The sequence below is a fragment of the Polyodon spathula genome, chromosome 22 (assembly GCF_017654505.1).
Source record: "Polyodon spathula isolate WHYD16114869_AA chromosome 22, ASM1765450v1, whole genome shotgun sequence".
In the NCBI taxonomy this organism is placed as follows: Eukaryota; Metazoa; Chordata; class Actinopteri; order Acipenseriformes; family Polyodontidae; genus Polyodon; species Polyodon spathula.
Genome location: NC_054555.1, coordinates 14,400,721 through 14,516,562, shown reverse-complemented (window position 1 = coordinate 14,516,562; position 115,842 = coordinate 14,400,721). Strand labels below are relative to the sequence as shown.

Sequence of the window (115,842 nt, the reverse complement as noted above, 5' to 3'; positions counted from 1 at the left end):
CTTGAGGAAAACCAGCTGCCCTCTGCAAGAAAGCTGAAACTGGGACGAAGTTCACCTTTCACCATGACAACGAATCAAAGCACACAGCCAAAGCTACACTGGAGTAGCTAAGGAACAAAAAGGTAAATGTCCTAGAGTGGCCCAGTCAGAGCCCTGACCTAAATTGTTATCCATCAACACTCCCCAAGGAACTTGACAGAGCTTGAACAGTTTTGTAAAGAAGAATGGTCAAATATTATCAAATCTAGGTGTGCAAAGTTGGTAGAGACCTATCCCAACAGACTCTCAGCTGTAATTGCTGCCAAATGTGCTTCCACCAAGTATTAACTCAGGGTGGTGGAGACTTATCCAATTAAGATCTTTCAGTTTTGTATTTTTAATAATCATTTAAATGCATGAAACTCTGAGGCACTGACACAACAAAATGTGAAAAAAGTTCAGGGTGTGTAGACTTTCTATAGGTCATTCTATGATTGTAAGTGTATCGCCAGCACGTTAAATTGCACTGTAAATGTTTAAAGAATATCTGAACAAGTTTGAACTGGGATCTTTAGCATTTGTGTAACTCAAGATCTAATCAAAGAAAATGAGAGTTGCCAGAAACTTTTTTTTTTTTTAGTAACTTTGACAAGTGTGACTAGGATGACTGTAGTGGTGACGTCAGACCTGGAAGAACACAGAAACCAAAACAGGTAATGGCGGTGAACCTGAGGCACTACGACGCTGATGACTTTATTAACTAATAAAACAAAAGACTTGAACAAACAAAAGACACAAAACAAAAGGCGCGTTGGCCAAACAAACAAATAATAAACAGCAACAAAACTAGTATTGTGCTGGTGTATAAACCATCATGCTAGCAATTATTATATTCCTTTTACACAGACTTACATCTCTCCTCTTACACTTCACTCCCAACGCAGACAGCTGCAGGTTTTATATTCTGGCCGAGGGGTTAACTAGCTATTAATTAAATGATCTTATTACCCCTCAGCCATAGTCTGCACAAGATTAAATAAGGATGTGACTGTCAGCTAGTTAAATAATCAGTAGCTGAATAGTTACGCATCCTCACAAGGTTTTTAAAAATAAAAGCAATAACCATTAACATTGAAACCCCTTAAATTAGGATGACAAAAAAATACAGACCTGATTATCCCATGAAAAGAAATGGCAACTAAAAACAGCACAAAAAAAAAGATCATAAGAACAACTCAAACCATTTGAAAAAAAAAAAAAAAAGGTATTCAGTTGAAGTTGGTTGTTCCCCCAGCTGGGAGCAGGTCGTGTTTTTGGCCGTGTAATTACCCCGATAGAGTGCAAGTGGGGTCAGTATCACATGATCCTTCTATGATTTAGGAGCAGTCACATGGTCAAAAATATGGCCTGCTACAAGCAAGAAACATGACTAAAAATGGAGCATCAGAACGGCATGCATCTTAGATGGATTGTTAATCTTAAATCCCATTGAATGGTAACAAATGATTGTGAAATCTTGGTATGTGTATTTGATTCAAATTGAATATCCTGACTGTGTTGTCTGTGAATGCATTTACAATAAGAAATCCATAGTCAATCTTTATCTAATAATCCAGGTGCCTAGGACTGCATTTTCTGTACCATTAGGTCAGAACACCAGGGTGAACTCAGTTTTTAATGAGGAAGGAAATATCTTTAGTTGTATGTTGTGGTGACAAAACTAATCATCAGTTCAATAAATTAAACACCTGACATGACAATCATAGCCACATATTTATATCACACTCCAGATAACTGCCTGCAACCACAACAGGTACTGACACATTTCATAAACCTGACCCATATATACCCAAGCTCAAACATTACCCAGTTCTACACGGTTACCTGACATTATTAACTGCGCACTTGTATTTTATGTTGTAAGAAGGATAGTACCTTATTAGCTCTTGGGAACTGCAGCATTTTTTAATTTCAGTTTTATGTCTAAACTAAAGCTGAATTATCTTTGAGACTGAGTGCTGTAGCGGTAAGCAGATTTTAAGATGATGGAATCTTGTCCCCCACCAATAAAACAATTGGGGCATGTAAACAAACTGGAGATGCAAAGGTCTACATTCTTAGAGTGCAAAGAAGGAATGTATGAGATGTTTTCTAAATCTGCACACAAATGTGGGCTGTAGCTGTAAAGGGTTTACTCTTATACAGTATTCTCGTTTTCACACCATTAGGCCCTGGTGCTTTGTGTAGCCTGCTTCTCCTCCTGTGTGATGCTGTTTGTAAAGCAGGTGCAGTAGAGCCTGTTACTGCTTTCAGTGATGAGAATAAACTGTAGCAACCACAAAAACCTTTAACAGTCTTTGTTTGGTCTTTGCCAAGACAATAAAAAAGACTGATATTCAAAAAGTCAAGCTATGTATACATATATCATTTATATACATTATTTTACCTACCAGTAGTATTTCCTGATAGTAGTATTATTGGTGACCAGTTCCTGTCTGCCTGTCTGTCCCAGACCGGCTTAGCTGCCTATGGAAAGCAACAGGGCTGATTTCAAAATGCTTTCAACTGCCAGGTGGGAACAGGGAATAATACTCCACTGACCTGGAGTAAATCAAAGGCTTATGATTTGAAAAAAACATTCCAGAATCTTAAAATCAAATAAAACCATTTCTAACATTTCAGGTCTTTTGGGTTTAGAAATTGTATATAAGAAAAATTAGAAAGACATAAGAAAGAAGAGGCCATGCGGCCCATCAGTGATTATCCAGTTTCTATTACAGTAGCTGATGGATGTCAGAATTTAGTCTAGTAGTTAGTTCCTAAAGGATCCCAACGACTCAGTAGCAGCAATGCGGCTTGGTAACCAGTTACATAACCACACAAAGGTGCCTCCTACCCACTCTGTTTCCACTGGTCCTAGTCTGCTATGCTAACTTTGTTGACTTAGATTTTAAAAAACTTAAATCAAATCACTCTAGGTTGTAAAACCTTTCAACCTATCAACATACCTCTTCCTTTTAGCTCCTTTGCATTGTGGGGGTCAGGACTGAACCGTAAGTGCCATCTCACCAGTGCATTATACAACGCCATCATAACCTATTGCTGACCATGTAACCAAGCATTCCGTTAGCCTTTCAACTGCTCCCCACACTGCCATTCAAAGGTCTTTCTCATACTGGGCCTGTTATAGCTCTCATTTGGCACTTGTTTCCTACATTTTTGTGACTGATTATCATTTTACGTGAATTTTGTATTTGCTACAGCCAAATCGGTTCAAATTTTGCATTGTATTTTTAAAAGGAATTGTAAATTCAAAAAGATTATAATACGTCATAAATATAATCCTATTTCCTTCAGTCAAACAAACCTATAATTTGCTTATTTAATTTTGATAAAGTTCATTAGCATGTCTAGTTATAAGTGAAAGGGGGAGTGGGGGATTGCTGTTGCAAATCTAAGGAAAATTGTTGGAAAAGTCATCTGCATAGCTTGGATATCCAGTTTTGTTAGTCAATAAGCACTGTTTCACTATAAGTTGAAACTAGAAGTTAGCTGTGTGAGCGCCTCTTTATATTTCTACTGGCTGTAACTACAATGAAACTTCAATATTAAGAGCAGTAAAGGGACCAACACAACGTGCCCTTACTACCGAAGGAACAGAGTATTCTTAAACCAAAATCATATTGACTGTGATTATTTATAAAGTTAGTTTATCTTATTTACCATTATATATATTAAGATTCTATATCTAATTTAAAAATATATATATATATATATATATATATATATATTAGGTTTATTAGTTTTGTTCTGCACAAAAGTGTTCTAATTGACTTACTGTTGAAAGTTTCCATTATATATATATATATATATATATATATATATATATATATATATATATATATATATATATATTAATCTAGTAATATGTAATATTTAACCAGAACCCACTACATTGCAGTCACCTTATTTACCAAGGTTTTAGTGATTACATGTCATCAAGCACTCAGCTGTGAGGTAAATGTGCATTTTATTTCTTCTTTTTTAGGGATTCTAGGTGTTGCACCTTTCTGCATGGAGAAAGCAGTCCCATAAAAAGGTTATGGGCTGAGATCAAGTATAAAATCATTAAAAAAAAAAAACTCTTTGGGGACCATGAAGGGCTGTCTGTTTGTTTTCAATTCTTTCAGTCTTCTTCCCTTCACTGGTGAGATCCCCAAAGGTGTCAAAGAATTCCTCCATCTCTCGCTGCAGCATGGCATTGCGTTTCTCAGCGTCTGCTTTCTCCCGCTCCGCGTTCCTCATTTTAATCTCCACAATGCTGTACCACTTCCTCTGCTGCTCCAGGTTCAAATGCAGGTTCTTCACCTCCAGCTCCAGCTCCTCATTGCGCTGCTCCACACTGTCAATTACATTACAAATGTACAACTCACTCTGGGAGCTATTACATTGGTCTCAAAGTGCTACAGAACCCCCTACAGTGTTTACAAGACACATAATACTATCCTTTGCTATATCGGCTGTTGTCCATATTGTAGCATTCTTTTTCATCATATTCACAATAGTTTAGATTTTTTTTTTGGTTTGTTCACACATCATAGGTATATAAACTGGGGAACTGTTTTTTAAATCAAAAGTTAACAAATAGCATTTCATATCTCAAGTGTTGCAAAAACCCCCTTTGCTGTATCCTGTGTTGACCATATCACAGCAACATAACACTTATCGTTCTATTCACACATCAAAGGTAAATCAACTGGGAATTTCATATTTTTAACTTTACTCAGGAACATTTGACAGGAGAAAGCTTTAAAGGTCTACATTCTTAGAGTGCAAAGAAGGAATGTATGAGATGTTTTCTAAATCTGAACACAAATGTGGGCTGCAGCTGTAAAGGGTTTACTCTTATACAGTATTCTCGTTTTCACACCATTAGGCCCTGGTGCTTTGTGTAGCCTGCTTCTCCTCCTGTGTGATGCTGTTTGTAAAGCAGGTGCAGTAGAGCCTGTTACTGCTTTCAGTGATGAGAATAAACTGTAGCAACCACAAAAACCTTTAACAGTCTTTGTTTGGTCTTTGCCAAGACAATAAAAAAGACTGATATTCAAAAAGTCAAGCTATGTATACATATATCATTTATATACATTATTTTACCTACCAGTAGTAAGCTGAGACATGTTTTTTTTCTCCTGGTGATCACTCCTGAGTAAACATTGAGAAATGTATCGCTCCGGCTGATTTATGACCCATGATGTGTGATTAAAAATGACAAGAGTCGGCAATATGTTTAAAAATATAACAGTACAAACAACACATTTTTCTTGTAAAATGTGCATGTTTTTTTTGTAACAGGTAATACTGCTGACACATGGCTCTTTGTGTAACCAACATCTTTGGCAGTGCCTCTAGTAGAATAATTTTAGTACACACTGATGTATCTGACATTGTTAATTTATAATGCCCCAATGTTAATAAAGCAACTACTTGACTTGAGTCGATTATGTGAGGTGTATAATCCAAACTATAGTAAGTAATGTTAAATGTTAGATCTAGTACTGTATACTCACCAATGAGGTAATTGTGCTTGGTAATTTTTGTATTGCAGGGTAAGCCTGTTTCTAAGTGTTATATTTAACTGACAGAACTCATTCCCACACAGCAGCTACTGCTATAAATACCAGCATTGCTGAAAGCAGAAGCATGCATATTAGCTGCTCCTGTTATGTGTCCAATGGAATTCTTCACTCCCATCTCAAATATAGACATTAGAAGGGAAGCTATAAACAATACTCCATATCAGATACTCTTCAGACGAGACACACTGTATTTTGCCCATTTAATAAACATTAGGATAAGGACTTGCATGTTTTATCATTTAAAGAAATACTGTCTACTAATTGCATTGCTAGCTTTAATTAGGAACTCAGTTGTGCCTCCTCAAACTAGCATGTTTCGATTGGGTAAAGGACAAGCAGACAATACAGGGATTGGTACGCAAGACTGGTTATTGCAGGATGTGTTTTCTGTAATGTATACAAACTGCATCATCCTATTGAGTTAGTTTCAATCATGATTGACAAAACAATCCGATTGACTGTGGAATGATAGTAGATATCTGTAACAGGGCGAGCAGCCCTGTACAGTGTATTTTTAGAATATCTTAGTATTTTGTGTTTGTATTATGATTTATTTATTTGTTTATATATATACGTACGTAAATGACGGCGAAAGCCGTGCGGTTTTGTTTATTATGATTTATTTATTGTATATGACGCGAAGTGCCATGTGTTTTTGCTATTGTTTTTGTATTATTTTGCAGCGTGAATGGGAATCCCCATCCACATTAAAAACCCTTGGAGAAGGTGGCCATCTCCCAAATTAATTAAGTGATTCATTTGTTGCTAATCGGGAGATGGTCACCTGTATAAAAACCCTGCAGTTTTCCCTGCTTGTGGTGGGTGTACTGAGGAATGGGAGAGCGAGAGGAGAGAGAAAAGAACTCTAAAACTGAGTATAGGATCAGTGAAGGCGATTGCCCAGCCTGACCTGTGTTTTTGTGTTTGATTTTGTTTAAACCTTTAATTTATTTTTTCTGGTCTGTGAGCAAGTTTATTTTTTAAATATTATTTTTATTTTGTATTTAAATAAATGGCGCATGCCGCGTCTTTGAATTGCAGTTTCCTACCTGTGTGTTTTCAGTTCCTGCTTCTGGCCTGACTTAAAAAGTCCTACAATCTTATTGACTGTAGTATAGGTGGTGCTTCATTTTAGAGAGGCTTCTAGTACAGCTATATGTCCTTCCGTGAGCTGCATGATTTAGAAGATGCATTCCACTCTAAAGACAGTGAACTGTTTATAAAGTATGACACACTGGTTTAGAAATCATGCCATCAGGCTAACCTGTAGCCTGGTTACGTGTTTGTCTGGCATACATGGAGAGAGCGAAGTCACTAAGAAAACAACTGCATTGGAGATGCCTGCTTGTTTACCTGCTATAGGTACATATTACCAGATGTGCCGAAAACCTTGTTCCCTCTCCCTAGTTTATGGTTCCCTGGTATTTTTGTTACCTTCCCGGTAATTTCACTGTACACATGAACTGATAAAGAGATACAAGTGCTTTAGGAAAGTCGAAAGCACTGTTGAAAATGTTTGTGGAGGGGTGTGCAGAGGGGCCAGATAGTTTTGCATAGATTAATGACAACGTTCAGCATGGTTTTAAAGGGGTCAGTATAGTACTATTTTGGAAGCAGATAAATACTTGTCAAGCTTTTGTAAACGTCTTAGTTTTGTAGGCAAACAAATACTGTGGAACAACACAAGAAGACAGATTAGATATAATAACTTCAAACATGCAACCATGAACTATCAGCAATGTGTGATGAGGAAAGCATTACCTACAATGTTTTTCAGTTTAACTTACCTTGGACGATTCTTTAGCTAAAAGTAGTGTTCAAGAAACTCTTACCTTTTGATTTTAGCTTCATACTCAGCCTTCTGTCTGGCCATTTGCTGCTTGAGGTCAGCTAGCAGGCAGAGCGTGGCCGGAGAGTTGCCAAGGTTGTTGTCCTGCGTGGCCAAAAATACTTCACTGCTCCCACTGCTCACAACTCCTGCCCCTAGATTGTCAATGAGTGCTGAGGAGGGTCGGAGTGATAAAGAGGAGGAGAGATTGGGCTCCATGGAACCCCCTCCCGCAGTCCTGGAAGAAGAACAGTGGGAAGCCTCTGAAGTTTCCTCCAGACGGATCTCGCAGGAGGAGCTGGACCAGGAGATGCTGCCCACACTGGTTATGTCCTCCAGGTTAGATATTGGTGGTGGTGGGGAGGGAGGAGTTGGTAACGGTGCAATGTCAATATTGTCGTATACAGAAAATGTGCTTTCATAGGGATCGCTCAGCCTCCGCTCTGCTGAACTGTTAGTGTCTTCATGGCAGTCCTCAACCCAGCTGCTTTGTGTGATCGTTGGAATAGGCCCAGCCTGGGCAGCTGTGGTACAGCTTGTTTTAGCAGGAATGGAAGAAGCTCCTCTTTCAATCCCTGTTTCAGTTTCCAAAAATTGGCCAACCGCACATACCAACCCTGGGCAATAACTGTCATACAAATGATCACTGACACCACCAGGGGAGGGGTCTTCACTTGCCCTATTTTCCATCTTTGATTGGCATCTGTGGCCTGTAGAAGGTATGTGGGACTGCGAGCTGGCTGGCCGGTCCTCCTGTGTTAAATTCCTTGACGATTCCTTCCTGGATGTGAAAGGCAATGAAAACTGCCGGGTCCAGATTCCATTAAAATTTAGCAGGCTGTTCTCAATCTCACAGCCTTGGGAGCCGTCAAGGATGCGGGGCGGAGGTGTCGGGTTTTCCTTTTGGATCCTGGCTTGGCACTGCCGTCCCGCTGGGCTGCTGTCAGCATTAGGGGCACCTCTGCTGGTCTCTCTGATAAACAACATTTTGTGTTCACTGATCAGCACTGACATCAGCTGTTGCACCAGAGCCGTCCCTGTGGGAGACCAACACACACACAGACATAGTTAAAAGGCAATGTGCAAGCTCAATGGCTAATTTGGAGGTGGTGACAGGGCCTCAGTGTCTCCTAAGGTTAGTCAGAGGAAGCCCTGCCTCAGCAACACTCAGCAACAGGCTTTTTAAGGAGGGACTGGACATGGAATTTCAGCTGCAAAGTCAGTGGGCCCCATGCCTGGAAATCAGTGTTGAACACACTGTGTAATTAGGGTCTGGATCCTGTTCTATGTAATTTTACAATACTGTGCCAGGTTGAAACGATAGAGGTTATGCTGTATTTAACATTTCTGTTTTATATTTATACAATATTACCAACAGGAAGAGTTAACCAGAGCAAACAAGGCATTAGGGAAAAAAAACTGCTTCTGCTCACAGTCATGGCTCATGCTAAATAAGGTCAGATCTTTTTTCTTTTTGGAACTTTCTGGAATTTTGTTCTGTAAGTCTTGCAACAAGCTAATGTTAAGCACTGTGTTGTATTTTGGAACAAATTCATGGAAGCACTTTATTTTTTTCTTTTTCATGTTTTCCTTCATCTAAAATGAATCTTGCTCAGTGAATTAGGTTTAAGACATTTTACCAAAGCTTTATAGTTGGTCGCTCAAGCCTGGTACTATTGCTACCCTGCAGCAATAATAGAGAAGACCACTGGCATCAATTCCCAGCTATGCTAATTTAATACTTGTACTATATGCTTATTTTTTCCGATGTGGTCAGGAATCTTGCCAGGGCTACTTCCAGCAGATAACAGTTGATGATAAAGAATTGCTTGATATGGCCTTGTGACAGAAATATAATGAGTTCTGGTTGTAAACCTCTCTCCCAACCTGTGAGGGCACCAAGTAGTGAGAGGGGAAGTCTTTGGACAGGCTGGCCTGACATTTTCATTTCCGGGTCGGGAAGTCGGTCAGCCTGGAAGAAGGAGAGACTCCGTTGCAGGAATGTATTGACCCGGAAGGTAAACGATGTAGCAGCTGCAGGCAATAGAGACATCTGCAATCGTTTACCAAGGGGTCATGCGTGATAGAATAAAGGGGAGGGAGAATCGTAAATCTTTTCCTTCGCTTGGTTTTGTGTTACAAACTGGAAGGACCATGTGATGTTTGTTTTTCGTGTTGTTAGTAATTGTCTTGTTTGTTGATCACCAGACAGCTAACACATATCCGGAGCTGTCGTTTTGGGCCACCCACCATAGCACTAATACACACACACCCCGGACTGGTGACTGTGTTTCAGTATTGTGGGGCGGATAAGGATTATTGTTTGGGACTGTACCCTTTGTATTTGGCTCTGCTCCTTACACATTGTTGTGTATTGCCAGGGCTTATTCTTTTGGTTACCACACCCAGACTGAAAAAAAAAATAAAGCTTTCCAAACCGGATTACAATTGTCTGTGATTATTCCTGCACTGCATCACCTCTGCACCTGTTCACAATCAGCAGCCACTTTGCCAAAGGCCTTTAGTTAATATAGTAAATAACAGTTGCGCAAGATTACGTCACAAATGGATCTTCGCAGCTGAAGTCTCGTGGACATAAGGCACAGCTTTCAGACACTCTTCCATACAAAAAAAAATGTTTTATGTTATTTTGCACAGCTTCTTAGCATGAGAAGGTGATTTACCCTCCCTTTGCAGCACAAGGCGGCAATTTACCTTCGCTTTTTACCAATACGTTTTGGCTATGCACTTCCCATAGTGTGAGGAATGTGAGTGGTGTGTGATGCTGCATCACTTTTTCACCACAATGGAGAAAGGATTTGGAGTTTCTAAACTGTATGGAAATCCTGCCATTGTCAACTCCTTTTAAGATTTTTACAGACTGACTCTTTTTGTTCCAGGCTAAATAGATTCAGTTATTCAGCCTTTCTCCACAGCTCAGTCAATACACTCTGGGATTAGTTTGGTTGCTCTTCGTTGGACTCTCTCCAGGACCATAATGTCCCTATAGTGCTGTGGTGAGAATTGGATACAGTTCACTAATTGCAGTCTCAACTTGATAAATATTCAAAATACAACACAACATGTGAGATTCAGAGATAAATCTTCTCGTTCTATACCTCCAATCATTGTTTCAGGGTTCTCGGCCTTGGGGCGCAGAATGTTTGGTCCGAAAACTGTAGCCAGGTTTGGGGCACTCATTTTGTTTATGTGGGAGTAGAACTGAACTTCATCTAACAACCTAAAACAAGAGAAAAGCAAGAGATTCAAATGCTGTGTGCTTTATATAGGAAGACTATGTAGATTCTTTATATAGGAAGACCATGTGGATTCTTTATAGAGGAAGATCATGTGGATTATTTATATAGGAAGATCATGTGTTTTCTTTATATAGGAAGACCATGTGGATTCTTTATAGAGGAAGATTATGTGGCTTTAACTTCCCATTAGTGTACCTTTAAAAGAAAAAAAAAACACATCAATCCCTTATTTTTGTTATGGTTTGAAAATTCACAGATTCTGTTAATTCACTGTCATATCATACTGACAGTAAATTATACAAGTATTATCATCTGTTCTTTGTTAAGTGAGGAGTTGCTGAATGCTGCCAAGTTAAGACAGGCCGAGACACACTTAGGGTCTGTGTTGGAGAAAAGGGTTAGATGGAGAATTTTACTCTCAGAGTCTCAATAGATATTAAGAAAACAGTAGGCCATGTTTTCTTACACTACCTTAAAAAGGATTAATTCAAAATAACTAGCAAACAGAATGCATTGACTCCAGTTGTGACATCCAAAATGCAGTTGGTTTCATAGTCTCCTCTGCACTATAATACTCATTCATACTCTCTCAATAATGCACAGTCATCATGTATTGAAACAGGATTGTGAATGAAGCGAATGACAATCGCGTGGTTTCAGCGTAGTTCTCGTGCATGATTGAAGTAGTGTGGATTGTGAATGACAATCCCGTGGTTTCAGCGTGGTTCTCGTGCAAGGCTGAGGTATTGTGGATTGTGAATGACAATCTTGTGGTTTCAATATGGTTCTCATGCATGATTGAGGTAGTGTGGATTGTGAATGACAATCCCGTGGTTTCAGTGTGGTTTTCGTGCATGATTGAGGTAATGTGGATTGTGAACGACAATCCCGTGGTTTCAGCGTGGTTTGAGGTAGTGTGCATCGTGAATGACAATCCTGTGGTTTCAGCGTGGTTCTCGTGCATGACTGAGGTAGTGTGGAATGTGAATGAAGCGAATGACAATCCCGTGGTTTCAGCGTGTGTTCACCGTGCGTGATTGAGGTAATATCGATTTGGTATATACAATGCTCCCTTGCTATAAGGCTCTTGATTTGGTATACATGTTATTCCTCTGTTTTGCTGGTTTAAGTGTTGGGAATCCAGCTAATAGAGCCCACTGACCTGCAGATATAATGTAGGAGGCAGAAGTTTGCATTCGGAAGGTGCTGCAAGAGTGTCTTGAGTTCCACCAGCCCCTTTAAAGAAATTAAAATAATCAGACATTGAGAATTATGGGAAGGCAATAATTTAGTTTGATATGGGTATTGAGACTTAACTACAGCACCATTGAACCATAATCATTATTTTGAACAGACTTGTATATATATATATATATATATATATATATATATATATATATATATATATATATATATATATATATAGATATAGAGATATAGAGAGAGAGAGAGAGAGAGAGAGAGAGAGAGAGAGAGAGAGAGACTTTTTGACTTTTAAGATCCTTTATTTAAACATTCCTAATAAAATCCATTAAAATTCAAATAAAGGTAAAACACAACAAAAGTTAAGATTCCTACTGCCTCAGCAGAAATAAAAAAAATCCTAAAATACATCATGCTCTCCTTAAAAACAGATTTTAAACAAAATAAAAGGATCATAAAAAAAAATAAAAAATAGTGTTTTTTCCCTGTAGAAACAGATTAAAGCCAAAATAAAAACACTGTAAAAAAATTAAATTAAAATTAGAACAAAAACTGGAGCTCCCCCTCCTCACTCACAGCACACAAGGTGTCTCCTACACACCACCTTTCCTGAAAGTCCTCCAGGTTACTGACCAGTTTAAAATACTCAAACTCTGATCTGGCTGACCATGAGCACCCTAAACTGAACCACTAAACTGGTCAGTCCAGAACCAGAGAGCTGATTTTTCCTTGTCTTTAAAATAGCCAATTTTGTCTGTCCAATTAAAAAAATAATATGAACACACCTGTTTTTCATTTTAAAACTGTACAGAACCCCCAAAATAAAAAGCTCCTTACTAAAAACAACCCCTACATTATTCAGGATTCCCCCTCTCACACTCACTGTAGGCATGAAAGAGAGTTTCCTCTGCTGAGCAAAAAGCGCACTGCTCACTAATACTGGGGTCCACTCTATGGAGAAACCTGCCTGTGGACATAATACAGTGTAGAATCTTCCACTGCAGGTCCCCCACTCTCTTGGTGAGGGGCGGCTTGTACAGCACCCTCCACACTGGCCTGTGCCCCTCCTCTACAAATAAGTAAGCTCTCCACTTGGAGTCTACCAGACCCCTTAGCCTACTATACTCTGTGGCTTTAACACACAGTTTGTATATATGTTTGCTATTCATTGTGTGAAAGACAATTTTCTCCACATTCTGCAATTTAAGCAAAGTCTCTCCATTCTCTTCACCCCCTCTCCTTCCTCACCTACTGCTGGCAAAACAATCATCCCTGGAAATAAGGAAAGCTGTCTCTGTTCTGTGCCTCTGGACAGCGCCTCCCTCAGGACTGCCTTGAGCCCCTCAACTCACCCATTAGTCTTTCATAAGCCTCTCTGAGTGCCAGCCTAGCTGTGCAGTTAGCTAGGAGGCAGTTAGCCAGCAGGAGAGCTCAAGGTTTAACAGGTGGACCATCCTGGTTACACCTGCTTTTAAAAAACTGGCACAAAGCATCATTGACTGGAGGAAACTAACTGGAAAGAGTGGATTAAAAAATACAGGCTCTTCAAACAGGTCCGGCCCTGTCAAGGACTCCACATCCCTTTCCACCCTCACCAACTGCCAAGCATTTCAAATACTTTGATAAAAAGGAGGAAGTCCTGTTTACATAAAACTGGTGTTCTCAATTAAAAACAGGTGTTTTCCTAACCCCAGCCCCCCAGCTCCAATGAGCCTCCTCCTCAGTGTACAGGAGTCTCTGAACCGCCTGCAGTCTGAAGGCTGCCACCCTGCTGAAAATGCTGACTAGCCCCTGCCCCCCCGGGGGGGTGGGGGTAGTGATCCTCGGGAGGCTTGTGCCACATGCTAGAGGCCACCAAATTATTAATAACAAGCAACTGGCCCTTAAAGGATAGTTGGGCTAGCAGTCTCTTCCATCTCTGCAGCCACCCCCTCACCCTGTCCAACAGACCCTCCCAGTTCTTCTTCATGTAGTTCTCTGTTCCGAGGTGCACCCCCAGCACTTTAATGCCTGTTCTGTTCCATTCCAGCCCCTCAGGCAGGACAGGAGGGGTGACCTCATCCCAGCTGCCCAACAGGAAGGTGTCACATTTTGCCCAGTTTACTCTGGCAGAAGATGCTCTCTGGAACTCATTTAGAGTCTGCTGCAGTGCTTGGACATCTGCATCCCCACTCACAAACACAGTCACATTGTTTGCGTAGGCAGACACCTTCACTGTGGCACAATTATACCCCTGCACACTGGGAAGGGCTGACTCAGCCCATTGTTGATCTTTAAAATATTAAAAATGTTGGAATATAAAAGCCGAATATAAGAGATAAAACCAGGGCCGAACCTGAAGGCCTCCAATGTTTTAAAGAGGTAGGGGTGGTTGACTCTATCAAAAGCCTTCTCTTGATCCAGGGAGACCATTCCTATATTAAAATCAGAAATATAATTTACGGATAAAAAATCTCTTATAAAAAACAAGTCATCAAAAATACAGCGACCCGGTGTACAATATATTTGGTCCATATGTACCACAGTTTTAATAAATGTTTTTAATCTATTAGCGATTGTTTTTGATAGAATCTTTAAATCAAAACATAAAAGTGACACAGGTCTCCAATTCTTAAGCTGGCAAAGGTCTCCCTTCTTGGGCAGCAGTGTAACCACTGCCCTACGGCAGCTAAGAGGCAGTTCCTTGTGGCTGAGGCTCTCTCTCAGAACCTGGAGCAAATCCTCCCCCATTATATCCCAGAGCTGCTTGACAGCGGCGGTCATCTCCTGGTGGGTCAGCGGTGCGTCCAGCTGAATCTGCTCTTCCTCACTGAGGCTGGGTAACCCCTGGGGCAGCTGCTCAGCGTCCTCTAGGTTGCACAGTTCTTTATTATAAAGTTCCTTGTAAAAACGCAATGTCTCCCTGCTGATTTCCTCCCGGTGTGCAGTTTTATCCCACCAGGAGTCCTGATACAGCACAGCTGTTTATTGTCTGCTCTCTTCCTTTCCAGGTTGAAGAAGAAACTGGTGGGGGCATCCATGTCTCTCAACTCCATGAATCTGGAACGCACAATCGCCCCCTTCACCCTTTCCTTCAGCAAGCTCCCCAGCGCGAGTTTCTGCTCTTTTAGTTTCTCCAGGGTCTGTTCTTTAAATTCTGAATTTAAACTTTCCTCTAGGAGGAGGATTTTTGACTCCAGCTCTCTCACGGTTGTGTTCAGTGACCTGGTTTATAGTATATTGTTGACAAAAACATTTTATTTGTATTTTGCCAATGTCCCACCACTGTCTTAAATCTTTACATTGTGCTTTTTCATTTTTCCAAATTATCCAAAAAAGTTTGAATTGTTGCTAGAATTTTACATCTTGTAGTAATTTTACACTGAAATGCCAGTAAGATGTTCTGTGGGGTGCTGATTGAATTATTACTGTAAATAATAGACAGTGGTGGTCAGAGAGACTACTGGGGATGATTCTTGCTTTGATGAATTTATTTAAATCATTTTTAGAAGTATAAAACCGGTCTAGTCTTGCTCTATATACACAGTTTGTGTGATATTGAGACCAGGTGTATTGTCTTGAACTGTGGTGCAGGCATCTCCATATGTCAACCAGGTCACTGGACTCTAACATTGCAGCCAACTCTCTGGAGGACTCAGGATGTGGTTCATCATTATTTTTATCAATATTAAAATTAACAGTACAATTAAAATCTGCTCCTAGTACCACCACATCGTTATTATTAATATTAAAAAGAGCTTGCTTTAATTTTTAAAAAAATAAAATTCGTTCCCCCCCTCTATTGGGGGCATAAATATTAATAAAAACATACACTGTACTGCCCAGTCTAGCTCTTACTTTTAAAATCCTCCCTTTCTCGATTTCTTCCATATCTAATAAAACTGCCCCTAGGCTGGGTTTAAAAAGCACAGCTACTCCTGCACTAGTACTAACGGCGTGACTCATCGCGCACAGCCCCTTCCACTCACCACAGCTCCTCATTCTCCTGATCAGAGTGCGTTTCCTGCAGAAACACCACCCCTGCCTGCTTCTGCTCTAAAAACTCTACTAGCTGTGCCCTCTTAAAAGACTGTCTACAGCCATTTAGATTAAAAGAAACAAAACGCACCTTTCCATCACAGCTAGAAAAACAGACTAAAACAAGTAATAAAAGAGTTTCATAAAACACAGCCATTTTAAACAAGAGATTTTTAACCACTGTTAAGATCCTTCTTAATTTTATGAACAATTTTTTTAAATCTATAACGTTTTGGCTGATCAAATTCTTTTATTGTTGCTTTTCTTGTGATAATGTGAGCGGAGTGGAGAAATAACCTTAAATCAGGGCAAAAACTCTCTATTTGACTCCCCTTTTCCCTTTTGTTTCTGTCATAAAATCATTTACCTGCTCAAGTGTGTGTAATTTTTTCTTACTGACGTGTTGGCTATCAGGGATGTCTGAGATAAGCGAGGAGTCAGGGTGCTCCCCCCTCCATCACTTCCACGATGTCCTCTTGCTTGCCCCCAAGAATGTGCTCCTCCGCAGCTTCATCCGACTCCTCGACACCAGTCTCTGCCGCAGCCGTCACTATTTCAGGCGGCTGAGATTCAGCCACCGGAGAGCCTTGCACCGCGCCCGGCTCACCCTCCGCTATGTTGTCTTCCTCTGCATTGGGAGGGACTGACGCCCCATCTGGAGCCCGCAGTCTCCCTGTCTGCACGGGTTCAGAGTTCTGCACTGGCTGTGCTCTACAATCCGGCAGCTCTGCAGCTTTCTGTTGAAATCTTTTTTTTTTAGCTACTGCCTTGAATGGTTCTTCACCATTCTCAGTAGTAGCTGTATTATCCTCCGAACCCGTCAGTAACAGACTACGGCTGGGTCTCTTTGTGCGAGGCCGTGGTGTTGGTGGTTCTGCTCCGGTTTCCTTCGGCAACTGGATCGCCTCCTCCTCGGTCAGCATGGGCTCGCTCTGCGGCTGCGATGCAGGAGCCGACTCTTCCTCCTGTTCACCCCCAGCACCCCCGACTTCCTCCCCGCCAGCATCGCCCTGATCCTGCCCTGTCTCCGCTCTAGCCTCCTTTCTCGGGCAGGCTTTCCTCTGGTGTCCCTGTTCTCCACAGTAAAAACACCTCATCGTCTCAGAACTGACGAACACTTCATCCCTTTACATTAAAATTCCAGGCTACAATAATGACTTGATTGGGATCTTTTAATAACACAAATGCTTGCCTTCTAAATGACATGACGTGCGTAACGCTGTTATTTTTGCAACCCAGCGGGATTTCCTTAATTGGGGACACAAGTTTACCATAATGCGCTAAATTCTTTTCTAATGGCTCATTTTTTAAAAATGGGGGCACATTAGAAATAATAACTTTTGTTACCGGGGTTACTAGAGGGGAAACCTGAATAAATTCACCTTTTACTGTAACGCCTTCCTCTACTAGCTTGTTTACTAGCGTCACCTCCACTAAAAATATTACCAGCGCTTTGTTCATTCTTGACGCTGAGCTAATATTTTCGAATCCCACCACTTCTCCTACTGCCAGCAGGCACTCCTCCACCGAAACCCCAGGGTCAGGCAGGCAACGGACCCCGTGTCGGCGGGTGAGAGCCCCCAGCCCTCCTGAATGAGACTCCATTAGGGGATCTCCAAACACACACCACTAACCTACATACAAACAAACACCCAAAAAGAACAACTAAGTAACTATCAAAACAAAATAAATAAATAAAGTTTTACATTTCTCGTTCCTACCGCAATGGTGTTCCACCTCTCTGCAAGCCCTTCCCACAATCCTCCATGAGAGAGAGAGAGAGAGAGAGAGAGAGAGGGTGCCCCAATACTTAGAGGGCTTTGCATATTTCAAATATGCCCTTATAGACCTACCCTAACTAAACTTTATTCATAGTATAGAATTACATTATTTCTATTTCTCATAAAATACAGCAAAATCACTAGAAACTATTTCCAACAAAATAAATAAGTAATTTACAAGGAGATAAGTAAATGTCAATTACAGACTGCATCATTAGACAACCATGAAGTCTCCACTGGGAGCTCCACACTATGACTTCATTTTTCTTCTTCTTTTCATTGTTACTACTGCCACTGTTTATACCAGGTGGTACCTGCTCCTTGCCCCCAGCCAGCAGCTTGGCACACAGCAGGAAGTCCTCGTATTTGGAGAAGGGGACAAGCGGCTCAGGCAGCTCTCGCAGGTAGAGCTTCAGAAGAGAAGCCACAGTGTGCACATCAGTGCTGCTAAAAACACAGGAACACGAGGAGCCTTTATTAAATAGGCACTAATAGGAAACAAAGTACAACTTCATAAGTCAATGTTATTATGCACAGGAGATGTGATATCAACTGAGGGATACAAACAGAATTATCCCAAGCATGCACATATGAACCAAGCTTGGTTCGCAAACTGCGTGATGGTTGGTTTTCCTCAACACATGACATCAATTAGTTTTGTACCATCAGTGTGCTATTGTTATTTTCATTTTAACTTGTGGTGATGAATTTAACATGCACTTGTGGTTCTTGTCTACCAGAGCTGCTGCATTCACTTTTAAAAGCTTAGCTAATCAGATGTCAGTACCTTAAAACAGTAGGTCACCTTAACCTACATTAATTTTAGGTATGTAGAAAAGAATTGTCTTTGCAAAGTTTCATCAAATTTGAGTCTCAGTCTACTCATGATTAAGACTCTTTCACAAAATGCATTGAGATTTTGTGAGATTTTGTTTATGCTTTTTTGTTTTCTAAAAAATACGTGAAAAGCTAAAATAAAAAATAAGAATAATGGAAATAATTTGTTAAAATAAATTATTTTTGTGAAGAATTGGTCTTTTTCACTCCAATCAATATACTATGTATTTACCACAGTTTACTCTGATTTGTATGTGTTTATGCTATCATACCTCCCAGGGCTTTACAATACATGCCTATGCTTCTCCACGCTTTCACTATGGTTCAGTACACTTTTCTATGCATTTACTATGGTAAGCTTTTATAAGAGAAACACTTAAATGTTAAATAGTTAAAGGTCATGCTGCCCTTATTAATGTGTTAGTTGAATAACACTATGTAACACAATTTTTGTTCCTGGGTAGTAAGTGTTATCTCCTAATTGCTTATGCCTCAAAAGTATAGAAAATGGCTATTATTCCCCACAAACTTTGCTTTTGTGACCAGGACAGTGATATTTCAAAATATCACTATTTCCAATGGGAAAACGGGCAAATGTGTGTCTTTTCGTTCACATAAAGTCAGTAAAAAACACACATTAATCGAAATTAACATGTATTTATACTAAAGTAATACAAAAATGACTACAAAAGATTTAGAAGAGAGTAGTTTTTAAAGATTTACAATTATACTGTAAATACAGTATAATCGTAAATCTCAAAAAACTACTGACTTCTAAATCTTTTGTAGTCATTTTTGTATTACTTTAGTACAAATACATGTTAATTTGGATTCATATGTTTTTTGCTGACTTTATGTAAGGCGGCAGAAGTCACACAATTATGCAGGATTTTTATGCAGCTGAACCTAACTACAGTATACAATGATATCGGTGGATATTTAAATTTAGGGGCATTTCAGTGCCACTGTGAATTCAACTTGAGGTTTTTTTTCAAATGGAACATGCATTGTTTAATTTGTCCTATTAACAAATGGTTTCTTTGTTTTGTTACTTTTTGCTAAACTACAAAAGGGTCTTAAGTTAACTTGTGCATAGTTGATCTAAGTTGAGCAGTACTGTTATAAAAGGTGCGGACGCTACATCGCACTCTACGTGGAGCCCTTGTGTGGATGTGTTCTATTGGAGGAGCAATAAGACGAGCCCGGAGCAGTTTGGCTTGCTTTATTGCTCTCTAGCCTCAAGCTAAGTACAAACTAAACCATGTGGAGAATGTATAGGTACAGATTTGTTCTTAAATATATTAGTATTATTTGTATTTTCCTGTTAAATTAGTTCCTTACTCCTAATTGCACTCATTAGTTGTCTTTATATTGTATTTTTTTAATTTTTATTATATTCATTATTTTTAGTAATTTTATTGAGGATGCATAAACCCAGTGCGCAGGACATAGCAAAGATGCTGTCTAGAGAATATATCCAGACATATCTAGAGAATTGAAATCCAATTGTGTGAAACTTGTAAAGGATTTGTAATGCCTGACTGTCTAGTAGTACATACATATATACTGTGAATGGGGGCATGTAAGTTACTGGCCAACTTGTTTTATTCTGCAATCATAGTGTGAAGAAGTGTGAACAAGTGTTTTGTGGCTAAGGCACAAAGTCTCTAATTCTTACTGATTATGAAAAAAAACAACAACAGTTAAAATAGTAACTTTGTCTTGTCATGTTGTCTGATGCTGTCATCTATTGAAAACTGAAGAAAGTATATATGATACCACTGCAGACAATACATACCAGATGAAGCCATAGGTGCATGCATTGAATAAATCCTACTTTTAATAGGTACCTGTCAAAGGAGGGCTTCTCTCCCGCATCGAAGGCATCGCGCAGCTCCTTGACGAGGGTAGCCTGCCCTGGCAGTCGGAAGAGCCCCACCTCCAGCAGCCCCCGGCTCCGAATGAATTTAGCACACTGCTCCACGATCAGGGGAGCCAGCTGCTCTCCGTACCGTCGCTCATACTGAACTGTATCCTCCAGCCTCTGCCCAAAAACACCTGGCAGACATTATGCAGGGTAGCAGTCAGTATGTGGATGTATATGTGATTATAGTCAGTGTGTGGGTTTATACACAAGAACATAACATTCTTTTTTGTTCTTTCAGCCTCATTCCGTTAAGCCCTTGGCCTCTCTCCAGGGCCACAATGTCTCTGTGGCACTGTGGTGACCACAATTAGACACAGTGATCTAAATGTGGTCTATACAGGGATGTGGAGTCAGTATGCCACTTTGCGGCGGAGAGCATTCATGCCATTGTGTGAACCCCTCTCTGGAGACAGCCTGTGCCCTTGTGAAGGCAGATAGTTGTCTGCTGCAGGGCTTACATATTATGGCCAGGATGGTAGTCTCTTTTGTTGCTTCCATCTCCTTCTAGCCATGATGACTCTTTGTGTGTATTGTAGAGTCAGGGTAATGATTAATCTGTCCTCAAAATTACATTTCAAAACAATACAACAAACATTGGTTAACATTGGTTAATTTAAAATGGTATCATTTGCAACTTGAATTAAGAACCCATTAATGAATGGCGTGTATATTCACTCATATGCTGATAATGACAACCTTCAGGTTTTTTTCACATCACCCAGCGATCTTACATTTTGCAGGTTGTGACTGTCATGGATCTGCAGGTTTTAATGTCAGTTTGTGTCACTTGGGTGATCTGTTTCACCTGAGTTTAGAGATGCTCTTCATTTACAGTGGCCTGCCTTAGAGTAACGTGTGTATATGTATGTGTATGTATGTGCATACATACACACACACATAGCAGGCAACGAGCACTAAAGAGCAGATTCTGAACTTCGTCAAAAGCACATCAACACATTTTCAAAAGAATAGAACAGAATTTTGGATAACTGTAAAGCATTTAGAATGACTGTAAACATCATAAAAAAAGGTTAGGGAACAGCAACACAAACTAACAAATGTCATCTGAAGCTACTTATTCCTGCACTTGTTATATAAACAGAACACTGCATTCCACACATGAGACTGATAAATGACAACAGTCCTCATTGGTGACTTTATTAGAGCGTCTAGAGCACAGATGTGCAATTTCAGCCCCGGAGGACCATTGCACTCCAGGAATAATCGGTTCCAGTGAAGCCATTACAAGTTCAGGACCAGGATGGAGGTGTATCTGGGTTTATCAAGGCCTGCGCAGGAAAGGCCAGCTTTGCCACGTGATATAGAATAGATAAGCTTTTTATACATAACTAGGTGTCCTTAACTGAACCTTGATGTCTCCATCATAGATTAATAATATTTATTCAAAACAAATATTTACATTTGATTGTTATGCAACACAGCTGAATTGCCTTGATTGCACATGCTGTCCCCTTTTTTTATTTTTACAACTGATCAATTAAATAGACCAATGTATTTGAACATGTACATAATAGAATGATTTAAAAACAAAAGTTGTAGTTTCTTACAGAACTTATGTAGTAAACCTGGTGTTAAAAAAATGACATATTTTATTGATTCTAAACTAGTAGTCTTAGTTATTTGTTAATCATTTCATTATGGAGTAAAAGGTATCTATCAGGCCCAATGATTTGGTATCCCATTGCTTTAAGTTAAGTGAGCACAAAATTGAGTTCCTGAAGCCCAAAGCAGAGCCAGGCCCATTTGTCAACATAACAGAGCTATACAGGGACGTGTTCATGTTACTCACGTCTCTTAAAGCTCAGGCACCTCTTAATCCTCCGGTAGGCTGTGCTGGAGAGAGAGCTGCTGTTTCTGACGACAGAAGAGTGTTTATTTTCTGGCATGACTTCAGAATGAAGCAAAGCCAGACATGGGCTTGCAGTGCAGCTCCACGCTCAACAGAGACGAGACTCCTTAGACGTGCTTCGTCGGGACTGACAGTTTCTCTTTCAGATGCACAGTTCAGACACTTCTCTCTCCCACAGCTTTTAATATCAAAACTGATTTTCTGTTTTGCATTCCTTTTCATATACAATATCACATCTTCCTGTATTTCAATAGAAGACTGTTTAATATATATATATATATATATATATATATATATATATATATATATATATATATATATAAAACGTTATTTTTTATTTTTGTTTAAAAGGAAGTCTTATTTTTGACATGCTCCAGTTTCCAGTTAATTCCAATTCGGTACTTCAAGTACATGGAAAAAGATTGACCCTAAACTTGACTTTGTTGTCCTCATAGTTAACCACTTAACTGCTGATAAGATGCAAGCAGTTTACAATTTCCCAATTTAAACTCAATTCTGATATTGAATTTGCAGGGATTAATCTCGGAGGTCTGACTTCCAGGAGAAGACAAAGCTGTTACTTTTCATTCCAGTCAATGCAATTAGTCTCCTGATTAGGGGCTGCCAATGTCTGAACAAATCACGTTCACTGAAAGGTTGTCTGCACACACGCTGAAGCTCACACAAACAAAGTTAATGAAGGCAGGAAGGTCAAGTCTTTAACAGGAGCATTGAAGTAAAAACAGGTCTTGGAATAAAATGTTCTGGAAAGGCTTCTAAATATGCAATCCTCTTAAAGCAGCTTATTATTTTTTCAATTCCAACATATTTTGTAGCTTTATATGCCCCTTTTAGTTATTCAAACCTGAAATATGATCACCTGTTCAAAACAATAACCAGCCTACTTTCTAAAGTGTATTTTAATGAGAGAGTCACAGGCTCAAATTGAAGATCCAGCTGCTGTTTTGATAAAGTATAATAAAACACAGTAAAGTTTACTGGCTTACTGCTTTAACTGTCCATTAAAAAGTAGGACCTCTGTGTAGGACCTCTTCCAATTGTCCTGGTTTCAGGGTTAACACAAAAACTTTGCTTTAGTTTCTGGTCTTCTCCTCCTAAACTTTCTCTAAAACACTTGCATAATCCCAGATGTTGTAAAGAGTGAACAGCAGCTTTCCACTTTCTGCTGATAATCCTTACTTATTGTTGCTGTTGAGACTAAACTCTGATGAAGATAAGCTCAGTTTCAGTTTGCAGGAACTCCTTGCTCGTGCTGTTGTCTCCCTCTGTCTCTTCTGAGTTTTGACTGTTAAGGACTAGTGCCTCAGACAGTCCCAGGGTGAATATTGTCTGATGTGTAATGGCTTTTAACATCACTCTGTATCTTGAATAGCTTCATACTGAATAATCTTCCCAGTCTTTTTGAGATGACATTCCAAAATTACTCACTTGCACCAACCATCCGTTATTACTCAACAACAAACCCTCTTCTCCTTTCATCAACTCAGAGTCTATCTGATCTACTCTCCCCTCAGGAATGTGCATCTATTGATCCATTCTCGATGGCTGTGGCAAGTTTAATCTGTTCTCTCATCATGACCTAATCAGTACAAGACACAGTGGAAATATTGAGTAAGAGTAGGAAGGGCCTTCCCTCATATTGTCTCCCTCCTGCTCCTCCCCCTCCCCCTCCCCCTTGAAAACGCTGCATGCTGCTACCTGGACTGTGGCCAGGCTGGAATAGGCCTGCTCACTCTGTGAACAGGTCTTTATGACTAATCATCAACAAAGAGACAGATTTATTTAACCCCAAATATCTCAGACTGCACTGTAAATTACCCACCACTTCCATTTAACACTTAATCCCAAAAGTTAATGGTACTAAATTTGGTTTTAAGGTGAATTATATGTAAGGGTCCGATTGCTTTTATATTTCCATATTATAGCACAATTAATAAAATGTGTCATTTATTTTATCTGCATTTATTTATTTATTTTTTTGTTTTTGTATGTTTCCTTCCACATATGCACTCAAATGAACGTTCTACAAAACAGTCAATCATAACAATGTGAGCTTCTCTCAAAGGAGTGTACAAAACATTGTTTTTAAAACAGAATACTTTTATTTGAATACCCTGAGAACAAAGATTGTGCAAGTGTTTATTATTATTATTATTATTATTATTATTATTATTATTATTATTATTATATTATTATTATTATTATTAACGTGGATGATCAAGTAACGTTTAACCCTACTTTCACACTGATGGACAGTCATGGACCTAATTGAACGATTTGTGAAGCAAAACCTGCAGCAATAAAATATTTTGCCATCATGTTACTGATTTTACTTTTATCGTTCACATTGGTTGGATCTCATCTGGTTCGTGGATAAAGATACCTTATACAGCTGGAGGTAGTTGGATTTGAAGGTCTCCTTTAACTGTCCACTCTGTTTGTTTTCAGGTATGTTTTAATTTTTTTGTACATTGCATCACCAACTATCTAGCCCCAGCGTTAATATTTCTTAATTGCAAAAATAAATAAATAAATAAATAAATAAATAAATTGGTTTCAGGTAGTCATATGTCAGTTTAGCCAGGTTAAATACAAGTTTAAATACAAGTACAGAGCAAACTCGAATGAGCTGAACCAGGGAATGAGCTGAACCATGGAAATATGAACTAGAGAATTGCTTTTTTTTTTTTTTTTATATATATATATATACATGTTGCAACTAGTTCATACTAAAATAAAAAGGGGGTGAGGGGAGGGTAAGTTCGCCATAATTATGTTGTGCACTTTATTTTAAGGGTGTTTTGTTGAATTAAAATGAGGGTTGTCATTTGTCATTCATGACATAAGTACTAATCCATGTATATGATTGCTCCCCTATGAAACAGAAATCGTTACAAGATTGTGCTTTACAATGATTGTTCGTAAAGAGGTATTGTAGGAATGTTGGCCCTTCCATAACATAAAGGGTTGCATTACCGGTATAATAAAAAGAATGCTAATCTTCTTAAATTTAAATTTAAATCTAAGACTAAAGCTTTCAAGACTAAACAGATGTCCTGTTCAAGGTTCATTGTCAAAAATGAAACTTTTAATGTTTAAATGCATGGACTGTTAGGAAGGAATTGTTTTAGATTTGTTTCCTGTAAAGGTTTGTTAGGGGTAAAAAGTTCAGTGTTTATGACTATTTTTATCAAACTTTTTTTTTTTTTGGTTTTTAAAGTGAAATACCTGAAATCTTTCATAAAATTCATTTCTGTCTCGGCTACAGTAATTGTTGTATTCATTTATTTATTTCTTTTTCCATTCCTAATTGTTTCCTATGCTGTCTGTGGTTTTCTTCTCTTTTAAATTATTCAATTAGGCCACATACCATGCAGTCATTCCAGCTCTTAATGCATTAGGATCGGTGGGGTCACAATGGTCAGGGGGGCACTTGCTAAATCATTCCTAGTGGTTTGCTTTGTTCTAGTGGCATGTTTGGTTTCACTCTCATGCCACCACGTGTGTGGGGAGTATTTAGGACTGAACTGGCGGCTGGGTCAAGATTGCAGAAGACAAACAGTGGAGCCAGCGTGTGATACAGATAACTGGATTGGCACTGTGAAGAGGACCAGCATTGGGGATGCACTGTTGCAGCTCTGGTCTGGAGCCCTGTATTGCAGCCCGCTCATAATGCAGTGTTGAGATCAGGTGCATGTAAACTTCTTCCTGCCGCTGTTTTGCGCTTGTTGTGGGCAGCTTGTTCATATGAGCAGCCTTAATGAAGTCCCGCAGGTACCTAAAACAGGACGAACACCTGCGAGTGTGTTCTTTCACTAGCATTATGATGCAGTATAAAGAAGCAAAAAAATATTATTTTAAGATTAATTTATCATGTAGAAACGTTTTCCCCAAGAGGGTTCACTTCAACCTGGAAACTCTGCCGACAGCCTGTCCTTCTGTTTATTTTGTTGGCAGTTAAACTGCTAAAAACAACAGAAAAGGAACTGATATCAGTGACTGATAACATCTAACACCTCATTTCTGTTTGTCAAAGTGTATGCAAAGTTCTGAGCTAAAGAACTACAGTTACAAAAGAAATCCTGGTACAGGGTAATAAAAAGAAGGATGTGCGGTTTTAAGAATCTTGAATTACGAACATTCCCAGGATGTTTTCCAGGTTAAAGAATGATAACTCGTGAGGAGCCATTGGTGCTGAGGACTACAGACCAGCTGAATTCATACATAGGGAGGCTCAGGGAATACAATGCAGGAACTGCTTCAAGAACACAGGGAGGTTAAGAAGAGCCACAGTTTGTAGAAAATGTATGGCTGGTTTCTATGAACCACATTGTTCACTAACCCGAGAAGTTGTCTGAATGTTTGTAATTATTCAATAATGTTTTAGTGTTATGATTGTTGGCAGCCTAATAATGTACAAATATGAATCGGATCACTTGACTATTTATCTTAAATATGTTCATAATTTAAAATATTTCAAAGCTTTGTGACAACATTGGACTTACTCAAAAAAAAAAAAAAAAAAAAAAAAAAATGCCACCAAAACAAATCAAAACACAAATGCTGGTGGGTTTGAAGGTCAATCTTTTTTCACTCACAATTTGAGTCAGAAATCCACAGCCTAGCTGAGAGGTTTCTTGCTTGAAATTCTTTTGCAACATTATGATATGAGCTTAAGGCAGAAGGTCACATGACGGGACACCACAGGGAGGTTTGGAACTATAAAACATGTACATATGAGGTTATATTATTGCTGTCCAGTTAACCCAAATATGTTAACATAATGGTGAAGACAATGGACTCGCACATTTCTGTGTTACGCAGAGTCACAGCTTTGAAAAAATATACCCCAAAATAGCTGACAAGTCTTCCACTAGTTTGTAAATCATTTACATTAGAAAGAAATGTACTGTACCAGGGCTTTTTACCAAAGAACAGCAAAAAAAAGTTTTACATTTTTTTTTGTTGGCCGACATGCAAAATATCCCCCCGTTTACTGTAAACCGTAAAAGCTTTATACCAAAGTGATCAAACTTCAATTCCCAGAGGCTCCTTTACTTTCAAGTTGTATATGTAACAGGGTAGAGGCTGGTTTCAAACCAGCGAACACGCACGCTGCAAGTGAAATTCTTAACTACTGTCTGCATTTGTGGTTATAGAGCTTTTAAACCAATCTCACCAATAGGGTGCAGAGTCTGTGAGAGCGATTTATGCCAAACACACACTGCACTCTTACTTCCTTCAACCTTGTTGATCGACTGCAGCCAATCTATGAGATCAAGGTCATGGCACCCATGTAACAGAAAGGAGGCTGGGCATGAATTGGCATTCATGGTTTTAGGGGAAAGAATCTGCAACGGCACAACAGGGGTGGGGGGTTCATGTTTCCACCTAGCATCTGCACATACTTGGCAGTTGTGTTCAGATCTGAAAACACAAATCACTTTTGTATGATCGGCATTATGTTTTTTTTAAATGGTTGGAAAAAAAGTTGCTTGTGAAGTTATTGGAATGCACACCCCTGTACGAAGAGTGTACAGATTACAGATAGGTTTGACAGTCCAGAGAGTGTACAGATTACAGATAGGTTTGACAGTCCAGAGACTGTACAGAATACAGATAAGTTTGACAGTCCAGAGACTGTACAGAATACAGATAGGTTTGAAAGACCGGAGAGTGTATGGAATACAGTGTACAAAAAATACACCAGCAGCATTTGTTTTATCTTTTCTTCTCCAGACAGTCTTCTGTATTCTCCAACTCTCTACCAAGACAAAGGATTTCTCCTGACTTTTATTGTATGTGGCTGGAGCCCAATTAATCAATAATTAAGAATTACCTAATTAAGGCATTCTCACATGTATTTAGGTCAGGGAGGAATTTAAACCCTTCCCTGTTCATCCAAAACATACAATAGCAAAATCATAATAATAATAGAAACAAATACATATATATATATATATATATATATATATATATATATATATATATATAATATATATATATATATATATATATAAATATAAAATAACAACAACAAAATAATGTATACATGTGGCAAAGTGGTTGATTGTGTACAGGTGCAAGAGTGATGCAGTGCGCAATGAACAGACAGAGAATTGTAAACCAGTTAGAAAAGTACTTATTTATACAATCCAGATCTGGCAACCAATGATCCCTGGCAATACACAGCAATGTGTAATGCACAGGGTAAATAATAAAGGGTTTGCAGTCCCAAACAATAAACACAAGTATCCCTCCCACAATGTACAAACAGAGTCACCAGTCCTGGGTGCGTGCTGTAGTGCTTGCGGTGGGTGATACAGTTTAATGCGTGACAATAGTGTAGTGCTGTTCTGGGTTTTATGCTGGCCCTTAGCAACTGCTTCGGAATGTGTTAGCCGTCTATTAATATACAAGCAAGAATTACAGACGAGACGAAACAAACACTCATGATACGTTATCACAGTACTGCACGGGTCCTTCCAGGATTTCTTGTAACTAAAGTGAAGGAACGAGGAAGGGGATTTGTCAGTATCCCTTTGTCAGGTTCAGAGTGGATATGAACTTTGCCTTTCCCAGTCTATCTAGAAGTTTGTCGACCCGAGGTATAGGGTACACACTGAACTTGGCAATAGCATTTACCTTCCAGAAGTCCACACAGAAGCGATTGGTGCAGTCTTTCTTGGCCACTATGACAATAGGACTGCACCACTTACTCCCGGAAGGCTCAATCACTCTGTGGCTTAACTCTGTGGCTATCGCAGCAGCATTAGTGGACCTCAAAGGAACTGCCTCCGGGTATCGCATTGCATAATCTACCAGTACTAATATATGCTTATACCCGGAGTCAAAAGGTAGCAAAGCGCCCACTATGTCCATTGCGATGCATTTGGAAATAATTGCCCTCTCGATCACACTGCGTTCCGTCTCCTTTTGACTGGCGTTTGTTACTATCCAAGCGCTCTCCCACCAGACCCCAGCCTTGTCTTAGTGATGCTCCCTCCCATTTTGCAGTCCTTCTCTCTATTTGTTTTTCTAGGATGAAAAATAGGAGAAAACATTTCAGCTTGAAAAGGAAACACATCACCAATGCATTCCTTTTTCTTTTTTTTGCCATGTTTTGGCCAGTCTCGACCTAGAATTATTGGGTGTGGTAGCCTTTCTGCCACCCCAACTTCTAGGTGGTGCTTTATCGGTCCTACCGATAAGCATACTTTTAGGGTGGGGTTTGTCGCCGTATCTCCATGGACGAAGGAGATGGCCACCTGGCTTCATGGCTGCCACGACACACCGCCCAAGAGAGCTGCTTTAATTAAAGTCTGCTCACACCCAGTGTCCACTAATGCCTAAAACTAATTGCTACCTTGCCTAAAACTGCATTAACAATACAAGGCCCCTCCCGACCATTTACCCTGTGCTTACCCGCTCAAGATGCCGATGGGCATGACCTGGCCTTGTGCCCGCTGGTTGCATCTAAAACATATTCAGGAGAAAGGAGGGAACATGTGTCTTGTTGCTGGTATGGCAACGAGGTTTACCGCTTTACCGCCACTGGGAGCCAACCTTGCAGAGATCAGAGAGTCCTCATAATCCTCGGCCAGTTTCACAGCGTTTTCCAGGGTGTGGGGGATGTGGTACCGTAGCCAGGCTTGGGTATCAGCACCGACCACATGGCAGAATTACTCCACAACCACAGCTTCTCCCTTTTGCAGGTTGGTTTTCTTCTCGCAGGTCAGCCAGTGTACCATGTGGTCACACAAAAACTCCGCAACCACCCTACGGTGTGTCTCCGGGGATCTTCGGTACTCCCTGAACCACACCCGTTGAGTCTCTGTCGTGATGTTGAGGTGACAGAAAATGGCCAGCTTGACCAGGTCATAACTGGCGGCGTTAAGGTCGCTCATAGCCTGGTAGGCTGCCTGAGCCTCCCCGATCAGGCAGGGTCCCAGCTGGCTCACCCAGAACTCCTGCTGCCATGACGTGGTGGTGGCCATCCACTCAAATCCAACCAGGCAATGCCTCTGGGTCATCCTCCACCAACATCTTCATCGCCCAAGCCTTCGGTGTCGACATTGCTGTTGTTCCTGTAGGGGCTGGTGCTGTGGAAAACACCAGCCTTACCTGTTCAATGAGCGCAGTGTAGCACTCCTCCCTCTTTCGCACCTCCAGCAGCTCTGCCAGTGCGTTGCGGTCCATAGTTCTGTGTTCTGACACCACTTGTGGCAAAGTGGTTGATTGTGTATAGGTGCAGGAGTGATGCAGTGCGCAATGAACAGACAGAGATTTGCAATCCAGTTAGAAAAGTACTTTTATTTATTTAAACCAAACAATAATTTATAACCAAGATTCACTGTATTTCTGTCATAATACATTAATAAAGAGGCAGACACCCTGTCACAGTGCCTTTCAAAAGTTTTGTCCAGGAATATTTACATTTTTTGAACCACTCTAAAACGGATTAGGAAAGTAATAAAACAAATGTTTCACAACATCCAGTTAAGGGATTAGAATAGTATTTTCTTTGTGGACATGCATAACAGCATGAACTCTAGTGTGTTCTTTTTGTAAAGAAAATGTGTTTGACTGTTGTCTCTTAACACTTTACAGTCCTCTTGCTCGCTCAAAATGTTTATGAGAAGACACTTATATACTATAAGAGATAGGGTCAACTGTGCAACTGTCAACCTATTTTGTATGAATGCAATTTGACCCAGTTCTGTAATTTGAAGTCATACTAAGGGCAGCCTGAGTGTCCAGGTTGGTCCTGGGAGGGTAGACAAGAGAAAACCACTGGGCTCATCCAGTTAATCTCGAGGAACTCATTCAAAATATCTGATTCAGAAGGGAGGTAAAACCATGTGATCAATGAATGAAAGAAATGGAAACGAGAATAGAACCAATAGCAGTCATCCGCTTGGATTTCAGTTAAAGCACATCAATTGTACGATGAAGTAACTGTTTTCCGAGTGGATACAATACAGGACAATCTACACATGAGGCACCATTTAACTCTAGCAATGACGGTATCTGACAAGAGTCTGGGCATTTCTTGTTATGTGTTGATTTCCCTCTTAGTCTGACTTCATCAGTGATCCAGCTTTTTATGGCCTGTGTACCAAGGATCCCAATGACAGTGAATAGCAGGCAGATTTCAGGTGTGTATAATACACATTTAAACTGCTTGGAGTGAATCTGACCAACAGAACCAGAAGACAACAAGATGTTAATGTATCTCCATAATAAATTAATACGTTTCTTATATTGTATAAGATATTGTACATTTTGGACAAGAACTGTGAAACTAAACAGACAACACAGTCACTTATTATAAATCACTAAATACTGTATCAGGAATTTCCATTAACATACTTTTTTTTTTTTTTTTTACTTTCTCCCTCATTGTTGCACTGAATGATGTCTGCACTACACAAAGGATAGGCAAGGTTGTACAGAATGATGTCTGCCTTACACAGAGGATAAGCATTGTTGCACAAAATGATGTCTGCACTACACATATGATAAGCACTGTTGCACAAAATGATGTCTGCACTACACATAGGATAAGCATTGTTGCACAGAATGATGTCTGCACTACACACAGGATAAGCATTGTTGCACAAAATGATGTCTGCAATACACACAGGATAAGCACTGTTGCACAGAACAATGTCTGCACTACACACAGGATAAGATCACAGTATTGTAATAGGTTCATTTCTTATATGTGATTTATAATGCTGTAAAACAAATGCACAGCATGGAAGTACTGTAGGAAATTAACTTAGTGCTTACCTACCTCAGTAAATACAGTATAATTGTAAATCTCGAAAAACTACTCACTTCTAAATCTTTTATAGTCATTTTTGTATTACTTTAGTATAAATACATGTTAATTTGGATTCATATGTTGTTTTTTTCTGACTATGTGAACGAAAAGACACACATTTGCCCATTTTCCCATTGGAAATAGTGATATTTTGAAATATCACTGTCCTGGTCACAAAAGCAAAGTTTGTGGGAAATTTTCCATTTTCTATACTTTTGAGGCATAAGCAATTAGGAAATAACACTTACTACCCAGGAACAAAAATGGTGTTACATAGTGTTATCTATCGACCACCTAAGTCAAACCTGTTATTTTTAGTTGAATTTAGTGACTTGCTATCTTCATTGACAGTCCATTATGACAGGTTTTTTCTACTGGGTGATTTTAACCTACATGTTGATACAGAATCTAACTCCACTTCTGTGGAATTTATGAAGCTACAGGATTCTTCAGAGTATATCCAACACGTAGAAGGTCCCACACACAATCATGGTCATACTCAAGACCTGGTAATCTCTCGTGGTTTAGTCTAGTCTTTTTGAAGTCAGCAAACCAGCAACTACAAATTCCATGGAATGTACACTTACATCTCAGGATATTAATTCCTTAACTCCTGATACATTTTCTGATATATTTGAGTTTATTATCAATCCCAGAGATCTTATCTGTAGATGAGATGGTGAACACCTACAACACCTAATTATCTTGGTATCTTAGATGTTGTAGTGCCAGTCAAAACTTGGAGGATGTTTTTTAAAAAAAAGCTCACTGTGGTTCAATGATACTACTCGCCAATTGAAATATGAGGGTCGGAAATTAGAAGGGAGATGGCGGGTAACGAAACTGCATGTTCACTACGCTATATGGAAGGACCACCTGGCTAAATATAGGATGGCTCTGGCACTGGCCAGATCAACTTATTACTCTAACTTAATTAAAACTAATAAAAATAATCCTAGATTTCTTTTTGTTACAATTGTAAATGAATGAATCCTTCTCTAAATAGTTCCACCCTTGATACTGGCTTTATTCCTAGCTGTAATGACTAAATACTAAATACTACACATTAGAAATCAGACTCCACAAACATATTCTATTATGGAGGCTTGTTGCACAGTAATACTTATTATTACCTGTGGCAACGTGGCTGCTGATAGTGAACAGGTGCAGGGCTGATGCAGTGCAGGAATAATCACAGGCAGACAACTATAATCCAGTTTAGAAAAGGGTGCTTTATTTTGTAATTCCTGGTCTGGTGACCAAACCATAAACCTCCTGCAACACACACCAATGTGTAAAACACGGAGAGAAATTATACAAATGGTTTTGCAAACCAAATAATAACAGACATTATCTGCCCCACAATAATACAATGCACGGTCACCAGTCTGGGTGTGTGATGTAGAGCTTGTGGTGGGTGAAAACAATTTTAAACGATGGTTGAGTAGCATTGTTGATCTGGTTTTGTGCTGGTCCTAGGCGACATCTCCGGATATATGCTTAGAGGTCTAGTGATACACAAACACAGACAGTTACTAAATAGACACGAACTAACAAACAAAACACTCACAAATATTTTTTACAACACTTTCTCTGCGGCTCTCACGGTCCTTCCAGTTTCTCACTCAAAAACCAAGCAAAGGAAAAGATTTACGATTCTTTATGCTATCACGCAGGACCCCTTGGTAAACAATTGGAGCTGTCTCTATTGCCTGCAGCTGCTACATAGTTTACCTTGCAGGTCAATAGTTTCCTGCACCGGAGTCTCACTTTCTTCCAGGCTAACAGACTTCCCGACCCTGGAAATGAACTGTCAGGCCGGCCTGTCCAAAGACTTCCCCTTTCTATACTTAGCGCCCTCACAGGTCAGGAAGGAGATATGCAACCAGAACTCATTGTATTTCTGTCACAGTGCCTCTAAGGCTATTATGGAGGTTTTTTCTTTGATTACCGCATTCCTACAAAATTAATAAAAAAGTTATTATTACCCACATTTTACAAATTTAAATAGTTCTCTTTCATCCGGTATTGTTCCCTCAGCACTTAAGGTAGCTATAGTAAAGCCAACGCTCAAGAAACACAGCTAAGATCCTAAACTCATTAATAACTACAGGCCCATCTCCAATCTTACAATCTTCCAATTTAGAGAGGACTGTTGCATTTCAAGTACTCTTAATGGTGTATCTGAGAAATTTCAGTCCTGATTTCGTGCTGCACATAGTATAGAGGCAGCCCTTGTCCACGTTATAAATGACCTACTGCTAAGCTGTGACTTGGGCTTTCCATCAGTTCTAATTCTTCTTGATCTAAGTTCTGCTTTTGACACCATAGACCATGCCATCTTATTAAATCCACACAAATACTTAGTGGGACTGTCTGGCCTTGTCTTATCCTGGTTTCAATCTTACTTATCTGATAGGTATCAATTTGTCTCTTTGGGGAGGAAAAATCAGCATTGACCGAAGTTGATTGTGGTGTTCCACAAGGTTCTATTCTGGATCCATTGCTATTTATATTATATATATATATATATATATATATATATATATATATATTATATTACCATATATATTTATATATTTCCTGACACCCTATGTGCATGACACCCAGCTGTATTTGTGTTTAATACCTGGTGATACTTCTGTCGGGGTGTTATTAGCCGCTTACCTTGCTGATATGAAGTGCTGGATGTCTCAAAACTTCCTAATGTTGAATTCAGATAAAAAAAATGGTTATGTTTGCAGGCTCCCATAACCAACTAAAAAATGTAAGATTGCATGAGTCTGACCCTAGTAGTATCTTTTATCAAACTCTAAAACTGAAATAAAAAATGTGGAGGTTCTCTTTGATCCTGATTTATCACTTGAGTCTGATAATAGGGAAGTTTCTAAAGTATCCTTCTGTCACTTGAGAAACAGCCAAACTGAGACCTATTATCTCCTATCTGATGCCGAGAGACTAATACATGCCTTTGTTTCTTAGTGGTTTTAATGCAACATAGTAATAATTAAAAGCTAGCAATTTTTATTTATTATTATTATTATTATTATATTATTATTATTATTATTATTATTATTTTAATGTATTTACGTACAGGGCCTTGTGATACTCTGGTATGAAAGGTGCTATATAAAAATAAAATATATGAAATAAATAAATTGATTTCATTGCTCGTAATTAAGAGGAAACTATTATTTGCAAAACAGGTTATAAAATTTTGCAATGAGTTTATAACATTTTTGCAACGATTAAGATTTTAAATCCAGGAAAAGCAATTTAACTTAACTCTGAACATTTTGTGTTTAGTTTGAATTAACTATAAAGAGCTGTCTCACTCAAGTTTCGGGAGAAAAAATAAAAGTGATCTTATTTCACAACCAACACTTTTCCAAGAGCTTAATTAAGAAACAGAGTTATAACTTTAAAGGGACATCATGTGACCAAAAAAAAAAAAATGAAGAGCCATAACCATAGAGTATATTTGTTCCATTGCCACATTCCTATGTTATTTCCATGTACATCAAATACTCATATTTAGTGTCATCATCATTAAATCATCATTTATAAACTTTTCAAACATGTTTTTTGTAATTTCAGAGCCTCCTTTAAACAATATCATCTCATGATGCTACACAACAGGAAGCGTTTAATGATGGCTGTCAAAATTCCAGACCCTTGTCCTTTATGTGAAGCTTGACGTAGAACTTTTTTTTATTATATATTTTGATCGTAACTATATATATATATATATATATACACACACACACACACACACACACACATTTTATATAAAACCAAACGATAATTTACAGACTTATGTCTGAATTAAAGAAGAAACACCAATGGTACATGTTACAAGAAGAGGGAAGGAAAGGTTATATATATATATATATATATATATATATATAGTTTTTTGATAATGAGGTCCTATAAGCTGGGATGCTGAGGCCCAGGAGGAGACCCAGACTCTCATCTCCAAAACTGCCAGACAGCATGAATATAATAATCAACTACTACCTTTGCAGTTTGTACATACAGTACTGTGCAAAAGTTTTAGGCAGATGTGAAAAAATGCTGTAAAGTAAGAATGCTTTCAAAAATAGACATGTTAATAGTTTATATTTATCAATTAACAAAATGCAAAGTGAGTGAACAGAAGAAAAATCTAAATCAAATCCATATTTGGTGTGACCACCCTTTGCCTTCAAAACAGCATCAATTCTTCTAGGTACACTTGCACAAAGTCAGGGATTTTGTAGGCATATAGTCAGGTGTATGATTTAACAATTATACCAAACAGGTGCTAATGATCATCAATTCAATATGTAGGTTGAAACACAATCATTAACTGAAACAGGAACAGCTGTGTAGGAGAAATAAAACTGGGTGAGGAACAGCCAAACTCAGCTAACAAGGTGAGGTTCCTGAAGACAGTTTACTGTCAAAAGTCATACACCATGGCAAGACTGAGCACAGCAACAAGACACAAGGTAGTTATACTGCATCAGCAAGGTCTCTCCCAGGCAGAAATTTCAAGGCAGACAGGGGTTTCCAGATGTGCTGTCCAAGCTCTTTTGAAGAAACACAAAGAAACAGGCAACGTTGAGGACAGTAGATGCAGTGGTCAGCCACAGAAACTTACTGCAGCAGATGAAAGACACATCATGCTTACTTCCCTTTGCAATCGGAAGATGTCCAGCAATGCCATCAGCTCAGAATTGGCAGAAAACAGTGGGACCCTGGTACACCCATCTACTGTCCGGAGAAGTCTGGTAAAAGTGGCCTTCATGGAAGACTTGTGGCCAAAAAGCCATACCTCTGACGTGGAAACAAGGCCAAGCGACTCAACTATGCATGAAAACACAGGAACTGGGGTGCAGAAAAATGGCAGCAGGTGCTCTGGACTGATGAGTCAAAATTTGAAATATTTGGCTGTAGCAGAAGGCAGTTTGCTCGCCGAAGGGCTGGAGAGCGGTACACAAATGAGTGTCTGCAGGCAACAGTGAAGCATGGTGGAGGTTCCTTGCAAGTTTGGGGCTGCATTTCTGCAAATGGAGTTGGGGATTTGGTCAGAATTAATGGTCTCCTCAATGCTGAAAAGTATAATTATCCATCATGCAATACCATCAGGGAGGCATCTGATTGGCCCCAAATTTATTCTGCAGCATGACAACGACCCCAAACATACAGCGAAAGTCATTAAGAACTATCTTCAGCGTAAAGAAGAACAAGGAGTCCTGGAAGTGATGGTATGGCCCCCACATAGCCCTGATCTCAACATCATTGAGTCTGTCTGGGATTACATGAAGAGAGAAGCAACTGAGGCTGCCTAAATCCACAGAAGAACTGTGGTTAATTCTCCAAGATGTTTGGGCCAACCTAGCTGCCGAGTTCCTTCAAAAACTGTGTGCAAGTGTACCTAGAAGAATTGATGCTGTTTTGAAGGCAAAGGGTGGTCACACCAAATATGGATTTGATTTAGATTTTTCTTCTGTTCACTCACTTTGCATTTTGTTAATTGATAAATATAAACTATTAACATGTCTATTTTTGAAAGCATTCTTACTTTACAGCATTTTTTCACACCTGCCTAAAACTTCTGCACAGTACTGTATATCCGAGCTGAGCGCCTATGGAAACACTACAAAAAGGAGCATGCAAGAACTAACTTTTATAAAGATCCATTCAAATTTGTAAAGAAGATATTCACCAGTGAAGGAGGAAACATATACAGATTCAAAATTAGGCAGGAGCCTATGTCAATTCCTTCAGACATCCAACCTCTCAATCCACCTGAATATCAAATGGAGGACTGTGCAACTAAGAGGGAAGAAGTAGAGCAAGCTGTGAAAAAAGCAAGGGCATCATCATCTCCAGGGCCTAACGGAGTTCCGTACAGAGTGTACAAGAGTGCTTCAGGAGTTCTATGAATCCTGTGGAAATTGATGAACGTGGCATGGGAAAAACAGGTTGAACCAAGAGCATAGCACCAAGCAGATGGAGTCTTTATACCAAAAGAAAAAGATTCTACAACCATAAAAACATAAGAAAGTTTACAAACGAGAGGAGGCCATTCGGCCCATCTTGCTCGTTTGGTTGTTAGTAGCTTATTGATCCCAGAATCTCATCAAGCAGCTTCTTGAAGGATCCCAGGGTATCAGCTTCAACAACATTACTGGGGAGTTGATTCCAGACCCTCACGATTCTCTGTGTAAAAAAGTGTCTCCTATTTTCTGTTCTGAATGCCCCTTTGTCTAATCAGTCAGTTTCGCCCTATTTCCCTATTAAACGTAGAAGGCAAGATTTTCTTCAACATTATTGCTCAGAGATGTCAACCTACCTATTAAAAAACTGCTTCATTGACACTTCAGTACAAAAAGCGGGCATTCCAAGTTTCCCAGGATGCTTAGAACACATCAGCATAATCTGGCAACAAATTCAATCAGCTAAAAAGGAGAGGAAGGAGCTTCATGTGACATTCCTCGATTTGGCTAACCCATATGGTTCAGTGCTACATGAACTTCTGCATTTGATTTTTTCAGCATACCGATGACAATAACAAATTTAGTGAAAGCCTACTTTGGAGATTTGCAATTTAGTTTTTTAACTTTAGAATTCAACACTACATGGCACTGCCTAGAAATTGGAATAATGGCAGGATGTACCATTTCTCCACTGGCTTTTGTCATGGCAATGGAAGTAATCATTAGTGTATCAAAATAGGTAGTGGGAGGAGAGTCTTTGGCTTCTGGAATGCAACTACCACCAATTCGAGCATACATGAATGACATGACAACAATGACTACAACAGTAGCCTGCACTAATCGGTTATTGGGCAAATTAACCAATAACATTGAATGGGCACAAATGCAATTCAAGTCCACTAAATCAAGGAATATCTCTATAACTAAAGGTAAAGTAGTAGATAAAAGGTCCTACATTAATGATGAGGCAATACCAACAGTGTCCGAGAAGCCAGTGAAAAGTCTAGGGAGATGGTACAATGGGGATCTAAAGGACACAGTTCTTGTGGGAGAAGTTAGACAAAAAGCAGTGGAAGGGTTGAAGAGCATAGACAGCAGCGCTTTATCAGGGCAAACTGAAACTCTGATGCTTTCAGTTTGGTCTACTGCCAAGACTGCTGTGGACACTGACTGTGTACGAGGTTTCCTTGACAAAACTTGAGAAGCTGGAAGCTTTAATCAGTTCATACGTCAGGAAATGGTTTGGAGTTCCACGCTGCCTCAGCAGAGTGGGACTTTATGGTAAAGGAATACTGCAGCTACCAGTCTCTGCTCTAACCGAGGAGTTTAAGTGTGCCAAAGTCCGACTGGAAATGACATTAGTAGATTTACGTGACAAATTCGTAATGGAGGCAGCAGCTGTGTTGAAAACTGGAAGAAAATGGATGGCAAAGAAAGCTGTGGAAGATGTAAGGCTGTCCTTCGAATTAGTGATATTATGGGGCAAGTTCAGCTTGGAAGAGGAGGTCTTGGTCTCAGTTCAGCTCTTCCTACATGGCACAACTATATAACCGGATAAGTCGGAATGCTGTAAGGAGCAGACAAGTGAAACACTGTAGTAGATTTAGTTACGAATCCACTTTCTCTGAATAATTGTACTATCTTTAAAACAGAGTAATGTTCACAAATTTGCCAAATTGAAACAAAGCGAGATGCTATCTATATTCTTTTTTTAGTTTATTCATGGTTATCTGTGTAAACATGCTATTCAAAAATATTTGCATTGCATATTTTAACTAAATTATTTAAAGAATAAACGCAGCATGCACAATTACTTCCTGAGACTTGTCCTTATCAGAGTGATAACTCCCACTAAAACTATAAATATATATACACACACACTGTATATGTTGCGGGAAGGCAATGTTTAAGATAAGAACATATGCAATAGTCAGCGTGCCTGCAAACAGACAAGTAAGATCAATTTATGCCCGTGCCCAGATTACATTGAGGACCACTGTTTTAGCTGGTGAGATAATGCCACGAATGTTCCAAGAAATGAAACCTATGGTTTGCAGCATAATTAAAAAATAAAGGCTCTAAAGAGTATAGTCAGTTAAATCTGTCAAATACAGTGCCGAGAAAAAGTTTGTGAACCCCAATGATATGGAAATTCCATAGTTTTACCATGATAGCCTTCTTGAATCAAAACCTTTTCTTAAATATCCAATAAGGTATATATATTAACCAATTCCATGTCTTTTGAAATAAAATGGTGTATAAATTAAACAAACAATGAGTAAGAGTAGTTAAGATTCAGAGTATGTGAAAAAGTAAGTGAACCCCTGGTTTTATCAGCTCAATTAAAGTGATAATTATAGTGTTTAAATAATTAGGTAGATCTTCAGGGGTGAGTTTGGGACTACCCACCTTATATAAAGATCAGAAACTTTGTGAGTTTGGTTTTTACCACACAGGTGTGTGGAAATACGTCATGCCACAATCAAAAGAAATCTCTGAGGACCTCAGAAAAACAGTTATTGATGCTCACCAGTCTAGAAAGGGATACAAAACCATTTATAAGGATTTGGGGCTCCACTAATCCACTCAGACAGTCTACAAATGGAGAAAGTTCAAGACCACAGTCACTCTACCCAGGAGCGGTCGCCCTACCAAGAACAAACTGGAAATTCATCAAGGAAGTCACAAAGAACCCCAGAGTAACATCCAAGGATCTACAGGCCACTCTCGCCTTGGCTAATGTGAGTGTTCTTGACTCAACTATCAGAAAAAGACTCAACATGCGCATGGAAAGATATCTAGGATGAACCCACTGCTCTCTAAAAAGAATACTGCTGCCCGTCTGAAGTTCGGCAAAGAGCACAAAGATGATCCACAAGACTTGTGGAACAATGATCTCTGGACAGATGAGTCAAAGGTAGAACTTTTTGGCTTCAATGAGAAACGTTATATTTGGCGAAAACCAAACACTGCGTTTGAACAGAAGAACCGTCAAGCATGGTGCTGGGAGTGTGATGGTTTGGGGCAGCTTTGCTGCCTCAGTACTTGGACGGATTGCATCATTGACACAACCATGAATTCTGCATTGTATCAGAAGATTCTAGAGCAGAATGTCAGACCATCCATCTGAGCTCAAGCCGAGTCGAAAGTGGGTGCAGAAGAAGAAATTCTGCATTTTTGAATGGCCTAGTCAAAGTCCGGACCTAAACCCCATTAAAATGTCGTGGCAGGACCTGAAGCTGTCCATGCAAGGAAGCCCTCAAATGTCACCAAGTTGAAGCAGTTCTGTAAGGAGAAATGGGCCAAAATTCCTCAAAACCAATGTGAGAGACTGACCAACAGTTATAGAAATCGCTTAGTTGAAGTCATTGCTGCTCAAGCTGGTGCCATCAGTTACTGAATTTAAAGGTTCACGTACTTTTTCACAAATTGATATTGAATGTTGATAAATAAATGTTGAAAAAGGTATCATGTTTTTAACACTTGTTTAATCAGGTTATATTTATCTATTATTAGGACTTAGATTAAGATCTAATAATATTTTATGTTTGAAATATGTGAAAATCCTAAGGGGTTCACAAACTTTTTCTCGACACTGTACATGTATCAAAACAAATACCATAATCTAGCCAAATTAATGCAAGGGATGTATTAAAATGAACATAAATACAATGTAACAGAACATAAACAGAAAAACAAAGAACATTGTTTTGATTATCATTATATTCAAATGCAAAAAATTACGGAGCTATATATACAGTGCCTTGCAAAAATATTCAGACCCCTGACCAATTCTCTCATGTTACCGAATTACAAATGGTACATTGAAATTTCGTTCTATTTGATATTTTATTTTTAAACACTGAAACTCAAAATCAATTATTTTAAGGTGACACTGGTTTTATGTTGGGAAATATCTTGCTTGCATAAGTATTCAACCTCTGTGCTGTGGAAGCTCCCAGTTTGCACCGATGAAAGAAATTGCCCTAACGAGGACACAATTACCTTACCATTGGCCTCCACCTGTGAACCATTAAAGTTGCTGTCACATTTTCTGGATAAAAACCTCACTGTTGAAGGATCATTGGCAAGGCTGTGAATCTGAAGGAAAATGAAGACCAAAGAGCATTCTACAGAAGTTAGAAATAAAGTAATACAAATGCATAGATTAGGGAAAGGGTACAAAATAATATCCAAGTGTTTGGATATCCCAGTGAGCACAGTTGGGTCAATAATCAGGAAGTGGAAGCTGTATCACAGCACCCAGGAACTGCCAAGAAATGGCTGTCCCTCAAAACTCAGCGCTCAAACAAGGAGGAGACTTGTGAGAGAAGCCACAGAGAGGCCAACAATCACTTTGAAGGAGTGTGACAAAGTGCCCTCCCCTGTGTATGTTATCTGTTATATTGTGCCTGTGGTTTGTTAAATGTTGGTGTATAGTCATTGGTACATGGGATATAAATGGGTCTGTGTAACACGAGTGTTTAAAATGTATATTTGTATTTAGGCACGAGGATTGCACAGCACTTCACGTGCAAGTAAAAAGTAATATTATGTGAGCACGAGGACTTGCACTTACTTACATTAATTCACGTGCAGTTGTACCGAGACAACAATTCAATGACTGATTAGCAATCGAGTCTTGGTACAGCTGCATAAAAGCAACATGTTTTCACCCACTCGCGGTTGGGTGTTCGGCGAGTGGAGAACGGGATAGGAGACAGAGGTAGTAATTGCGATCATAATAATATTAGGAAAATATCTGCTCACCGTATTTTTGTTTAGTATTAGTCCATTGTGTTTGTCTCTGTTTTGGCTGCACGTGCCGTGTCCTTGTGTTTTTGTTTGTTCCAACCCTTTTATTTTGCAATAAACCGGCACAAGCAAGCGTCCTCATCATTTCAATTCATCTATTCTGTCTTTGTGTATTTCATTTCTTCCTGGGTCTGACGCCACCCACTCCAGCCGTCTTTGTGACAAGGAGCTACAGAGTTCAGTGGCTGGGAGTGGAGTAATGGTGCGCCAGTCAACCATATTAAGAGCTCTGCATAACACTGGCCTGTATGGGAGGGTGGCAAGAAAGAAGCCGTTACTCAAAAAGTACCACCTGAAAGAGCGTCTGGAGTTTGCCAGAAAGCATGAGAGTGACCCAGCTCCGATGTGGGAAAAGGTTTTGTGGTCAGATGAGACCAAGATAGAGCTTTTTGGCCAAAACTCAAAGCGCCGTGTGGCACAAAACTAAAACAGCCCATGCCTCAAGACACACCATCCCTACAGTGAAGTATAGTGGTGGCAGCATCATGCTGTGGGGGTGCTTCTCATCACCAGGGACTGGGCATCTAGTTACAATTGAAGGAAGAATGGATGGAGCAAAATGCAGGAAAATACTGCAAGAGAATCTGCTTCAGTCCGCTAAAAAACTGAAGCTTGGGAGGAAATTCACCTTTCAGCAGGACAATGATCCCAAGCACAAGGCCAAAGCAACATTGGAGTGGCTCAAGAACAAAAAGGTGAATGTCCTACAGTGGCCCAGTCAAAGTCCTGATCTCAATCCCATTGAGAATCTGTGGCACTATTTGAAAATTGAGGTCCACAAGCGTCATTCAACCAACCTGAACAACCTGGAGCAAATCTGCTAAGAAGAATGGGCCAAAATCACTCTGACACTGTGTGCAAAGCTGGTACATACTTACCCCAAAAGACTTAAAGCTGTTATTGCAGCGAAAGGTGGCTCTACCAAATATTAATGTGTGGGGGTTGAATACTTATGCAAGCAAGATATTTCAGTTTTGTATTTTTCTTAAAAATATTTCCCAACATAAAACCAATGTCACCTTACAATAATTGATTTTGAGTTTCAGTGTTTTAAAATAAAATATCAAATAGAACGAAATTTCAATGTAACAGTTGTAATTCAGTAATATGAGAGAATTGGTCAGGGGTCTGAATACTTTTGCAAGGCACTGTGTGTGTATATATACAGCTCTGGAAAAAATTAAGAGACCACTGCAAAATTATCAGTTTCTCTGGTTTTACTATTTATAGGTATGCGTTTGGGTAAAATGAACATTTTTGTTTTATTCTATAAACTACTGACAACATTTCTCCCAAATTCCAAATAAAAATATTGTCATTTAGAGCATTTATTTGCAGAAAATGACAACTGGTCAAAATAATAAAAAAGATGCAGTGTTGTCAGACCTCGAATAATGCAAAGAAAATAAGTTCAGATTCATTTTTAAACAACACAATACTAATGTTTTAACTTAGGAAGAGTTCAGAAATCAATATTTGGTGGAATAACCCTGATTTTCAAGCACAGCTTTCATCCGTCTTGGCATGCTCTCCACCAGTCTTTCACATTGATGTTGGGTGACTTTATGCCACTCCTGGCGCAAAAATTTAAGCAGCTCGGCTTTGTTTGATGGCTTGTGACCATCTATCTTCCTCTTGATCACATTCCAGAGGTTTTCAATGGGGTTCAGGTCTGGAGATTGGGCTGGCCATGACAGGGTCTTGATCTGGTGGTCCTCCATCCACACCTTGATTGACCTGGCTGTGTGGGATGGAGCATTGTCCTACTGGAAAAACCAATCCTCAGAGTTGGGGAACATAGTCAGAGCAGAAGGAAGCAAGTTTTCTTCCAGGACAACCTTGTACTTGGCTTGATTCATGCGTCCTTCACAAAGACAAATCTGCCCGATTCCAGCCTTGCTTAAGCACCCCAAGATGAGTCCAATTTTCATCTTTGCCCAACACCTGGTCGTTTAATGGTTAGACGGAGACCTGGAGAGGCCTACAAGCCACAGTGCCTCGCACCCACTGTGAAATGTGGTGGAGGATCGGTGATGATCTGGGGGTGCCTCACCTTTCAACATAACAACGACCCAAAGCACACAGCCAAAGCTACACTGGAGTGGCTAAGGAACAAAAAGGTAAATGTCCTTGAGTGTCCCAGTCAGAGCCCCGACCTAAATCCAATCAAAAATTTGTGGCATGACTTGAAGATTGCTGTCCACCAATGCCTCCCAAGGAACTTGACAGAGCTGAACAGTTTTGTAAATAAGAATATTCAAATATTGCCAAATCTAGATGAGCAAAGTTGGTACCTATTCCAATAGACTCACAGCTGTAATTGCTGCCAAAGGTGCTTCCACCAAGTATTAACTCAGGGGGGTGGAGACTTATCCAATTATGATCTTTCAGTTTTGTATTTTGAATAATCATTTAAATGCATGAAACTCTGAGGCACTGACACAACAAAATGTGAAAAAAGTTGTGTAGACTTTCTATAGGCACTGTCTATGATTCTAAGTGTATCGCCAGCACGTTAAATTCCACTGTAAATGTGGTATGATCTTTCATTTTTGTATTTTTAATACATAATTTTTATCTCAATAAAAAAACTTTTTCCCCCTTAACAGTGTGGAGTATGGTGTGTAGATATGTGGGAAAAAATTATCATTTAAATTCATGAAACTCTGAGTATCTGACACAATACAATGTTAAAAAAAAAGTTCAAGGGGGTGTAGACTTTCTATAGGCAATGTATGCTGTATATAAATAGAAGATAAGGGTTGAACTGTGACAGTAATTATAAATACATCACGATTTAGAGATCTAACAAATACTTAATGTATTGGTAGATGCATACACATACATTTGGACATACACATAAGTATGGCTATGAACACGCTCAAATGCACATAAACATACACACATACAGTGGCTTGCAAAAGTATTGACCCCCCTTGGCATTTTTCCTATTTTTTTGCCTTACAACCTGGAATTAAAATTGATTTTTATTTGGATTTCATGTAATGGACATACACAAAATAGTCCAAATTGGTGACGTGAAATGAAAAAAATAACTTGTTTCAAAAAATTATAAAAAATAAATAATGGAAAAGTGGTGCGTGCATATGTATTCACACCCTTTGCTATTAAGCCTCTAAATAAGATCTGGTGCAACCAATTACCTTCAGAAGTCACATAATTAGTTAAATAAAGTACACCTGTGTGCAATCTAAGTGTCACATGATCTGTCACATGATCTATATATACACCTGTTCTGAAAGGCCCCAGAGTCTGCAACACCACTAAGCAAGGGGCACCACCAAGCAAGCGGCACCATGAAGACCAAGGAGCTCTCCAAACAGGCCAGGGACAAAGTTGTGGAGAAGTACAGATCAGGGTTGGGTTATAAAAAAATATCCGAAACTTTGAACATCCCAAGGAGCACCATTAAAGCCATTATTAAAAAATGGAAAGAATATGGCACCACAACAAACCTGGCAAGAGAGGGCCGCCCACCAAAACTCATGGACCAGGCAAGGAGGGCATTAATCAGAGAGGCAACAAAGAGACCAAAGATAACCCTGAAGGAGCTGCAAAGCTCCACAGCGGAGATTGGAGTATCTGTCCATAGAACCACTTTAAGCCGTACACTCCACAGAGCTGGGCTTTACGGAAGAGTGGCCAGAAAAAAGCCATTGCTTAAAGAAAAAAATAAGCAAACACGTTTAGTGTTTGCCAAAAGGCATGTGGGAGACTCCCCAAACATATGGAAGAAGGTACTCTGGTCAGATGAGACTAAAATGGAGCTTTCTGGCCATCAAGGAAAACGCTATGTCTGGCACAAACCCAACACCTCTCATCACCCCGAGAACACCATCCCCACAGTGAAGCATGGTGGTGGCAGCAGCATGCTGTGGGGATGTTTTTCATCGGCAGGGACTGGGAAACTGGTCAGAATTGAAGGAATGATGGATGGCGCTATATACAGGGAAATTCTTGAGGGAAACCTGTTTCAGTCTTCCAGAGATTTGAGACTGGGATGGAGGTTCACCTTCCAGCAGGACAATGACCCTAAGCATACTGCTAAAGCAACACTCGAGTGGTTTAAGGGGAAACATTTAAATGTCTTGGAATGGCCTAGTCAAAGCCCAGACCTCAATCCAATTGAGAATCTGTGGTATGACTTAAAGATTGCTGTACACCAGCGGAACCCATCCAACTTGAAGGAGCTGGAGCAGTTTTGCCTTGAAGAATGGGCAAAAATCCCAGTGGCTAGATGTGCCAAGCTTATAGACACATACCCCAAGAGACTTGCAGCTGTAATTGCTGCAAAAGGTGGCTCTACAAAGTATTGACTTTGGGGGAGTGAATAGTTATGCATGCTCAAGTTTTCTTATTTCTTGTTTGTTTCACAATAAAAAATATCTTCAAAGTGGTAGGCATGTTGTGTAAATCAAATGATACCAACCCTCAAAAAATCCATTTTAATTCCAGGTTGTAAGTCAACAAAATAGGAAAAATGCCAAGGGGGGTCAATACTTTTGCAAGCCACTGTATATGCAAGATGCATGTGTGATCATCATGATGCAAGATATATGTCATCTTTACTGCATAATTCACACACACAGATATTGTGATTATAATCCCATACAGGGATGAAGCCGTCATGTGAATATACAAATATATAGAGAAGGTGTTCATGAGAACGATAATGACGAAAAAGAGGGTAACCTACTTACTATACTTAAGAATAGAAATTGAAAAGGCATACCTACACATGGTAAAACTACACATTCGGTTAATCATAAAATGCACGCATATCTGTATGTATACCAAAAAAAAACCCACTGCAAACATAAATACCAATACACTATTCATACAAAGCTGCATGCATAATAAGCGCATTACTTGGATAAGAACCAAATTATATAAAATACTTCAGGTCAGATTTGTAACCAAGTCACTAAAATTGGGAGTCATTTAGGAGTAAGGATTTGAGTCGAGTCAGTGACATGCCAAGCTCGAGTCGAGTCGAGTCACCTATCTGACTCGAGTCACTTAGTTATAGTTGTGACAGTTCAAGACCGCTTGCTTTAATCCAATTTTAAGGCATACAGTAAAAAGGCTGATAGTACAGTACAGCCTCGATATACAAACCTGTTGGGGTCCAAGATTTTTCTGAAGTCGACTTGGACAAATTAATCAGTCCTGTTTCTATTCTTTTTTTTATTATTAGGCTATTACAGTAGCCCCCCAGACCGTGATCGGTAATTAAACATTTAAAAGCACATCAGCAGAGTTTCAGTTTTGTTTTAATGTTAATTTAAGCCTTGGTTTCATGCTAAAAAAATTAGTTTTATATATACAGTACCAGTCAAAAGTTTGAGTACACCTGCTTGAAATCAGGTTTTTCATGATTACCTATGCTTTTAGCTGTATAAACTTGTCTATAAACACTTAATATTTCATTATATGATACGTGTACTTATATAAGCTGATACTCATAAGTGAATTGCATTAAAAATGTTATTTTTAAATGAAAATGTCAATCTTGTCAGTTTCGATGAAATGGTCACCCAAAGCAAGGGGATTTCAGTCTGAAGCCCAAGTCAGTTAAAAGTGTGAAATGTGTAATACACGGTGTTAGAACACTGGCCTAAGTATAAAAGTGTCTTTGTTAGATGTTCTGTGAGTTAACTAGCATGTTACCTAATTTACCTTTTGTCACCAATTATTGTTAGCAGGTGAGGATCCATGATTACTATAAATATAGGTAGCATAGGCACAAGTTTGTCATTCCTGAATGTTAAGGAGCAGAAAATGGCAAAATACGCTCAGTTAAGCAAAGAAAAAAGACTGTAATTACTTTAAGAAATGAAGATAAATGAAGACAAATCACAAGAACTTTGTAAGTGTCTATAACTGCTGTGGCCAAGACCATCAAACGATTTGAAGAAACTGACACTGAGGACCGAGGACCGAACAAGGGTGACCTCAGAATCAGAGAACAAGTTCATTCGAGTCACAAGTCTGCAAAACCGGCGATTAACTGCCCCTGAAATACAAGCTCAGCTAAATGCTACTAGAAGTACAGATGTTTCAACATCAATTGTTCAGAGGAGATTGCATGAATCTGGCCTAACTGGAAGAAGTGCTGCAAAGAAACCATAGTTAAGAGTGCAGAATAAGAGGAAGAGACTTGCCTGGGCCAAAAAAACATTGAAACTGGACATTTGAGGACTGGAAGTCGGTCTTATGGACCGATGAGTCAAAATTTGAAATTTTAGTATTTGTAAGACGCAGTGAGGGTGAGCGCATGAGTTCTGCATGTGTGCTTCCCACTGTCAAGCATGAAGGAGGCAGTGTCATGGTCTGGGGTTGCTTTGCTGGTGACAGAGTTGGCGATCTTTACCAAGTCCATGGCAAGCTCAAACAGCATGGCTATCATAACATACTTCAGAGGCATGCCATTCCAACAGGATTACGGCTAGTTGGACAGTCCTTCATTCTTCAGAAAGATAATGACCCGAAACACACCTCAAAGTTGTGCAAGAACTATCTGGCGAAGAAGGAAAGTGAAGGGCAATCTCAATCTCTCCTCCCGCTGTATGAGGACATTGGGGAAACACAGCAGCAGCTCAAAGTCAAACAGCCGCGTGTGTTTTTCTGATAACAAACAAGCTGAAACTCGGAGCAGCTGATTCAAATTCAGCGCCGTTTTGAGACACGGGCGAGGGGAGGAGCCAACAGCACAGCAGAACAACGCAGTTAAACGAGGCAGTCTTCCCAGCGACAGCGAGTGGAAGCGACAGCGAGTGGGAGAAGTACAGGCGTGGAAAAGTACAGAGCAGTTTCGAAGCAGTTTGAAAGCAGGTTGACGGCTGCAGAAGAAACTAAACTTCAAAAAAAAAAAAAAAAAACCTCAACATGGTCTTCAAGCCAGTAATCTGTGACACCTGCTTGATGTGGGAAATCCGAGAAAACCCAGCGGAGCTAAACCAAGTGTGCGTAAAGTGCCGCGCGATCCAGGATTTGCATAAACTAGTACGTATGCTAGAAATGGAGCTGGAAGAAGTGAGACAGCAACAGGATCTTGAGGAACTGGCACACCCACAATTCATGGAAGTCTGCATCACCCCTAACAGACTGAAAGCCACCAGGGAGATAGAAGGTCAGAACAGCTGGGTTCAGGTAGGCAGAAGCAGGGAAAAAAAGAAACTTGGTCAAACACAACCACCAGAAATCAAAACAACCAACAAATTTGAGTCACTTCAAAATTTTGATGAGCAAAACCAACAACAAGAGAATGAAAGGAACAACATCCAGGACCCTATTAACAGTGGTGGCCAGACAGCAAAAAGAAGGGAGGTCATGATTGTTGGGGACTCCATATTGAGAAACACAGCAAGTTCAATTCGCAGTTTGGACCCCCTTACTACAACAGTGTGCTGCCTTCCGGGAGCCTCGGTCAAGCACATCACTGAGAACGTGGACAGGCTCCTAGAACGAACAGGAGACGACCCGGTAGTAGTCGTCCACATCGGTACAAACAACATTGGAAGAGACAGACCAAAATCCCTGCAAAACAAATTCAGAGAGCTAGGAAGGAAATTAAAAGAGAAAACCAAAACTGTGGTATTTTCTGGTATACTACCCGCACCTTGCAAAGGACCATATGGACAGCTGGAAATAATTAATCAAAACGAATGGCTGAAGACGTGGTGCACACGGGAAGGCTTCACCTATCTTGATCATTGGACCACATTCTACAACAAGGACTATCTGTATAGACGGGATGGACTGCATTTAAATAACAAGGGAACTAGTCTACTCGGAGAAAAGATCCTCGAGCAGGTTCGGAAGCATTTAAACTAGAAAGGAAGGGGGGAGAAATCAACAAAAAAAACAGAAGGGAGACCGCATCAAAACAAGAACAACAACTCAGGTAAGACAACCATTAAATGTATTTATCTAAATGCTAGAAGTATCAGAAACAAAATTCTAGAACTTGAAGCTACTGCACTAACAGGTAACTATGATGTGATAGGTGTTACTGAAACGTGGTTGTCTGAGAGTGATGGGGACGAATGTGGGTATACACTGTATAGGAAAGACAGGCAGGACAGAAGAGGAGGAGGGGTAGCGCTATACATAAGAAACAGTCTTGAAGCCCAGGTGTTAAACCTGGACAAAGAAAATAAAACCGAATCAATATGGGTGAGAAAAACATACAAAAATTCAAAGGGCATAATAACAGGAGCATGCTATAGACCGCCAGATTCAGACAGTGAGCAAAATAATCTGTTATACAATGACATTAGAAATGTGTGTAGCAAAGGAGAAGCCATACTAATGGGGGATTTCAACTTCCCCCAAATAAAATGGGAAAACCCGATGGGTAGCGCGAAGGATGAAATAGAAATGGTGGAAATGACAAATGACTGCTTCCTAACACAATTTGTGAAGGCACCACTAGAGGGGAGGCATGCCTTGATTTAGTCTTTTCAAATAACGAAGATAGAATAACTAAAACAGAGGTCAGAGAACCACTGGCAAACTCAGACCACAACATGGTCTCATTTGAAGTGTTTTTTAAAACCCCAAAAGTAATGACTAAAGCTAAGGTTTACAATTTTAGAAAAGCAAACTATGAAGGTATGAAACAGAGACTAACAGAAGTAGATTGGAGTAAAATAGAGAAAACACCCACAGAAAAAGAATGGTTGTTCTTCAAAAATGTAGTACTAGAGGCGCAAAACAATTAAATCCCTAAAGTAGACAAATCTAAATGGCCAAAATGGTTTAATAGATCAATTAAAAAAAATATTCAGCGAAAAAAGGCACTTTACAGAGCATTAAAAAGGACCAAAAAGAAAGTACGCAGAAAGAGTACACAGAACTGCAAACGCAAGTCAAAAAGGAAGTTAGAAAGGCCAAGAGAGAAATAGAAATAAACATTGCTAAGGGAGCTAAAACCAATTCCAAAATGTTTTTCCAATATTACAACAGCAAGAGAACATTCAAAGAGGAGATTAAATGTTTAAGAGATACAAATGGCAAAATCGTAGAGGAAGAAAAAAAATAGCAAATATATTAAATATGATTACTTTTCACAAGTTTTTACAAAGGAAGATACTGACAACATGCCCCACATGTCATCCAGTTCCTATCCAGTTTTAAATAACTTTAGCATAACTGAGGCAGAAGTGTTAAAGGGACTAGGAGCTCTTAAAATAAACAAATCCCCTGGGCCGGATGAGATCCTCCCAGTAGTACTCAAAGAAATGAAAGAAGTAATTTACAAACCGCTAACCAAGATCATGCAGCAGTCTCTTGACACAGGGGTGGTACCGACAGACTGGAAAATTGCAAACGTAATACCGATCCACAAAAAGGGAAACAAAACTGAACCAGGTAACTACAGACCAGTAAGCCTGACTTCTATTATATGCAAACTTATGGAAACTATAATAAGATCCAAAATGGAAAATTACCTATATGGTAACAGGGTCCTGGGAGACAGTCAACATGGTTTTAGGAAAGGGAGATCGTGCCTAACTAACTTGCTTGATTTTTTTGAGGATGCAACATCGATAATGGATAATTGCAAAGCATATGACATGGTTTATTTAGATTTCCAGAAAGCTTTTGACAAAGTCCCGCACAAAAGATTAATTCTCAAACTGAATGCAGTAGGGAAACACATGTACATGGATTAGGGAGTGGTTAACATGTAGAAAACAGAAAGTACTGATTAGAGGAAAAACCTCAGAATGGAGTGTGGTAACCAGCGGTGTACCACAGGGATCAGTATTAGGTCCTCTGATATTCCTAATCTACATTAATGATTTAGATTCTGGTATAGTAAGCAAACTTGTTAAATTTGCAGACGACACAAAAGTAGAGGAGTGGCAAACACTGTTGCAGCAGCAAAGGTCATTCAAAGTGATCTAGACAAGATTCAGAACTGGGCAGACACATGGCAAATGACATTTAATAGAGAAAAGTGTAAGGTACTGTACGCAGGAAATAAAAATGTACATTATAAATATCATATGGGAGATACTGAAATTGGAGAAGGAATCTATGAAAAAGACCTAGGAGTTTTTGTTGACTCAGAAATGTCTTCATCTAGACAATGTGGGGAAGCTATAAAAAAGGCTAACAAGATGCTCGGATACATTGTGAAAAGTGTTGAATTTAAATCAAGGGAAGTAATGTTAAAACTGTACAATGCACTAGTAAGACATCTTGAATATTGTGTTCAGTTCTGGTCACCTCGCTATAAAAAAGATATTGCTGCTCTAGAAAGAGTGCAAAGAAGAGAGCGACCAGAATTATTCCGGGCTTAAAAGGCATGTCATATGCAGACAGGCTAAAAGAATTGAATCTGTTCAGTCTTGAACAAAGAAGGTTTGTTAACTTTCTTATGGTCTTATGTTCTTAGATGTGCTGCCTGCTACCCAGACTGTCGAGGGTCTGACTGAGGAAGTCGGACCTGTTCAGGTCGCGTCCTGTTCGACGTCCCCTTCCGATAAGAGGTCTGGAGAGGGGGGGAAAAAGTATCGGTCCTCGTCTAGGGAGAAAGCCCAGGGAAGCGTTGACAGGCGTCCCAAACCAGCGGGGAGATGCTGGTGTAAGACCACTGCGGCTTACCCGACCGCAGTGGAGAGGGGGGAGGGACCTCCGAGAAGTGGCAGCTAGATCCGTCATGACGAAGGTCCTGACCTCTCCCCCCTTTATCATAGCCTGCACCTCCCTCTGGTGTGGCTCCGGACACAATGACCCCTGCAGCCAAGCAGAGCTGACTGCAACCCAGAAGCAGTTCTAGCGACCAAAGGCGATGCGGAGCGGCTGGCAACCCCGGCCGATGCGGAGCGGCTGGCAACCCCGGGCGATGCGAGGCAGGCATCCTTGGGCAAAGCGAGACAGGCATCCTTGGGCAAAGCGAGACAGGCATCCTTGGGCGAAGCAAGACATGGAGTCAGAACAAGCTGGAGTGCTGGTGTTAGCTCTCATCTTGGCCACTGCGGCTGGGCAGTTCTTCCCCATGCTTCCCTTAGCAGCCTAGCAGGCAGCTCCTGCTCCTCTCCTCTGATGGTGGGGGAGGCAGATACCAGCAGGCATTCATCCTCTGCTGGTGGGGGAAGTGATACCAGCAGGCATGCATCCTCTGCTGGTTGGGGAAGTGATACCAACAGGTATTCATCCTCTGCTGGTGGAAAGGGACCCAGCAGGCATTCACCCTCTGCTGGTGGACGGGGACCCAGCAGGTATTCACCATCTGCTGGTGGACGGGGACCCAGCAGGCATTCACCCTCTGCTGGTGGACGGGGTTAGGGTTAGGTGTGTAGTCTCCTGGGGATGGAGGTGGGAGTGGCGTGTAGTCTCCTGATGACGGAGGCTCTCCCTCACTTGCAGGGGACTGGTGAGGCTCTCCCTCACTTGCAGGGGACTGCTGAGGGTCTCCCTCACTTGCAGGGGACTGGTGAGGGTCTCCTTCACTTGCAGGAGACTGGTGTGTTGGTTCCTCTCCCTCTTGTCCTGGAGACAGTGTCAGGGCTTCTCCTGATGAGACCAGAGGCGGGACCCCTCCCAAATCAGCAGCCAGGTAGTTGAACACCATGGCTGCAATGTCTCAGAGGAACACTGGGTGGTGTTGCTGTTCCCAAGTTTCCCAACGCTCCCCATCTTGGGCCCACAGCAGGTTAATCACCTTTGGGAGGTCTCTTTCCAGGCCACCATCAGGGTCCGTCAGCAAGTCCCAGATCTCCCTCGATGGTAGCCCTCGAACAAGCAGGGCATCTCCCACCGACGCTGGAGGCAGAACCAGCAGGCACGCTCCCTCTGCTGGTGGACACTCCAACTCCCCCTTTTCGGGCTGTGGGTGCACTGACTCCTCCCTCTTGGGCTGTGGACGTTCGGCCTCCTTCCATGCAGGTTGTGGCTCTCCCTTTGCCTCTGGAGGCAAAACCAGCAGGCATTCTTCCTCTGCTGGTGGAGACTTGGGCGGTTGATGCTTTGCCTTCCTCTTCCCATTTGCCCTTCTCTGCCTCCTTCTCCTCACCTTCCTCTCCTGGGCCAGTTCCTCCTCTTTCTCTTGGTAGGGGTAGACAGCCACCACGTGCCCATACACCCTGCAGGCAAGGCACCAGCCTTGGTCCTCCAGACCACTGAGGAGCTCCTCCAGGACCGTGCAGCCATCTCTCCAGCATTCCATATTTTTTTGTTTTGATCTTTTTTTTTACTTTTTTTTTTTTATTATTATTTTTTTTTATAAAACAAGAAACTGCGGTTCCTGCTCTGCTCTGCGTCTAGGAGGCGCTGGCAGTCCCGGTTCTGACACCACTTGTCACAAAGATGGCCGGAGTGGGGGACATCAGACCAGAAACAGGAACCAGGAAATAAACAACAGAGAGAGGTGGAGTTTGATGGAGCTGAGGGAATGGTTTCCCTCAGCATTTAATGACTGAACAGAACAGTAAATAAAAAGGTTGTAACAAACAAAAACACAGGACACGGCACATTCTCCAAAACAAAGAGACAAACAAAACTGACTATACAGACAAACACAGTGAGCAGATATTTAACTACTATTTTTATCACAATTAGTACTGCCGTCTCCTATTCCGTTCTCCACTCACCGAACACACAACCCCGAGTGGGTGAAAACATGCAGTTTTTATGCAGCTGTACAGAGACTCTATTGCTAATCAATCATTCAATTGGAGTCGCGGTACAACTGCATGTGAATTAATAAAGTGCAATTCTCCATGCTCACATATTATTACGTTTTACTTGCACGTGAAGTGCTGTGCAATCCTCGTGCCTAAATACAGATATACATTTTAAACACTCGTGTTACACAGACATGTTTATATCCTGTGCACCAATGACTATACACCAACATTAACACACAACACAAAATACACACAGGGGCGGGCACTTTGCCACAGGCTGTTATTAAGCAAAGGGTAGCTATTTGGAGGAATCCAAGATTTAGAGACAATTTTGAATTTTCTTGAACATTGCTTTGATACCCCTTATGTTTTGTTTTGTATATTGTAACATGTGTTTTCATTTTCAAGTAATTACAGAAACGTATACGACGTAAAACATTGTCAATTATGACAAAAAATCCTACTTTCCAGCAAGTGTACTCAAACTTTTGACTGGTACTGTGTGTGTGTGTGTGTGTGTGTGTGTGTGTGTGTGTGTGTATATATATATATATATATATATATATATATATATATATATATATATATACATACACATACACACACTTACCTGTCAGGGTGCTTAGTCTTCAAATGTCGGGTGAGGTTAGAAGACGATGTTCCAAGTATTTCACATACTTTACAGTGTCGACAAGATGCAGCCTGCTTGTTCTTCTCCCGGTCAATAGTGTAATCTTTGAAAGAGAACTCCACCATCGCAGGTACTTTCAGTGTGCTGCTTTCCATATTGTCGAATGTAGAGTTAACGTAAACCGATGTCTTCTTCCCACCTCATATTATGCTTGATTCCGGTTTGCTGCTTATGAAGTTTTGATCATAGAATGGCGCTATAGGCTAGAAAAGTGTTTCCTTGGCAACGGTCTTGACATTCACTGCACAAGCCCGTTCTGTTTACGCTACAAGATGACTGCTTGTAGAGAGAGGCTACCACTGCGTGTGTTTAGATTTTTAAAATGTATTTTATCACAAAGACAATGACTCGAGTCAGATGGAGACTTTTGTGTGAGACTCGAATTGAGTCATGTCTTTTGAACATTGACTCGAGTCAAGTCTTTTCTTGCTGTGACTCGAGTCGAGTCATTTGATGACAGTGACTGGAGTTGGAGTCGAGCCATCAAAAATTGCGTCTCAAGTCTGACTTGAGTCGAGTCAATGACTCAAGTCATTACAACTCTGCTTCAGGTCATACTCTAAACCAGAGGTTCCCAAAGTGCGGCCAGCGAGGATGTTTAGTGCGGCCCCCCAAAGCCTAGCCTCAACCCCCCCACCCCCTTTCTGACTATTTGCTTTATTATTACATTTTCTGAAAATTTTCGTAAAAAATTGCGCATGTTATTTGGTGGAAATTAATAATACACAGGGAATTTTTATGAACTTTGATTGCTAACATACATTTTTTACATGTTTTGTATCAAATCTGGACCCTCTCAAGCCAATTTTATTAAGTTGTTACGATTATTATATGTGCACTGTCCCTTTAAAAAAAATAATGGTGCCTATAGTGCACAGTAGCACATATGCATATATATATGCCTTGCTGAAGGAAAATAACATGGAACCTCCTAAGAAAAGAAAAGGCGCTTCTACTTAAAATTATTTGTCATCTCCTATCGCTTTCCACAGGGGAAAATGCTCAAAGACTATGATATCAAGACGTGAAGGTACCATCTAAATAACATTAGATTCCCTTTCAATTGAAAGACAACCATTAACGAATGGGAAAAGAGCCCTCTCTGACCGTCAATCACTGACCATATATAAAAATGCTGCCCTATCAGGGCCCTGCTGTGAAGTCCCTCCCACCTCCTGTTGAAGAAGGACGTCCTCACAGTAACATTACCATTTTCTCTCTCACTTCACTGAGACAGGTCACAGATTGCTTTGTGCTTTCTTGTCCGAATTTGGCTGATATGTTGGTTTCAACCTTCAAATATATTAACATCCACGGTAAAATTACACTTTTGAGCATTATTAAGAGAGCTCTTGCTTGAGTCTCCCGTCAGTTTACTGACTAGAGCTGGTTTCGACCCCTCTTGCAAGAGCGGCCATTACTTTTTTTCACTACACACTACCTTGTGTCGTTTGATATACCGTGTTGGTGTTGTAAGGAGACTCTGCATACTCGCAGCACCATCCTCTAAGCCGATTTAATCTGGTCCAGCACCAGATGTTTAGGGTCAGAACATGCTGCCAAAGCACTGGCAAGTGAGCTGGACTGCTCTCCGTATAGGAAGTTCTCTAGAAGAACTAAGCGCCGGAGAGCAGCCCTATCCCCAGCAGAGTCTCTCTCCCCAAGCCATGGGAGAATGAGGTCCGTGGTCCAAGGGCCTCCGCAGAGGTACTCTAGGACCCCCCCTGCTACAGGGACCAGAGAGCTCTCCCGCACACCTGTGTTACCCTCCCCTTCCCCACCACCGGTACCTAGGCGCAGACACCTCTCAGGGGAAGCGAGATGGTCACTGCCGAGGCGGTACCGCTTGAGGGGATGCTCACCAGGGGACAGACGGTCACCCCGCAGGCACCGCTCCCCTTTCCTACGCAGGCGCACAGACAATCCCTGTCGGAGTCGCCTCGGAGGCGCCCAAGCTCGGCTGAGCAGTGCTTGCAGAGTTAACGGAGACTGTAACGGCTCTACTAAAATCACAGGGCAGACTGCCCCCTACCACCGGGTAGCCCCAGCCCCCACAGTCTTTTTCCCCATCCCCATTACCTAGACCTCGCTAGCCAGGCGAGCTGTCCTTCACGGCGTCCAGATCGGACATCTCGGACACAGCTACTTCCATTGGGCAGGCAACGGCGGGGGGCTCCTTACCGCCCTTGCCGCATTCTCTGGCCGGCAGAACAAGAGGGAAAGGGGAACCGTTTCCTCCAGCAGAAAGGGCACCCACAGCATGCCCTCCCTTTATGCCAGGACTTCCTGGAATTGGTGTGCTCCTCCTGGAGCAACCCAGAGTCTGCACCCTCAGCCTCCATAACAGCAGAGTCTCTGCTACACACTGCAGGAGCCCAGGAAGCGGGCCTAGGCACATTCCCCACCATCGGGGACAGGGTCACGGTATTGGTGCAAGGTTCCACCTTCACCAAGGGGGATAAGGACTCAACCTGCCTGTCCAAGCCTTGCAGGACAAAGGATGCAATGCTTAAAAAGGTAGCGCATTGGCAGGGCTGTCAGGGCAGCGAACGCCATGGCTAGACTGGTGCTCTACCAGACCCAGTTAGCAGGGAGGCTGCAGGAAAGATCTATGGAGGCAGACATAGGGGAGCTCTAGGTGGTAGCAAGGGTGATGACTAAACTAATGCAGGAGTTAGCCCAAGCATCAGGCAGGTCGATGGTGGCCGCTCGCCAGCATTTGTGGCTGATGCAAGCCAAGGTCGTGGAGACTGAGAAGGTGGCGTTACTGAATGCTTCCATTACACCGGGGCAGACATTTGGGGCGACCATTGATGTGAGCCTTGAGAGGTTCCACAAGGCCACGGAGGTCGCCTCCAAGTTTTCGCGCCTTCCGGCTTACCATCAGCACACAAGATTCACAGCCTGCTGGGGTAAAAGGGTCTGAACACCGCCCTCCACTACAGAGTAGACAAACAGGCAGAGGCAGAGGCAGAGCCAGCAGCAGGGGACCACCGCAGGCCAGGGGTAACTGTTTCTCCAGCTGGAGTCCCGTGCACCGAAAATCTCTCTGCTTCACCTTTCAAGGTAAAGCGTACAGATTTTGCGTGCTGCCATTTGGCCTCTAGCTGGCGCCCGCACATTTTCAAGTGCATGGATGCAGCACTGCCTCCACTGGCTGAGGGGTATTCAGAGCCTAAACTATCTGGTCGATTGGTTAGTTTGCGCGCATTTCAAACCACGCGCAGAGGCGCACACAAAACAGGTCATAGATCATGTGATGAAGTTAGGGCTCTCAATACATCAACAGAGAAGCAACTTCGTACCGTCTCAGTCCAGTGTTCCTGGGGATCAAACTGAACTCTGTGAGCATGCTTGCCTCACTATCGGAAGACAGGATTCGGTCATTGGAGGCCACACTCTCCCTATTCAGAGAGGACGCTCTTAAACATGTCAAATTATATCAAAGGATTGTTGGAGCTGATGGCAGCTGCCTCGAGAATCCTTCCACTACGGCTGCTACGAATGCGCCCGCATCAAGCCTGGGTAAATACGCTCAAGGTGCGAGTGCGAGTGTCCAGACAATGCCGGAAGACCTGGAGTGGTAGCTCCGTCCTGGCAATCTGCGCCTCTGATCTCCCCTCGGATCCCTCCACAGAAGGGAAGTGGTCACTACAGCCTGGGTTGGGGAGTGGTTTGGAATGGGAGAGGAATAAGAGGTCAGTGGGGAGGGACATTGGCAGCAAGCGCACATCAATGCCGAAGAGATGCAAGCAGGGAGCATGGCATTGTCCCATTTTCACCAGTAACTGGCGCACAAACACGTGCTGGTCCGGGCGGACAATATCACAGTGGAAGCCTACATAAAACACCAGGGCGGCCTGTGCTCATCGGGCCTTCACCATGCAGCGCACAGACTCCTGTCCTGGATGCACAGAAACTTGTGTTCCATCAGGGCGGTTCACCTCCCTGGTGTGGACAACAAGGCAGCAGACCTCCTGTCCAGAAGAGCTCCAGACAGCTCGGAATGGAGACTGCATCCTCAAGTGGTGAAATAGATTTGGGAGAGGTTTAGACCTGCACGAGTCGACGTCTTTGCCACAGCCGAGTCCACTCACTGCCCCCTATGGTTCTCCATGGAGAGAGACGGGGGCCCCCTGGGAGTAGACGCGCTAGCTCACCCCTGGCCACAGGGGCTATTGTATGCATTCCCTCCGCTGCAATTATTACCCCTGACACTAGACAGGATCAGGGTGGAGAGAGCACAGGTTTTGCTGGTTGTACCCAGATGCCCCTCCAACTCTGGGTCTGGCCGTTGAACGGAGCAGTCTGTTCAGATGAGGTTTGCCAGATGCAGTAGTAGAAATACTACAGTCTGCTAGAGCCCAGTACAAATACAAATGGAAAGTTTTCCAAGACTGGTGCAATGCCGAAGGTCACAATGACCAGCCCTATTGAGACGATACTAACCTTCTTACAACACTTGTTTGACGTAGGAAAATCAGCATCCACTTTGAAGGTATACCTGACAGCAATATCACTGTGCCACGACAAAATTGACTCTGTGTCCCCTGGGGCACATTTCCTGGCAGTGCAATTTCTTAAAAGAGGCTCGGAGTCTTCGTCCTCCCATGAAAAGCATGGTCCCCAAGTGAGATCTAGAACTGGTAATACGGGTTCTTATGGGTCCCCCATTCGAGCCCATAGCGTCCCTGCTTCCTTGAAGGTGGCGTTTTTAACAGCCATTATGTCTGCCAGACAAGTAAGTGAGCTTCATGCGCTGTCCATTGATGACACATGCATGGATTTCACAGGGAATGACTCACAATGGTAGCATTAAGAACAAATCCATCCTTTTTGCCAAAGGTGGTATCCTCATTCCATATTAAACAATCAGTGGTTTTGGAAACTTTCAGACCTCCCCCACATGAGTCTGAGGGGGACCGTAAACAGCACACGCTATGCCCAATTCGGGCTCTGCACTGTTACCTGGATAGGACAGCATCTTGGAGACAGTCCAACCAGCTGTTTGTCTGCTATGGGCAGATGCGATATGCTTGGCGTATGAACAGACGGACTCCCCCTTACTGGGGGACATTACAGCCCATTCTACCAGGGGCCAGGCAACTTCGTGGGCTCTCCTTCATGGCGCCTCCTTAGATGAATTATGCAATGCTGCTACATGGACAGGTAGTCAGACATTTGAGCGTTTTTTCTGCCTTGTGGCAAACCAAGCAAGACCCTCTCTGGGATCTAGGATGTTGCAGGTGGCATGCCCTTACGCGTCATGTGGGCTCTGTGGCTATGGCTGTGAGGCTGTATTGTCGGTAATCTGGAGCCACGACAGCTTTGGCACAGCTTTCCATTCGGTAATGGTTGTCATTCAATTGAAAGGGAACGTTAGGTTATTACCATAATCCTGGTTCCCTGAAAAAGAATGGCAACCATTACCCTTCGAGGTAGTGTCCCCAGCTGTCCTCTGATTTTGAAACAAAATGGCGACATGTTACAGTGAGGACATCCTTCTTCAACAGGAGGTGAGAGGGACTTCCCCCTCACAGTAAGGCCCTCATAGGGCAGCTTTTTTTATATATGCTCAGTGATTGACGGTCAGAGAGGGGCTCTTTACCATTCGGTAATGGTTGTCATTCTCTTTCAGGGAACCATGGTTATTGTAATAACCTAACGTTACTTTATGCAAGCTGAAGTAGCTTGCTAGCTTCTGTAATGTTAACAGAGCGACTGCAAGAAACATTACAGTTCAGTATACATACACTTTTTCTGTTGTAAATTTTATTTATTATTTTAAGAGCAAAACTGTATTCATCTTCAACTACATCGGGAAATGCTCTTTGTACAGTATAGTAATTTTGGTGATCAACTTGGATCTTTTGTTAGGGAAAGTACTACTGTAGTAACAGTACTGGCTACAGCTTAAAATTGTTACTGTTACATTTCTTTTTTGTACAGTGTTTCTGAATAAGACTACAGTTAGGCTACAGTACAGTAGCTAGTAGGATGTTATGTAGCAATCATATGTAATTGCATAAAAAGCGCCAATGTAATGGCAAATTTATGAATAATTAATGCTGCACTTTAAATAGAAAGATGTGATTATTTTGTTGATTTCAGAAAGAATAAATAAATAAAAACATCAAGGTAAAATACAGTAACGCCTGTGTTTTATTTCTGCACATTTACTATGGAAATAGCTCTAAATGTCCACACCATGAGGCAATTTACATAATTTCAGCTCTTAGTATATTAGCTCTACATATATTCAGCTCTTAGTGAAGTGGTCAGTTGTACAAGTCAAGATGCAATCTGCCACACTACTGAAGAATAACCCACAAAAGAGTTAAATTGGTATAGTTTGAAGAGTACCTATTTCGGTATTATCTTATTTAATTGTTGTGACCAGGACGATGTAAGATGTGACAGCATGATATTGGTGCTCAAACCTAAGCCTGTTGTGGCACCAAGACACAGGATAAAATAGAAATACATTTTAAAGCTGCTAGTGGTAGTAATATACATTCCTAATTTAAATATTTAAAAAAGGTATGATTTGGGACATGTTCCGGTTTCTTGAGTGGTGCATTTTCTTGTGCGGCCCCCCATCCCATGCAACCTCCAGAAACTGGCCCTCCATCACCAAAACTTTGGGAACTTATTTTTTAAATAATAATAATCTAAACCACCAACACATATACCGTGGGTGATGAAAAGAGTACCTTCAGTCTGTAATCGATTCTGTAGTCGTGGTATAGCCATGTTTTTATATTAGGATCTCTGCATAGCTGGCCTTCGACATATAGTTTGTCATGTTTAACATGACTGTTTTTTTGCCGATATGATTGGAAAATAGGATACAGTTTCGCATGCCTTTCTAAGATCTCTTTTGTGAAGTGATCACTAATGCCAAAGTCTTTACTTTTCAGTTGTCTTCTGCAGCTCTTAACCAGCTCCTTCTTTGTAGTGTTCAAATTTAGCCACTATGGGTCGAGGAAGTGCTTCTCTGGTCTGCGTGATTTGTCTTCTGCCGATGCGATGCACTCGATGAAACATGATTTTCTGTGCAGTTTCATCTGGAAGTTTTAATGAATTCCGCATGAAAGTTTTGATAACAGACTCAGAGTCTTCACCTTTCTACTCTTTGATCCCTCTGAGTACCATGTTATCTCTCATACTTCTGCATTGAAGAGCGAGAATTCTATTTCGTGTCTCCCCATTTTCTTTAAAAATGACATTCATTTGGCTTTGAAGTGGTTTTACAGAATGTTGTTGCTCAATGTTTCTTTTCTGGTCTCTTCAAAAATAGAGTGTACATACACTTGTGTTTCTTACTTTACAACAAACCTCCATCTACAAAACATACTGCTTCAAAAAGGATCAGTAAGTACGAAGTTATTAGAAAATAAAACAAAATATCTGTTTTATTGAGCCTTGCTTACACTAATCCACCTTGCCTTACCTAATCAGGGGGGCTATGAAACTAGCTGTGTCTAATAAAGTGGATTTTATTAGACTTTGCCCGGAACGTATGTATTTCTGTCCCTAATCACCAATCAGACAGCTGTATCAGTAACACACATCCTAGTTTGTAAATTCAAAATCAGAGCTACCTGTATAATGAAAAAGTTGTGGTATTAAATACCCAGGTTTCATTAGGTAATTAAGTTTTAGTATATAAAAATGATTTTACAGTACGTGAAATAACTTGTGTTTTCAAGGAGTAAGACTACAAGTGTGACGTAGTGGCAAAGACACATCCATATATCCCCAGAATCTGATCTACTCACAATAACTTCCTCTAAATATATATAAGCAATAAGGCACAACAGGGTGATAAACTCTACTATCGTCACCATGATATTATATATCACATACTCTGAAATGCCTTATTGCACTTATAAAATGGGTTAACTAACTAAAATTAAAAAAATGTAAAAACATTTAACTAACAAAATTACATTTTTATAAAATATCCTTCTGCCTAAAACTGAGCAAAGAAAAAATGGTTCCTTAGAACAAAAAATGTATTAACTAAAAAAAAAAGTGATTTATAGATGTTGAATTGAACATGGCCATTGAAAATGCAGTTTTCGATTTGTTACAAGTCTTAGAATTCTGGGTTTGTTCATTACATTTTAAATTAAAACATTAATGCCCATTTTCATCATAGCACAAATGAGTCTGCGTTTAGTCATACAGACCCTTCTTCAGAAGATCTGCAACAGTATCAGGTGCTGTTTTTTTTGTATTGTTTTGTTTTAAATCATCCTTTGTTATCCAGGGAAGTGACTGAAGGTATCCATACCAGATCAGCGCTACCGCTTCACAATGACGAGAAAGACGTTCGCATTATGGAATACCCGGTCACTTATCAAACTGACTTTGCAGTTTATGGCTGGACAGCATGAAGAACTACTGGGCCAGTGTTAAGAAGCAATTAAAAACAATGCAGGGCACACAGAAGAGTTGATACCATTGTACTGGGACAAATTTGTGGAGAGAAAGGTACTGCAGAAATTGTCAAGATGCTTTTATAAATGCTCTGCGTCACAGATCACACAGCTGTGCAGATGGGGAAGAAGATGCATACAGACATACAGTAGACTGGGGGCAGAAGCAACAAAACATCCATTTAACCATAAAAGGTTCTTTTAAGTGCCACCCAAATCTTTTTTTAAAAAGCACATTTTCAGAATGGGATAGGGAACCGCTGTAGCTCTGGCAGAATTCAGGGAGAAAGGGCACAGCACTTTTGCTTTGATTCACTACTTGGATTAGAGTCAACGGTGCAAGATTCAGACTCATTCAAAGTTTCACCTACGCTTCGGTTTCCCAAAAGAAAAACCATTTACATAATTCTGTTTTTTTTTTTTTTTTATAGGCTAGAGGCATATAGATATCACTAGTGATTGGCCCTTTTTTGAAAACAAGCTCTGACCCATGGTGATATAATGTATTATCAACACCTCTATCTGCAATAACAGCTTTAAGTCTTTTGGGGTAAGTATGTACCAGCTTTGCACACAGAGTGATTTTGGCCCATTCTTCTTGGCACATTTGCTCCAGGTTGTTTGGACGACGCTTGTGGACCGCAATTTTCAAATAGTGCCACAGATTCTCAATGGGATTGAGATCAAGACTTTGACTGGGCCACTGTAGGACATTCACCTTTTTGTTCTTGAGCCACTCCAATGTTGCTTTGGCCTTGTGCTTGGGATCTGCTGAAAGGTGAATTTCCTCCCAAGCTTCAGTTTTTTAGCAGACTGAAGCAGATTCTCTTGCAGCATTTTCCTGTATTTTGCTCCATCCATTCTTCCTTCAATTGGAACAAGATGCCCAGTCCCTGCTGATGAGAAGCATCCCCATAGCATGATGCTGCCAACACCATACTTCACTGTAGGGATGGTGTGTCTTGAGGCATGGGCAGTGTTAGGTTTGCGCCACACATAGCGCTTTGAGTTTTGGCCAAAAAGCTCTATCTTGGTCTCATCTGACCACAAAACCTTTTCCCACATCGCAGCTGGGTCACTCTCATGCTTTCTGGCAAACTCCAGATGTGCTTTCAGATGGTACTTTTTGAGTAACAGCTTCTTTTTTGCCACCCTCTAATACAGGCCAGTGTTATGCAGAGCTCTTGATATGGTTGACTGGTGGACCATTACTCCACTCCCAGCCACTGAACTCTGTAGCTTCTTCAAAGTGATTGTTGGCCTCTCTGTGGCTTCTCTCACAAGTCTCCTTCTTGTTTGAGTGCTGAGTTTTGAGGGACGGCCTTTTCTTGGCAGTGCCTGGGTGGTGTGATGCAGCTTCCACTTCCTGATTATTGATCCAACTGTGCTCACTGGGATATCCAAACACTTTGATATTATTTTGTACCCTTTCCCTAATCTATGCATTTGTATTACTTTATTTCTAACTTCTGTAGAATGCTCTTTGGTCTTTATTTTCCTTCAAATTCACAGCCTTACCAATGATCCTTCAACAGTGGGGATTTTATCCAGAAAATGTGACAGCAACTTTAATGGTTCACAGGTGGCAATTTCTTTCATCGGTGCAAACTGGGAGCTTCCACAGCACAGGGGTTGAATACTTACGCAAGCAAGATTTTTCAGTTTTTTATTTTTCTTAAAAATATTTCCCAACATAAAACCAATGTCACCTTACAATAACTGATTCTGAGTTTCAGTGTTTAAAAATAAAATATCAAACAGAACAAAATTTCAGTGTACCATTTGTAATTCGGTAATATGAGAGAATTGGTCAGGGGTCTGAATACTTTTGCAAGGCACTGTAGGTGTGTATATATATATATATATATCTATATATATATATATATATATATATATATATATATATATATATATATATATACACAACAACACTTCTGTAAGAATGGTGAAAAACATATTAATATGTTTCCCTAATCTAGTTCTAAAACGCGTCCATGAATGTTAGGAGGGAAATGAATGTGAGCGCCTTGTTTACTCACACCAGCTCAAGGTCCTTACCAGTGAATGGAAGCCACACCACCTTGTTGAGGGTCTTCATCCATTCCTCCCCTTCACCATTAATGTTGGACATGAAGAAATAGGATCCAGAACTAACAAGGACATCCCGATTCCCATCTGAAAATCAACCAGGCCAGGCTGTTATCAGGGCAAGTGAAACACAGTCCTTCACAGATTCCTTACTGGCCTCATATTTTCTATTATGAAAGACACATTATGGTAAACAGATACTTGTTTTTGTATGGTATTTCTTTTGCAGCTGTTCATTTCTCTTCTACGTTAATTTTCATCATCTTGCCAAGTGGTCACACGAAGGAACACATAAAGAAGACAATGGGTGTATGTTATATAAATCAATAGAAAATACTCAATACATGGTTAATATATGTATTACAAAGAAAGTATTTGTTAAAATTCTGTGAGGTCCACTGAACACATCACCCCAGGCAAAATGTTATCTTGAAAAGGGTGATGACTGACACAAAGCTGGAAGACACTATCATACACTCACAGTAATGGTGTAACCATCCTGTGTATATCATGGAAAAGAGAGAGCAAGGGGAGTGCAGTCAGATAACAAACCAAAATATGATATTACTCAACTGGAGTTTGGACAGTACAAAGGAAAACCATTGAGAATGTAAATACAGTATGCAGTAAATCGATTATTTCACTCTGCACACCTTAATAATGCACGCAGCTGGAAATGTAGCGGATCAGTGTGGTTTAACACTGTGTCTATAGAGAGGAACAGCATGCTGCTGGAAATGTAGCAGATCAGTGAGGTTGAACACTTGCTCTGAAGAGAGGAATGTACCAGAGATATTGGATCCACAACTGATCCCATATATTTGCTATGTTTCTGTACATGTATCATTTATTACAATTGAGGATTTGTGGCATACCCGAACCCAGTTTCTCAGAAATGTTGTCGGCAGTATACAGCCATGTGTTTTTACAGGTAAACAGGATCCCGGAGACATCCGCCCAAGGCTTCTAAGAAATGAAAGAGAAAAATACCCCTAGGGTCTGCAAGAGTGGGGGCGGAAGATGGCTCAGTGTTAGATAACAAGGTTAACAATTTAGGAATGGAAACAGATATGAGAATGGAGAGTACGTCACAAAAGACTTGTTCAAGATCTGCAGTTAGCAAAGACATGGAACTCCAGATTTGTGTCTGCGGCTGGAGCAAGGTGACAACGGTCAGGGGTTTGAAGATTCACCAAGGGAGCATGAAATGCTTGGGGGAGAAGGGACAAGGGCCTTGCATTCATCAGTACTTCTACGAAGTCAGTCAAGTCAGTCAAATGAAATCCAGCGACAGGAAGCAAGCCAGTTCGAGGGATATCAGCACCCCTATCATAGATGTGAGGAGGACTTGCATGGATACAACTAGTGATGAACCTAATGATCCTTGCAAATCCGGTCAGACGAACCAGTGGGTTAACGTAGAAGAGGCCCAAGCCTAGAATTAAACGGCAAAGAGCTTTTGAGAAAACGGCGTGGGACACAGTAAACATGGATTTCTATTTTACTTTGGAAAGGTTAAGTGGAACAGTTGACAAGAAGCTGGATAAATATGGGGACATCATCTATGCATATGGAAGTGAGGTTTAGAGTTGAAAAAAGTAAGGAAAAAGTACAAACTATTCCTAGAAAGTCTAGACGGCAGCAGGAGTCTGAACGCTTAGTTAGAGAAATCAATCAATCTATTTTATATAGCGCCTTTCATCACACCATCACAAAGCACTTTACAAGATGCAATAAATACAAGATAATCCATAATACTTCAAATAGAGAAATGCATAATTCATGATATACAGTGGAAAGTACATAATAGTTGCATAATACATAGTACACTGAATACAGTGGAACGTGCATAATACACGATAGTAGCATAATACATGAAATAGCACAATACAGTGGAAAGTGCAGAATACATGTAATAGAACGTGATATTAACAATATGTGAAATAGTAGCAGCAGCTAAAAACAGATATCAGGCTTAAGGAGCATGGAAAGCAATAGTGAACAGGTGGGTTTTGAGAGTTCATTTAAAGCGAGCTACGATCGGAGCATTACAAACTAAAGCTGGGAAAGAGTTCCAGAGAGTCGGAGCTATGAAGCTAAATGAGCATTGTCCAAGTGTGGTGTGCTTTTGCTTGGGAATAACAACTAAGCCGGTTGAGTCAGAGGACCTCAGCTTGGACATAAGTCAGCAGGTTGAGGAGGTACTGGGTACCTGTGTGACGAAGGGCACTGTAGGTGAGCAGGAGAGTTTTGCACATAATCCTGAACTTTACAGGTAGCCAGTGCAGCTGGGCAAGAAGGGTGGTGATGTGATCACGTTTCTTACATCTGATAAGGATCCTGGCAGCAGCATTCTGAACTAGCTGCAAATTGGTTTATAATGCATGCTGGGAGACCACCATATAGAGAGTTGCAGTAGGCGAGTTGAGAGGAGACAAACGCATGACAAAGTATCTCCGCATCTGGGAGGGAAAGGTAGGGATGGACTTTGGAGATGTTTCTAAGATGGTAGAAGGAGGATTTGACTAGGGAGAAGATGTGGGCATCAAAGGAGAGGTTGGTGTCAAGAAGTACACCAAGGCTGTGGGGGAAGGCAGCAGCAGACAGTTTCCGAGGTTCAGGGCAGCTACGTTGAGATTCTAAAGTTGAGTTTTAGAACCTACTAGAAGGAGTTCAGATTTGTTAGTGTTCAGTTGAAGAAAACTGTCAGACATCCATGCCAGAATGGAGGCAGCGGAGGAAGCAATGGAGAAGAGCAGAACAAAGTCAGAAGGAGGGACTTAATCTGTTACAATGGGTCATAAAAGATAAGTCTGCAACATTGCGCAGAGCTGCGCACCTACGGAAACGCTACAAATAGAAGGAGCATGCGAGAACTAAATTTCATAAAGATCCATTCAAATTTGTAAAGATGATATTCACCAGTGAGAAAAATGTCACACTAAAAGCATTAAAGTTTGAGCTGCAGAGATACTTGGAAGAAACACATAGAGATTCAAGAAAGCAGGAGCCTATGTCAATTCCTTCAGACATCCCACCTATCAATCCACCAGAATACCAAATGGAGGACTGTGCACCTGAGTGGGAAGAAGTAGAGGAAGCTGTGAAAAAAGCAAGGGCGTCATCATCTCCGGGGTCTAATGGAGTTTCATACAGAGTGTACAAGAGTGCTTCTGGGGTTCTACGAATCCTGTGGAAATTGATGAAAGTGGAAGGGGAAAAACAGGTTGTACCAAGAGTATGGCGCTAAGCAGGTAGAGTCTCTATACCAAAAGAATAAGATTCTATAAGCAATCAGTCAGTTTCGCCCAATTTCCCTATTAACTCTTTGCAATCCTATGTCTGACCAGGTCCGACATTACAATTTTCCCTTTCCAGTCTGATGTCGGACCCTGTCCAACATCATCAAAAAGACCTAAAGCACAGGTCTCTAGTTGATTTTCACTGGAAAAACCAAAAAAACCATTCAATAGCCGAGTGAGACCGATAGGAGCCGAATGAAGCTGAAAAAAAAGAAAGGGGTGTATCTGAGCAATACACATAGCCCCTGCACAACAGAGATAACACGGACACAAAAAAACAAGCATTTTCAGAATGTTTTGGAATGTTCTAGTAATAAAATAATGATTTGGATTGCATTATCGAGGAGTTTGGTGATAAAAACGAGTGATAAGGAGAGCATTTATCAGTATGCACGTCTATAAAGAGGTATGTGAAAATCGCAGCAAACAAAGGGTGGGGCTTGGCTGGAGATGTAGTACTGATGACGTTTTGTCATGCAATGTGTTTTAAACCTGTTTTACTCTGAAAAAATAAATATTTTAAACAGCGTGTGTGAAAATAAATTGTACCTGACGCGCCTGACAAGCGCTGAAGAAATGGACTGCAAAGGGTTAAACATAGAAGGTAAGATTTTTTTCAGCATTATTGCTCAGAGATTGTCAACCTACCTATTAAAGAACTGCTTCATTGACACTTCAGTACAAAAAGCGGGCATTCCAAGTTTCCCAGGATGCTTAGAACACATCAGCATAATCTGGCAACACATTTAAATTGGCTAAAAAGGAGAGGAAGGAGCTCCATCTGGCATTTCTGGATTTGGCTAATGCTATGGTTCAGTGCCACATGAATTTCTTTGGGCAGCATTTGATTTTTTCAGCGTACAGATAGCAAATTTAGTGAAAGCCTACTTTGGAGATTTACAATTTAGTTTTTCAACTTCAGAATTCAGCACTACATGGCAATGCCTAGAAGTTGGAATAATGACAGGATGTATCATTTCTCTACTAGCTTTTACCATGGCAATGAAAGGAATTATTAGGACATCAAAATGGGTAGTGGAAGGAGGGCGCTTGGCTTCTGGAATGCGACTACCACCAATTCGAATATACATGGATGACATAACAACCATGACTACAACAACAGCCTACGCAAATTAACCAATAACATCGAATGGGCATGAATGCAATTCATGTCCACTGGTGCTTTCAGTTTGGTCTACTGCCAAGACTGCTGTGGCCACTGACTGTGTACGAGGTTTCCTTGACAACAGCTGAGAAGCTGGAAGCTTTAATCAGTTCATACATCAGGAAATGGTTGTGAGTTCCACGCTGCCTCAGCGACTGGAAATTACATTAGTAGATTCACGCGACAAATGCGTAAGGGAGGCAGCACCTGTTGAAAACTGGAAGAAAATGGGTGGCAAAGAAAGCTGTGGAAGATGCTAAGGCTGCCATTCGAATCAGAGATATTATGGAGCAAGTTCAGCATGGAAGAGGAGGTCTTGGTCTCAGTTCAGCTCCTCCTAACATGGCAAAATGGCACAAAGTCAATGAGGTGCAAAAGCAGGAGGAGAGGATCAGGTGTGTAAAGGCCGTTTCCCTGGCCAAGCAGGGAGAATGGATGAGATGGGAGAGTATGGAATAAAACAAGATTGGCTGGCAAGACATATGGACAATGGAACAGAGCAGGATCAGTTTCCTCATCAGATCAACATATGATGTTCTTCCATCACCACAGAACCTAAACCTCTGGGTGGGTGAGGATCCCTCATGTGCTTTGTGTTCATCACGTACAACATTAAGACACATTTTTGACAGGACGTAAAGTGGGTCTTAGCCAAGGATGGTATACTCGGCGCCATGACCAGGTGCTGCGATGTCTGGCCTTAGCAATGGAAGACAAGCGTAACCTGACCAATAAGTTGCCACCTGTTCCATCAAAACATTACACACAAAAGACAACATTCCTCCGCCCAGGAGAGCAACCACCAAGAAAAGGTGTTAAAACCAATCCTCACCCAGGACAACTAGAAACTGCTAGAGACTGGAAAATGCTGGCAGATGTTGGTCAATGGCTTATTTTTCCACCTGAGATTGCCACCACTAACCTTCGACCAGAAATTGTCTTGTGGTCTGGATCAGCACGCCTTGGTCACCTGGTAGAGTTAACAGTGCCATGGGAGGATGCTGTTGATGAGGTGTATGAGATGAAGAAACTGCTGTATGCTCAACTAGCCACTGAAGTGGAACAGCGAGGATGGAAAATCCGAGTTTACCCAGTGGAGGTGGGTTGTCGATGATTTGTGGCACACTCTACAACCCGGTTTCTCAGAGATGTCAGGTTCAGTGGCTGAGAGTTGCGTTGCACATTGAAGAACTTATTTGAAGCAGCAGAAACGAGCAGCAACTGGCTGTGGTTGAGATGGAAAGATTCTGGATGGGGATCTCAAGCACAATAGAAAGAAAGAAACGCTGATGTACAGGTAAGTGAGTTGAGTGGGGGACGGAGGGGGGTGATGCTGGGACGCCAGAATCACCGTCGAACACTCTTGAGGTGTTGTGGGCTAGTCGACGAAACACTGAGGATGGAAGGTGCCCACTTGAAGACCCCAGAGATGTACCCTACTTAGCTCAATCCAGACGGTTGTCATGCTGATGCACTGGGCAGGACGCACTGTAGTTGATCCCCGGAACCAGCATCTTAGCCGTTGTGTGTGCTGATGCGCCAGGGAGGCAAATAAGCTGATCCCTGGAGCCAGCATTACACTTCAGCCATTAACACCAGACAGAAGGATATCATTATATGGAAGGAAATGCAAATGGATGGAGACACATATGGATCACATTAGTTTACTGTAAAGCTATCTTAGTTGGTGCTTATCTTGGCGAGAGCCAAGTTCAAATCAGCATGAAGTTTTAACATCTACTCTTGTGTAATGGAAATCCTGCTACACAGAAAGTTCATTTATCTAGCCTACAGCAAAGAAGAATTAGGTGTGGACTGAAGTTTGTTTTAAAATCTGAGAAAGTTAAAAACCTGAACAAATACTTTGTGCAGCGCAGTAACCAGGACCAGGGGACACAGTTGGAAATGAAGTGGAGACAGACACAGGGTAGGAGACACTTCTTTACACAGGGTGCTGAGGGAATGGAATGGCTCACCAATCCCTATTGTTGATGCTGAATCACTAGGATCCTTTTGGAGATCAGTTAGCTGCTAGGAACCAGGTAAGCAATGTTAGTGCATTTGGTCTGTGTTTGCAAACCCTGCTTTCAGTTAGTGTTGCACTTTCTTGGTCACTTCACGTGGAGGGTGAAATTGTCCCCACCTTTTCAGTGGGTTCATTTTTTAACACTAACCAGTCAGCGGCTTTCCCTATTGACCGACAAGCTTTCAGCCAGTAACATGCTTTTACTCGGAAGGTCAAATAAACCCAGGAAGTGTAACAGCTTTTAACATTAGCTTTTAAAAGTGTGCTTTCGCTGTCTGTTCCTCGATTTCACATGGAGAAAAACAGATGGACTTCCTTGGCTCACAGCCAAGCTGATTAAAATAACAAAGTGTAATATCTTGAGTGTTATTGACCAGCAATTTGTGAACCATATAGCTGCTTGGAACCAATGCAGAATTAGTAACCATAACCTGAACAGAAAGAAATAATACCTGAACTATGATAACTGGCCTCTGCAAGGAATAGAATATGGGAACAGAGGAACATAAGGCAAGTTATGAATGTAGGGGTAGAACAACTACTAATTTGATGAGGCAAAAACAGTCAAATATGACATCTCATTGGTCAATGTGACATCCATCCGTATAATTAATGAGTTATGACACAGTACATGAGAGAAACATAACATTCTATGAGATGGTGACATTTTACCGCAGAATCCTGTTCCTCATGGTCCAAGACAGTTTTCCTCTACAGTAAATGTTTCCAAAGTGGCCCTTTACATTCTCCCTGTATGGTGATACTGATTCAGTATGCATTATATCTCACTTATTGCACCTTTTGTCCCTCTAGATTATTAACATAACCAAATTATATCATAGAATATTTTCAGGTTCAATCTCAGCTTGTGTCTGGTAAATTACCCTTATGCACAACTTGGTCAGAACCTTAACTCAAAGATATTTGCAGTGCCATGTTAGGTGTGCTGATGACAATACAGCATGTGAAACATAAATCAAAGCCAGAGACACATTAAAAGCAGGTTCAGCAGTGTTGTGAAATTCTGTAAACACATTTTCTAATTTGTTTCTGGCTAATTTAGATTTTTTTCTTAAGCTATGCAGGTGGATTCTGCTTTGATTACATCTCTATAATGGCCATATGCTGTCTTATAATCAGAAGCAGATGGCTGAGTAGAATATACACACACACACACACACACACACACACACACACACACACACACACACACACACACACACACACACACACCTGACCAATTCTCTCATATTACCAAATTACAAACGGTACATTGAAATTTCATTCTGTCTGATATTTTATTTTTAAACAATGAAACTCAGAATCAATTATTGTAAGGTGACATTGGTTTTATGTTGGGAAATATTTTTAAGAAAAATAAAAAACTGAAATATCTTGCTTGCATAAGTATTCAACCCCTGTGCTGTGGAAGCTCCCAGTTTGCACCGATGAAAGAAACTGCCCTAACGAGGAAACAATTGCCTTACCATTGGCCTCCACCTGTGAACCATTAAAGTTGCTGTCACATTTTCTGGATAAAAACCCCACTGTTGAAGAATCATTGGTAAGGCTGTGAATCTGAAGCAAAATGAAGACCAAAGAGCATTCTACAGAAGTTAGAGATAAAGTAATACAAATGCATAGATTAGGGAAAGGGTACAAAATAATATCAAAGTGTTTGGATATCCCAGTCAGCACAGTTGGATCAATAATCAGGAAGTGGAAGCTGCATCACACCACCCAGGCACTGCCAAGAAAAGGCCGTCCCTCAAAACTCAGCGCTCAAACAAGAAGGAGACTTGTGAGAGAAGCCACAGAGAGGCCAACAATCACTTTGAAGGAGCTACAGAGTTCAGTGGCTGGGAGCGGAGTAATGGTGCACCAGTCAACCATATCAAGAGCTCTGCATAACACTGGCCTGTATGGGAGGGTGGCAAAAAAGAAGCTGTTACTCAAAAAGTACCATCTGAAAGCACGTCTGGAGTTTGCCAGAAAACATGAGAGTGACCCAGCTGCGATGTGGGAAAAGGTTTTGTGGTCAGATGAGACCAAGATAGAGCTTTTTGGCCAAAACTCAAAGCGCTGTGTGGTGCAAACCTAACACTGCCCATGCCTCAAGACACACCATCCCTACAGCAAAGTATGGTGGTGGCAGCATCATGCTGTGGGGATGCTTCTCATCACCAGGGACTGGGCATCTTGTTGCAATTGAAGGAAGAAGGGATGGAGCAAAATACAGGAAAATACGGCAAGAGAATCTGCTTCAGTCCGCTAAAAAACTGAAGCTTGGGAGGAAATTCACCTTTCAGCAGGACAATGATCCCAAGCACAAGGCCAAAGCAACATTGGAGTGGCTCAAGAACAACAAGGTGAATGTCCTACAGTGGCCCAGTCAAAGTTCTGATCTCAATCCCATTGAGAATCTGTGGCACTATTTGAAAATTGCGGCCCACAAGCATCGTCCAACCAACCTGAACAACCTGGAGCAAATGTGCCAAGAAGAATGGACCAAAATCACTCTGACACTGTGCAAAGCTGGTACATACTTACCCCAAAAGATTTAAAGCTGTTATTGCAGCGAAAGGTGGCTCTACCAAATATTAATGTGTGGGGGTTGAATACTTATGCAAGCAAGCTATTTCAGTTTTTTTTTATTTTTCTTAAAAATATTTCCCAGCATAAAACCAATGTCACCTTACAATAACTGATTTTGAGTTTAAGTGTTTTAAAAAAAAATCTAACAGAATGAAATTTCAATGTACCATTTGTAATTCAGTAATATGAGAGAATTGGTCAGGTGTCTGAATACTTTTGCAAGGCACTGTGTGTATATATATATATATATATATATACATACCTGTTCTGTAAGAATGGTGAAAAACATATCTATATATATATATTTATTTATTTTAACAGTTGTAGCAGGACAGCGTTCCTCCAAATCATAAGGATGTTTGTTTTATGGCAGGGATGGGGTTAAAAAACCTCCCTGCCAAGCTAATTGTTTAATTTAATTGTTAATTATCACCTGCACCTGGCAGTTATTGAAAATTAGAGCCAGGTGCAGGATATAAAAGGGAAGCTCCAGTCTGCTCGAGGCTGCTGCTGCTGCTGTGGAGTGTAGAGCCTGACTGAAAGTCATTAAGGTCTGTTTGAAACCTATGTTTTGGTTTTATAAACAAGTGTATTAAAGTGTTTTGCTTTGGTGTTATATGTCAGGTAAACAGCTTAGCTGTCCTGCACATTAGTCGGGGACCGGCTTATGTTTAGAGAAAGTTCCGAGGGAGCTAGGTGTTTATTTGTTTTTGTTTGATTTGTTTTGAATTAAAGTGTGCTTAAGAGCTAAAAACAAAGTTTTCTTCCCTAGGTCACATTTTTAAAAGGAGCAAAAATATTTTAAAAACTTTAAAAAAAAAAAAAATATATATATATATATATATATATATATATATATATATATATATATTTTTTTTTTTTTTTTTTTTTTTTAAAGCTTTTAAAATTCCTTTTTATAAAGGAAGTAACAACACCCGGCATACCACTGTCAATAGGTAGTAGGCCACCACAGGCATACATTTATTTTCTATATCTGATTAAGTTAACCTACAGAAACCAAGTAGGGGTACCACCACATAGTCGACGAGTCGAAGAGAAAAGTGACAGTCGATTTCAGAAATCGATCCCATGTCACATGATTGTGAAGTAACTGGTTGTTGACTAACCCCATGTCACAGGAATGTGAATTAATTGTGGCTTCAGATAGCTGGAAGTGCAGTTGCAATTGCAAACCATTAACATATAAATGACATCATAGAACATTAATAAATAGTTAATACTATTCAAAGCAATTTTAAACTATAGTGCACAAACAGCAAACATGTTACAAAACAGTACGTTCTCATATAGAGTACCAGGCAGGATATATTAATATCTTTTTAAAGTGGTCACTAGAAAATCTTTGACTATTTCTGCCTCAACCATTTGACAGTGTCAAATTGGTAGACATCTACCCTTAACACCAAGTACAGTAAAAGCTTGAGTATCTGAACCATGATTAACAAACAGCGCCTTGTTAACCTTGTTGTGTGCTGTGCTCTTCTGTCATCGAAAATGACACTCAGCCCTCCATGAATAGTATCCCAACACCCCCCACCCCCCCGTTCCAATTGGTTTGGAAGATAAAGATGTTGCTGGACTGCTGCAGTATCAATCTTGGTTCATGTGGAGAAATGTTCATCCAGCTGTCAAGGTCAAAGTCAGAGCGTTTATTTGCTTTCCCCACATGGGTTATTCTACTGTGTTGAAAGTTTCCACCTGTGTGCTTCCTCGTTGATCAGATCCATATTCATAAACAATTCTACAGTCAAGTTCTATTGGCAGCACCTCATTAACAGAAGTGCAACTTGCCGCAGTCTCACTATTATAAATCAGTGGCCAATTCTCTTCAGGGTAATGACAAGGACAACCTTCACATGTCTGCTTACTAGAGATGCCATGGCTCCTCAAACACACGCACTACCACGGTTTCACAGAAACAAACGAACGCACTACCACGGTTTCACAGAAATAAACACACTACCACGGCTCCACAGAAACACACACATTACCACGGCTCCACAGAAACACACACATTACCAGAGTGCGATTTAGTGGGGGGATGTATTTCCCTGGCTCTGTTTTTTTTTTTTTTTTTAATCCCTGGCACTGCATGTGAGATGAGTAGCAACTTGTATTAACATGATTTAAAAAAAAAAAAAAAAAAATGAAGAATGGAGTTTGGTTTCACTGAAGCCTGATCATGAAGTTCGGCTGTGTAAAGTGGATCAGGCTAGAATTCCACTCACAGGTCACTGTCATCCAACAGCAGAGCTGTATACGCCTTAACAAGGTGAATTACCAATGAAAATAAACTACGTTAGCGTCATTAAATTGCTGAGTATTACTCAAACCGTTATTCTTGTGTTATTTTCACCTAAAGTGCACATGCTGAACGAAAAAAGAAAATGGAGAGGACACCAAATGTCAATAACGTCTTTGGAGGAAACAGCCTGCAGAGTTACCCACCGAATCATCAAATGCATGGCAGAGTGCCAAAAAGACAAAGTGTAACAATGGCAGCTGCAGAAATCAAAGTGACGATGCAGTTGTGTCCCCAGTGTATCGACACTACACCGGAGAGCTCAGGGGCCTCACAAGATCAGGCAATATTTATTGGAGGTTGTGTAGGGCAGGCTCGCTTTGAAAAATGGATGGCTAATCATTCTTGGCTAAAGGCTAATCCCAGCAGTTCAGTAATTTGCTTGTTTTGTTCCGAAATTCATGATCTGAGACCCCATGTAAAAGAACGGCTTAGCATTGATCAGGCCTTTATCAAATGGCATAACTGCAACACCAGCCAAAAATCTAAACGACAAAAAGAAACCACAAACACAATATACAGGTCCAGCTGGGCAGTAGCCTTCACAGATCCTTTATATTATTTAAGTTTCTCGTTTCTCTCTTCTCTCTCCGCCTCTGAACTCCCACCACTAGCGCAGAGAGCAGCAGGTTTATATATGGTGGTCGAGGGATTTAACTAGCTAGTAATTATTCTATTACCTCTCGGCAACAATCTACACGTGTTTATTAATTCGTATCTGGCAGAGGATGGGCTGCCACCTCGCCTCTGCCAGAACACATTTAAAACAAAACAAAAACGTGTGCTTCGCCATCATATATAAATACAATAAATAAATACAAAAACAATATCCACGGCTTTCACCGTCATAAATAAATAACAAATACAATAAATAAATCAGAATACATCAATATAAAATAGCACAGGGGCAGAAGGGGAGACCCTGTTCTAATAATAAACAAAACAATACATTCAAACAGCAGGGCTTTCTTTCTAAATGCTGTATTCCGACCATGCATGCTGTAATATGCTGAAGTTTGTAGCAAACAAAATGGCTGCACAACTTGCAAAATATGTAACTGATTCGAGCGACATGTTCAGTATCCTGGTTGATGAATGCACATCTGCCTCCAACATCTCTTGTCTCATAGTTTATGTGCAAATTTCATTCGAAGACTACTTTTTTGACATTGTGGAGCTAAAGTCAGGAACAGGTGCTGGCATTGCAGATGAGTTACTCTCCACCCTCAGTCGGTACAGCACACTTTTCAAAGTCCCAAGAATCAGCTGAAGCTGTGGCTGCTGAGCTCTGTGTGCACATACGTAAGGTTGGCCGAGTTTTTGACATCCGTTGGCTGTCATCTTCCTGCACATCAGTGACTGCTCTATGGGAGTTACCCTGCGCTTGTTAAGTTTTTTAGAAAATGTTCAGACAATTCACATTCTTCACAGGACAAAGCAAAATGTGGTGGTCTAGTGGGGAAGATGACTGGATGATTGTTACGGAAGTGACCACACTAAAAGCCCCATCCCTGTTTCTTCAGAATAGTAACTCCACTGCCATCACTGCTAAGCCTGAGATTAATATTGCATTAAAAGCTTTACATGCTATGAAGGACAGAGATGGAACAAATACCAACACCATAAACGACAAGTTTTCAAGAACTGGTACACTTAAAGGGGTTCCAATGATAGAGCCATCTGAAGCTGAACGAATGAAATACAAAGGTTTCCGCATTCAGTTCTGTGACAAAGTGCCCGCTCCTGTGTATATTATCTGCTATACGTTGCGTGTGGCGTGTTAAATGTTGGTGTATAGTCATTGGCACACGGGATATAAACAGGTCTGTGTAACACGAGTGTTTAAAATGTATACTTGTATTTAGGCACGAGGATTGCACTGCACGTGCAAGTAAAAAGTAATAATATGTGAGCATGGGGAATTGCACTTTATTAATTCACGTGCAGTTGTACCGAGACTCCAGTTGAATGATTGATTAGCAGTCGAGTCTTGGTACAGCTGCATAAAAGCAGCACGTTTTCACCCACTCGCGGTTGGGTGTTCGGTGAGTAGGGAACAGGAGAGAGAGGAGGAGTAATAGAGCTTATTATCAATTGCTATTGCGTGCTGGTGGGACCAGCACGATACTTGTTAGTCTGTTTATCTGCTCACCATGTTTGTCTACTGTTGTCCGTTCTGTGTGTCTATTTATTTTGGCGTAAAGTGCTGTGTCCTGTTTTCTGTTTGTTTAAACCTTTTATTTACAATAAACCGGCACAAGCGAGCGTCTTCATCATTTCACTTCATGTTCTGTCCTGGTTCTGACGTCACCCACTCGGCCATCTTTGTGACAAGTTCTTACAAGCTTTAGTTGACAACATCAAAATAAGATTTGATGATAAAGGGGTCCTGGAAGAGGCAGCCGTACTCAACCCCTCATCATGGCCTGCAGAAGAGGATGCAAGAATCTTGTTTGGGGACGATAAAGTTATGAAAAAATTTAACGTTTCAAGACCTCTTACGATGAAGGAATTCAGAGAGTACAAAGATACTCAGCGCAATGGGTATAACCTGAGCAAACTGATCACCACAGTTGGTGTAATTCCTGTGTCCACTGCTGAATGTGAAAAGATTTTAGTTTTCTTACTGAGTTAGGTATTCATTAGAGAGACAGGACTGAGAAGCATGAATCACAAACAGCAGCAACAGCACAAAATTCTCTGACAGGTACAATATATTCACTGAGAGTATTGGAAGACAGTGACAAAATCATTTGTCATTGTATTTAAGTTTATTTCTAAATGCAGCATTATTGAGTGTTTAATAGTTACAGCTGTTATTCTATTCATTGCTGAAACCAATGGAACAAACAGGTGATTCTCTGTTACCTGTTCACAATACTCTATAATCAGCCTGAATTGCATGCACTCAAACTCTACAGAAGGCTGATCTGTCATCATTCACAGTTCTGTACTGTATTTGTTAACTATATGCACATAACTTTCTTCGATACTGTCATTGAAGACCAAGCAGATCTTCATACAATAGTCCAATGCACACATTTGTGAAACATTAATTTATTATTTTATATTCAATCAGGAAATGATATTTGTATACCCTGACATACCCATAGCAAAAATGGGTTTGAACAATTTCATGCATAAAACATTTAGTTCCTTACTGAGTGAAATACACCTTCTATTGCAGACACATTGACTCCCACAATCCTCTTCTGTTTTATTAAAGACTGAGATTTATGTGTGACTGTTTTACTAAATTATAATTTAGTATTCTGTGCAATTTCATCAGAAACCTGTGTTGGCGTACCACTTTGTTTCTCTAGGAGGTACTTTCAAATCTAAGTAAAGCTTCCTCATTCCCTGAAGCCTGATTGCCACACTGTTGCTCACATATATACCCTCCTGCTACTGAATGTACAAGAACAAGCACTCATGTGAACTGCAAGCTCCACTGTTGCTCAGGGAAGCAAAACAAGGAAACAAAGTGTTTGTTATGTTGATAACATTTTACAGGCCGTTCATCGCAACATTCTTATTAAATATGAACATATATTCATACAGCTCTATGGAGTACTGTCTCTTTACATGTGACCCCTACTAGCCAATTACAAAACACACGCAACTGTACACACAACCACTGCACTATAAGCCAGCAAACATATACACAATTTAACCCTTTACAACCAAACTTAGAATTTTAATAGACAATAGTTCCCTCCTGCCTGTCAAAACACAGACACTTACCTTGGTGGAGGGTGCTCTCACATTTACAAGGTTTTATAAAGTTCAGTCCCATGATGTTGTATACTGCAGATGTATTTGGAGGCAATACAGCTGCTGACTCATAGCTATACCTCTGAGGCCATTGTAACAAGCACAGTCTCCTCACTACAAACAGCAGGAAGGCAGTATTTCTGATCTCCCAGAGAACTTCTCAGTGATATGATGTCCTATTGAGCAAAGCCATTCCTTGGACTGCTGCCCAGCTCCCAATAGCTGCCTCTGCTACTGTCTGCATTGTCCATCAATAACTGGAATTTAACATTGACTGCAGGGCACATAGTGTATAGGACACACATACAGGGATGAACTATCTCTGTGTCCTCTGTTTGAATTGGTGGGTTTGCGGAAATGCAATTTGCCTAATGTACCCTTTTGATTAGGCTGTCATTGACAGTATATCTTTCTTCAATAAAGGGGTTGTGGGAGAATATACTGAGCATTCAATGTGTTAAACTTTTGAACTACATTACAGTAAGAAGTCTCTTTCCTCCTTGGTCTCAGTGTTATTCAATTTATGACCTAGTTTTGGTTGATGTACAATGTTATATTGATTTATGTGTGTAGAGCATTTCATTAGCTGCATGCAATGGTGCTTTATTACAGTGGTCAGATCCAAATGCTTTGTTTAACTTTGAAGGTGGATTTGTGATAGGGTGCTAGGGTTTTTGCTGATGTGGGCATTTCTATGTACCTGACGTGCAGGCAGCAGGGTTTAATGTGACCCAAATTTCAGGGAAGTTTACAATGTTTTCTTCTGGATCCTGATACTGCATGCTTAAATATCTCTGTGCTGAAACAAAAACTGACACGCTGGTGCCTTTGTATAGCCGAGATTACTCCACTGCATCTGCCGCCTATTTGATAAACTATAGAGTAGTTTTAGTTGAAATACAAAAGGTTCCCAAATAATTGTACTGATATTCCTTCTACAGCTACTACTAATATTAGCTCTGGGACAAATACCTGAATATTCAAACAAACAATGCTTGAAATGTATCCATTGGTAAAAGTGACCGTAACGACATTTATAAATTACTTAGATATCATGCAAAGGAAACCGATGCATAAATTACATCTGAAATAAATAACTAACATGCTACTGTACAGATGTGTTTAGGTTTTGAAACAATATTCAATCTGAAAATATATACCTGTTCCAAAACTAACTGATTATAATAAAAATGCAGCTACAAAACAGATTAAGCATTGGAATCTATGCAATGCCATGCATTTAAACCAATGTCAAACCCTAACCTAGCACCCTCACGTCATCCTGAAACCTAGCGATTCACTTGCACCTCATTCTTGTAAAGCTTTTAACTTGCCTGTGTCAATAACGCCATCTCCTTTGGAGCAAGGCATGGAAATAGCTCTCTGACAAATGAAAAGCAGCCCTTCAGGATTCTAATTTAGATCTAGAGCTTCAGCAATGAAGAATATTGGTTTGTGTTTTGAGTAGAGTCTAAATGTGAACTCCTATAAATAACACTGTATATTGATTAAATGTTTATATTCTTATAAACAATGTCTAGTGGACTGAAAAACCATTAGCTAATAATGGTCCTCTATGGTATTATAGTACAGTGTTTCTGCCCTTTAAGGCAAATACAGGGGTCACCCCAATGAGATGGGCCTGTGATAGGATACCTCAGTGGTGTTACAAGGGTTATGGACAAGTGAACATATCAGTACCATTGTACGACTGGATCAGGAACAGTACTGGGAATGAAATACCAGTTGCAGTTCCCAATAACGTGAAGTAGATTGGGAGAATCTGGCAGCTGATGTGCAAGGTCAACTTCCAGCTTATTATTTGTAACTAAAAAGAACAGTACCTTAATTAGACAAACTTAAAGGTAGAATCAATATGGTGTACACAATGGAATAATTCCCTCACCAGTGTGTCGCGTCCGGTTTCCAATTCTTGTTTTATTTTTATTACATCTTGGATTTTTTTTTCTTTTTTTTTTCTCAAGTTTGAGCTCAATATGGCTCATAGCAATATTGTCTCTGCCAAAGAACATTGCTAGATGCTTCTAATTAGTTCCTCACAAGGGCCTCTTGCATCATCATTGTGAGACTAAAGGTAAGAGACTCATTATTAGTCTACGCTTCAACATCATTGCGAGGTTCCCTGGAATTACTTTTTTTTTTTTATTACACATCTTGTTAGCTACAGCAATGAAATAGCCCATCTGTATGGCTATTTAATTGCTGCACTGGCTACTATAACTGCACAGCAGGGTTTGAGCAGGGCAAGAGTGCACTCACTACTGTAACTGCACAGCAGGGTTTGAGCAGGGTAGGAGAGCACTGGCTACTGTAACTGCACAGCAGGGTTTGAGCAGGGTAGGAGTGCTCTGGCTACTGTAACTGCACAGCAGGGTTTGAGCAGGGCAAGAGTGCACTCACTACTGTAACTGCACAGCAGGGTTTGAGCAGGGTAGGAGTGCACTGGCTACTGTAACTGCACAGCAGGGTTTGAGCAGGGTAGGAGTGCTCTGGCTACTGTAACTGCACAGCAGGGTTTGAGCAGGGTAGGAGTGCACTGGCTACTGTAACTGCACAGCAGGGTTTGAGCAGGGTAGGAGTGCTCTGGCTACTGTAACTGCACAGCAGGGTTTGAGTGCTCTGGCTCTACTTCAGCAGGTACCTGTACAATCACTGGATGTTGCTGTTGGTCAGGCTATTTGTTACTCCACTACCCAGTGAACTACGTTTGCCCTCTAGTGACAAAAATAAATCACTACAGCAACATTAAAAATACTGTAAAAATGTTTATAAAAACTGCATCATTCAGTAATACTGCATTATTTTTTGCTATAAAAATATTTACAATAAGAAAATTGGGAGTTACAGTAATGTTACACATTGTGTGTGTGTGTGTGTGTGTGTATATATATATATATATATATATATATATATATATATATATATATATATATATATATATATATATATATTATTCACACCCAATCTATATGTTCACACAGAGTGTCTCCGTCCTAAACCTCCTTTTACTTGCCAACTGTGTCCTCTGGTTCTGATATCTGTGCTATATAATAATAATAATAATAATAATAATAATAATAATAATAATAATAATAATAATAAGTTTAATCTATAAATAAAAATATCGTGAAAAGTGGACTTCTCAGAGTTACAAAATTAAACAAAATGGAGGAAATACCTTGCTTAAAATAAAATAGTATCTAGAAACAGACTACCCTAGGAATACAGTATAGAAACAATAAACTAGAAACAGATTACCCTAAGAATACAGTATAGAAACAATAAACTAGAAACAGATTACCCTAGGAATACAGTATAGAAACAATAAACTAGAAACAGATTACCCTAGGAATACAGTATAGAAACAATAAACTAGAAACAGATCACTCTAGTAATACAGTATAGAAACAATAAACTGCAGGAATAAAATAACAACCATTACTAGTATTCCAGGGTTAAAATACTGTACAATTAAATATGTTTATTATGAACAAAACCAACTATATCACATCAACTATGCATGATCATTAATTCAAATATGTCAGTTTTTGAAGAGGATTTGAATACTGTGAGCCAGAGTCCCTTATCAATATCAAATGCCCTGTCCCCACAAGTGTGAAGTCTAGCTTCTGCTAATTTGCAGCAATCCTTCATCCAGGGCTCTCAAAGAATGACTTGGAGTATACCTGTCAGATAGGTAGGAACCTAACCATTTATAGCCTTATATGTTAATATTAACATTTTCAAACCGACGCTGTATTTCACTAGCAGCCAATATAAGTCTGCCAGAAACAGGGTAATATGCCGAGTCCTTTTTGTTCCAGTTAAAGTACGGACAGCTGCAGCTGGCACCATTTCAAGTCTTGAGACAACTTGATTTGGAAGTCCTGCATAAACAGCATTACAATAGCATTTGTCAGGCAGGGTATTACCTTGACAATATTTCTGAGGTGATGAAATGATGTTTTTTATAATGTTTTTTACCCTCAAACCTTAATTCTGAATCAAAAATACCATTGGAGTTTCTTGCTTCTAATTCTGAGCTGATATCATGCTTCAAGTCAACTAGATTAACAGGGGCTGGTTTGTAAGAGGATGTGAGCTCAGAAATCAGAACTTCTGTCCACAATTACAATTCATCCATTTAAAAAAAAGTAACACACATGATGATAACACAGACACTGCAGAATTTGTGTCCGGACTGATTGATAAATACATTTGAGAATAATATGCATAGAAATGGAAGCTGACCCATGTTGGTGAATAACAGGACCCAAGGGAAGCAGATAGATGTTAAATAATAAAAGGACCCAGGACAAGATCCCTGGGAAAGCCCACATTTAAAATCTGCATAAGTAGATGTGGAATCACCCACTTCCTGTCAAATATGATCTAAGCTAGTCTAGTGCAGTCCCTGAAACTGCTGCTTAGAGTTAATTATGCCAACTCTTTTTTCATAGACTTCATAGCTCTTTCCTTTTGGCCTGGGATTAGTCTGCTTGCTCTTTGGACTACCCAGGGCCACACTGTCCCTCTGGGGCTGAAGTGACCACGATGGAACACTTTATTCTAAGTGCATTGTCACGAGTGCATCATTACACAACCTAATATTAACCTTTCTTTATTTTGTTTGTTATTTTGGAATACCCAGTTATTTTTATCTTTCTTTCACTGCTGCGATTCCCCACACAGCTCAAGGATCCGAGGTGGGTGTCCTCCGATCCCACGAGCCAATTTTTAGGCCAAGGAACCTGAGAGCGGATGTGTGCAGGCTACCGGCCTCTGGAGGACAAAGACCAGCCCAGCAAGTCTCTGCCCCCAAACTCACTCAGCAACCCCATGAGTGCCAAAGCAAAGTCAATGGCTCCAATAGCGCCTGTTAAGACTGGTATCACTATACATAGCAGCAACATATTTAGTCCACAAGATGCTTGAGTTGGCTAGAAAATTGATACATTTTGGTATGCAACAGCATTTGAGACATCTTGCTCATTAAAATCATGTGCATATATTTTGTAAATCTGAGTGAAATATGCTATATGCATTTTATACTTCTTTGATTTTTGACGTTTTGAATTGTTCAACTTAGGAAGAAAAACAGTTCCCTGCTGGAAATTCCAGCAATGACCAGCTTCAAACTGAAGCTGGTCAGTGATGGTATAGAGCTGGTCAAACTGGTTTTCTGATGGTCAAGCTGGTGAATGAGCTGGACTACTGCTGGTAAATCTGTTTCAGATGGTCACGCTGGTGAGTTAGCTATTTGCTGGTAGTTTTAGATGGTCATGTGCATGCTGGTGAATTTGCTTGCTAATGGTGGGTGTTGGTGTAAAGCTTGTGATTCTGGTCTGCATAATAACATTGTTGGGCTTAGTTTTGTGTGTGTGTGCCTTAATTTTTTCATCCTTAAAATGTAATATAAGTGTAATGTATTGTCTAATTGGCTCTACTGCTAAAATTTTTTATTTATGCATATTTTCACATCTGAAAAGTACCAATACTTTTTTTCTTTTTTTTTATGTTCTGGAATATATGGTATTTTTAATGTGTCCTAGACAATCTTAATTTCTATTTTGGTTCAAACAATTAAATCAATATAAAAACACAATTTAACTTTGTTACAATTTATTGTGTATCACAGAAACAATTAAATACAAAAAAATAAAACCGATGACAATTTAATTGGTGTCAAGTAAATTCAAAATTAAACCAAATCCCTTAATTTACAACTTTAAAATGACGTACATTTGACTTTACTTTCTCAATTCCCTGCTTTCATATTTTTAATAGAAAAGTATTTCTCCACTTAAACAATAAAATAATAATAATAAAAAAAAACTATACTTGCTCTTCGTTGCAAGTTTAACACGTTGTGCATTGATAATTTATGACGGTAATTAAACAAAAATAAGTTACTATATTTTATTATTATTATTAAGTGGTATTTTAATAGTGATTGCAATCGATGCAGGCCGATTATAAATACAAACTAACCTGGCTTTCTGGGTCTTCAGCTCAAGAGAAGTAAACGTTACAAATTACATTACAAACTTAACCGCAACCCACCAAGAGAAGTGCACCTCACACACCCGGGGAGGTTATTTTATGTATCGTACATTTAATTAGGTTCATTACTTGATGAATTTGAAGTTAGAGGAACCATTTGTATATACTGTATAGTAGGCTATATATAGTTACAGACCGTGGCAACTGCGGCGGAGCTGAAGATAACGGTCAACGCAGCAGTGATCAGATACATCACATCGGTCGATTGCTTATTTCTAAGTTATGAATATTCTGCTTTTCATTATATAAATGGAATAGAATTATGCAGTGGCGTAGCTATGAATGGAAATTTGGGCGGGCCCCAACTTCGGCTGGACGGGCAAGTAAGAACATAAGAACATAAGAAAGTTTACAAACGAGAGGAGGCCATTCGGCCCATCTTGCTCGTTTGGTTGTTAGTAGCTTATTGATCCCAGAATCTCATCAAGCAGCTTCTTGAAGGATCCCAGGGTGTCAGCTTCAACAACATTACTGGGGAGTTGATTCCAGACCCTCACAATTCTCTGTGTAAAAAAGTGCCTCCTATTTTCTGTTCTGAATGCCCCTTTGTCTAATCTCCATTTGTGACCCCTGGTCCTTGTTTCTTTTTTCAGGCTGAAAAAGTCCCTTGGGTCGACACTGTCAATACCTTTTAGAATATTGAATGCTTGAATCAGGTCGCCACGTAGTCTTCTTTGTTCAAGACTGAACAGATTCAATTCTTTTAGCCTGTCTGCATATGACATGCCTTTTAAGCCCGGAATACTTCTGGTCGCTCTTCTTTGCACTCTTTCTAGAGCAGCAATACCTTTTTTATAGCGAGGTGACCAGAACTGCACACAATATTCAAGATGAGGTCTTACTAGTGCATTGTACAGTTTTAACATTACTTCCCTTGATTTAAATTCAACACTTTTCACAATGTATCCAAGCATCTTATTAGCCTTTTTTATAGCTTCCCCACATTGTCTAGATGAAGACATTTCTGAGTCAACAAAAGCTCCTAGGTCTTTTTCATAGATTCCTTCTCCAATTTCAGTATCTCCCATATGATATTTATAATGTACATTTTTATTTCCTGCGTGCAGTACCTTACACTTTTCTCTATTAAATGTCATTTGCCATGTGTCTGCCCAGTTCTGAATCTTGTCTAGATCATTTTGAATGACCTTTGCTGCTGCAACAGTGTTTGCCACTCCTCCTACTTTTGTGTCGTCTGCAAATTTAACAAGTTTGCTTATTATACCAGAATCTAAATCATTAATGTAGATTAGGAATAGCAGAGGACCTAATACTGATCCCTGTGGTACACCACTGGTTACCACACTCCATTCTGAGGTTTTTCCTCTAATAATTACTTTCTGTTTTCTACATGTTAACCACTCCCTAATCCATGTACATGTGTTTCCTTGAATCCCAACTGCATTCAGTTTGAGAATTAATCTTTTGTGCGGGACTTTGTCAAAAGCTTTCTGGAAATCTAAATAAACCATGTCATATGCTTTGCAATTATCCATTATCGATGTTGCATCCTCAGAAAAATCAAGCAAGTTAGTTAGACACGATCTCCCTTTCCTAAAACCATGTTGACTGTCTCCAAGGACCCTGTTACCATATAGGTAATTTTCCATTTTGGATCTTATTATAGTTTCCATAAATTTGCATATAATAGAAGTCAGGCTTACTGGTCTGTAGTTACCTGGTTCAGTTTTGTTTCCCTTTTTGTGGATCAGTATTACGTTTGCAATTTTCCAGTCTGTCGGTACCACCCCTGTGTCAAGAGACTGCTGCATGATCTTGGTTAGCGGTTTGTAAATTACTTCTTTCATTTCTTTGAGTACTACTGGGAGGATCTCATCCAGCCCAGGGGATTTGTTTATTTTAAGAGCTCCTGGTCCCTTTAACACTTCTGCCTCAGTTATGCTAAAGTTATTTAAAACTGGATAGGAACTGGATGACATGTGGGGCATGTTGTCAGTATCTTCCTTTGTAAAAACTTGTATTAAAATATTTGCTATTTTTTTTTCTTCATCTATGATTTTGACATTTGTATCTCTTAAACATTTAATCTCCTCTTTGAATGTTCGCTTGATGTTGTAATATTGGAAAAACATTTTGGAACTGGTTTTAGCTCCCTTAGCAATGTTCATTTCTATTCCTCTCTTGGCCTTTCCAACTTCCTTTTTGACTTGGGTTTGCAGTTCTGTGTACTCTTTCTGCGTACTTTCTTTTTGGTCCTTTTTTAATGCTCTGTAAAGTGCCTTTTTTCGCTGAATATTTTTTTTTATTTGATCTATTAAACCATTTTGGCAATTTAGTTTTACATCTATTGTCTACTTTAGGGATGTAATTGTTTTGTGCCTCTAGTACTACATTTTTGAAGAACAACCATCCTTCTTCTGTGGGTGGTTTCTCTATTTTACTCCAATCTACTTCTGTTAGTCTCTGTTTCATACCTTCATAGTTTGCTTTTCTAAAATTGTAAACCTTAGCTTTAGTCATTACTTTTGGGGATTTAAAAAACACTTCAAATGAGACCATGTTGTGGTCTGAGTTTGCCAGTGGTTCTCTGACCTCTGTTTTAGTTATTCTATCTTCGTTATTTGAAAAGACTAAATCAAGGCATGCCTCCCCTCTACTCAGTGCCTTGACAAATTGTGTCAGGAAGCAGTCATTTGTCATTTCCACCATTTATATTTCATCCTTCGTGCTACCCACCGGGTTTTCCCATTTTATTTGGGGGAACTTGAAATCCCCCATTAGTATGGCTTCTCCTTTGCTACACGCATTTCTAATGTCATTGTATAACAGATTATTGTGCTCACCGTCTGAATCTGGCGGTCTATAGCATGCTCCTATTATTATGCCCTTTGAATTTTTGTCTGTTATTCTGACCCATATTGATTCGGTTTTATTTTCTTTGTCCAGGTTTAACACCTGGGCTTCAAGACTGTTTCTTATGTATAGCGCTACCCCTCCTCCTCTTCTGTCCTGCCTGTCTTTCCTATACAGTGTATACCCACAAATATTATATTCGTCCCCATCACTCTCAGACAACCAAGTTTCTGTAACACCTATCACATCATAGTTACCTGTTAGTGCAGTAGCTTCAAGTTCTAGAATTTTGTTTCTGATACTTCTAGCATTTAGATAAATACATTTAATGGTTGTCTTACCTGAGTTGTTGTTCTTGTTTTGATGCAGTCTCCCTTCTGTTTTTTTGTTGATTTCTCCCCCCTTCCTTTCTAGTTTAAATGCTTCTGAACCTGCTCGAGGATCTTTTCTCCAAGTAGACTGGTTCCCTTGTTATTTAAGTGCAGTCCGTCCCGTCTATACAGATAGTCCTCGTTGTAGAATGTGGTCCAATGATCAAGATAGGTGAAGCCTTCCCGTGTGCACCACATCTTCAGCCATGCGTTTTGATTAATTATTTCCAGCTGTCCATATGGTCCTTTGCAAGGTGCCGGTAGTATACCAGAAAATACCACAGTTTTGGTCTTGTCTTTTAATTTCCTTCCTAGCTCTCTGAATTTGTTTTGCAGGGATTTTGGTCTGTCTCTTCCAATGTTGTTTGTACCGATGTGGACGACTACTACCGGGTCGTCTCCTGTTCGTTCTAGGAGCCTGTCCACGTTCTCAGTGATGTGCTTGACCGAGGCTCCCGGAAGGCAGCACACTGTTGTAGTAAGGGGGTCTGCGAATAACTTGCTGAACCCAGCTGTTCTTTTTGCTGTCTATCTCCCTGGATGGTTCTTTCAGTCTGTTAGGGGTTCTGCTCATCAAAATTCTGATGAAAATGTGTTGGTGTTTTGATTTCTGTGGTTGTGTTTGAGATCTCCCTGTTTCTGTCTCCTGAACCCAGCTGTTCAGACCTTCTATTGGCTTTCAGTCTGTTATACTTGCACTTCCATGAATTGTGGGTGTGCCAGTTCCTCAAGATCATGTTGCTGTCTCACTTCTTCCAGCTCCATTTCTAGTATACTTACTAGTTTATGCATATCCTGGATCACACACTTGGTTTAGCTCCGCTGGGTTTTCTCGGATTTCCCACATCAAGCAGGTGTCACAGATTACTGGCTTGAAGACCATGTTGAGGTTTTTTTTTTTTTTTTGAAGTTTAGTTTCTTCTGCAGCGGTCAACCTGCTTTCAAACTGCTTCTAAACTGCTGTGTACTTTTCCACGTCTGTACTTCTCCCACTCGCTGTCGCTGGGAAGACTGCCTCGTTTAACTGCGTTGTTCTGCTGTGCTGTCGGCTCCTCCCCTCGCCCGTGTCTCAAAACGGCGCTGAATTTGAATCAGCTGCTCCGAGTTTCAGCTTGTTTGTTATCAGAAAAACACACGCGGCTGTTTGACTTTGAGCTGCTGCTGTGTTTCCCCAATGTCCTCTGTTTTCTGATTAAAGCAATTCAAGATGCAATTTCTCCTTACTGCTTCTAAACTGCTCTGTACTTCTCCCACTCACTGTCGCTGGGAAGACTGCCCCGTTTAACTGCGTTGTTCTGCTGTGCCTAAGGTATAGTATACTTGTATAGTTTACATTACAAACATGATTTAAATTGATTAAAATTCTGAATACTCAAATATCTTCCCGGGGTTTGAGCAGAGTAAAGTATCCAGAATGTGATACTTCTGGATACTTTACTCTGAGAATGTACGGTGCCGAGTGAAGCAAGGCAAACATTTTTTGCAGTTTATAACAGTAGTCGCACGTATACACTACAGATACAAAGCATATGTGCATAAAACCTACCGAAACAAACACACTGTACACAATAACTACAAAAACCGTTTTATTTGACAAAACAATGCGCAGAAACTAAAAAAAAAAAATCCCTGAACAAAAAACTGTATTGATTTGTTTCATAGCTGTATTGTAATCTCTTAGCTATATTGTAATAACTTGTTACCTCTGTAACTCGCCCTGCATAAGGACGTCTGACAAGCAGAAATTAAAAATCAAGCTAAGCTCCTGCTGCCTTCAAACCAAAACTAAAATATTAGCTGTGCTGAGAATAGCTAATTTCCAGCTAAACATGGCTGGCTTTCGTTTTCGCTGCATTTTCTCAGGTACAGATAAAGATATTGCGTTAGCTGCAATAAACATATCAAGCAGATTAAAAATTACATTGAGTGCCTGTCACAGAGACGGCCGAAGTGGGCGGCGTCAGAACCAGGAAAGGTAAGGCAATACACAAAACACAGGACGGATGAAATGAAATGATGAAGACGCCTGTTGGCGCCGGTTTAATACAAAATAAAAGGTTTAACAAACACGAAAAACACAGGACACGGCACTCTACGCCAAAATAAATAGACAAACAAAAACAGACTAAACTTAACAAAACGGTGCACGGACAGACACTGACAAACACGGTGAGCGGATACTTTCTCCTCTTATTATTATTATTATTATTACTACTGCTTCTTATTTCCTCCGTCTCCAATCCCGTTCTCCGCTCACCGAACACCCAACCCCAGTATGTGACAACGTGCATCTATATATACTATTGTGCTGGGATTCAATTACCAATTAATTATTCACTTGAATCCCAGCACGTGAATTAATAAAGTGCAATTCCCCGTGCTCACATATTACTACATTTTACTTGCACGTGAAGTGCTGTGCAATCCTCGTGCCTAAATACACATATACATTTTTAAACACTTGTGTTACACAGACCCGTTTATATCCCGTGTACCAATGTCTATACACCAACATTTAAACACACCACACGCAACACATAACAGATAATATACACAGGGGCGGGCACTTTGTTACAGTGCCACATTCAGCAACATTTTTCAAGTTTTGTAAAACTTTTAAAATTATGTGGCCACGCTAATGAAGCAATTTCCATAAATCTTATACAAGATAAAAGTTAACTGCAAACCTTAAAAACAAAACACAAGTTTTTCTATTGATTTACTACGTAGAAATAATTATGAAGTTTTAAAACCACCCATACCTTCAAATTATTAATAAATTGTAACATCATACATATCACTGACTCGCTAGGTCATTGTACAGTAGTATGACTCGAACACCAATCATGAAGTCTGTGTTTATTTGACCGCGTTGCCACAGTAACCAAATGCATGGTGCTGATAAAAGTATGAATTCAGTGTTAAAAACTGTAGGAAAAATGCCTCTTATTTCACGGTAAATTGCAAGAAGATAAAAACAACTTATTTTTTGCCAATGCCCGCCTACAGTACACATTCCAAACACACATTTTTTAGTTCCCAGATTTTTTTTAAGACGGAGAACTGTCTATAGACGGAACACTCCCAACCATTATATCTTCCATGTAAACCACTTAAAATGTTTTAAGTAGACATAAATGAAGTTACATGTATTCGTAGTGAATGTACTTTTAAAAAGTTAAACAGGCAGCGTCACCAAACCAATGAGAACACATATTACATTTGAAGCAATTACTAAATACAATGAAAGTCAGTCAATTACTTACCATTGCCTTGTCACTATCCTCCCGTCTCCGCTCCACCGTCCTTACACGGGATAACTCGTCGGGACTTGCAGTTATAGTCACAGCACTCTAGAAAATCGCACATATCTCTTCAAACAATTTTAAGCTATTTGTCAGCATTCGATCAGCTGTCTTAATCCTGTTCACTCGAGCCTTTCTACTAAACTAAAATTGTGTGCATATTTATTTTGCCATGTTGACCGCCTCACTGCTACTAACTTACTTAAAAATTACTTAAAAATGCACATAAAATAAACGTCTGTTTTGAACAAATCCGCGCCAACTACTGGTAACCTTCAAACACAGGGGACAACAGATCAAGACACAGTTACTGATTGTGGAGAAGAGCGTAAAGCCAATCCTAGGTCTCAGAACATGTGAAAGGCTCAACCTGGTAAAGAGAGTGTTTGTAGTAACATCAGACTGAAAACAACCAAAAGTCACTCCTGAAGGAGTACGCAGATGTTTAAGGGACTTGGATGTTTACCTAGTGAACACAAAATACGTGGACGAGAGTGTGACTCCAGTTGTCCATGCCTGCAGGAAAGATCCTTTTGCACTGAGAGGAAAGCTTAAGGAGGAACTTGCACGTATGGAGAGGATGAAAGTGATAAAGAAAATTGATGACCCTATAGACTGGGTGAGCTCGCTGGTAATAGTGACCAAGAAAAAGACAGCTGCCGATATGTCTAGACCCAAGGGATCTCAATAAAGCAATTAAGCGAGAGCACTTCAAGTTGCCCACAAGAGAAGAGATCATGTCGCAGTTTGCTGGTGCCAAGTGATTCAGTAAGCTGGACGCGTCATCAGGCTTCTGGCAAATGAAGCTAGGCGAGGCAAGCTCGAAGCTATGCACCTTCAATACACCCGAAGGCAGGTACCAATTTCTTCGTCTACCATACGGGATTCTTTCAAGCACCAGAGGTCTACCACAAGACAATTCATATGCTATTCGAGCATATACCAGGGGTAGAGACCATCAGATGGGCGTCCACGCGAGAAGAACATGACGCACGAGTAAGAAAAGTACTAGACTTGACACGAGAAGTAAACTTAAAACTAAACAAAGACAAATGTGAGTTTGGCGTGAAAACACTTGCCTTCGTGGGAGATGTCCTCTCCGAGGCAGGAGTAAAGCCAGACCCAAGGAAAACGTCAACCATTGAGAACAAAGATGATGTTAGACGGTTTCTAGGGATGGTGACATACCTGGCAAAGTTCATACCCCAACTGTCAACGCAGTCAGGTGTCTTCTCGAGCAGAAAACTGAGTGGATATGGTCCCATCAGCAGGAGGAAAGCTTCAAAAACCTGAAAAAGATAATAATGGAGGAGCCGGTGCTTAAGTTCTATGACCCAGAGAGGAGCACCAGGATTTCTGCAGACGCATCACAGTATGGCTTAGGTGCAGTGCTACTCCAATGGCATGAAGAGACCTGGCAACGTGTTGCCTATGCGTCGAGAGCCTTAACGAGCGCAGAATCCAGATATGCTCAAATAGAGAAGGAACTCCTAGCCAGCACATATGCATGCGAAAGGTTCCACCAGTACATCTACGGACAAGCCTTTGAAGTAGAAACTGACCATAAGCCGCTGGTGTCCATCATGGCCAAGTCATTGAATGATTGTCCTATGAGGATACAGCGCATGTTGATCAGACTGCAAAAATATGATGTGAAGATGATATACACACCGGGAAAATTCATGTTTGTGGCCGACACTCTTTCTCGAACTGTAGACAAGGAAGAAAGCGCAGATAACAAGTAAAGTGCAGAAATACAAACTTATGTCGACATGATTGTGACATCACTTCCTGTGTCTGCCTTGAGAACTGAGCAGATCAGACAAGAGACAAAATCAGATGAGACAATCAAAGAAAGAATACTGAAAGGATGGCCTGCACAGAAGAATGACTGTACAAGGAGAATCCAGAACTATTGGACATGCAGAGAAGAACTCTGTCATGAATGACATCATCTTCAAGGGAAACAAGTTTGTGATTCCGACAGCACTACGCAAGGAAATGCTACAAAAGATACATGAAGGACATTTAGGTGAAGAAAAATGCAAACGCAAAGCACGAGAAGTTATGTACTGGCCAGGAATGAACCAAGATATCAGCCAGACCACAGCTTCATGTGAAATATGTCTCGCTTACAGACCCAAACAGCAAGCAGAGCCGCTTATGTCTCATCTTGTGCCTGACAGACCCTACTTCAAAGTTGGAGTGGACCTATTTGACTGTAATGGAAAAAGTCACATTGTAGTCACTGATTACTACTCTAACTATCCGGAAGTGGCAACACTGCAATCAACATCTAGTAAAGCAGTCATCTGCCACTGCAGAACGGTTGTCACCAGCCCAGATGTTGATGGGACGACGCATACGCACCAACCTTCTGTGACAGGATGACAGAGTGTTGAGGCTCAGAGACAGATTAAAGTCAAAATAAAGTTCTTTTATTAAACAAAAGTAATCAAATAAACAGGCACAAGGGCCAACAAAAAGAGGTTAAAAGAAAATAAATAATCAAAAGGAACTCATGAAAACAGTCAGGTTCCAGGGTTTTTAAACAAGATACTTCCTTTCTTCTAAAAAGAACACAAAACTCTCCAACATAAAAGCAAACCCTCAAACACACGAACGAACAAACGAACGAACGGACACACACACACACACACACACACACTACTAACTACACTGCCAGCCAGGGCCTCTCCCCTGGTTTTTATCCCCTGTGGCTGGAGCCCAATTAATCAATAATTATTCAAGTAAGGCTCCAACCACATTCTCACATGTTTTCCTGCCAGTTCCAAACTTGTTCATATAGACGGGGAGTTCCCCGTCACACCTTCCAATGCACAAAGACCTGCTGACACCTAAGGGAGCACACAAAGTCAAACACGCTAAAGAGCAACAAAACAAGAAACAAAAACAGCAATATGACAAGAGTGCAAAACAGCTACCCAACCTGAGGCCTGGAGATCAAGTACGACTCAGAGACTACTCCACAGGAACCTGGACACAGCAAGGATGCGTGAAACAAGAAATCACACCTCGTTCTTATGAGATCCAGACAGAGCATGGAACAGCTCTGAGGAGAAATCGTGTGGCTCTTCGTTATAAAACTTCAAACCAAGAGGCTGATACTCATCAAAAAAACACTCCAGAATGATCAAAGGCCACCATCAGTGAGCAGGTTAATCACAGTTCCCTGAATCAAACTGACTTTGGTCTGACAGCTGTACCCAGTATACCAGCGGAGATATATAGCAGACCACGAAGAACTGTAAAGCCATGTGAGAGACTTATTGAAACTTGCTAAATTGCAATAGCATAGGGACTGTGGTTAGACAACAACTTGACAAACCTAAAAAAAAAAAAGTAAAATAGTATGTCTGTGTAAACAGAGATACGTTGAGGATGGGGTAGACAGAGTAGAAAAAAAAATGAAACAAATGTGTTCTGTTTAAAACTTCCTTATTGATAAAGAAAAGTCGTTTCTTTTAAAGGGGGGAAGATGTGTTGTTATGTGTTAATAACAAGGACTCCAGTTCCCAATAAGCAGAGCAGAAATGACGTACATGGATATGTTACTAACCTAGGAGCAGAGCTCGTTATGGTAATCCTGAGTTGTATCTGATTAGCTAGTTTACGTTTGTTAATAAAGGTTATAAACCTACGCCCTGTTTGTCATTATTAAAGGAACAAACATAACAACTACCTTGCAAGCTGTCAATCAAACATGACTTGCATATGACTTGCAAACACTGTTGCAGCAGCAAAGGTCATTCAAAATGATCTAGACAAGATTCAGAACTGGGCAGACACATGGCAAATGACATTTAATAGAGAAAAGTGTAAGGTACTGCACGCAGGAAATAGAAATGTACATTATAAATATCATATGGGAGATATTGAAATTGGAGAAGGAATCTATGAAAAAGACCTAGGAGTTTTTGTTGACTCAGAAATGTCTTCATCTAGACAATGTGGGGAAGCTATAAAAAAGGCTAACAAGATGCTCGGATACATTGTGAAAAGTGTTGAATTTAAATCAAGGGAAGTAATGTTAAAACTGTACAATGCACTAGTAAGACCTTGTCTTGAATGTTGTGTTCAGTTCTGGTCACCTCGCTATAAAAAAGATATTGCTGCTCTAGAAAGAGTGCAAAGAAGAGCGACCAGAATTATTCCAGGCTTAAAAGGCATGTCATATGCAGACAGTCTAAAAGAATTGAATCTGTTCAGTCTTGAACAAAGAAGACTACGTGGCGACCTAATTCAAGCATTCAAAATTCTAAAAAGTATTGACAGTGTCGACCCAAGGGACTTTTTCAGCCTGAAAAAAGAAACAAGGACCAGGGGTCACAAATGGAGTTTAGAAAAAGGGGCATTCAGAACAGAAAATAAGAGACACTTTTTTACACAGAGAATTGTGAGGGTCTGGAATCAACTCCCCAGTAATGTTGTTGAAGCTGACACCCTGGGATCCTTCAAGAAGCTGCTTGATGAGATTTTGGGATCAATAAGCTACCAACAACCAAACGAGCAAGATGGGCCGAATGGCCTCCTCTCGTTTGTAAACTTTCTTATGTTCTTATGTTCTTATGATTTGTTGTGTGAGAGGAAAATCCATCCCAAATATTGCATCACAATTACTACATTGATTTGATTGGCTAAAGCCTGCGCATGGGAAAAAAAAAAAAAAAGCCTAGTTGACCTAAGCTTAAACACCCGCCTTCGGGGCACACAAATAACGTTTATTATTATTATTATTATTATTATTATTATTATTATTATTATTATTATTATTATTATTATAAATGTGGCATTCACATAGTCGTAGATTTAGGTGGGCCTGCATGCAAACTGGGTGGGTCGTGGCCCACCCAGGCGCACCCGTGGCTACGCCACTGGAATTATGTATGGTAATTTCTTAATATTAAGAATGTGACACAAAAAAAGTAAGCTAAAAAATTATCAAGTTCTTTTGGTGTAAAGATATTTCTTATCGTTACAGTCATAATCAAGGATTTTTCAAACATGTATGCCTATGTTATGTACATCGATGATGATAATTGTTAAGGTAGAAGACATAAAAAAATGCAATCCAACCAACATCAACGACTATGCCAACACATTATATTGGATACGCTGGAGTGGGGAAGACGAACGCCTGCAAACATACGTTGCTGAAACATATTATGTTGTGGTATTGTACAACATTTCATATTTAATATTTTTTGTATCTTAATTTACATAGTTAATCATTCATTTTCATTTTACAAACATCTAAAGAAATAGAAGACATAATAAAGACTGAAAAAAATAATTCTTGTCCCGAAATTAATAGACTTAAGTCTTGAGGACACACAGAATTCAAGAAAAAAAAGGAGCAGCAGCGAAAAACGGTAAATTCAAACATTTTTACTTGTCACTTGTATGTAGTGCTCATTGTGCAATATACAGTAGGATATTACAAATAATAAATTATAAAAACAATGTTACATGTTATATATCTATATATATCGATATATATATATATATATAGATATAATATATATATCATATATATATATATATATGAATATGAATAAGATAACGTGTGATTAAAAAAACATATTAGTAGTGCTAAATTATTTTCTATAACATTATTGCTCCCTTAATGTAAAGTGTTACTTTATTTTCTAGTTGGACAAAAATATTAAACTTATCTTTTAATTTGTTTTAAGCTTATTCTGCTGTATAAAGAAGCTATATGGAGTTTCTAATGCACAACAAGTTATAGTCTGTAAAAGGTTGGGGGAAATATATCCATATTTAAATATTCTCCAATACCTCATAATATATATGTTGCGTTTTTTTTTATCACAGCTTCCCCACATAATAGTGGAATGAAATCACCTCAGGCACTAAACACAGTGGTTCTCACAGCACCATCCCCTGTAACCAAAACATGTTCCCTTTATTCTGTCAACGATGATCAGGTATGCTATCACATTCACTTTAACGTTTCAGAGTTTCTTCCATGCTACAGACTCATCAATTAAGACAACCAGACTTCAGATTGCAGTTAATTTATAACTAATGTTTTAGATGTGTTCAAAAATTGTTTTACAACCACATTCAGTCAACTCTGCCCTCCTCTGAATCTACTCTGGAGGACAGGAACCTGCCGTTAACCTGCCCTGTTCACACTTGTACCGGTACAATACTAGTACATTTAGTTTCGGTACGGAATATACTGGTACGAAACCACTTTCTGTCCTAACTCACTTTTCAATACCGGTACGGTCCCGATGCAGTTGCGATATACCTGTCGTTTCCATGACGACCGCTGTTAGAAACGGATCCTCTTTTATGTAATACAGCATGTGTTGCCATCCATGTACAGTATTTTGTTTTGGTGTTCAATCATTATTTAGAGACTAGCAGAACGTCTAAGAATGAGATGAATAAAAAGGCAGAAACAATTAGCAGACTTTAAAAGCATGAGGTTGCGAAGAAAACAGGCTTCATCACAGGTTTGGGAATGGATTTTGTTTTACTTATTTATTTTTACTTTTGATATTCCCTCACAAGAGATTTTATTTTAGAGTGGCACTGCAGTACGCTTTACCTCATGTAGACATCATCACTAATTTTGTGGAGATTATTTTGCCACAAATTTTAGCATTTTTTGGTGTAGCCATGATAAAAAGGTACTTCAGTTCACAGTAAAATGTAAAGCTGTTTAAAGTATTCAGAATATTGACTTAACTGTATATAACCGATAAGAACTCCAGTCTGGACAGATGTTTTGGTACCATTCAGCAATGATACCGGTATAAAAATGCTAGTGTGAACAAGGCATTAGACATACAGGTGCATACGTCACACCGGTGTATTAGAAATGCCTACAAAATCAACTTATTTTTACAGTAACCACTGCAAAAGAGCTGAGCTTGTTCATGGTTTTAGAGCTTTTAACCGCATCTCATTTGACCTGCAAAAGACAGACTCCGCAACAACAGTGTATCACACAACACTGCCCACTGCTCTCTTTTCTCCTTTAACCTCGCCGATCGGCTGCAGCCGTGAAACCTATGAGATCCAGGTCACGGCACCGGGCGGAGGCTGGGCTCAAACCAGCGGCGGAGTCTGGCCTCAAACCAGGGATTTTACAACTTTCAATCTCATCTCATCTCAGCGACTGGGGACAGAATCCGTAACGGCAGTGTATGACAGAGCACAGCCATTCCATGAAAATGTAACATCTACATTGGATAAGTCATCACAGAACTGAGAAGACCAAGGGCCCAATCTTTGATCTTTGCGCAATCCCCTCACTAAATTTGTGCCTCGCAAAAAAAATAGTGCTTTGGCACGAAATGAAAGATATTCCAAAACGGCACAAAGCAGTTGCGCAACATTGGAATATATCTGTTTTTTGAGCAATTCGCAAATCTGTTTGTGCCTCGCAAAACCATCTGCGCATTCATTACCAATATAGCAACTGCACTCAAAAGCCAAGTGAGAATGCAGAATGATGGACAGTCACCATTAGTAATGGTATTACCCTGACAAACTGCTATCATTGGTGTTACCACAGTATGTACCGATATGACAGCAGACAAGACCACACAATATACTGTGCACACATACATATGGACCATTCAAATACACAATTGGCTCCATAGCTAGGTGCTGAGTTTTCAAATTAATGAACTGATAATGCCACTGTTTTATTGAATACGGACAGTATTTTATCACAAAGACTATATAGGTTTCTTTAAAGGCCAGCTGATCTGACATATGTTTTTGAAGTAAAATGAAAAAAAGTATTCTGTACTATTGTACGTTTGTACTATTGTACCCAACTCCAAAATCTCACGCAGATATTGTTCTATTCAGACGAATTAGGGCTTACGCCCAATTAAAATTTGATTGAGCTATGTGCATATTGAATGTCCACCTTGAATACATTTGCATCACATGTTTCTAATTACCGATGCATTACCATATGCTAATAGGACCGTATTAAAGGAACAGAAGGAAGGCAGTGTGCTGGACAGAGGTGAGTGCATGTTTCAACACTCGTCTCTTGGGCATGGGAATACACTATAAACGTCACTATGATATGAACATGTTATATATGTTATTATGGAAACAAAAAAAAAGAGGCTTATTGCTTGTATGTTTTTGCCGCAAATTTACTATGGTTATGCAGTATATAGATTTGCATCACCATCAACTTTAGGTAAACAGGACTTGCTATATCATGTAGCTTTGCGGTACATTACAAATACAAGATTTAATACTCATCATTATATATTATACGATTTGGTAGGCTGGACTTCTTTGGCTTTATGCAGGTTGAAGCACTGGTATATTCTGGTATATAAGGCTATTCAAGTAAAGTATATGAATATACTTGTTTAAATGAATACCTTATAGTTTCTCATAGTAACCATAGCCTCAGATCTCATTCTTTTTTGCATTTTAAAATCCCAAATGTGCGTACTGAGGCTGGTAAAGGAACCTTTCCTTATTATGCCCTATGGTCCTGGAATAGTTTCTAGTCCAAACTAAAGCAGCAGACCCAGATATCTTTATTGCAATTTAAGAGTAAACTGCATGATTTCGTGACAGAGTTGTTTTAAATATTTGACTACTTTTGTTTATTTTGTTTCAAATGTGATATATTGTTTTAAATGTGATTTGCTTGTGTCTAAATTGTATTTTATTGTGTATTTGTTCTTGTTGTCCCATGGACTTGCTGCTACCTGCTTGGCTAGGTCTCACTCGTAAAAGAGAAAGAGAGATAGATATTTTATTTTAAAAAGATCTTTATTATCATAAATAATTATACATTAAAACAAACAATTCAATAACAATACAAGATATATACATATTTGCACAAACGCTATTTTACATTGACTGTTACATTTTTATTTATTTATTTATTATTTATTAAAAAACTCACACCTTCAGAATTAAACTTCCTTCTCTCACTACACACACCACTTCACCAACAGCCCAGACTGTTTGGAACAACTCCAATTGATGTGTTAATTTATAATACAGAAAATCAATTCGCACTCTGCAAGCCACCAACACTTTTAACAGAGATATTACATCAGCAGTCAGTACATTGCTCAGTTAGTTTTTTCTGCTTTTTAAAATTGCTAATTTAGCTTGACCAATAAGAAAGGTAGCCAATTTAACTATAGACTTATTCCCCTAAGAAAAATTAACCCCATATATGAAAACAACATGGGAGAAATTCATTTCTAAACAACTCATCTAGTAAATTCATCAGAGACTGCAGCCTTGGACAGAACAAAAAACAATGAAATACAGTTTCTCTCTGCTGACAAAACACACACTTATCATCTGTCTCTGACTGGATAATACTGAGAAACGAGTTCACTGCAACAATGGTGTGCAGAACTCTCCACTGGAGATCACCTACTCTTTTCTGGATTGGTGGTTTATACAGGTTATTCCAAACAGGTTTAACAGAACCTTCAACACCCAATCTCTCCCTCCAGTGCGTATCTGGGACATCTTTCAACAGTTTAAAGTTCCTAATCTTAACACACAGCCTGTACAATGCTTTCTTTTCTAACGCTCCAAATTGCAAGCTGTAGAACTGTAAAAGGTGTCCTAGGGAGTCAGCATCCTGATCGACAGCAGGTCTAACCTGAAGCTTAAAAACCTCTGGCTCTAAACCTTGAGAACTGTCCCCTTTGAAAAACTAACTCGCAGCCTTCATGCCCTCAGTAGACAAGGCTGCCCACAGCTGTACTAAAAAACTATTAAAAAACTAATCATCCTAACCGATCTCATTCCCAGCTCAGATGTTAGGACCTCAGGGCTTTTCCAAGCTTGCTTTTTAAGATCCACTAGGTGCACAATTTTTATCAATCCTTTAGTAGCTAATAAACACTTAAAACTATTTGACTTTAAAATTGAGCATTTCAAATTAGAATTATATATCAATGACTGTTCTAAGAGTCAATACAACCCCACACACCTAAAATCTAGTTTTACTCTAAATAGCATCCAGGCATTCAGCAGCTCCATGTAAAAATCAGGTAAAACAGACAAGTCCAACTGTGCAGTATTCAATAAAAACACCTGTCTGTCTAAACCCAACTTCCCCACCTGTTGGAGGAAAAAAAAGCCAGCACTCTCCAGGGGAGAGAAAGGAGCATAGAGCAACCTCTGTAGAGAAAGAAGTCTAAATGCTGCCACCCTACTCATAACATCAACCAAGCCCTGCTCTCCCTGTTCAACAGGCAAAAACAGCACACTTTGCTTTATCCAGTGCAATCCGTCCCAGAAAAAATCAACAATCACTCTCTGGATCTCTTTTAATAACAACAGTGGGGGGTTGTCACAAAGACGGCCAGAGTGGGTGACGTCCGACCAGAAACAGGAAAATAAATAACGAGAGAGGTGGAGTTTGGTTGAGCTGAGCGAATGGCTTCACTCAGCATTTAATGAGTGAACAGAACAGACAGAAAATAAACGGTTGTATTAAACAAAAAACACAGGACACGGCACTGGCAGCCAAAATAAACACAAACAAAACAGACCATACAGACAAAACACGGTGAGCTTCTTTTAATGATTATTATTATAGTTCTCTTTACCTCCGTCTCCAATCCCGTTCTCCACTCACCGAAGACACAACCCCGAGTATGTGAAAACATGCTGCTTCAATGCAGCTGTACCGCGACTCGACTGCTAATCAATCATTCAATTGGAGTCGCGGTACAACTGCACATGAATTAATAAAGTGCAATTCCCCGTGCTCACATATTATTACGTTTTACTTGCACGTGAAGTGCTGTGCAATCCTCATGCCTAAATACAAATATACATTTTAAAACACTCATGTTACACAGACCCGTTTATATCCCATGTACCAATGACTATACACCAATGTTAACACAGAACATAAAATACACACAGGGGCAGGCACTTTGCCACATTACCCCCCCTTGTGCAAAACACACATGGCCTCAATGGCCACCTCCCCCCTTAAAATCCCAAATGTCTCGCTCAAAGTCCTGGGCCAAGAACAGGGACTTTAAGGGGTTGATGGGCAGCAATGTTGCCAGTAGACAGGCTGCTACTGGCCATACTGTCAGCAGACATGCTGACAGTGGGGCGAATCTCTCCTCCCGCTGTACCACTGGCAGCGGAAATGCTGCCAATGGTGCGGCTGTCAGCAGACGTTTGTGGAGTAATAGTTTAATTGAGAATGAATGTAACATCTCAACATGGAAGCTATTAGATCACAAATCAGAAAGATATTATCAAATATTGATCTGCCGGGGACACAGTACATTTGATCGAAATGCACCACATAATTCTTCACTTTGCCCAACCTATTCACCAAAGTTTTAATAAAATTTTGTAATCTGTACAAAGGATACTTATTGGCCGCCAGTTCTTTATATTATATAAGTCTCCTTTCTTTGGTAGCAAAGTCAATACTGCACGACGACAGCTCAAAGGCAGTTCCTCTTCTGCAATACTCTCAAGTACTACTTCAAACAAGTCTTTTCTGACTGTAGACCAGAAAGTCTTATAGAATTCCACCAGTATACCATCAATTCCTGGTGTTTTACCATTGTTCAATCCCATAAGAGCATCAGAGATCTCCTAGAAAGTTAACTGTCTCTCTATCTGATCCTTCTCTTGTTCAGGAACCTGGACCAGACCTTCTAGGAAATGTTGAGTTTTACAAGACTCATCCCCAGCCTCTGCCATGAACAAGTCAGAGTAAAAACCCACACTGTACTCCCAGATGACCTCAGGTTTGCTCAGTAGTTGTCCTTGATCCGTCCGTAAACAATAAATAAGTTTACTATGAGCAGTTTTCTTTTCTAAAGCAAAAAAGTATTGGGTGGGAGTGTCCATTTGAGACCAATTAAGGAACCTGGCGCACACTAGCAGATCAGACAGTTTACTTTTTTAAAGTTTCAGGTCCTCAAACAGCCTGTCACTATAGCTGGACCCCAGAGCTCTATGGAGCTCATTGATGTCCTCCTCCAGCTCTCTCATTGCTAAACTAATACTCTTAGTAATATTTTTAATACACTGTTGGCAAAGTAGTTTAATCTGAACCTTCGAGACATCCCACCATAGCCTTAAAGATGATGAATTGCATTGTTGCCTTCTCCATTGTTCCCCCAAAAAATTAAAACATTTAATAAAATGAGTATCATTTAAACACTTTGTGTTTAAATGCCAATATGAAGTGTACACACATGGAGAAGGGATAAGCATGTTCAAATTAACCAAGCTGTGGTCAGACAAACCAGTAGGACATATATCTCAGGTAATAAATAAATTTAGATGATGCTTAAAAACATAAATCTTATCAAGTCTAACTAATGAAATATGTCCAGCACTCCCTTTCACCCAAGTATACTGGCGAACATCAGGTTTCATCAATCTCCACACATCCTCTAGATCATGGTCTCTAAAGACAGAGACCAGCTCACTGATTGACCTTGGATGGGGTTCAGAGTCATTCCTATCAACCTTGTTATCTACTGTACAATTAAAATCCTCACCCAATAAAACTACATCCTTAGGCTGACACTGTGCCAATACTTTATTCAGAGTTTGAAAGAATAACAGTCTCTCTCTCTCCCATCATTTGGAGCATAAACATTTAGAAAGACAAGAGTCTTACTACAAATACTGACTTGGACTTTTAATAAGTGCCCTTGTACCTCTTCACTCACAACAAAAGAGTCCGGTTTAAAATCCTTAGAAAATAAAATCGCGACTCCTGCACTGAAATTAGTGCCACGGCTCAGTAAAACTTCCCCCTCCCACTGTTTAAACCAATCTGCCTTATTGTTTTCATTTGTATGTGTTTCTTGAAGCATGGAAACACTCATTTTTTTTCTGTATTAAATATTCAAAAACTGCTCTTCTCTTTCCTACATCTCTCCCTCCATTACTGTTTAAAGTACCCAAATTAAAAGTCTGCATAATAGGAGTAAAAGAGAAGATAAACGCAACAAATCAATAGACAGAAAGAAAAAGAGATACTTGTGCATATCTAAACATTTTTACTAGATTTAAAAGAAGCACACACTTTGCTCATTAAATTCTTGAGTCGGTCTGTGATAGAGAAAGGGTCGATGCTGTAAATCTCCCTCCCGATTAGAAAGGGCGCTGTGTAAGGGGGAAGGTAAACTGCCTCCTAGAGCTGCCACCTCTGTGGTAGGTAGAAAACCGGAAGGTGACCATATTAGGAGGGGCGTGTAGCTGCAAGTACTCAGGACGATTCCATTGCAGTCAGCTGCGGGGCAGCCCTCTATTAGGGAAACCATGGCAATGCCGTGACTGCGGGGAGGAGTTTGCTGGGTACAAAGGGGAGCAACTACGTCAAAACCTCCCCTTATGCTGATAATGAAAATAGATGGCCGGAGCCTGTATTGCTTTGTTTTTGGGATTACGTGTGTTTTGTGTTGCAGAGAAGGAGCGAGCCGCGGACCGGTAAAACACAGAGCACGTCCCTGCACTGCACTGCACTGCACTGCACTGCACAGCACAGCACCGCACCGCACCGCACCGCACCGCACCACTCAAGGCACCACGCTTCTCAGCACCAAGAGCACTGCGTGCACGGAGAACATGGAGACGGACAAAGTCCTGTTTTTGTTTACTTTTTATTTTCAACTAAGAAGAGCTGCTGCGTACCCCCCAATACCATTGCTGGTAAAGGGGTGGACTTATTTGTGTTGTTGTTTTGTTATTATTTTTGTTATCATTAAAACAAGCACTGTTTTGGGAGAAATATTGTGTGGACCTGCTTCGTTCACTGCACCTGACCACAGGGTCTCATTCTTTTTTCTAAATTCCTATAACTGACGCGTTGCACATCAATTGCTGCGCAGAACATACAAATAATTTAAAGTTGGGAAAGTGATCAACTACACTAACATTTCTTTAATTAGCTTCAGGAAATTACGAATACTTTCTTTACTGTACCCACCTCTCTTCGACTGATTAGTGGAGATTTCATAAGTTACTGAGGAGTCAATATCGCTCTCACTCACATCATTATCAGCTTCTCCACTGTCTTCCACTTCCACTTCCAATGTACTCTGAGTCACTGAGAGATTAAAAGCACTGCTAACACTAACAGAGACTGCGTCTCTTTTCACAGCTAAACTATTCCCAGAGTCATCACAATGAGAGACTGTAGTTTCCAAGCACACACTGTGTTTCGCTGAATTAATCTCCTTAATTTGTATTTTCCTTTTTTTCCCAGGCATTTTAAAATCAATATGTGCATTAATCACCTGCCCACCCTCCTCCACTTCTTCCTCTGCTCGTATCTCTGCACTGTTACTACCCCTTTTCAGATTTCTTTCTATGTTCTCAGTATCTGTATTTTTAACCGTTCTGGTATTTGTTTTGGAAACGTTCGAATTATCAGGAGCCTCATTAAGAGACCCCAATTCGTCCACAACATTATCAGTTTCTTGAACCCTTTGAACTGTCGGCTCCCTTTCTTTTTCAGCGAGAGACTGCAGCTGCAAATACGGCTCCCCCAGTCTCTCCCACACCGGGCACAACTGCAGTATTCTGAGCTGCAGCGTTGGCTGCCTTACTCGCAGGCACCTCTCTACTCTCACTCTGTTCACTAGTTTCTCCCCTCTGTAGTGGTCCTCATTGTTTTCACGGTGTTTTGCAGCGTGCCCCTCACGCCCGCAAGTGAAACATTTCATTAATTCTGTCGAGGCAAAGATTGCATAATCGGCGCCATCAACACGAAACCTGAAAGCTACGTTTATTTCATCGTTAGTATTATTTTGAAGTGTATAGACCTGTCCCCTGAAAGAAACACCATGTTTTAATTCAGGTTCTTTACAGCCCAAAGGAATCATGGACATTATCTGTCCTGGGGCTTAGGTCCTTTAATATCAGATCATTTTAAGGGGGGACATTGTAAATAGTAACTTTTTTTAGCGAGGACCGCAAGAGGCAAAACAGAAACTAACACTCCACTAATTACTAATCCCTGATGCATTTCCTTTTGAAATAATTCCTCATTACTGAGGAAAACCACTACAGCTTTATTCATCCTTGAGGCCGACTTAATGTTTCCACACCCAACTACTTGTCCGAGTTCAACAACACATTTTTGCACCGGTACTGTAGCATCATCAACGATTTTAATGCCGGGCCACCTTGTTAAATTTTCAAAATTGGCGCTTGAACCCCTCCCTCCCCCCAGTTTGGCCATAACGGCCGTCAATCTGTAAAACCCAACTCTCAATCGGATTTAATAACACTATAACATAAGAAAAAAAAGAGAAATATATATATATATATATATATATATATATATATATATATATATATATATATATATATATATATATATATAATAGAAGGAAAAACTGGGGAGAACCCCTGTCATTCTGAGCTCCGCACACACGCCATAAGCACTCCCGACAGACACAGGGACAGACAGCACCAACAGAGATAGACAGATAGATAGATAGATCGTATTGACTGTTGATCTAGGAAGATATTGCATAGTCAGCAACCAGTTTGGGGTCATACAAGTACTAATATATTTGTGCACAGTTTTTTTGTATTATAGATTATAAAATGATGACTCTGGAAAAAAAAAAAAAAAAAAAGCTTTTCTGAATAAAATGCTTTTCTGAGTATTCATTCAGAATACTCTTTTTACATGGCATGGAATAGCTATTCAAATTTCCCACTATTCCGAATACAACTGGAATCCTGACAGAACAGGTGTCTGGATAGCAATATGGGTGCAGTCAATTGGACCTACCACGCGCAGCAGGTGCGCGACCTCATAAAAACCGCTGACTGGGTGATCCCCACTGTGTCATCTGCTACCTTCTGGCCTTCGCCTATGTCGGGGTTGCTGTTGCTGGGTGTGCCTTGCATCATTCACATCCAAATTTCAACGGACACTCTGCATGCTACCCACGTTTCCCATTGTTGCATGTTTGTAGTTAGTGCTGGAATGGTAGTGTGCGCGGAGTTAACACAGTCCTTTTACAATCCTTATTCTGTGCGACATAAACCTGTTTTTGTGCTAGGCGCATACCTTCGTATATACCAGGATCACGCAAATTGTCGGCCACTCCCCCATATTGCACGATGCATACATTTTATTTCTGGATTGTGACAAGCAAAAGGACATTTCGAATATGGTAACGTGGCACAATTCTAGCACAACAGGCGTTTGTGACGCGCATAGCCCTCTCCGCGGTGCGCAAACCTTTCGAATATCGGCCCCAAGTCTTTTAAATAATACGTGGAATAGGCCCATCACCATAAAATCAAAGCTAGCTTTTAATCAGATATCGATGACTTTCATGCATAACAAACATTGTTTTTATAGACTTGTTATAAAGTTTGTCACAGTTGATTTGCATGCTAATGTTGTAGTTTTCCCATGCTTTTCCATGGTTATAATGCATTTTCAACAGTTTACCATATTTTGCCATTATTTTAATAGGGTTTATGATACCTTTTTGGGCTTTACTATGCAAACCATGCTTTCACTGTGACAGGGAATTACCCTTTGGTAGCATGCATGACTGAAACTAGGACAGGTGAGTGACACATTCAATTATACAACATGTCATATCTGATATTATTTTTAGTACACTATACAGAGTCAGGCTATGTGGTTTCACAATGAAAAAAAGAACAAGAATCAAACAAATGCTCTCTTTTAATGTAGTTTTGATTCATTTGGTTTGGTGTGAAATTGTTTAAAAATCTGATTATTTATGATGTTTCACCTACAGTATGCCTGCAAAATTCAGACTAGACTTGAATCTGCAAACTTTGGTGATGACGATGATCATCACAAACTGAACTGAAATGTTTGTAACCAAGACGACAAGCTCCATGGCAACGTGACCTCCATGCATTGCAATAATAACGCACCCAAAATGGTTTATTTTTAGGTACAACAGCTTGAAAAAGAATATTAAGAAGAAAACATTCTTCTAGCAATCTAAATGCCGGGATTTCTCATGACCGACCTTACATTAAAAACACCTGCCCTATACATTATAGCACACACGGGTTAGTCACATACAGCACGTGTTTTATATCTTGAAGCTACATCTCATTGTTGGAAGTAGATTGCACTCATTATGAGCCAGTGCTGGTAGTGCTGTGAAACTTGGCTGGCAGGGCTACCATTTCCAATATTGCGTGAAATCCCCGGTCACAGGGAGGTAGTGGTGACGGGCGTATGTACATAGGGCAAACATTTTTTTAATATATCTGGAAAACAGGATTTCGAAATTTGATTAAACTTGGTATTTTCCATTATTTCCAACATTTTTACATCCTTACAAGTTCTTCCTCATTCCTCATCAGTCATTTTAATATACTTAATACCATAATACAAAAACCTAATTTGCTAACCCAATAACACCCAGGTCCTAAAAAACACTTATCCAATTAAATTGTGAATTGCTAAATCTTATTCTATACATTTGATATACATCATGGTCGTCAAATCTTTCACCATACTGAAAACTTTAAACTTTAATGTGGCGTGGGGTGGGGTGGGGGGGGGGGGGGGGGGGGGGGGGTGCATGTTTCTTGATCGACGAAACAGTGACTTTCAATTCGTAAGAACTCTTGTGCTGAAATGACGATTTAAAGAACTCCCAACTTCCCTGTTCATCATTGTCATCTAAACAACAGACTGATCCTAAGTGCATTCTGCTTTATTACATACTTCAATACACAAATTCTATTTACAGCTTCATCCACTAATTTGTATTCCTTCCTGTAATGAAGTACCAGTTTGTCTTCATTAAAGGAACTGCAACAACACACAATAGGAAAAACTAAGAAATTCCTCTTGTGTCTCTGATATCTTGCTCTGGTCACACTGTGCTGATTGTGTCTGCGGCAAAGCGAGAATAATTTGGGGGTTTATTTTTTGTCCTTCTAAATGTTGTTTTGCATTTTTACAAGAGTTTGGTAAGACCTACTTTAGAATACATTTGTTTTGTCTGGGACCCATTTAAAAAATACAATACTAAGAAGATTGAGTCTGCAAAAATGTGCTTGTAGGGTTATATTAAATGACTGGAATTGGGAGTCTACTCATGACAACCTTAGTCGCTCTTCTCTTAAACTATTAAATGGCAGAAGATCCTATTTTATTCTTGTTCACTTCTATACGGTTCTGCATTTACTGTGCACTGTGCCAGTCTGTGCTTGTAAAAGACCTGGGCTGAGAGGTCTCCATAGAGCTGCTCTGACCGTCAGTCCTTTTCTCCTTCAGCTGTGTTGTTATTCTTTCTTTGGCACAGCCTTGGGGTTATGGAATGCCCTTCCAGATTCCATTGTGTCATTATCAAGCATCTCCAGGTTTAAAACTGCTGTTCAGTGTTGTCTGCGTTTAAGGTAAACTTGTTTTAGTTGTAATGAAATTGAAATATAAATATTTGTATATTTTTTATATATTTGTATATTATATGTATACACATGTGTATGTGTGTTTTCATTGATATTACTTGGATGTATAATAATGTTGTATTGTTTATTATTGAGTCTGGTCTACTTAGGCCTGTCTTTGTATTAGTGCTGCACTTTTGAGATGTACCTGTGCTAGCCCTGTGGGTACAAAGTGAATAAACTAAACTAAAATTACGGGAGAAGAGGGAGAAGGGTGCAACTCAATTAAATTGCTTTTGCTAAAGCAGCTGAGAAGAATAACTTGGGCTCAAGGCATGGTTAATTATTGCTGTCCATTTACAAGTACAATACTCGCAGTGGAAAAGCTCAAAATCAATACCCAGACTGACTGGCTCTGCATCATTTTAGCTGTTAGCCTTTGTTGATCACTGCCTGTCAGCTTGATGGGATCTTAATTACAAGAAATCATATTGTCAACGTTATGTAAAAAGAACTATAGCTGGCAAGCACATAGGGTTGCATGAGGATCCCCAGATGAAAGATGTGACACCGGTTTGCAAATCCAAGGGAAAGGGCTCTTGCTTTACGGGTGACACACTTTCCACGTATGGGATAATTTTTCAACACAGTACTAAAGGTCTCAATTAATTTCAAAGTGAGGGTACATGGCGGTGCATCTGGGCTCGACCACCCGACCATTAACCACAGCTGCTTGGTCAAAGTGCCTGGCCAGCACTTCGTCACGCCCTTGCTTAAGTCGGAAATCACAGGAGAAAGCTAGAAAATCAGCTCCCATGGCTTCCAGCTCGGGATCGGGTCAGTCCTGAGTGGAGGCAGCCAAGTCAGACCCCTGTGCTGGCTCCGTGAAACACTGCACAGCTGCCCAGTTTTATTTATTTATTTATTTGTACTTGTAATAATTTATTTTAGCCTTCAGAGGGTGCTGTTGCCAGTGGCCAGAATACCAGCTATGGTAAACAGGTCCACAGGTATATCCACAGGTAAACAGACACATTGGCACTTACACAAGTGCTCTGAAATAATAATAATAACAAAAGCCAAAATCCAAATGAGAAAATAAAACAAAGTAATCAAAAACTACAAAGAAAAGGTACTGCACTCAGCAGCGTTAGCCCGACCATCTCTACTAACATGGCCCGGGTCCCCATCCTACACTTTTTCTCTCTCTCGGCCTGCTTTCTATGCACTTATGAGGTCTGCCCAAGGTTTTCCCGCTACCAATATTTTTATTTTATTTTGGGTTTCTTTCTTTTTTTTTTTTTTTTTTTTTTTTTACTCTTTATCCTGGTCTTTCTCGGTCTGGAGCAGAGCTTCCACTAGCTCGTTGCTTCTTATTGGGGCAGACCTGAGGGAACAACAGAACATTATTTTATAGGGCCAGCAATCCCCTCAAGGTCCGCCTCTCAGCCACTCAGAAAGAGGGAGAGCCCACACACCCTCTCCCCCACCTCTCCATGTCACTGCCATGACTGACAGGCGGATATTGTAAGGCTGCTGCCCTCTTCCTGCAGCACTATGAACACACTAGAAGAATCAGCACAGATCTCCCCCTGTTACATATAAATAGCTTTTACTGGAACATGTACCTGTTTTGAATGCAACAGCTTTGTTAATAAGTTGAATATTTGCTGTGCATAAACTATTTGGTTTGGACTTTATTCATGTTTTGGATTGAGCTACGCTGGAAAAATTGACATACAGCTCATACTGCATCTTACAATAGACTTTGGAGAGACAGAGTAAAGAGGGTATGGGATGAGCTATCTAGTCATGTTGATGATGCTCAGTCACTTGGATCCTTTAAGAACTGACTTAACAAAGTTTTGATATCAAGTAGCTACTATGAACCTGATGAGCATAGATGGGCCAAATGGCCTCTTGTCAATCATACATTTTCTTATGTTCTTATATTTTCAGTGTGTGATATTGTTATCCGTATTTCAGCTTGTGTCCCTACAGCACCTTGATGCAACATCAACAAATGAGACTGTCAACAAAGGCTGCTTTCTGATGACGTGATGTGTGTATATAAGGTGTAGCAGTAAACAGACACCAAGGATTTATATTTTAAATATAAAATTGAACATGGCATTAAACACTGTATCAAAAAGTTCTAAGAAAGTAATAAGCAAGGATTTAACTTTTATCAGTGACTTTTTCCGTTTCAAATTTACAACCTGTCAATCTCAAGGCTTGGATTCTTTCTGTTTTCTGATAACTGGCTTATTTTCCGATTAGCCACATGATTCTTTGAATAAAAGAGTGTTCCATCTTGTGACTATTGGTTAATTACAGCCTAACCCAATCTGCGGGTTTGCAGTGAATGAAGAGATATGAAGCCTAGAGAAATGCTCACTTCTGAGCTACAGAATGTTCATGGAAGAAGAAAGTCTTGAGGAAGCATGGCAAGACATGCATAGGATTTCAAGGAAACAGATTCTAGTTATAATGACTCTGCAATAGTAAAAATTGGATGGTCTTCTTTATATAATGATTCTTCTCAATCTCAGAATGTAAAAGTAGTCAGTTTTGCTAACTTTAAATCACAGGTTTTCCAACTGAATGCTCTACAGTCATACATGTCTATGGGTCACTGAGTCCCAAAATATGAAACTTTTGATTGAATTACTTTTGAGATTTTTTAAGAATGATGTTGTCTTATCAAAACGGCATATACTGTAGCTTCCATGGACTGATTCTATTTCAATGATCTAAAATGTATAAATCAGATTTTTCATAACCCTGATTT

General features: G+C 40.2%; 1 protein-coding gene and 1 long non-coding RNA gene across 2 annotated transcripts; both read right to left on the bottom strand.

The window, feature by feature from the left end:
• Positions 1 to 3,935: 3,935 nt before the first annotated feature.
• LOC121297557 (rho GTPase-activating protein 24-like) lies at positions 3,936 to 22,581 on the bottom strand. The gene is made up of 7 exons (XM_041223917.1): positions 22,279 to 22,581; positions 20,392 to 20,599; positions 18,019 to 18,151; positions 11,866 to 11,939; positions 10,563 to 10,684; positions 7,448 to 8,480; positions 3,936 to 4,381 (listed from the first exon to the last, which is right to left on the bottom strand). The coding sequence occupies exons 1-7, from the start codon at positions 22,373 to 22,375 to the stop codon at positions 4,108 to 4,110; spliced, it is 1,941 nt and encodes a 646-aa protein (XP_041079851.1). The 5' UTR covers positions 22,376 to 22,581; the 3' UTR covers positions 3,936 to 4,107.
• Positions 22,582 to 33,424: 10,843 nt separating this feature from the next.
• LOC121297558 lies at positions 33,425 to 82,176 on the bottom strand. Its single transcript, XR_005947182.1, has 3 exons — positions 82,028 to 82,176; positions 66,843 to 66,959; positions 33,425 to 33,696 (listed from the first exon to the last, which is right to left on the bottom strand). It is a non-coding gene; the product is annotated as an uncharacterized LOC121297558 (long non-coding RNA).
• Between the last annotated feature and the right edge of the window lie 33,666 nt (positions 82,177 to 115,842).

What these genes read in the sequence shown, in the direction of transcription:
- LOC121297557 (XM_041223917.1), bottom strand. Translation starts at nt 22,375, where the DNA reads ATGCCAGAAAATAAACACTCTTCTGTCGTCAGAAACAGCAGCTCTCTC. An exon ending in GTGCCTGAGCTTTAAGAGAC is followed by an intron (nt 20,600 to 22,278) that starts GTGAGTAACATG and finishes AATGTCTGCCAG; the next exon opens with GTGTTTTTGGGCAGAGGCTG. An exon ending in GAGAAGCCCTCCTTTGACAG is followed by an intron (nt 18,152 to 20,391) that starts GTACCTATTAAA and finishes CTGTGTTTTTAG; the next exon opens with CAGCACTGATGTGCACACTG.